Source organism: Tinamus guttatus, unplaced genomic scaffold, assembly GCF_059628265.1.
Source record: "Tinamus guttatus ecotype Peru unplaced genomic scaffold, ASM5962826v1 Tinamus_guttatus_pri_ptg000678l, whole genome shotgun sequence".
Lineage (NCBI taxonomy): Eukaryota > Metazoa > Chordata > Aves > Tinamiformes > Tinamidae > Tinamus > Tinamus guttatus.
In genome coordinates, this window is record NW_028289212.1 from 294,003 (window position 1) to 435,913 (window position 141,911).

At 50.1% G+C, this 141,911-nt stretch overlaps 3 protein-coding genes across 6 annotated transcripts; 1 reads left to right on the top strand and 2 right to left on the bottom strand.

Annotated features, from left to right (window-relative positions):
* The first annotated feature begins 25,113 nt into the window (after window positions 1-25,113).
* On the top strand, window positions 25,114-42,813 carry CTPS1 (CTP synthase 1). Its single transcript, XM_010224793.2, has 18 exons — window positions 25,114-25,296; window positions 25,924-26,094; window positions 26,898-26,998; window positions 28,203-28,319; window positions 29,677-29,760; window positions 30,046-30,126; window positions 31,925-32,076; window positions 33,331-33,463; window positions 34,760-34,848; window positions 35,556-35,650; window positions 36,547-36,609; window positions 37,227-37,270; window positions 38,131-38,227; window positions 38,497-38,552; window positions 38,641-38,737; window positions 39,091-39,235; window positions 41,261-41,351; window positions 42,432-42,813. Exons 1-17 carry the CDS (start codon window positions 25,131-25,133, stop codon window positions 41,343-41,345), a joined length of 1,776 nt encoding a protein of 591 aa, XP_010223095.1. The 5' UTR covers window positions 25,114-25,130; the 3' UTR covers window positions 41,346-41,351; window positions 42,432-42,813.
* Window positions 42,814-45,003: 2,190 nt separating this feature from the next.
* On the bottom strand, window positions 45,004-47,825 carry LOC104577356 (schlafen-like protein 1). The gene is made up of 3 exons (XM_088536598.1): window positions 47,373-47,825; window positions 46,276-46,764; window positions 45,004-45,135 (listed from the first exon to the last, which is right to left on the bottom strand). The coding sequence occupies exons 1-3, from the start codon at window positions 47,823-47,825 to the stop codon at window positions 45,004-45,006; spliced, it is 1,074 nt and encodes a 357-aa protein (XP_088392724.1).
* A 2,820-nt stretch (window positions 47,826-50,645) lies between these two features.
* Window positions 50,646-118,198, bottom strand: SCMH1 (Scm polycomb group protein homolog 1). Of its 4 annotated transcripts, XM_088536603.1 has the most exons (15): window positions 118,164-118,198; window positions 100,210-100,295; window positions 96,960-97,028; window positions 91,375-91,445; window positions 90,412-90,646; window positions 87,107-87,195; window positions 85,917-86,160; window positions 68,145-68,377; window positions 67,457-67,583; window positions 66,230-66,430; window positions 65,365-65,550; window positions 59,878-60,009; window positions 53,974-54,177; window positions 52,626-52,768; window positions 50,646-50,799 (listed from the first exon to the last, which is right to left on the bottom strand). In XM_088536603.1, the coding sequence occupies exons 2-15, from the start codon at window positions 100,232-100,234 to the stop codon at window positions 50,674-50,676; spliced, it is 2,085 nt and encodes a 694-aa protein (XP_088392729.1). In that variant the 5' UTR covers window positions 100,235-100,295; window positions 118,164-118,198; the 3' UTR covers window positions 50,646-50,673. The 4 variants fall into 4 exon arrangements, with proteins under 4 accessions (XP_088392729.1, XP_088392730.1, XP_088392731.1 ...); XM_088536604.1 differs by lacking the exon at window positions 59,878-60,009; XM_088536605.1 differs by lacking the exons at window positions 53,974-54,177; window positions 59,878-60,009.
* Window positions 118,199-141,911: the final 23,713 nt, after the last annotated feature.

The following is a 141,911-nucleotide window of genomic DNA, read 5'->3' on the forward strand; positions in this document are numbered from 1 at the left end:
ATGACTAAAGATGGTCAACTGGTGAAGATTAATGGTGAAAAATCACATTATTTGCACTTGGCACATCAGTGCCCCAGATACAGCTTAAGTACATGTAGCCCTAGGACCAGTTGAGCCATGATAATGTGGTGACCCCACATCAGCTCTCCCTGCAGGGCTCTGCAGACCCACGGCGTTGAAGACACTCACACACACCTGGAAATGTGCGTGGCACAGGAAGGGCAGGAGCCCAAGCAAGCCTAAATATCAGTGCTGTCTCAACAAGGTGCCCCACGTGCCCCATTTCCTCTGCCCCACAAGATACTTTGACAACATCTCTCCCCGCTCCCCTCACCCCGCGCAGAGGAGCACGTTCCTGCAGATTGCTTTGTAGTAATTAGCACATCGGCGGGGCTGGGAGCGCAGAGCAGGGAAGTGGAACAGGAGGAGAAGCTAACGAGGTCAGAAGACAGCATGTGGCATCCCCGCAAGGAGAAGGAAGAGGATTCAAAACCTGCTGCAATCAAAGAATCACCTGCCTGGAATGAATCCCTGGGGCCAGGAGAGCAAAAGGAGAGGGAGAAGATTTCCTACGATAACATACGGCTGCGAGTCTTTCTCTCCCATTTGTTTCAGAGACTAATTAGGTCAATGTTGCCCTTGTAGATTCAGCCTGGAAACCCGAGGCCTCCTGTGCTCCAGTTCGTGGCATCTCGGCAGATGCAGGAAGGAGCGGGTAGGAAGCTGCTGCCTTGCAGCTCTGCAAAGGGTGCTCAGCGCTTTCTGTCCCTTGGTGTTCGTTTCATTTAAGTGACTTTTCGTGCCCCAAGATCAATGACAGAGGCATGTCACCACCTCCTCAGCCAGGTCTGCTTTCATTGGCAAATTAACCAGGAAACAAAATAGATGTGACTCAAAAAAAAAAAAAAAAGGCAACTATTTACAACTCACTGAAATAAAACTGCACATAGCGGACTGTTTTTCCCACACTCGGTGTCCCTGGTGTCCATCTAGTTTGCAAGGCTGTTTTAAGCCTTCATTCATCTTTGAATCTCTCCGTGTTTCTTTCTGTTCCCAGTTATGTGGCCTTAGGGATTATCTCTGGAAATCTGAGGTTTTGGGGCATTTTTCACCTTCGTGTTTGCTCACAGCTAAGAAATGATGAGCTCAGTGCTGGCCACTCTAAAGGAAAAATAGAGTATAACATTGTCAGAGAATGCAGCAAAAACAGGACAGAACAGAATGTGGCAGAAGGAAAGAGAGAGCAAAAACATCCATCGTCTCTTCATGTAGCATCTAGTGTCTACTAATAAAATAACAAAATTCCAGAAACTTAAAGAAAGAAAATTCAGGGCTGATTCAGAATAATCCTGTTGTCTTCAGTGCACAATCAGCCCAGGCAACTCCTCACCTCAATGTCTTCCAGGAGTCCTTCTCAAAGAAAAAGACATAATCATGTTGTAACTTAGCCTGATGGCTCATAGTTTTATTAGACAGTATACTAAAAACCTAACCTCTAAATCCCCAGGTACCAAAGTTTGAGGCAGCTTGCAGAGGGAATGAGAGAGGAAATTATTTCTCATAGGGATTATTACACTGCTGCCCCTATAAAATCCTGTCCTGGTTCCTCTGGCTCACTCAGGATAGCTCAGAATGGAGAAGGAGAGTCCACCAGCCACTGAATACAGCTGCAATCCTGGTGTTTTCTGTGTCCATCATAGGTTCATTATTTAAAATCTAGGAGGCTTTACACGTAGAAAGCCATGCTCCTCTGGGCAAGTATAGCACAACCTGGGAAAAAGGAACTGAGTCAGACACCACCCAGATAAATAGCCCTGGGGATTGAAGTCGGGTTGTCTGGCTCTTCTCTCTGTCTCTTTCTATCACACACATGTACGCAGGCACATCCTCTCTTCCCATTTCAGCAGGACCTGGTAAGTGGGTCACCTTGTGACACCAGAAAGCTCCTCCGGTGTCGCAGCTATTCCTGTAGCAATGTATCAGCTGCTCTGGCATCTCCAATGCTTTGTCTGGGTTGTGCAGCCGTTATCTCTTTCTTTATCGGGTCAGGCTCCACAACATCTATTCTGGGGGCTAATGGAGTTGATTCCTGCAAAAGGCTTGCTTCTTTATCGGGCTTGCCAAGTGCCATCAGAGTGCCTCCATGTAAATGACATCCTGGGAAGCTGGCAGTGTCCCTGTGGCTTTTCCACACCAGAGAGGCTTGCTTTGGGAATCAGAAGATGGCTTTCCTCCTAGACAGCTTGGTTTTGTTGGATATTGTTGGCAAGAAACACAGTGCAGGTGCTGCCAAAGCTCATCGGAGCCAAGGCAAGAGCAGCAGGCCCTCTGATCCCTTCGCAGCTGAACCAGCTCAGACCACGTGCAGTTTGACCACTCTTTGGGTAGGAGTGTGTCTGGATGTCTCTGTCATCCTTGAAGTGATGGCAGGTGGCACCACGAGGCAATTCCTTCTCTGCTGTCCTTCTCCTCCAGGCTGATGTCAGGCCGGTCTGCAGCATCCTGGCCATCTTCCTGCCACGCTGCACGCATCCCCCAGGGTTGGCAGCAAAGAAATCTTACTTCTTCCACTAAAAGGGAGAGATAAGAGAGGGAAGGCTGCGTTTACCCTGCTCCAGAGAGCCCCTTCTCCACCGGCCTCTTCTTTTTTAACGATGAGAACAGAGTGCCCAGCAGCCTGGGCAACACTGAGCTTTGCTGCTCTGCCTTGGAGGACCAGGTCTGGTTCCCTCGCGGTCAGAGCAGGATCTCCAGGGAGAGGGTGAGATCCTGGGGACTTGCACTCTTTCTCTGGCTACTTTATGAGCCCAGGCAGCCTCACAAATCTCTATCCCAGCACTACCCACCAGGACACCCTGCAGGGAGCTCCCACTTCTCCTCTGGCCTCTCTGCCACAGAAAATCCTGTCCCACCCCAAAGCCCTCTTGCCTGCTCTCTGCTCTGCCCTGGCAATGAGCAAGAGGAGGGAGAGGAAGTAGAGACAGGTCAACAGTTGGAGCTGGGCTCTGGAGATCCAAGGCTGCAGAGAGAGCCAGGGCTGCAGCTGACTCTTATCAAAGAACTAAAAATCACCACAGCTCACTGAGCATCTTTGTTTTGATCAGATTTGTCTGATGGAAAAACGTCTGCAAAACTTGAAGAAAAAAAAAAGTCACTGCTTTTGGCAGCCAGATTATTAAAAATAAACCATCATCTGAAATATAGATGCTGCTACTGTAGTTTCTTGATCTGCAGTGTAAAAATTGTTGTTGTTGTTGTTTGTATGTTTGAGATTTTGATATGCTTGAGTCTCCTTGGAAAACTTCATGCCAGTGGCATGGAGAAAACAGATTGTAATTATGTTGTTACACACAGCCTTGATGTGGATAGTTTTGGCTCAGACCTTCCCTGCTTGGTCTGTGAACACTTCTCCCCAGGAGGCCGATAGGAAGAGCTTTGAAACGCAGCCGTGCGCCTGCCTGCACGCAGAGCAGCTGCTGGGTGCACTGGCAAAGCAAAGCGAGCGTGCTAGTGGAGACAGAGCTCCTGATTCTGCTAATTAGCAAGTGTGAATAACGGTTTAAAACTTTGATTTTATAAAAGTCTCACTAATGCAATACTGGAATGGAGAACACAAACTTTGTAGGCATCTCACCTTTCTAGATCCTTTGGGAAATGATTTTACATACTCGGGGCTCCAAGCTGTCTTCTGTGTTGCTTGTCATGTGTTGATTAACAGGACAGGAGAATAGCAAGATGAGTCAGTAGGGTCACCCTGTCTCACCAATTATCAGGCTTTCTGCGTAACTCAATGGATTTCTGCCAGTTTAACCTCCGTATTTAACTACACCTTTGCCGAGGGCATGGATGGAAGTGCTGCCTCAAGAACTGCAGGCGTCACCTCCTCCAGCTTCCAGCCAGGTGGTCGCGTCTCCCCTCTGCTGCTGGTATTTCACACCTCCGTGTCACCGAGCTGCAGTAGTGGGATTTGCAGGTTGGTTCATATCTGCAAGAAAACAGATGCACATGGCTGGGGAAAATCCAGACCAGTTGGCGTAATAAAGTTATCACATAGTCATCTCCCTAGAACGCGGCGAGGTGTGACAACCCGGAGGGAAGAGGAGGCTCTTCCCAGAGCTCCCTGGCGTGTCCAGGCTCACGCGTCAGCTCCCCACCCTCTGATGAGCACCCTCTCATCTGTGCTAGGACCAAGGCCAAGCCCTGGGCTCCCAGGCATTACCTCTCCATTTCACAACTCCCCAAATGCCTCCAGGCGCAGACGCAGGACTGCAGTACAGTTATTGCAAATCTTGCCCATTCACCCATGCTGCTTTTCTTCTGGGGATGGTTTTTTTAGCCTGTCCCTAACAACTGACCCAGAAGGATCCTGGCACTGTTTATGCTACCACCGATTAGCAAAAAGCCGTGTGACCCACTGGGAAAATCTAAGTCCTTGTCTAGCTGCTGACCCATGTAAATATTAAGAATTACTCCTTTAGACAGAGTGATACAGGTCTTAGGTCGGAGGATTAAGCCACAGGGAGTGAGGGCTGCTTTACCTCTCAGTGAGGGCATCTACACAGCAGTTTTAGTGACTTCAGCAGGCACTAAATTCCCCACTCTGGTTAGCTCAGCTTTCCTGGCTTTCAGGAGAAAAGTCCAAAGCATCCGTTTGATTTACACCACTCGTGGGCATCGGATAGCAGCAAAAGTGGCAAGGGAAACAAAAAGGAATCACAAAAGCATCAGAGAAACCAAATGGAAAGAAATGTGAGGTTCTCTCTGTGCCAAACTTAGGACACTATCTCTTCCAATGAAAACCATCTCTGAAATGACCAGAAACAACAGGGAAAGGAAGTGTGTCCCACCTCCAGAACTTCTCCAGTCTCAGCTATGGTCACTGGAAAAGGAGTCAGAGCAGGGCAGTCACTGGGGGCAGGAAGAGAGAGTAAAAGAGCAGCGGAGCATTACGGGTAGATATGATGAACCTGGCGTGACAGTTCTGCTTCCCTGGCACAGGCAAGGAAGGCCACAGGCACCAAGGCTGCTCTGGGTTTCTGCTCAGGACCTTTGAATAGCTAGTTTTACCAAGCCGCACCTCTGACTGTACCTACCATCCTTTGTATGCTTGGAAACAGTCATTCTAGCAACTTTGCTAGAATACTTGTGGTTGTCCAAGTGCCTAGGCAAATACCAAATCAGCACATGCAGACTGACATCTCCCTCAAATGCAGTGTTGCTTCAGGGACAAAACATTAACCAATCTCTGCTTTTCTCATTTCTGCACAAGTTCTTCCACTTAAAAGGCACAGGTGAAAGGCGAGAATCTCTCTGTTGTTAGCAATAGCATGAGTGAGGCGCAGGGAGGGCCAGGGTGCCCTGGCCTTCACGGTACAGACCGCGAGGAGAGGGCACAGCTTGCGGAGCACAGGGCCCTGTGTCTGGACCGAAGGCAGTGGTCCCCATTTCCCAGGGACAGCGGAGTCCCCTGCCCAGGAGAGGAACTGGGCTGGTTTATATTCATCACTGTGTCTCATCTGATATGTGTAATATCCATCTCTTTCTGTGCAGGCTGGTGCCCAGTCTGATTTCACATGGAATCAAGTCTGCCTCCCCTTGTTACTTCATCATCTGGGCTATGGCAAATGATGAGGATCATCTCTATGTGACAGCATTTCTCCACGCTTCTTTGCTCCCCAGCTTGATCCTGCAGACAACAGCAAAGGAGCTGATCCAGTTAAGGGCTGGGGTTACCTAAGGTAGGAGAAAAGGATACAAAACACCGAGGATTTCAGCTGAAGCTAATATTTTCTGAAGAAGTCTCTCCCTCACTTCCCTACAATTGCCTCTGGACTTGCAGAACCAGTTGCTGTGACACAGTTGCTCATGGCACAGTTCATCAACTGAAGAGGAGAATGGATTTGCTGGTGACATCAGAACTAGATAGCGGCCCTGGAATAGAAGTTTCCTTGGAATCTACGAGCTCCTTACAAAGAGAAGTCTCATTTCCTGGGCCATCATGTCACCCTGTGGACTAGTAGCAGAGTTAGCTACTGCCTTGCAGTAGGCAAGGGGTCCTGGGTCCTGCCCCTGGTGATTTGGCCACACAAACATTGTGCTGCCATGGGTTTCTCATCCTCTTACCTGAACCTCCAGTTCATAAACATATACAGAGAGTAACAGAAAATCCTTTCTTCTGTTCTGCTTCCATCTGTGAGCAGCCAACCCACAGCAACTGTCTCCTACATAGTTGAAACTTATCCTTTACCTGCTCCATTGGGCAAATGTCATCCCCGCTATCTTACACTGGCTCAGTCATGACTTCGGAGCAGACCTGTTCAGGGAGATAATTTCCTGGCTTTTGTTGATTGGTGTCACTCATAAATTTAAACATGAGTTAAAAGCTGTCAGCTGTTTTGCTTAATAATTACATGCACATGAGATTTGTCTCAGTTCAAGATAAACTATCAATTTCTTTGAGGAAAAGTTGCTTGGAAAAACTGTGACTTGTAGAAATTAATTTTGCAACACTCCGAGCTCTAGCTGCTCGGAGACCTGCTTTATGCCTTCGGATTGCATCCCTTTGTTATTCACCTGAGCACTCCGTGGTTAATTGCAGAGCTCACACTTTTCCTTGGCTAGCCACCTTCCTGCTGCTTCATGATTCATTACTTGTAAATGAGTCCCCCTGGTTGCACTAGCAAAGCCTATTCCCAGCTACACAAAAATCTTCTGGTCTGTCCTTTGCCTCAGCTGCTTTTGCTATTAATGCATGTGCCTGCAAGCAGGAAAACTGCAGTGGAGCTACAGGTAGGAGTTGCAATTTGAGGACTTGTTTCATCTTGATGGAAAACGTGTGTTTGTTTTTTTTTTTTTTTTTTTCTGTGAGATCCACAAATTTCTCTTGTCTCTGGGAGTGTAAAGTTAGTTCCCTGCTGTGCAATAGCTGCAGGACAGTAGTCCCCCCCCAAAAAACCCTCAGCTCTAGGCATAGGGCTAGAGAGAGACCTATGGATCATGCAGCGGCACTTCCTGCAATCTCTACAGCACTCCTCTCATGTCCAGTGCGGGTCCTGGGCCACAGCGATTCCCTGTGAGCCAAGATACCACCAGTGCTCAGGGACAGCCGGGTTACCTCTGTGGGAACAGTCATTTAAGATGGCTATTCAGCATCACCTCTGAGCTGGAACAACAATTTGTGAACCTCTGAGACTGGCAGAGAATAACTATTCCAAACTGGGAAATGGATTTTGTTGTTGTTGTTGTTTAGAATGCAAACCTTAGATTTCAAAGCGCTTCTGCTGGAACAGATGAAGCACCTGCTCCAGGACAGTGTGTCTGGAAAGCCGTCCCCAGCCAGGGCAGTGCAGGCTGCAACGGGGCAGGGCAGCAAGAAGTGCTTTTCCCTGACCAGCCAACACATCCTCATATAAGAGAAAAATGAGTCTCACCAGGATCTGTGTGACTCTCATATGGTGAAAGCACTAGCACAGTCCTGTACTCCTGGGAACTCCTGTGGCTCCAGGCAAGTTCCAGGCTGTCACTGCTCCTGGTCCTTAGGATTCACCCCCAGGACTTGGTGCCCTTGCCTGGCAGCCCCTTCCAATGCTGCTATGCCAAGGCCAGCATGCAGGATGGACCTCCTCAAACTATGGCAGTGGCTGATGTCCTGCACCAACATAAGGGACGTAACTGCCAAGTCCCAGGAGAGCATCCATCACGCCAGGAGGTCAACCACATGTCTTGTGTGTGACATCCTGGTGGGTATATCCTTGGATATGACTGTAGAGGACAGAGCCTCTCAGCAGGGCCCACAGTCCCCTCTAAGAAGTCCTGGAAGGAAAAGCAGGAGGAATGTGTTTCCACTACACACTATCACAAGGCAGTATCACAAGTGAAGATTAAGGGCCAGTCAATAGTTTGCAAACCAACTCGGCAGTCATTTGGGAAAAGGTCCCCATCTTGAGGGAGAATTTTGGAACACCATGGCCAGAGAGAGGATTCTGCAGGAATGGACCATTCGTACCATCACTTCTCTGGGATCTGACAGTCGGTGTCAGCCCTCTATGCTCACAGCCATGGCCCCTTCCTGCAAGGACCTGGACACGCTGGCTCACCCTCCGGAGCAGATCCCAGGCAGCAGGCTGGCATAGCAGAAGTCTCCATCTCTGGAACACCATCCACCCCTTTGTAGTTGGATAATGATGATGATTTCATTTTTGTTTCACTTTCTTCCTTGTCACCAACATTTCTTTTGTCCCGTTCTCCCTTTACAAATGTTAATTTCCTTCTTTGTCTCAACTGTAGCTGTTTCAGTGCATTGTCTTCTGCCAACTGAAATGAAATCCTCCTTGATAGGCAGATCTTAGAAAATTAACATCAAGCAGCAATTTGGAACAAACACAGCTGAAGCAGCTGCTCTACTGAAGGAAAAGAGAGGCAAGAACAACAGGACTGCCAGTTTGTAAAGCACCTCTGACCCAGAAGAGCTTTGCAAACTTGGGACCACATTCTGCCTCTATTCATCAGTGGTGTTACTTCTTTATTTGAAGACAGGAGAAATACCTAGGGACAGAGAGCTAGGCTGGGTTTCGCACTCCTGTTGGATTTGCATCAGCTGGAGCATTCATTTCCAAACGTGAGGGATGAGGAAGCAAGCAGGAACCAAGGGCTAATCATACTCAGCCAATCTCTCTGACTTTCACAACAAAATAGTTGGCTTTGTGGGCAAGGAGAGTGACGGATACGCTGTATTTGACTTCAGCAAGCGTTTTGCCACCGTGCTCTAAAGCAGGCTCACCTGGAAGCGGAGTTAGTACGGGTTAGGCAAAGCGACTCTCAGGTGGCTGGAAACTGCCCAGACCACCAGACTTAATGGTGGAGAGCGCTGGACTGATATCCAGCTGATGGGCAGTGACACATGAGAGTCCCTGGAGTGACACTGGGCTTGTATTCAACATCAGAACGATGACACAGATCACACCCTCAGCAAATGCACAGGGAGCACAAAATTAGGGGGCCTGGCTGATGTGCTGAATGACAGAACATCAGTCCATGGGGACCTCAGAAACTACAGCATGGGGCCAGCAGAAACCTCATGATCTCCCTAAAGAGAAGGGCCAAGGCCTGGCCGTGGGACAGGACAACCCCATGCATCAGGCCAGGCTGGGCTGTCTGGCTGAGCAGCAGCCTCACTGGGAGAGATGCGGGCACTGCAGTGGGCACAAGGTTCAATATGAACTGGTATGAATGTGCTCCTACCAAGGATAAGGGAACTACTGTGCAACCCTGCGGACACTGCAACCAACAGATCAAGGGGAAACCTAGCACCTTTACTGTGCCTGGTGAGGCCATACCCGACTACTGCCTCTAGTACTGCACTCACGGGTCAAGATGGATGTGGGGAAACTGGAAAGGGGTCGGTGAAGGGCTACCAAAATAGTCAAGGGCCTGAGGCAGATGATAAGAAGAAGAGGCTAAGGTAGCCTCTGGCTACCTAGAAGAGGCTAAGGTAGCCTGGAACAGCAGAATGGGCAGCCTGGAATAGCTTGAAGGGGAGTTACAACATGACAGAAACATTGCCAGATGAGATATTAAGTAACAACAGTCACAAAGTGATCCTTGGGAGATTTTGGTCGGACGTCAGAGCAAAAAGTATCTCCTGAAGGGCAGTGCAGCCTTGGAACAGTACAACAGAAAGGCAGGGGTCTCAAAGAGGAGAGGGGCTGGTCTGTTCAGGGCTCCCCAGATAGAAAACAATCCAGACCTTTATTCACTTTTGTTGTCCTTTTCTGCACCTTTTCTAGTCCTATTTTGTTGTTGTTGTTGTTGTTGTCTCACCACTTGTGAGTATAGCCAGGCACCCCAGCACCTGTTTATGTTTCACAATGGGAAAAGATTGCCAGGGAAGGCCGGGGACTCCCGAGGAGAGGGCTGCCCTGAGGAGGGAGGACGCAGGGACGCGCATGCACGGGGTGGGCAGCGGCAAGGGGAGCGCTGGGGACTGCTGCAGACCCGGAGGGAACCAGGGCAGCCAGCACTGTGAAGAAAGAGCTAGTGCCTGCAGGGTCCCCTGTCACTTCCAGCTCCACGACTTCAGGCCAACAGCTCATTTTCTACCACAACTGCTCAAATAGGGCAAGATGGTACCTCCTGTCCCATGCAGCTCCTGAAGACATCCCTGCCCTGCAGGATTTGAATGTAGGAAGGACTTTATGGCTCAATACACAGGTTCTTTTGATATTCAAGTCTCCAATCTTGAACCAAGAATCAAGAAACCAGAACCAAGTCTTGATTCTGGTTTCAAACCTTTTCATTGCTACATACATATGTAGCTAGTTAGACGTGCTTTTTCTGTTCTAGATAATTGTGAGGCTTTGTTTTATGCTTTACTTTTCATAAAGTCTTGTACTTTCCTCCGGCAGCCAGAAATAGCTTTTCATTCATATCATTGGGGAAAGCCAAAAGTCTGCACATCAGAGTAACACTCCCACATGGCAAAGCTGGAAAATAGAGAGGATAAATCCTTGGAAGCCTTGACTGCCAAGGCAAAAGGACCCAGCTGCTCTTGGGTAGGGCCTGTGCTGCGAGTGTTGGGGGTGAGCTGCAGAAGGCAGAGAGCTGGAGCAGAGATGAGCAGCGATGCTTCTGTGCTTTCACAGGAACAAAATGCACATACAATACGGTAATAAATACATGGATGTTGGTCGGAGGTGAAGCTGCAAAAGGAAATTTAGAGTGAGTTTTAATCTGAAATGTCTAAAAGTCTTCTCCCACTAAGACTATCTCTTGTAGATGGATCTTTCTGCCGATCTCTGATCTCAGGTGACATTCACTGAGAATAACTTTCCTCATATGTGGTTGCTTTCTGGACAATCTTTATTGGATTCCTTGGCGATTTTCATTCAGATTCACTGTCCTTCGCTCAAGGCTCCATCTCTCATTTCTGTAGTCTTGATCTTTTTTTTCAAATGACCTGTGCAGTCCCCCGTCACACTGGAGATCCCTTACCCACCTCTTGAGTGATCCACTCCAGTGTGCCACTGGTCTACTGCCACCAAGAAGAGAAACATCCCATCCAGCAACTTACATTTCAGGAAGGAAGAACCATTATTCACTACTCTTTATATTTAGATCAATTAGCAAACTGGCAAACATACCTGATAAAATAGGATGACTGAGATATACGAGTGCAGCTCTATCCTGACACACAGTATCAGTTGATATGTGTCATGATGATGTGTCTCAGATGTCTGTTCTCATGCTTATCTTCAGGAAGTTATTCCTGCTGACATAATGACTCAGCTGATGCTGATGGGCTCAGCAGCAGGCACATATTTCACTGGTGCATGGTTTTGCCAGCCAACAGTTATAGAAAAACAGGACGCCCTGCCAGTGTTGATAGAAGTAAAATAGCACAACAGCTCAAAATCAGAACAGAGAGGAACTCCTTCGCACTGTGACTAGGACAGAAAATGCAGATTTGCTCTGGTCAAGGACTCAGAAATAACTGGGGAAGAGCTGGGCTGAGAGTCTTCAGAAGGACACTGCTGGCTGACCATCCAACACAAACCAGAAGTATTTCTGCTGTGGCTTACCAAGATCATTCTCTTGTCAACTACAGACTGGCACACTGCTCCTTGAACACCCCCTTTCCATTTTTGAGGTTGCCTTTGTGCTTATGATCCTCACATGCCTCAAGCAGAGCCCTCCTCCTGGACCCCAGCACTGCACAGAACATGAGCCAGCACATCACTCCCTCACCTTCAGGGACAGCTGTGTATGCTGTGCTGCCAAAGCCACCTAGACCAGATCTCACTGCCTGTGATCCACGCAGACCAGGAAAACATGCTCCTTGTTCAGGGACTCTTCACTGAGCATTATCTCCCTTCCTAGAACAACCTTTGGAAAGGCAAAAGTAGAATAAAAACATTGCAATACCAAGAGGCATGTGGGACCATTGGTGTGATCCTGTGCTCCAGGAAAGCCTTTGCCTTTGCCAAGGCAAAATCTATCATCCCCAATGACTTTTGATCCTCTAATAAATATCTACAGCTTTTGTCAGAGGGACAGAGGTCTCAAAGATCCTAGCTTTACACAAAAGCAAAAATCAAAAGCTGGCTAGATTGCAGACATCCCACCCATGGAAGACTTTCCATTCTGTTTGGCAATAGTCAGCAGAGCAGCATCACACATGCCTTGGCCACTCAGTTATCATGTGTGTAGCTCTGGGGCATCCACTGCTCAGGTCCTCTGAGCTCCTCAAACACTGAATTATAGTAGCTGAAGAATGGTGACAGCACACTGAGAGGTCATAAGGACCCTAGAAGTGACATGGGACTACAGTGACGCAAGGTACAGGGCAAGGACCTGAGGCAGCTGTGGTTGAGAACCCAGAGGGATAGGGGTGCCATGGCACAGTCTGGGGTTGTGGGAAGGACCCTGCGACGTGCAGTGCCAGCACCATGTGGTCATGGAGAAAACGGGGTGCTACTTCAAAAGACACAGTCAGGCCCTCAACACAGGAACCTGGAAGAAACAGGATTTCCAGTTCCGATCATCCTGGCACAACCTGACTTGTCTTGAGGCAGACAAATCAGTTCTGCTGTTTAAGCTGTTTAAGCTACATCAATACTTACACAAACACGTTGCTCAGGGACTGTGCAGGCACGAAACGGTGAAGACGCAGCTGCAGCTTTGAATCTTAGAAACTTGGCTCTTAACACAGTTTGGTTAGTAGACATCAAGGCCAAAACTTGAGCTGAGACTAGAAGCAGAGCCCATAACTGAGGCTTTCATTTATCGCTTTCACGGGGACAAAATATTTTCACATCATTCAAATTCAGGCAGCTGGGAATGGTGTGTGAACCCAGGGCAGTAACATCTTGCTGGTAGGCTGACACAACCGTAAGCATGAAAAGTCTGCTAGCAACTTTAATAATGTAAAATCTATAAGGACATGAATATGCTTTACTAACACTAATAAAACACCCACAGCTCGTAGCAATCTTCATCTTAAAGAAGCAAGTTACCATGGCAAGTTACCATACCAGAGACCTAATGAGTTTCAAGTGGCTTTTCCTTGTTGGAGTACATTATTTCTAATTTAGGGGTGATGGAAGAGAAGGGGAAAAAAAAGATTTAAAAAATACTTAAACAAAATTCCGCATCTGATTATAAAAGTCAATGAAAAAGAAAGAAGTATAGACCTATTTCTGCCTCCTTGTCCCACGATTATCCCATTACTTTATTCTGATCCACACCAGTTTGAATAAGACCAGAATAAGCCCCTTAGGTTTTAAGATAATCCCTTCAAGCTTTTGGCTATACATGTTATTGCTCAGGAGTCCAAATTTAATCAAAGTGCAGTTATTACCTTGCAGCTGCATTACATATTACAGTTACAATTCGCACAAATGTGCTGAGTGAAGTTTGAAATCTCTCTGGGTATTGTATCATTTTGAGAACAAAAGCTAAACATCTTCCTGGGACGCTAAGACAAAGGCCAGAAGAATCAGATCTAATAAAAAGCACAATAAGCTGCAGCTGCAGAACTAGTACATGAAGCGGGGAAAAAAAAAGACTTTTCAGCAGTTCTGCTTCCTAAGTGAACTTTCTCCCTGAGCTGCAGGCAACACAACACAGTTAAGCCATTAGGCAAGCACTGAGATAGTAAAAAGGTCTCTGCAAAATCTGCAAAAAGGACTGATCTCTGAGGTTTCCTGCACCTACTACCACAGGGATTGCAGTGCATGTTGATGGTATTCCGTTGTTTACAGGACTGAGTCCAATTACACAGGAAAGCTCTGGCTCTGGGAAGCCGGCTGATTATGTTGTGGCAACCTGCAGAATGCTTCAATTAATTCCTCAATTAAATCCTCAATTAACTTATCAGATGTAGGACACACTGAGCTGGACAGGGCGGTTGATGCCTCAGCAGATTCCTTTGCCGTGCTGGAAGGAATGTGGAAATCATTCGGGATTAAAATTCCTCTGGTCCATCCAGATTGCCTCTCTGCAGACACAGCAGGACGGCAGCCTGGGGTGGTGGCGGGGACAAAACCCGGGCCTCTGACCTGCCACCCGGGCACATCTCCTTCTCCCTCCTGCACTCTTAAGACCATGCTCAGGCTCATGCTAGAGAGATCAAGAGAGGGAACAGCAAATAAAAAAGGCAACTGCTTCCCCCTGGGGTGAGCAGTGCTGAGTTTGCCCAGCCGGTACCAGGGCCACCTGGCTGGGCCATTTGCAGAAACCACTTGCTGTTGCATTTCTCCTAAAACAAGGTCTATGAACGGTGCTCATTTAAATCGAAACAACCCAGGTGTGCCTGCACAGAGCACTGCTCTGTTCCTGACCCAGTTTCTTCTACTCTTCCTGACTGAAACAAATAAATCTTGTTACCCCTACACCCTCAGGCTGTATATCACAGCTTATATAGCTCACAGCTGTTCTCACAGTATCCATGCTGAGGTGTGGGTAGCTCAGCATGCAGGTGTTGTCTGTCTTTTCACACCTTCACTCCCTTTGAGACCTTTATTCTTTCACATCTTTCATAATTTGGGTCTCCTCTCAGTAAGGATTCGAGTTTATAACCTGCTCACACATCCCAGCCTGTCTTATCTGCAGGCATGGAGTGGGCTTTGCAGCAACGCTCAGCCAAAGGAGCTGGAAGCATTAGCTCGACTGCAGCTCAGCAGGAAAGCGCACCAAAATCCTTTCCCTGCACTTGAGGGTTTCTTCTATAATGACTCACTTTGTGCTGGGAAATCATATAAATTTAGGTAGAAATTAGTAGCGCAAGTGTGTGAACATTCCTCCATTGACAGTTAAGAAAAACAGTATAAAAATTAGGTGTGAAGTGGCCTCTAAATGAAAATGCCACTTATAGCTACATCAGCCTAGTCGAAAGAGTGCAAATGGTTTTGTTTCAAGAATGCAAATGGTTTTATTTCAGGAGTTTTGATTGAATTAAATAGAAGTTCAAATTATCCAGCAGTTCAATTAGTCGAAAGTCACTGTATTTCTCACACATTTCATAAAGATGAATAATCCAATCAGGTAAGATTTTAAAGAGTACTTAACGCAGGAATCTGCTACATTTAAGCGTGTATGGACTATGGATTTGTCCTTTTCCATGCAGTCCACTTTTAGGCATTGCATGCCGTTTATGTGATTCATTAATTATCCACCAACAAAGGTAGCACATATGCATCCAGAAAGGAATTGACATCTCCCATTGCTTTGCCTCTTCCAAATTAGAAGCTGAAGGGCAAGGAGAGAGGAAGGGGCCACCTGCAGAGTTAGATCCTAAATGTAGGGTCCACTCTTGGCAAAAAATCAATATAGGACAGTGAGAAACACTTCAGACTCAGGGGTCTCCTAAACGAATCTGGACTGAGGAGCTGCTTCCACCCTTCCCAGGGAATACAGCGGTGTCACGTTGACGGGTCATGGAGCTCTTCATGGGGGCTTCTGCTCAGTTTTAACACTCATTTCAGTATCTCTGCTATCCACAGAGCCAAAGGCTTTGTAGGTCTCAGGATTTTGATAAAGGAGGATGTCAGATCCCAGATACCCCAACGGAACAACCATTGCAGCTCTGCTGATAGCTAGAGTCAGTACCAGTATCTCCATTCCTATTACCAGCAGGGAGCCAGAGACGCCGGCTGCTAGAGGCAAAGCCCAAGACTTTTGTTGGGTTTCTCTAACTTAGCCACTGAGCACACAGATCCCACTGGGTAGCCCATGGATGGGCCCATGGAGCTGCCATCTCTTAGACCCACAGCTGAGGTGGGTCTCAGCTGCTTCGTTCAGCTGCTTCTATAGGTTTTCCTTCCTCCTCTCTCATGCTCTGCTCGTGGGTCTCCCCTCACTCGGACTCTTCTGTTTCCCCCTGCACTTTGTCAGTGGAGCTTCTTCTGCACGTGCAGATCCGTGCTCAGCTGTCCTCCAGCCAAGGTCAGGTCTCCATGGCTCGTGCACTTTGCTGTGTTGGTATCATCCTCTCCTCTGCTGACCATCACATATGCTCTGCTCCTAAAATGGAAGAATGCTTTTTTTTTTTTTTTTTAAGGCAAAAGAACCTGAGGGAACGTGACACTTAGGTGACACAGTTTGTATCATCTCTTCTCCACAACAGACAGTCATCTGGTCTTTGTTACTTATGTGGTGGAATGAAACCTGGAGATCTAATTGAACTCCTTAATTCTGCCAGAAATCTTATATGACCTTCACCAAAATGCTTAGTGTCTATGTTCCTGGGTCACCATGTTTAAACGGGCAAGACTACAAAGTTGTGGGAGAACCCAATATCCTAAAAGAGCTCCAAAACGATTCTTTGTTTCATGTGATCAGTGAGCTGTTGGGACATTTACACAGCCATATGGAGAGAAACAAGTTCTTAAATAAAATTACAGTGTTTGGCACTTCCACTACAGAGTCCTGAATGAGGGGCAAGTGTAAGTTCACGTTCCCAAACTTGCTTAAAATGAAACTTGACCTGATGGTGCTTACCTGAGATACACGAGTCTTACCTGGTTATGGACTGTTCCCACTTAACAGCAGTGATGACCTTTGATGGAAGAGCCACCTCCTCACCAGACAACACAGAGCAGGAGGACAGGGCTCAGCCTCTGGCCGTGACTTTGCTACACACCAGGTATGCTGCACATGAGCACACACATGGACAAGCACACTTCCTGCAAACATATCCCTGAAAATGTCTCATGGATCAAGACCTAGACATGACGGTAGTGATGGAGCTGCTGGAGGGACAATGTGCCTGGGCTATATTTCAACCCAAGGGAAAACATTAGAGAACTACACTCATTCTTTTCTTTGACTTTTTATTTACAGTATGAACTGTTGGGAAAGAGGTGACCTCTTGATGCATGTCTGCACGGTCCTTCAAACCTTCACTCGGGCCTTGGCACACTTGACTAGTACAAAGAGTGGACATTAAAATAATTCTCAGGCACACTCTGTTTAGGAATTGTACATTGCAAATATTGAGAGCCAATCGTGCTTTGCCTCATGGTACCTTGCTGCTCTGCTGACTGTTCAGTGTTCCTGCCCTGCTGGGGAGAGGTCATATTTCAGCTTTTCCAAATCTGACTCTGTGCCAAATAGTGGCATTGTCACATGCAGCACCAAGCCCCTCTATTCCAAGTGCCAGGATCCTGCTGTCTCCATGTAGATGGTGCCACCACAGCAAGCTCTGCCCCTTCATTGAGCACGCACTCAGATGAGCTTTCCTTGTTTTACCATGACAGTAAGAGCCCGTGTTTGCTTGTGGAACCTGCTGTCACCCCTTGGTATCCCCAGGGGAAGTGTGCTCTGCAGACCTCCCTACGGATCTCCTACCTACCCCTTGCACCTCTCCGTACCTTGCTTCAGAACTGCTCACTGCCACGACGTCTCAGCGGCACCTCGGTGACGTAATGTTGTGACAGCTGAACGCCAGGAATGAAAAAAGGAAAGGGACCAGTTAGTCTCCTTGGTCAGAGAAAACAGAGTGCCCGATAACAGAGAATATTTAAATTAGCATAAAAACACAAAACTGAAGGACACACACCTGGAGTTGACATCATCCTGAGAGACATCAGAGAAATCCCTGAGATGGACAAGTAGACACCATTAAAGAGGCAGATTTAGATGACTGAGAATAGGACAGGTTGGACACATCAGAGGCCAGGTGATTCCAGGTAAAATCCATTTTACCTCTATATTGCCTGGGCGGGGGAAGTCCGTTGTCCCTATGCTGTTACTTGAACTACCCACTATAAAGGCCTTTTACCAGTTTTTGTGGTCACTGCTAGAGGAAACTTAACTAGAGCTAGAGCACTAGCAAACGTGTCCCAGCACTGTTAGGAAATCTAAATTGCACGGTTCACATAAGAGCACCAGCCAGCTCTCCCGGGAGCAGGTGCTATTAAAGTTTGCTCAGCCATTCTGGCAGCGAAGAGGCTCTTGATAATCTTGCCTTTTGTCCTTGTACACCTCCATAACAGACTTTCTGGCAGCTGGCCATGCTTCTCCAGAGCACATGAGCTGGAAACACCAAATGCTGGAGGAGCTGAACACTAACACATGCACTTGGTCTTCTGATGTTCAGAGAATCAGAGAATCCCAGAACGGTTGAGGTTGGCAGGGATCTCTAGAGATCATCCAATCCAGGCCCCTGCTCCAGCAGAGACACCCAGTCAGGGGCACAGGGTGGCATCCAGGTGGATTTGAAGATCTCCAGAGAAGGAGCCTCCACAGCCTCTCTGGGCAGCCTGTGCCAGGGCTCTGGCACCCTCACAGGAAAGAAGTTCTTCCTCACATGGAGATGGAACCGTCTGGGTTTCAGTTTGTTACCCATTGCCCCTTGTCCTGGCACTGGCCACTACTGAGAAGAGCCTGGCCCCATCTTCTTTACATTCACCCCTCAGGTACTTGAACATATTGATCAAATCTCCTCTCAGTCTTCTCTTCTCCAGACTAACCAGGTCCAGCTCACTTAGTCTTTCCTCACACAATGGCTGCTCCAGGCCCTTCATCATCTTCGTGGCCCTGCGCTGGCCCCTCTCTAGCAACTCCAGGTCCCTCCTGTCCTGGGGAGCCCAGAGCTGCCCCCAGTGCTCCAGGTGCCTCCCCAGAGCTGAGCAGAGGGGCAGGATCCCCTCCCTGGCCCCACTGCCAACGCTCCTCCTGCTGCAGCCAGGAGCCCATGGGCCTTCTTGGTCACGAGGGCACATTGCTGCCTCATGGGAAACTTGGTGTCAACCAGGACTCCCAAATCCCTTTCCAGCAGGTCAATCCCTAGTCTGTGCTGGTGCCTGGGGTTATTCCTCCCCAGGTGCAGGACCCGGCACTGGTCCTTGTTGAACCTCAGGAGGTTCCTCTCTGTCCAACTCTCCATCCTGTCTAGGTCTCTCTGAATGGCAGTGCATGTTCTGCCTGGTTTCTCTCTTTGGATCACGTGTGCCCTGTGAATCACTCACTGCACCCCTCAGAGAAGAAAACTTCATGTTTTAAAAAGAAAATATCACATCATGGGTCTGCAGTGCAAACTCTCTGTGGGCAAAATCTGCATGAGCTGTGCTGCAAACAGGTGAACCTGCAAACTGCATCCTCACCAGGTTGTCCAAGAAGTGACCAGCAACTCAAGCATGCAGCAGCCATCACCCCTTGAAGATCTCCTGGCTTTGGCAGATCTCGGTTTGCTTCATGCAAGAGAAATGCAAAGCTAAGTGTAACTATTAACTACAGAATTACTTTAAATGAAGGGAGCTGAAGCCCCACCTCTTTGTGTGTCACTGTAGGGAGGACACAGGCACACAAGGAGTCAGAGACCACGTTACCAGCAGATTCAGTAATGAAAACACACAGCCTTTTAATACTCTTTCTGTCACATCTCTCAAAATGCTGTCCGTTAAAGCTCAAGGCCTTTGGCCCTACACTACACAGGGGAAACTGAGGCACAGAATACAACTTGAGTTCCCCAGCAGTTTATTATCAGGGTGAGGATGGAGAGCTGGCTTCAGTCCAAGGGCAGCACAGGCTCCGTCATGTAGAGTCAAGGGCTTTACTCTTCAGCAGAATGTCACTTTTTTTTTTTTTCCTTCCCTTCTCTGGCAATGTGCTGCCCCTTCCTCAGCTACCCCTGGATAAGTGGGCTGCATGTCCTCCATTGTGTCACAATCTTCCTCTAACCAAAACACTTCCTTCCTGACCTAATGGGTTCACTCCTTGGAATAGTCCTTGGATGGTCCAGCAAAAGGAGAGAAATTCCTCTTCTTTATGGAGAGAAAGCAGCAGGTTGGAAGGAGCCTGCAGGTGAAGAGACCCCACCTGAAAGATTCAAGACCTACCAGGAGGGATCACAGTTCCTCAATTCCAGCAGGACAGAGGAAAACTGCAGCTAGCCTGAGTCTGCACAGCTTCAAACTCCACCACGGCCTGCGAACCGCAGGACACGCGTGGTGCTGCCCAGCTTGGTCCTGCCAGCAGCTCTGAGGCCTGCACGGGTGGCACCGCTGTGCGGCCGTGTCTCTTCATTGCTTCAGAAACTGCTCTTCTGCTGTTCAATTCCACCATCTAGTGGACGTTACCAGAGAAGACCCAGCCTAGCCGCACACAGCAGGACCAGAGTTGCTGTAAGACTGATGATAAAACCCTGCATCATCCCCAGGCTGCTCCTCCTCTTTGCTTTTCCACGTCCTTCTAAGACCTGCCCAAACCCCTTTGTTACAGCAAGGAATGGATGTGTTCACTTAGCTTCCCAGTGCACCTCTGAGCAAGTTCAGAGCAAAGTGCATGTACCTCCACCCCAGAAAAGGAGTTACGCACTTCGTACAAAACCTGTGTTAATCCTGCACGGGGATATCTAACCAAGTGGTAGAGAAGGCCCAAGGGGAATGTCCTGCTATGCAAAAGTAGCAAGGGATCCCGAGGGGCCCAAATGATAGCTTTGTAAAGGATGTTTTTCCCAAACAAACTTTGAAATCTGCTTGCTGCTTCCCAATAATTCCTCATCACAGCTGCTAAGTTTATGTCAATGAACATCAGGTGAAAACCAGTGGTGAGCACACGGTGGAAACCAAACATAGAAGAGTTTCTCCAGTGTGTTCCAAGGCCTGGCTGACCACTGTGATGGCTTTGATCCACATGTTGATGTGAATCTACCAGAAGAAACTAAAAACATTGGTATTTTCAGAGCCTTCTTTACAGAAGAAAACGTAGGGTGTATGCCCCTGTCAGGACAAGAAAGATGTCACTGCCACCACTGATGAAGCCTTCTGGCTGATATTTGATAGACCCACAGAGGGGCTATTCCATCACCATTGCAGCAGTTGCACAGTAACGGTGGAAGGTGCCTCTGGAGAGGAATGCCCGCTCTTAGGTCTTGATTTTTAGCTGCTTGCAACATTTGGCATTAAAGAAAACAATCCAGGATGGTTTCAGCAGGCCCTCAAAGGCAGTGCTGTCCAGGGCTCTTAAGCAGAACGTGAGATCCTCCACGTAACCAACAGACCCTGTCAGCCGGAAGGTACCAGCCTTGCTCCGGGTGAAAGGCAATATTCGGATACGTGCTTCCTGTAATGTTGTAGGTTGCTTCTTGTGGTTTGCCCTCTATAGTAGCGTTAGCGCCAAATATGCCACCTGGGTTCGTGTGACTTGCTGCCTTCTGCAGGTGCTGCTTTGGCGCATCTTGCACAGCACAAAGGAGCACAGAGAGGGTGAGGCGGGTGCATCTTCCGTACGCGCGTTACCGCTGCGTAAATCTTCATTCTGATGAATAGCTGGATGCTGCCAAAGCCTTCCCACCTGGAAGAGTTCATCAGTCACAAGAGGCATTGTAAACATTTTGCAGTTTTCTGTGAAGTTTCCCAACTGCATGGCACCATCAGTCAAAAATAAGACTTGGAGGATTTGGCTCACCCCAGATATTATCTCAGTCTTTTAGAGAACATCAAGAATGGCTCTGGGCTCAGAGTGAGCAGGTGGCAAGACACTACGGTGACAGCCGCCTGCTTTTGTTTAGGTGGGAAAAGCAGGGACCCAGAGGAGCAAAGGGAAAGGGAGGGCAGGACGGGGACGGGACAGGTTGTTCCGTTGCACCCGCCCATTGCTACCGTTAGGTAGCATCATCCACATCATTGCCATCTGGGCACGTGGAGGGCACTCAGGCCACATTCAAAACAGTGTGAGCTCAAACACGCCCAGTGTGACGCACCTAAGACGAGTCGTAAGGGTGAGCCCCAGGCGTGTGCGCTGCTACGTCAACACCAAGAACAGGCGAGTCAAAACGTTTCCTCTGAAGTGCTGGGCTGGCAGTGACCCCCAGGCTGCGAGATCTTCTAGACAGCCTCAGGCAAGCGCCCAGGTATCGCGTCACTGCTGACTGCCACAGAAACGACAGCACAGGGCCACCGGCAGCAGTCACTTGCACCGGCTGAAGCAAAGAATCACTAGCCTGAACGAGAATCTGATCGCCAAAACCTGGCCGTGGCAGGTCACATCTTCATCTTCATGGCATGGCCATGCTAAGAGCAGGCTGCTGTTGGCAGGAACAAAACCTGTTAAGTCGGGTGGATCTATTAGATTACACCTATTACATGTGTACAAACAGTACATATTTACAACCTATATTTTAGGCCAGGGGTCAGGCATCCTAAAGGTAAAACCATGAAGTGATAATCCGACCACTGTCTCCCTCATCCCACCCCAAACTCCATATAACTTTGCCCAATCTGAGATATCTATGATTATCTATGATATCTATGAGATATCTGTGAGATATCTATGGCCCTGAGGGATGGACTCCTGTTGCTAGGACTAGACACCCGCACTCACACGACGCACGACCCCGAACGCCCAGGGTCTGCCTGCAGCCGCAGAGCAGCTGCCACGCGCAGGGAACGCGCGTCCTGCTCCAGCAATGGGACACGCTGGCTGGCCTGGACCCAGCCCCAGGACAACCCAACCACTGAACCCGTACCAGGACACCCAACGCACACGCAGTGCGCGCAGATGAGCCCGCACAGGCATCTTTAACTGCATTTCTGCACTTCTGTCCCTTCAGCAGAACCACGACTACCCTCTTCTTTAAAAAAAAAAGAAAAAAAAAAAAGACCTTGGAAGCAAATGTTCTTCTCACTTATGAGCTACCTCTGTAATGGAAGAAGATGGGAGTGCTTCATGGAGAGACAAAATAGCACCACCTGCCAATTCCGGCTTTCTCAGAGGTCCTGTCAGGAGGACCAAGCCCCGTGCACTACGTCGTGCCCCATCACTGCACACCGGCATCCAGGGAAACCTCCTGCTCCTGGGGAAGGCAGCGGGTTAGGTGCCTTCCCTGGCATGCCCGAGTAACAGCAAGGCTCCCGCTGAGTTTTCTAGAAGAGCATTTACACGGGACTCTGTGTTGGCTCTCAGGATCTTCATCGAAAGGGCAGCAACCTGCAGCACCAGCTCTTCCACGTGGCAGCGTGGACACGGGACCCCAATAGAAGCAACGAGGACTCCAGTACTAGGAGCCGCCCGGCTTCCCTTGGCTGCTCCCTTCTTTTCTACCATTTGTACTTGGTGCTACCTGGCACAATTCTGAGGGGAGAGCGTACAATTGGGGCATGTTACCTAAACTGGTAGCAAGGCGATTCAACATTGACCCACTGCCATCATCATCTTTCATGAGCACACTATGCACCAAAATGTCAAGAAGGTCTCCACAAAAGCCTCTATTTGGGTAAGGGAACAGCATTTTTAGCTTTACATCATCAAAATACATCTTTTGTGCAATCAGACAGCTCCTCTCACGGAAGAGACAAGGTTTTAATAGTATAGGAGTAATACATTTAATGTAGATTAACGAGCATGAACTATGACGGAAAAGAGAAAAAAAAAACACAGGAAATGAAAATAAATCGTGAGAATAAAGCTGATGCTGCACAGTGCTGTATTACATGAGCACACCAAGAGGAAAAGCCACATTCAACTGCAGCGACCTAACAGCAATAAAGATGCACAACAGTGGAAAAGCAGGAGAAAATGAAACGTGATCCAGTGATTTAAAATTGTATTTCCACGTCAGCAACTGCATTTGCCACAGACAAGCCTGATGCTCAAAGAATGTAGAGAATAATTCATTTATTAATCCATAACTAAACATCTGTCGAGAAAAATTAGCATAGTTTAAAACCAGGTAACCCCATGCAAGCAGGGGGAAAAGGCACATGGAGCACCCGGATGAGTATCCGGCAGCAGCAAGGGCCGCTCTGAGCTACGGGCAGGAGAAACGTCCCGGTTTGAGCCTCGCACCTCAGCCGGGCACCGGCCCAAACCCAACCGGTGACCGAGGGAAAACCATCGTGTGCCCCAACGGGGCCAGGATCCCTCTCTGCTTTTCCTTGCAAATGTTCTTCTGACAGGAATCAGCTGCCTGGATCCCTCTGGCCAGTAAGAAGGGAGAAAAAAAAAAAGTAGAAGGAAAAAGGCAAGTAAAGGTCTCTTTGTCCAGTATTTGGAGCCTCGTGAGCGCCTTTCAGCTCTGTCTCCAGCAAACACAGAGCAGTTGTTGCATCCAGTGTCAAGGGAGACAGATTCCTCCCTCTCAAAAGCACCAAATCTCACTCGTTTCTCCACTTTCTTCTCACATCAGCCCCAACGGTCACTTCAAGCTCCAAGCGAAACACCGGGCAGGCGAAAAAAAAGAAAAAAAAAAAAAAAAAACGCAGCTACCCCACAATATCCCAGAGCCCCGGCGGGACATCAGGGGCAGCCGGTTCCTCCCCGCTAGGGCTGCCCGAGCGAGGCACCTCGCGGCAAGGCAGCAGCAAGAGACTTCGCGGCGGCGCCTCACGAGCAGCGGCGGCGCCGTCAGAGGCGCGGGGGCGGCGGGGCGGCCCCGCGGCGCGCGGCGCAGTGCGCACGCGCGGCCCGCGCTCGGCGCCTGCGCTCCGCGGCGCGCCGGCCCCATGCGCAGCCCCGCCGAGCCGGCTCGCCGCTGCCCTCCGCGCGCGCGCGCACGGCCGCCCCGCCGCGCCCCGCCGCGCGCCCCCGGCCACGCAGCCCCGCGCGCGGCGCGCACAGGTGAGCGCGGGGGAGCGCGGGAGCGCGCACGGGCGGGATGGGGGGAGCGCGGAGGGCGCGCGCGGACGGGACCATGTGGGCGGACGCGGGGGAGGGGGGCGGCGGGCGGCACCACGCGGGCCCCCGCGAGGCGGGGAGGGCGCCGGTAGCGACAGTGACAGCTCGGCGGGGGGCGGGGCCGTGGGAAGCGGGGGAAGAGAGGGAAGGAGCTCCCGGGAAAGGCGGGAATGGCGGTTGGGGAGAGGCAGCCCCCCGAAAGGCGGGAATGGCGGTTTGGGGGGTGGGGGAAGCGGCCCCTCTGTGAGGCGGGAATGGCGGGGAGTGGGACGGGAGCTGCCCCCGTGACAGGCGGGAATGGTGGTTGGGGGGGGAAATGGCCCCTCTGTGAGACGGGAGTGGCGGCGGAGAGGGGTCTGCACCGGGGGTGGCGGCTGGGGGCAGTCGCCCCTCGCTGCGGGAGCCCAGGGGGTCCCTCGCTGCCGGGCAGGAAGGGCCGGGGGCTCCCCGGCGGATCCAGCCGCGGTGCTGGACCAGGCTGAGCCGTGAACGTGTGGCGGCCGCAGGCAGCCAGGCAGATGAAGTACATCCTGGTGACGGGCGGCGTGATCTCGGGCATCGGCAAGGGCATCATTGCCAGCAGCATCGGCACCATCCTCAAGTCATGCGGGCTGCACGTCACCTCCATCAAGATCGACCCCTACATCAACATCGATGCCGGCACCTTCTCTCCCTACGAGCACGGTGAGTGGGGGCAGCAGGGCCAGGACGGGGTCCTGAGCTGCTCTCCAGGCTCTTCCCGTCGGACTGTGCCTGCCTGGCAAGGATCAAGCTCCTTTTCATGGCAGAAGTGTTGGTGCCTGGTCCTGAGGACGTGACCGTACGGCTAAGCCGAGCTGTCACCATGACGGGGATGATCCCAGGAGCCAGAGAGCGGAGATGTGCTCTCAGGGACCTTGAGCATCGTCTTAAATCATTGCAATCTGTGAGACTGCTGCCTGTGTCCAGGGGTTTAGCTCTCAATATATCGCTCCTTTTCTTTAGGCAACGCTTTTAGCAGCCACTCCTACACTTGCCGCAGCAATAAAGCAGCTCTTTCATTACACATAATTCTTCCAGCTCTTGCCCAATGTGCTGGTCTCCTTGATCATAGAATCATAGAACCCTTAATGTTGGAAGGGACCTCTAGGGATCATCCAGTCCAACCCTTGCTCCAGCAGGGACACCCAGAGCAGGGACACAGGGTGGGTTTGAAGATCTCCAGAGCAGGAGCCTCCACAGCCTCTCTGCGCAGCCTGTGCCAGGGCTCTGGCACTCTCACAGGAAAGAAGTTTTTCTTGATGTGTGTTTGCCTTTTTCTGTGTGCTGCAGGGGAGGTGTTCGTGCTAGATGATGGAGGGGAAGTGGACCTGGACCTTGGCAACTATGAGCGCTTTCTTGATATCCGACTCACCAAAGACAACAACCTGACTACTGGGAAAATTTATCAGTATGTCATTAACAAGGAGAGGAAGGGAGACTATCTTGGCAAAACTGTCCAAGGTGATGTGAAGCTTCATTTCCGATGCTCAGAAATACATTACATATTTTTATCTCACTTGGGTGCTTTCGTATTTCATCTTAACTTCAGGTATTTTGTCTGATTACACTGTGCTTATGGAGGTGGTTGTTATTCTTTAAAAGAGGAAGAGGGAGGCACACCAGGGCGGTGATAGTGGTGTGTGCCCTAATGAATCAAGTTACCTGTAAGACCCTTGAAACCTGCCAGTGCTTAGTGGCACACTGTGTATCTTGACCTGTGTGCTGCTCTTGGATCCAGTTTTCCAATCCAGCAAATAATAAATGTGAACAGACTTCTCATTAATACACCTATGGATGATTTGCTAGCTGGTTAAGGTGGTTATTGCTTTTTATAACTCGTTTAGAGAATGTTGTCATTTCATTAGAAAACGTAAAGGATCCTTGAGGATTAGGTCACTCTCTTCCATTTTTAAACATTCTCTTTGGTTACTTTGGATAAAGATTTTTATAGACAGTTTTAAAATAGAATAATTCTCTCTGCTTAGTGCATGGAACTGCTTGTACTGGAATCTTCCAGCTTAAAGGAAACATTGCTCACATGTGTTTAAATGGAAGTAGGATTACATTTCCTGCCAAGGCCCATCTCTTGTAAATCATAGCCAAGAATAACCACTTTAAAAATGCATTCTTCTTTAAAGGCCAAATCTGTACTGAAGTGATTTGGGAAGTACTGCTTGTTATTTTCAGGCATTTGCTTTATAATTTAAAGAGAGAAAGGTGCATAGGTTGTGGCTTTAAAACCTTTGCTGTTGGTTCTTTTCCAGTTGTTCCCCACATCACAGATGCTATACAAGAATGGGTGATGAGGCAGGCACGAATTCCTGTGGATGAAGATGGCATTGAACCCCAAGTGTGCGTAATTGAGGTCTGTAGCCCTTAAACATATAATTTTGCTTCTGCATGAAGTAAACTGAAATGTCAGCAGGTTGCTTAATAAAAAGTATTTTTCAGTGATGTTCGGTTTTGCATGTTGTTGAGCTAGTTAGAAATCCCCCTTGCTAAGCTGGCATATTTGCTGTAGTGATATAAATGCTTTGTAAATGAAACCACAGAGGGAAAGACTGGGGTATTGGATATTTGTGTTTTTCAAGTTCTTTATTTTCTGAGTAATGTGTAATCAGTATAATCTGAGTTAAGCCTGGAGAATGCCTTTCTTTTTCTCTGGCTTTATACATTTAAGTCTGAGTTAATCATCCTCTGCCCTCTTCTTTCTTGGTGAAAAGCAGTGGGTCAGGTAAATCAGCATTTTTTCCTCCCTCCTTGGCAGTAAAGAGAGCCTTGGAGTGACTAGCTCAGACAGGGACTTCTGAAAACGACCACACAGGTTAGAGGTGACAAATCCTGTTCTCTTCCCTGTGCTCTGAACGGGTTGTCCTGCTGCCAGAGGAAATCCAGGAGGGCTCAGGCTCGGAGCTGGTGCCTCTGCCTGGGTAACGTGGCAGAGAGGGCGGCTGTCAGAGCGCTCGTGTCACCGTGACATGGGACTCCCTCCATTCCTGTTCCGGGATTTGTAACTCTGCATCCTGAACTACTTTTTAAAACATACATGAGCTTGACACTGCTCCAGTGAATGTCTGCGTCTCTGTTCCTGCCTGTGTCCAAAATACAAGCAAAGGTTTTCTAGTTACTTAAACCAGCAGAAACTCTGGCTCTCAGTGCCACCTAATGTTCATAAAGGATAATTTGGGGGATTTGAAATAGTGGTTCACAAGCATTTCAGTACCTAGGTCTTTGAAAAGAGAAGAGAGGCAAAGTAAGTAGCTGTTTCTATCTATCCCTGGAGAAATGCTGCCTGTTTGAGAAGCTATTTTTCTCATGGCCTTTTGGTTTGAGAAAAGTCATAAAGATAAAACAGTAGTTGGGGTAGATTGGACACTGTGGAAATTCTGCCTACAACTGGCAAATCGTGATGCGTCTCATACCGGCACTGTTGCTCCTATAAGGAAACAGGGGCATGTGCTGGAGATGTGTTTTAGGATCCTTTTATGTTTTTTGCATGTCTTAGCTACCAGTTTAATATAGGAAGTTTTGGTATTAAGTTTAACTTTAAATTTCTTTGCTTTTTTTAGCTTGGTGGAACAGTAGGTGATATTGAGAGCATGCCTTTCATTGAAGCCTTCCGCCAGTTTCAGTTCAAAGCCAAAAGAGAGAATTTTTGTAATATTCATGTCAGTCTAGTTCCCCAGGTGAGGACCTAAAATGTTTTCATATCAGAAACACTATCTCTAAAGACACAGTTGTATTTGTATTTCTGTATGTAGAAACTTCTGTAAGAAATAGAGATAAAGAATTCTAGAATATATATATATATATAATATGTATAAAATAGTTACATTTCCAAAAAAAGGTTTGCAAGAAGTAAACAGAAACTTTCAAAGCGTATTGCTGTAAGACTGTTGGGAGTACAGCAAATTCAGTTTTGCATCTTTAACTGTAGTTTATATAATTTTCTCTTGGCTTTTGGAGTTAAATTTGCTTTCTAGTGATGAAACTTTTCCCTTCATTTGTATAGAATTGCACTCCAGAAAGCTAAATGTAAAATTCAGTAATAATAGCCAGATTTTACAGACATTTGTACTTGCTAATAGATCACGTTCCAAGCTCTTCGTGGAGATCTTTACTACCTCTGTTAGAGTCTGTTCTTTCTTCAAGATTTACGTTGTCTGTAATTGATGAAATAATTTGGATTAGTTTTGTAATTTCAAAACAGAATGCGGTTATCTAACATTTTTTTATATACAGTATTTTTCTTCTTGTTTTGATCTTCAACAGCAGTTTCATAAACTCTCAAATCTGACCAGTATGTAAGCCATAGCAGTTGTCCTTGGTTCGTAAATTTAACTAACAATCAGTATTGTGAAGCTGTGATGTGATAGCAGTCAAATTAAATAGACATCAAAAACAATTATATAATAGCCTTATGTGCCAGTTATTTGGGATGAGCTCTGATCAATACAAGAAACACATGAAAGTGTTTTATGCTATGTAGCTATGTCATATAACCTCATTTGGTTGTGGAATTCTCTATTAACTGCCCTATTATTTTGAAGATAATTTCCCTTGCCCCCCAAACCTCCCCCCTAAAAATCTCCTGCTCCTGCTGACAGTAATTTCTTCCCTGGTTATGTTAGTAGTACTAGAGAGCATGAGTAGACACAGCAACTCAATGGAGCTACTAATGAATCTTTTTGCTCTTCCTTCTCATTCTCTCCAGGTCATATGATTTAGGAAGAGAAAATTAGCAGTTTTAAACATTAGGTATTTGTAGGGAGCAGTGGGTAGAAACCTTAGGATATCTGATCTCTTCTACCTTGAGTATAATATGCTTGTGTTTACTGTGCAGACTTGAAGCGCTGGTTTCTGCTTGTTGCTTTCAGTCCTTGAGATTAAAGTGATTTATGCAGGGGTATTCAAAGCTCATGTGAAATATCTTAGAGAGTGAGTCAAAGCTTTATATGATGAATAGGGTAGAGAGCAACCTGGTAAATCTTTGCTACATGTCATCAGAAATTAGTATTAAAAATTATTTTTTTTTCTGACCAGCCCAGCTCTACAGGAGAGCAGAAGACTAAACCCACCCAGAACAGTGTTCGTGAACTCAGGGGTCTTGGTCTCTCACCAGATTTGGTAAGATTTACTACCTGCTTTTGAATTTGAAAATACAGAGCTGGCATGTTGCAACAACCTTCTAGTCTGAACAGTGCTGTGCTTGAGGGTTCTTTCATTTTGGTAATAAACAAATAAGTAAACAAATAATACACAAAAATAAACAAATAAAATTAACCAGCCGTCATCATCCCCCTCCCCAGTCATGGAGATTTTGAATAAAGGCAGCTTGTTTTAGAGGTTTGTTATATGAATGTCTAAATACTTCTGTTTCACTTCTTAGCCTTGATGTTGCTGTTCTCTTAGATTGTTTGCAGGTGCTCCACTCCTTTGGATACCTCAGTAAAAGAAAAGATTTCCATGTTCTGTCATGTTGAACCAGAACAGGTAACGATTGCTGTCTACCCTGTACCTCCTTACAATAAACATTCTAGCTGTTTGTCAAATGCTTGAGAGTGGAGCTTTATCTGAAGTGTAATGTTGTTGCATTCTAACTCTGCCTTTTGGTAACTGCATAATTCATTTGCCTGTTTGTCTTACTGCATTCCTTAAATCCGTAAACGATAAAGAAAGACTCCTTTTACGCCAGCGTGCAGATTCCCTGAATAGGTAGACATGCTCTAGGAGGCTTAGAGCAATTTATGGAAACCGAGGTGTTTTCTCAGTAGTTGATTTAGACTTTGTTTACCTTTCCAAATACCTTCCGTGAACAAAGAAGAATGAGATTTTTTCAGTATTTAGAGTCCAAAGAGTATTTGCTCAGAATTGGATTAGAAGGATGTGTGAATGTATTTTGTACATGGCTTCTCTCACAATATTATTCTTCTGCCCAAGATTGTCCAAGAAGAAATTGCACAGGAAAGTTTAAATGCTGTTTGAGAGGAGTCTTATTTCCCTTGAATGTTATGTAAAATTCCATGTTAGTGTTTTATACAAAAAGTAACCTGTGTAGTATAAACCAAGGGAGGCCGTTGAAATCAAGCTATAGCTTGTAAGATTATGTCTTTCTGTGAAATATGAAATATCACTTCACAATTGTATGATCTAGTTAGTCATTTTTATTAATTTCCTATAAAGTAAGTTCAAATTTAGCCTCATAGTTTCATGTTTTACACTCAGAATTAGTTAGCTATTATATTGATATGCCATCAGCCCAATATCCACCTATACTACCTTCTGCTGACCAGCAGTTGTAAGTATATTGGCTCTAGTCAGTCACTTTCCAGGAATTTAGTACAATTTTACATAGTTATTTCTCTAATTGTGGTTCTGTTTGAATTAAGAATTAAATGCCATTGATTACAATGTAGGAAAATTGCATTTTGGGTGTTTTAGCAGTGGAGTGTTGAACTCTGCTTTCATTTGAGTTAGGAGAAGTGATGATTTAAAAGTAGTTGTGCCAGGATGTTTCTGATCCTTCAAGTACGGTTGAGTTCTTGATGAACACGTGGCAGTTGTCCAGCCATATTTCCTTTTCTGCTGAAGTCTATCTCAGAGAACTAGAGCTGCTGATGTAAATATTCTGCATTCGCCTAAAAATGACTTAGGTTTCAACATATAATTTTGGTCTAAGTTTGATAAATGACAAGCTGGGAAAGTAATTGCTGAGTTAAGGTCATGCATTTCACCAGGCTGTAATCACACTGAGAGCCCAGGCCAAGATGGAGCAAAATTGGTGGCTAAATGACCCTGTTTATACTGGAGGTGTCATTCCAAAAGTATGAAGGCCTTTGTTCCCCAAAACTGATGATTTTTCTTCAGGCAGAGGGACAAAGAGCTGGAGTGACTAGACTTATTGCCAGTTTAATTGTGATTGCCATTAGAATTACAAGAAAAACACATCATGAGAGAAGTTTCTGTGTTTGCTCAACTTGGCTCCGCGCTTGCACAGTAGCTGATTTTTATTGCTGTATCAGCCTGTCACAGCCCTTCCCAAGGCTCCAGTGAGCAGTCCTGTCCTCTGGGAAATCAAAGAGCTTGGGAAGAAGTAATGGGAGACCTTTTCAAGTATACGGAAACTAGTGATAAGCTATTCACACAATGAAACAGATGTTATTTCGTAGAGGAAGCGTGGAAAGTGGTCATATGGTTGTCCTCCAGAGATGAAAGGTCTCTGAATATCTGTCTAAAAATAACTTTATAGGCACTTAGATCTGTTTTAACAACGTTCATATTTTTCAAACAGGTCATCTGTGTTCATGATGTCTCTTCTATATACCGGGTTCCTCTGTTGTTAGAGGAGCAGGGAGTTGTTGATTACTTCAGACACAGGCTCTACCTTCCCATTGAGAGGCAGCCCAGGAGGATGCTCATGAAGTGGAAGGAAATGGCTGACAGGTGAGCTCAACATTTGGGTTAAAACTGCAGATTAGTTTCTCTAATTGATTATTGAGAGTCTAAGTCATTGATTATTGGGAGATCAATGTTGGCATCATGTTCTTCCAGTACTCTTAAACCTCTCCCTCCCGCATTTTTTTTAATTAATTTGCTTCCTGGATGGTTCACTTTTGGGAAAAAACAGTTATCACCATAAAAATCCAATCCTATTAGATGTTTTGTTGTGTTCCTTGTTATTTATTGGTCATGTACTGTCTGTGTCAGTACGAGTTTGAAATAACCTGAGGGTAGATAGCCCTGTCCCCTCTTTTTATGTGGAAAGGCCTGTGTTACAATGACTTGTTGAAGTCCATTTTTAGCCCTACCTACGTGTCGTTAAGAGTGTCGATAAAAATATGCTTTTTGAGTATGTTTTCAGGCATGCTGAGCAACTGTTTTGTAATTGTTCTGTCTGAGACTCTTAGGATACAGTGCTCTCTTCTTTTGGGGAAAAGACTGCTTGTTTCTGGAGAAATAGTGAGTTGAGTCTTTTTAATCAATATCCCTGCCCTGTTGGAAGCCTTAAATATTTTCTTTCTTATAAGAAATCCGTTCTCTAGACCAAGGTGCTACCCTTTTATTTATATGCAGTAGTGACAACACAGGCCACAACTGTAGAAAATCTCGTAAATGCCCTCAGTAAATGGCTTCTTTGTACAGACCCAGCAACTCTGAAACAAACAGCTCTAAACAAGAATGCTGCACAAATCCTCTACTGCCAGTGCTGAGGATCCACATGTGCAGGGAGTGCAGCTGCAGGCATCCTGAAGAGCTTTCTGTATTTCTAGCTGCTGAAGGGAACTCAGTCAGCAGTGCGGGAAGAGGCTGTTCCATATAAACATGTGCAGAGTTGTGCTTTGATCCTCTCTCTCAATAGCTTACTGCTGACTTTGAATCTAATACAACTTATTGAAAAGACTTTCTGGATCTATTCAAAATTGTTTTTCAGTGTATTGTAAGAGAGAAGATAAATGTAACTTTCTGCAACTTCTTTTTTCTTTATCTTTGATTTTTATTTCTTCCATGCCTGTTCATGTGTTTTAAGTCATAATTGTTATAATAAGTCAGCTCTTCCAAAGTGTTTGTGCCTGTAGCTGGACAGGCTTTCAAGAGGCCAGATGCTTATGCTGCTTGAAAATCTGAATAGATTTTAAGCCATCTCTTACCAGCATTTCCTGTTAATGATGAAACAACCCAAGTTTTGTTGTTGTTTAGGTATGACCGTCTCCTTGAAACATGTTCCATTGCACTTGTTGGCAAATACACCAAGTTTTCAGATTCCTACGCCTCTGTCATTAAAGCCTTAGAACATTCTGCACTGGCTATCAACCACAAACTTGATATCAAGGTATGTATGTATTTTTGTATGTATACACATATATGTTTTTCTTTTCCTCCTACAGTGCTGTCCATAGTGCCATCCACCTTAAACAGGCTGATCACATATCCATAGGCAGTAAGACAAAGTTGATTCAGCCACTGAACTTTAAAATTGCCCTTGGTTTACGGTATGAAAACATCTTTTGTCAGGCAAAAGCACACCAGCTTTCACCTGGTAAGGTATACAGGGTGTCTGTAGAGCTGCTCAGAGCTCTTCAGTGCTCGGAGCTGCATGTTGCACTGTGATACAGCAGTGGATATATTAGAAGAGGACACTGATGCTTTAATTTGTGTTAGTTGCTGGAAGCGATCCTTTTCAAGGGTCGTTGCTGTTAATTCTGTGGTACTGTCAGATTTTATGATGCTTCTACCTCATGCTTGATTAAGGTCTTAATGTTGGCTGGCAGCACAGATGCTTTTAAGGGTCTTGATCACGGCTAGATGTTCTGAAGAGATGAAATACATATCTGTTGTCTGAAACTTTACTTTCATGTAAGTGCACTTTTACAAATGCCAAGTAAATTTGTGATGCCAGTGAATCATGGAAACAGGTGTTTGATTTATAACAGCAGTGCTTTAAGTCTAAGCTACCTTTTGAACCTGCCCTATTTTTTTCTTCTTTCTCTTTTGTTGATTTTATTAGACTTGGGTCAAAAGTATGTGGATGTTTCTATGGATAGTTCCTGACAAAACTGTATGTATCTGGTTTAGAAGGGGAATAGATTCTTCATGTCCTGTGTATGAAGATTTTATGTCAGGTTAAAAACTGTTTAGCAAGATTACAAGTCTAAAAAAAAAAGAGAAAAACAGTTGTTTAAAAGGTTTGCAGATGGGCGAAACATCCAGAAGTCCAAAGATACTGGAGAACTTAAAAATCTGCAGTTTTCTTTATGTGTAACATTGATCATAGCATTCTTTAATTGAAACACACTATGCTTCACAATGTCCTATTTGCTCTTCAGTCCCTCTTGAAGATTCGTCAATGTATATTTGATGAGATTGGGTTTCTGTTATTTCTACTTGTGTGATTATTTCTGTCTGCACTGCTGTATGTTCCTGTCATGTTCATTGTGCCCCATGATGGCTTTGTGCTTAATGAAGCGGGGTCCTGAGGACTTCATGCATGATGTATAGGACACAGTCCAGAACTTTCCAGCAGGAATTATACCTTCATGTAGTAAGAATCATGCAGAAGTTAGTGTTTGCACACTTGTGGCCATGTCTCATCATCATTTATTGATTTTTTTTTTTTTTCCCTCCCCAGTATATTGATTCTGCTGACTTGGAGCCAGCTACTCTGCAGGAAGAACCTGTCCGCTACCATGAAGCGTGGCAGAAGCTGTGTGGTGCTGAGTAAGACTCTCATAATCTGGCCATTTCCTCCAACAATGTCTGATAAACTTACTACTCTTGACGGTTTTGGAATGATGAGATTTGCCAGACACTGTTTTATTAGGCACTGGGCCAACACGTTCTGTCGCTGCCCTAGAGAACTCATGCTAAATTTAGAAGAAGTTGTAAAATTTAGGAGGTATCAAATAAGTGAGGGAGGTTGTCAAAGGCAACAGCAGGGGAGCTGGTTATGAGTACGAGGAGACAGAAAGCTAGAGGAAATAAGGGAAAAGGCTAGGTCCTGGCAAATCCTGATAAAGCAAAAGGAGGAAAAGGAATCTCAGTGCAACATCAGGTTTTTAGAAAGTCTCACCAGTCTGGGTGAGTTTTCAAACAGCTATTTGGTGCAGAGGATGTGGGTCATGCAACACAAACCATTCGGTTACAGCCTGCTTTATTGGGAAAGTTAAATGTGTACTTGGAAAATGTTTCCTTGAAAAATCTGGGGGTTTTTGTTTGCGTGCTTTTTTTTTGTGGCAGCTTGCATGAGATCATATAGAAACTGTCCTGCAGATGGGTCTTGGCACTTAGGGCACTTTAAGACTTTCTTCAACAGTGAATCACCTAGGCCTGTAAATTCAAGGTTTTTTAGAGGGGATGTGATACAGGGTTGGAGGGTGAGATGCTGGTGGGCCCCATTTGAATGCACCCTTTTCCTCCTTCCACAGTGGAGTTCTGGTTCCTGGGGGATTTGGCGTTCGAGGAACTGAAGGCAAAATTCAAGCTATTTCCTGGGCACGAAAACAGAAAAAACCCTTTTTAGGTGAGAGAAATTTTTCATCCAATAAAAATCAGAGAATCAGAGAATGGTTGAGGTTGGAAGGGACCTCTAGGGATCATCCAGTCCAACTCCTGCTTCAGCAGGGACACCCAGAGCAGGGGCACAGGGTGGCATCCAGGCGGGTTTGGAAGATCTCAAGAGAGGGAGACTCCACGACCTCTGGGCAGCCTGTTTCAGGGCTCTGGCACCCTCACAGGAAGGAAATTCTTCCTCACAAGGAGATTAAACTTCCTGTGTTTCAACTCACACCCATTACCCCTTGTCCTGCCACTGGCCACCACAGAGAAGAGCCTGGCCCCATCCTCCCTACAATAACTCCTCAGGTGCTTGAACATGTTGATCAAATCTCCTCTCAGTCTTCTCTTCTCCAGACTAACCAGGCCCAGCTTGCTTAGGCTTTCCTCATACGATAGATGCTCCAGGCCCTTAATCATCTTTGTGGCTGGACCCTCTTTAGAAGTTCTTGTACTGGGGAGCCCAGAACTGCACACCATAGTCCAGGTGTGGCCTCACCAATTAAAAAAAAAATGGATTTTGAATAATAGTCTAACGGCAGCAAGAGCTCCACTGACTTTCATTAGGATCTGAGTTGTAGTGTTTTGAAGGTAATTGGCTGAAGAAAGCAATGTTCTATGCTCAGCTTAATTGGGTAACACAACCATCATCTTCAGTTACACACAGCAGAGGGGGGGTACAAGTGTGGCATGGAGGTGTAACTTGTCATAACCACCTGGCACAGAGTGAGCAAGGCCCAGTCAAAGCCATTGCCACACGTTTCCTCTGTGGCAGGACTGCTCTGGGAAGGTGTTTCTGCTTTGTAGTGCAGGCACTGTGGTCCTTGTCCTGACTCGATGCTTGTTCTGCCTTTCCTTCTGCAGGCGTTTGCTTGGGAATGCAGCTAGCAGTTGTGGAATTTGCACGCAGTGTTCTCGGTTGGCAAGGTAATTATGCAGAAACCTTTGTGGGTTTATGTAATTTCTTAATTGGTTGAAAATAAACTTTTTATTTTTGATGAGTAAGGAGATTTTCTTTTAACTGCTAAAATTCACATGTAAAATGCCCTGTGTGTGGTGGCATTATAGCTAGCAGGAGGGAAGATCAAAAAGCAGTTCAGCTGACCAGGCATTTGCACGTGCTCCAGAGAGCTCAGCTGCTTTCTGGGCTCTGCTGCCTGAATTAAGTTCCTGTTGTCAAAGCTCCGTTTACTGTCTTCTGTATTTAGTCCCTTGACCTAGTTCTGAGTCTCATTAGCAGTGAAGGCAAGGGGAAATATCTCAGAGCCCTTCTCTTCCCTTCTCCTTCCCTATTTTAGTACTGTAAGCTATTGTATGCTCACTCCTTCCCTCATCCTTGGTGAATCTTGCTGCTGTCACCAGCACTGATTTCCCTGATACTGGAAACTCTGGGCAGCCTCAGAAAGTCACCTCCAGCAGCTGGTGGAGAGTCCTACCCACTGCCAGGTGTGTGGGTAGGAGACACAGCAGTAGCTGGGAGCTGCCCCACACGCGTTGGACTGTGAGGGATTTTGCACTTCTAACCTATAAATATGACATTGCAGATGCTAACTCCACAGAATTTGACCCTAAAACTACACATCCAGTGGTGAGTATATGCCTCTCTGCTGGTTTAGCTTGGATTAGCATGTTTTGTGGGTTTTGAGTTTCTTTATCCCTTATTGATACAAAGAGAAAATGTCTTTGTTTAAATAACCCCAAGGCTGTTGCTGCGTCTTAAGATTTTTGTGCTTACATTAAGTAAACCACATTTTTTCTTTTTTTATGTACACTTTTTTCATAAAGCCAGAGGTTTTCTAAGAACTGAAAAATTCACAGAGTAAACAGGAAAGATTTGGTGATATCCAAATTTCACTGCCTAACAGTGTTTAATTATAAACTTAGAAATGAACATAGACACAAAATCTTTGAAAAATGTGTATGTGGCCAGATTTTTTACTTAAAATTCTCAGACTGCAGGCTGCATGTGCTGCAGCCAGGATCCTATCACACTGTCTGGTGTTAATTATAAATCAGAATGCTACTTCAAAGGGAAAAGGTTTCCAAAAAACATGCTTATGAGGTTATTTATCGTGTCTCTCATTTTGGTGCTTTGCTTCTTTGAAGCTGTTTCTTTTTTTTTTCTATATAACCTTTAATTTAATAAATAATACATTGTTAGTACAGCAGAACCTCTGTGTAGGCTTTGATTCAGACCATTTCTTATGCTAAAGCCTCCCAAATGCCTGCAAGCCTTCTGGATGTTCTGTTCATTAGCTTTTATTAGAATAAGCCTCAGCTGCTAATCTAGTCCTGTTGGTTTGCCTTGTCCAGACAGTGTTCTTGGGGTTGATTTGCTTGTTTTCTCTGTGGATTTTCACTTTTTTTTTTCCTGTTAATGTTTCAGAATCTGCCTGAGACTGTTATTGCTCTCTCCATTACACCTCCCTTTCTGACTGCTTTTCCCAGGTTATAGACATGCCAGAACATAATCCTGGGCAAATGGGTGGGACCATGAGGCTTGGCAAGAGAAGAACCCTCTTCCAAACCAAGAATTCGATCATGAGTATGGCATTTCTTACCTCTGTTGGAAGTGATTCCTGGGAATAAGGTGCCTGGATGGGGGGTATAGGGAAGTGCTACTTAGGGAATGAGCCAGTGTTGAGGCATCCTTGCGTGGAAGGTGGTGGTGGATTTGTTCTGGTAATGAGATGGAGATGGGTCGATCTGATCCCCCTGGAAATGGCAGATTCTGGACACTGGTCATGTTAACTTGGTAACACATGAACTGTGCTTGGTATTTGCTCTAAGACAGTAACTTTTCTTTTGCTGTAGGGAAGCTATATGGGGATCATGATTTCTTGGAAGAGAGGCATAGACACAGATTTGAGGTAAAAATGCTATTCTGGGTTTTGTGCTTTTCTTGTTGAATCCAAGCACACAAGAGATTGATGGGTTTTCCTGTTTCTGGTCTTCTAGGTCAATCCAGAATTGAAGAGCTGTTTTGAAGAGCAGGGCTTGAAATTTGTAGGCCAGGACGAGGAGGGAGAGCGAATGGAAGTGGTTGAGTTGGATGGTGAGTCCTTACACAGTTGGATTCTGAGGTATTTCCATTGGAGCAAGGACCAGTGCAGGTTCTTTTCCAGAACCATGGCATCCATAAAATGATATCGTGAATGAGACTAAAAAACATCCCATGGGCCTGTCCATTTAGCAACAAGAGACAGAATATGAAAGACAATTCCTGACTATCAGCAGGGTTGAAACTTGCTCAGCCCCTTTAACTGCAGAACGAAGTGGATATTCAGCTGCACTGAACGTGGCCTCCCAAACACCAGTTCCCTGTGGTTATCAGAAGGGTCTTGTGAGCAAGGCCAGGTTTACGGAGCGACGTGATGTGCAGTGTGTGTGTTCTGTGTTTCCCCTCAGAGCATCCCTTCTTCGTTGGCGTGCAGTATCACCCCGAGTTCCTTTCCAGACCCATCAAGCCATCTCCGCCGTACTTCGGCCTCCTCCTGGCGTCGGCGGGGAGGCTCACACATTATCTGCAGAAGGGCTGCAGGCTCTCGCCCAGGTAGGTTGAAATGAGGCTGTGACCATTCCCAGGGCAGTGCCTTCTCCTGCAATGCCAACGAGACCATCCTCCTGGCACAGAGCTGGGCGTGCTGCTGCACTCGTGAGCACCTCTTCCTCCACTCTTTCATTGAAACCTACTGTTTTGTGTTTTGATTTTAACTGTTTGCCATAGAGCTGCGCTGCACCACTATAGGCTTTGACTTCAGAGAGACCAAGTCTTTGCAGAATTCCCAGTGGGAATTGGGATTCCAATTCCTATTGGGAACTGCACTGTTTGCAGAAACTGCTGCCAGGCCTGCTTTTCTAGATGACTGGAGACCTCACAGTGTTTTCTCCATGTTCCTTGTTCAAGTCCTGGGCACAGATTGATCTTTCAGAAACTTGTTGCTTTAAAGGGTGTGCCCTGGTTCAAGTGAGATGCTGCATTTTGATGCTCTAGGGGTTGAGGGATATTTTAACTTCCTGCTTTTGCACATGGAGTCTGGAATAGCTTCTTGCAGCAGAGGAGTTTAATTTTCTCCCTGCTGTAGCATCCTAGGTTAGTATATCCTGCTGTGGGAGTCTTTGGCCATTGTGATAACAAAATATTTCATGTTTATCTTACAATCTAAAATATTCATGGCAGTTATAGGTCAGCCTGTGCTTGTAGTTATTCCTGTGCTGCTGTAACCCTCATTAGATGTTGGGGTAGGTCTCATTGTTGCACTCCCATAAGGTTTGCAGATGACACAAATGGGGGTAATGGTCAATGCACTTGGGGACAGAACCACCCTTCAAAGGGACCTAGACTGGAGAAATGGGCTGACAGGAGGAACTTCAGGAAACCCAACAAGGGACAGTGCAAAGTCCTGCACCTGGGTAGGAAGAGCCCCTTGCAGTCACACAGGCTGGGGTCTGTGCTACAGCTGGGGACCAGCCCTGCTGAAAAGGCCCGTGGAAGCTGTTCAGCAAGGTGAACATGAGCCAGCAATAGGCCCTGGCATCAAAGAAGGCCAGCAGCATCCTGGGCTGTATGGACAGGAACGCAGGAACACCACTGTTGTTGATAGGAAGTGATTTGGCATTTGATAGAATCCTGTGTCCATCTGAGGGCTCCTCAGTACCAGCAAGACATAAGAAACTTGAAGGGAGTCCAGGGAAGGCAAGCAGGAAAGTCCAGGGACTGGAGCACTTGCCCAGTGAGGGGAGGCTGCAGGAGCTGGGCCTGTTCAGCAGGAGGGTGGGGAGGGACCTCACAGCAGCCGGCTGGTCCCTACAGCAGGTGATGGAGAAGATGAGGACAGGCTCTTTGGAGATGTGCGTGGCAGGAGGATGAAACGTAAAGGTCGTGAATTGAAATACGAGAAGTTCTGACTGGATGCAAGGAAAATTTCACCATGAGGTCAGAGAAGCTTTGGAGCACATTGCTCAGAGCGTGGTGCAGTCTCTGGCCTTGGAGGGTTTTAAAACGTGACCGGATAAGCCCTGAGCAGCCAGGTCAGATCTCGTGGCTGAACCTGCTTTGTGGGTGTCGTGAAGTCCCCTCCAATCTGACTTATTCTCTGATCCGAAAAAAAAGTGTTTATTGGTTATCGGCGATTACTGGGAAGCTTCAGATGACAGAATGGCTTGTGGATGGTTAACCAGTCACCTATTATCCTATTTATTGAAATTCATTTGGATTAGCTTTTTTTTCATAAAGTACCTTTTACATATATATACATATAAAATTAAATTAAATACACAAACTTTAAAATTAACTGTAACTGAGCCCCATTTCCAAAGAGACAGCTATAAGAACTTTCTGATCCAAATTCTCTTACTAGTTATTTCCTCCAAAAATCCTTAAGGTGGTTACAGAGATTTTGTTCAAGAACTCATTCCACACTCCCTGATGTTTGCTGAAAACGTATGTTGACTTTCCTAAGAATTTCTCAAGTGCTTGGTAGCTCATTCAGAACCTCATGCCCTCTAATTCCTCATGCAAAGATAGGTCCGTAAAGCAGCTTATGCTCCATAAACCAACACCTTTCTGATTCTGCAGGGACACCTACAGCGATAGAAGTGGCAGCAGCTCACCTGACTCAGAGATAACAGAACTGAAGTTTCCATCAGTAAATCATGACTGAATCCTGGTAAGTTCTAATAACCTCCACCCATTCTTGTATAGAAAAACATCCTTGCCCAGTCTTTCCTCCTAACATTTGAATGTTTTAGATCAGTTAGTGGAAAGCTGGTGCTCACACATGCAGCCCAGCTGTGTCAAGGGCTGCACAATACCTCGTGTCTGTGTAACAGCCATGGGTGGGTATTTCCTTCACAAACTGATGCATAATAAAGCATAAAAATACAGGTGGGAGTTTGGGATTGACCTCAAATAACAAAACCAAGTACAAACACAGCACACACTGCTGAAACTGGAGGCAAGGCTGAGCAAGGGGTTATTGCACTTAGGAAGTTGAGTGTTTTGGGAGCAAACTCAGCTTTGGGCATACACAGCCCTGTCTGGAGGGGAGGTGCTCAGCCCCAGCATTCAAAATTAACTGCAATTTTCTTGCTGGTGATCTTGGAACAACCTCTCCCTTTGTGGAATAGATGTCCTTGTCCATAACATTTTTCACACTGCTCTGGCTGTGTGTTTTTGTGTAGGGTTTTCTGATGAGTTCAGCACCGTTTGTGCACATGCACGTCCTGAGAGAGCAGGATTTTACTGCTCAGTGCCAGTGGGTCAGCATGGCCAGCATGGCCTTCCTCTTTCCTTCCTTCAAGTGCCTGTTACATGAACTGCTGAGTGAAAGTGAGGGTTAGCCCAAAACTTCTGTCATGACCATCCCTGAAGACATTGGCCTAAAAATGGTAGAGTGGGCAACGGGTGCAAGTGTGAGCTCAACAAACTGTTAACTGCAGAAAAATCAAGATTTTCCTTTTGGCACAGCCAGATTCCTCAGAATCATCCAGGGCCATTCCTCAGAATTGCAGTGCTCACTTCCTAAATTTTACTCAAATGCTGACTTCTAAAGCTCTTAAAATGACCACAGCATTTCCTATAAGCTAAAAGATGTCTTTTATCGGGGAAAGAGGAGTCTTGTCATGTCCCAAACATCGTGTTCGTCTGGGATGATGTGTGTAGGGCTCAGAGACTTCAGTGTGCTGGGTGCTGCCTGTCTGTTCCTCTTGATCATTAATTCCTGCTCCTTTCCATTCTGTTTCTCCAGATGGATCCTCGCTGGAAAAGAAGAGCCTTCATTCGAGTTTCCAGGCATTCTTACAGCAATAGCTTGAACACTCTCAGCTTTGGGCTTTCTTAAGTTATGGTTTTATAATTTTGTTATGAAATCCTGTCCCTTTATTTCCTCAATTCTTCTGTCTCTTGTTTATTTCCTCTGGATTCTGGTTATTTCTGGCAGAGAGCTTATCAGAGCACGTGCATCTCTAGACTTTCATCACACCATCTCAGAGGAAAGAAAACAAGTTTGGGTATGAGATTTAATGTGTTGGGAAGAACCCAGTCGCACACTTCCTTCCTGATGCATAGTAATGCAAGCATAAGTTTATGTCTTGGGTACTCTGGCATCTGAGTTGCTTTCTCCAATTTCTCTCTGCTCCCTGGGCAGTTTTTATTACTGATTGAATTATTTGGATGATCCTGGATGCGGGGGCTGTCTTTGTTCAGCTCTTTGCACAGCTCTGCTGTGCTGCAGACATGGGCCTGGTAAGCTTTATGCAGTCTTTATTTGGGTAGGATGTCTTTTTTGTTGTTTTTATTTTTTTTTTCAGTGGTATTTAAGTGTTTGGCACTGGCAGTCTTGGTGCATTCATTGAACTTTTAACCAGGAGAACCTTGTTCCTGGGCCAGAAGAGTTAATCTTGAACCCGGGCAGCTGTGAGGTGTCACTCTGCAGGGATGCAATTAGCTTGGATCATGTGAGGGAAAAAAAAAATAAAGAAAAAAGCCAAACTGTCAGGAAAACCCCATCATTGCCTGGAAGGAGGCGTAACCTTAGCCCGTCCTACGCCAGTTCTGCTGGTGCTGCTGCTCAGGCTGGGAAATGTCAACTCCTTGCATCAAGGGGGAGGTACAGAAGAGAGCCAACTACTTTCCGATGCTGCCTTTAAACGCTCCCGTGTGTTTACCTTGGACCGAGCAGGTCGTGGTGCTTTTCGTTCAGTTTGAACTGGAGCCTTTGCCTTTTTTCACGCGGCGGAAGCCCGTGTGTTCCCGCGCTGCGAGTGCAGTGCACGAGTGCTGTTTGCTGATACGGGGGGAGCAATTTGCCTACAGTGTTACTGGTTTAGTGCGTAGGTGTGCGCTGTCCCGCGGCGCCCTGCTCGGCTCTGCAGGCCGGGCTGGAAGATGCACTCTTGTTCCTTTATTTTGTTCTTTTTCCTGCCTTTCGCTGCAGTGTAAGCAATGCAATTTTTGGTCTTTGGCATATTTAGAAGAAAGGAAGAAGTTTCTCTGCTGTCTGAAGCGTCGAGTGTTCAGAGCTCTTCAGTCCATTGAAGGCTGGGGAAAGCTGAACGTCTCCAGCCTGGCTGAGTGCTGACTTCACACTGCCTGGTGCCAAACTTCATTACGCACTGTCCTGCCTCCTCCCAGGTGGAATTTTTCACACTCCCTCTTGCTTCATTTCTTAATTATTTGATGTACATCAGGAAGCTGCTTTTAGCCAGGGAAGCTTGAAGCATTCTTCAGTTGTGCCAATTATAACAGTTCTGCAAAAATTATCGACCAAGTTGAGATGATCTCTGTAACGAAGGAAACACCGGCCATAAAATGGCTGGTTCTTCAGCAGTGTGAGACCGTTCGTGATCTGTAGCGCGTCTTTGTTTTCTTTTCAATGAAATGTCTTTATTTTGGCCAAAACTGTAACTGACTTCATCATGAAATGCTTATTTGTAATAAAAATAAATAACTAGCCAAGAGCTTGCCATATAGTTTCCATATTTCAGAGGGGAGGAAAAAAACTACAAGTGAACTAGTGTCACATCTTTAGTTAATCCAGTATTAACGAGAAGATGTTGATTATCTGGGTTTGCAGCACGTGTGTTCCTGCTGCCCTGCTGAAATTGCTGGGTTCAGCCAGTGTCAGCCCTGGGGAAACCTGCTGGTCAAGGACGTGCAAGAAGGGTCAGTGTCAGTGTCAGGAAGTCGCCTGTCTCCGTGTTTGTAGCCCCGGGGGGAAAACGGTGCTGGGCAGGAGCAGAAAGCTCTGCCGGGGGCGGGGTGGGGGGGGAGGGTGGTGAGGAGGGTCGGAGGGACCCTGGGGCCGTGGGTCTGGCCTGCACCAGGGCAGCCCTCGGTACCGGTACCGGGTTGCTGCCCGGTCCGTGGAGCTGGCCAGAGCCCGCAGCTCGCCGGGGAGGGAGGCGGGTGCAGGGGAAATAAAGCAACCTGTTTGTGAGCAGTCCTGCCACGAGCTGCCCTGGACCCTCTGCGGGGACTTCCTGCACAGCCCAGGGGTGTCCCTGTTCTCTGCCGCTTGGGGAGCTGCTTCCCTGGTGTCCGGCCTCGGGCAGCTCCCCGCGGAGCAGCGCGGTCTGCGGAGGGTCTGCAGGGCAGCGTCGCTGCTGCCCTCGCGTCTGAGCTCCCCGGCAGGAGCAGCCGGAGCTCTCGGAGGAATAACCAGCCCCTGGTGCCCGGAGCTGCGCGGGGCTCCGGCTGCCTGTGAGTGAGGCCCGAGTGCCCCTGCCCTTGCCAACCGCCGCCCGTCCTGGCTCCAGGGTGCACAGGGAAGCGCTTTCCTCCTTACACTCCTCATCTTGCTTCTCCATCCCCAGCCCTGCTCACGCAATGGTGCAGACTTTGGACCTGGGCCGCGAGCTCTGCAGCTGCCTGAGTTGTTGCAGAAGATCTTCCTTCTCCTTCAGCAGCACCTCTATCTTCTCCTCCAGCTTCTTCAATTCTCCCGACCATTTCTGTGGACACAGAGCAGCCTCGTAATGGTCTTTGAAGGAGCATCTTGGCACAGACCTTCCTCCCCTGAGCTGGACGTTGTATCGTGGAGAGCCTCAGCCAGGCTCCTGCCTCCCTCCCTCTGTGGGGCCCAGCCTGAGTGGCCGGGGCTGGGCCGGAATTGGGGCAGAAAAGGGAAAAAGAGACGAGTGCCCTGAGCTGTCCTGGGAGAGGAGAGCTGGCTCTGCTGGCTGTGCTGGATGCCCCAGCTCCCCGCCAGGACACGCACCCCGCGGGCCAGCGGCTGGGACAGAGCTACCAGCCCACTTGTCCCTTCCTGAGGGGGCCCCCGGCTGTCTCTTCTGCTCCGGGGATGGCCCAGGACTGGCCAGGTCCAGGTGCTGGTGCCCCTTGGCCTGTTTCACCACTGCAGCCCTGTCACTGCAGCTTCTCCTGGCGACCTCAGACAGACTCCCCGAAATCCCTTCCCTGGGCTGAACCCGTGGGACGGGCAGGACGCCGCTCTGAGCCGCTTTCCCAGCCAGGTCGATGCAGCTGCCCAGGGCGCAGCTGCTCTTTGACGCTCTCATCTGGTTCCCCACCAAACACCGGGTCCCAGCGCAGGACCTTCAACCCCAGCACAGCCCTTGCTGCATGAGCAGGGCCACGAGGGTTCACAGTAGCTCCGGGTGCAGCAGTAATGGCTATTTAGAGGTGACGACTGAAGGATTCAGTTATATTTACAGATAAAATGAGCCTCCGTTTGGCTTGGAGCTTTCACTGAGGCCCCCGTCCCAGCACGCAGCAGCGGGACTGTTCCCAGAGCAGGAACCTGGTGCGTGTCCTGGGCTGATCCATCTATCGGCCCCCTCAGTGAGACCTGCTGGGGTCCCCAGGGCTGCAAGGAGCAGGTTGGGGAGGGCCTGCCTGTCACAGCTAATACCAGCCCCCTCCGAGCCCCGCTGCACCCCTGTCCTTTGGGGCAGAGAGCGAGGGGACCATGGGCCCCGACCAAGGCACAACAGTGCAGGGAACGACCCGCTCCAGCACCTTCCAGCTGGAACAGGGGCTGGATGCGGCCCCCAGCCCAGGCCCTGCCCGGGGGACTCACCTCCATCCTGCCCTCCCCAAGGCTACGGCAGCGGCGGCGCCGGGGCCGTTACCTGCCGGCACCACTCCTGGATGGCGCTGCCGGAGAGCGGCCCCTGGATGCTGCCGTCGCGGCGCAGATAGACCTCACCCTGGTCGGTCTCGTAGAGCAGCAGCTCGGCCTGCGCCCGCGGCGCCCGCACGCTCAGCCGGATCACCTTGAGACACGTGCCGGGGTCGCCCGCTTTCACCACGGGGATGAAGGTCAGGCTGTAGGTGTCGGGGAACACCTGGGGCTTGAAGCCCTTGAGGATGGAGTCCACGAGCAGGCGGATGCGGTCCTCCTCGCGGTGCCCGCAGCGGACGCCGTGCACGAAGCCCGTGTCCTCCACGCCCACGAAGAGGCTGCCGCCCTCGCTGTTGAGGAAGGCGCACACGTACTTGCGGACGTGGTGCTTGAGGGTGCCCAGCAGGTACTCCCCGCTGCCCCGCTTGAACTCCACGTTCCTGGTCTCGCTGCCCATGAAGGCCCCGTAGAAGAGGCGCTCCTGGCCCACGATCTCCTGCTGCACTATGGCGCTGTCAGAGCGCGTCCCTCGCTGGAACGGGCTGGGCCGGGCCGCCGGGCAGCCCCGGAGCTTGGGCACTGCCTGGGCGGCCTCGAGGCCGCGTGTCCGGCCCTTGCCGGGCGTGCGCGATCCCGGGCCCCGGGGCTCCGGGGGGCCGCTCACCGTCACCTCCCAGTCACTCTGTGCGGATTCAGGAAACGGGACCGGGGCTGCGGAGCCATCCTGGGCGCCAGGACAACAGCCCCGGCTCCCGAACCCAACTGGGGACACGCGCGGAGGTGGGAGCCAAACCCCGGGGAACCCCCTGTGCGTTGTGGCCACCGAGCGCCTCGATAGCGCCGGGGAGCGGGTCTGAGGGCTCCTCCCTGGGGAGGCTGCGGGGACCAGGCCCCGAGGCGGTGGCCTCAGGAGGCTGCCGGGGGGAGGCTCCTGCGCGATGCAACCCCTTGCACCGGTGCACGAAGCTCCCCAGGGCCGGGGGATGACCTTGGCCTCCCGGGGGCGGCAGGGCCGAGCTGGGCTCGGGCAGGAAGAGCCCTTGTCCCACCAGGCCGCGAGGCGCCCGCGACACCCCCGGCTGCGCGTCCCCCAGCGGCACCCACCTCCCGGTCCTCCTGGCAGCGCCGTGCCCTCTGCCCGCCCTCCGCCACCAGCAGCGTCTTCCCCTTGACCACCAGCTCCCGGACCAGGCTCCGCTCCATGTCGGCAGCCAGCAGGAGCTGCTGGGCCACGTGCTGGAGGCTCATGGCGCCGCCCAGCTGCACGAGCGCGTAGGCCTGCCGGGGCCGCTTCACCACCTCGATGTGGTGCCGTGGCAGGGCCAGGCCGGCCGTGCCCAGGATGTCCTTGAGCATGCAGCACAGCACCTCGGGCGAGTAGCGCGGGTTCAGGTTGCCCAGGTAGAGCGTGTGGGGCTGCGTGGGCTCCTCGGCGGCCTGCCCGTCCGTGGGCCCCTCGGCGGGGGCCGGGGCTCCCGCGCCGTCCTCGTGCGCGCTGCCACCGCCGGCCGCCTCACAGGGGCTCCCGTCCACGCCGCGCGGGGCGCACGCGCTCATGGCCGCCCCATCCGCAGGTACCAGCCCCGGGGCCGCGTGTGGAGATGGGGACAGCGGCACTGGGTCTCGGCGGTGGCGCCGCTCGTGCCCAGCGGGGACCCTGCGTCCCGGAGGGCTCCTGGCTGCAACATGGGAGCCCGTCAGAGGGGCGGCCCAGGCTGGTGGCCCCATGGCTGGTCCTGCCTCGCTGCCCTGCTCCTCATGGCTCCCGTGGGACATCTCTCAGCAGCCACAGGAGCCCTGCACTGGCCCTCGCCCCGCACCACGGCCTCCGTGTGGAGCCCCCTGTGCTCCCTGGTGCCTGTCACGGTGTGCCCGGCCTGGGGACAGCCAGCTGCCCCGGCAGGAGCGCCAGGAAGGGCCAAGCTGACCGCCCACGTCCCCCAAGCCCTCCGTGCGCTTTGTCCCCCCCTCAGTGCAGGACCCGGGTGTCCCGCAGCCCTGAGCAGCAGCTCTGGGGCCCCCAGCCCATGACGAGCCGGAGCGGCCACGGCCGCTCCGCCGGGAGCCCCATGGGAGCCTGGATCCCCCAGGCGCTTCCCTGCCCACCCCACAGAACCCTGCGGAGGGCTGGGGCCAAGGACACGGCCCGGGGCGCTGCACCCCAGCCTGGCACTAGTGGCCCTGCCAGCAGGCAGCACTTGTCACCTTGGCCCCAGCCCTGCTGCAGCGCAGGGGAGGCTGCAGGATGCAGCGCAGGGCAGGGGGCACCACGCCGAGGGGCTCCCCAGGGCCCTGGCCAAGGCCGGGCTGTGGCCGGGTCCCCCCTGTGCGTCGCCCATCTCCATCAGCTGCACCGAGAGCTCCGGGGGGCCGGGGCTGCAGCGAGCAGGAGCCCGGCTGGACTGGGGGGATCAGGCCGTGACAGGGGCCGTTTGGCGGCCCCTTCAGAACCAACCCCCGTCCAGACCGTGGCCCCCGTTTACCGCAGGGGCCGGCAGCTCCCACCAGGCGCGTGGTCCTCCGGGAGATGCTGGGATGCGGCCCTCGGAAGGGGGCCGCACTGTGAAGTCACCATCACCAGACCGATTCCACGTGCCCGGCCGGGAATGGATCCCAGCCAGCGGGGTCCGGGCGTCCCGGGGGCAGAACCTCCTCCAGGCCCTGCGGCTGCTCCGGCCGAGCGGAGCCGTGCGGCACACGGGCAGCGGCGCGCGCGTAGGCAGCCTTTTATTTATAAACAAATCAACAGAAAATAAGTGCAGAGGAAAGCGCTGGCTGAGCCCGCACGGGGCCCCAGCGGCGGGTGGGCAGGAGGGCTCCGCGGGGCGCCCGCCGCGCTCGCTGCTGCGGCCGAGGCTCCGCTGTACAAGAAGCCTTTTATTACTTTGGGTTTTGTGTTTTTTTTTTTCAATTTTCCCCTTAGGGGCAAACCTGACCCGGTGCAAGAGCCTGGCGGGCCCGTGCACCACCGGAGTCCTCTCTGCTGCCGCCGGGGGCCCTCTGGGCGCCTCGGGAAGAGGCTGCAAGATCACAGAACCGCAGAACGGCCGAGGAGGGAAGGGACCCCTAGAGATCATCTAGTCCAACCCCTGCTCCAGCAGGGACAATGTTCCTCCAAGATGTTTCTCTGTACCTAGAAGCGGGTGAGCCCGAGGCAGGAGACAGAAGTGCTTGCAAAGGAGACCTCGTGTTGCAGCCCTCTGGCCACTGCGGGAAGGAGACGGGTTGTGGCTGCACGGGGACAACGCGGCGCTCCAGGCCCTGCCATGGGCACGGGCCAAGGGCAGCGCCTTCCTGGTGCGTCCCAGGCCGTGGCACGAGATGCTCCAGGGGCTCGTGCGGCCCTTGTCTCCACAGGGAGGCTGCGGAGCGGGAGAGCCAGTCTGTTGCCATCAGAGTCTCTGGACAGAGTCGGAGCGATCCGGGGTAGCGAGCTCCAGGCTGCTGCAGGCCAGATTACCCCAAGGGCTGAGGGGCAGATCCTGCCCCAGCAGCTGCAGGGACGTGTTTGGGGCAGCAGATTGCTGCTCAAGTGCCATCGAAAATAATTACATTGGAGTGCTTGAAACACCGTGGGATCCGGGAAGGGGGCACTGCACACCCGGCCGGCTCCTCCGACCCCCAGGCCCAACACCCTCTTGCACGTGCTGACCTGGGACGGTCTGAATCGCCGGGGCACTGCGGGGCCCACTGCAAAGACACATCTTCACATTGCTGGCCAGAAACCTCCGACGGTCGTGAGCTCAACAACAGGTACCAGAAAAAAAAAAAAAAAAAAAGGAATGGAACCCTGCAGCATCCAGTCCCTTCCGCACGGCTTGCTCGGTGCTGGCCCAGGGCACCGCCTCAGCCGCCCCCGGCAGCAACAAGCGCGAAGGCTCCGTCCGTGGCTGGCGCCGCTGGAGGGGACGGCGGGAGCCCCAGGGTGGCTCCCTGGTGGTGGTAGTGCCCATGGGGCGGCTCTGCGCCGGCTGCGGGGCTCCAGGAGCAGGGGGGGACCCTGGTGCCGCTGCCCTGGCCCGGCCGTGCGGGTCCCAGCGCCCCGGGAGCGCCAGCACGGAGCGAGGGGGGCACCCGGCGCAGCCGCCCGGTCCCGCGGGGCTCTGCCGAGGCTGCCACGCGGAGCGGCTCCTCCGGCCCAAGGGCCCACAGGGAGGCACTGGCTGGGGACAAGGGCCAGTCTCTGCTCCCAACCGGCCGCACGCGACCGGAGCGCGGTGCGGAGCCGCGGGGCTGCCGTTCTCCTCCCAGGCGGCGCGGGGCCGGGCTGCCGCGGGGAGGCGCGAGGGCGGCCGCGTGGCGCCTGCAGCGGCGCGGGCTGCTCCGGACGGGCCCGTCCGTCGGCGTATGCACATGTCCGTCCTGCCGGCGAGCGCGGGCAGCGCCCGGCCTGCCCAGCGCCCGCTCAGAACTTGCCCTGCTTCAGCTTGTCGATGTGGTAGGTGAGCTTCAGGGCCGGCCCCAGCTTCAGCCCCATGTACTTCATCATCATGTCGCTGCGCAGCAGGAGCAGGGCCTTCCCGTCAATCTCCTGCAAGGAGCAGAAACAACCCTGGCGTGAGCCCAGCCCCGCTCTGCAGAGCCTGGGGCCAGGGCACGTGCTGAAATCCTGCTCTTGGGCGACGGAGGTGCTCCCAACCCCGTGCTATGTCAAGCTGGGGGATCAGCAAATCCTGAGCGGGAACAGGAAGCAAGGAAAAGCAAGGGATTGCGGGGGGAGCCGCTCCAGAGCAGAGGAGGCTCCTGGGGGCCCATGAACAGAGCAAACTGCTCCAGCTCCCACCGCTCCAGCCGGGAACCCGGCCGGCCTCACACACTCAGCCCCTCGGGAGGCAACGGCAGGACACAGGAGCAGCCTCTCCTCGAGGCCACTGTCGCCACAGGGAGCTTTCTGGAAGAAGATACTCAGACCCTCAACCCAGTCCCACTGTGAAACCTGCAGCACTTTGCACACCGGAGAACAGGGAAAATAACCATGCCGAAAATCAAGGTCATAGATGGAGGCAAACGACAAAACCTCCTCACCCAAAGAGGAGGCCACTGTGCATAAAGCGAATTTCTGGAGCTCCTAAAAGTCCCTACAGCTGGCAGAGGAAGAGGGAAACGGAGCATCTCCACAGGGATGACTCCAAGTCTCTGATGCTTTACAGCTGAGAGGAGCCTGCCCCTCATTGAGGATCAGGAAAGGAGGGATATGAGGCCTGAAATGACTGCAGAGCAGCTTTGTACTCGGCATCTGCTCAGAGGTGGTTTTCAGACCTCACATCCCTTGCAGCATTCCTTCCCCGTGTCTCATTCTGCTTGTCCACGGTTTTGGAGTGAACGAGTTGCTGATAGCCCAGTTTCCACAAAGAAAGTAAGCACTGACTCACAAAGGAAAATAAGAACCTCCCCATCCTCTTCCTAAACAGAAAAACCACCCTATGGCAATGCCCAATTACGTCTCAAACTTAGTAAGATCTCCAATACTATCCGGTAGCAAGTTTGTTGTTTTTCCCTTAAAATAAAAGGTAAGTTTTTCTCCGAATTGCCATCGCAGGGGACTTTAATCTCTCAGCAGAGGGCTGAGCACTCTCTTGCATAATTAAACAGAGTATTTTTCAATTACTGGTGGTTCTAAAATGGAAACTAATTTTAAAAAAGAGGCCGCGTTGCCTCCCCCTTCTCCCGCCCCAGGGAGGTGCCGCAGAGCAGCTCAGCCCGAGAGCTGACGGGCCAGGCTGAGACTGTGCTCAGCCACCGGCTGCAGCTCCCAGGCACACCAAGCATTTTCTTGCAAGCTTTTTTCCTTTACTTCACAAGTGCTACCTGGTATAACATGGGCTGAATCCAAAGGCAGCGGAAAAGCAAGCTGCCTGGCAGGACCTGGGATGCAGAGCTGCCAGGATGTTTCTAACTTTAACTGTACAAATTCTGTGTTGTGTCTGCAGATGTTTACACTTAAGGGCATGTACACAGACCACAACATTAGAGAACCTCCTTTTATAGGAAATGGTGGAATAGCAACTTGATGAATTCCACCTGGGACACATGTGTTCTCGCTACAGGGTGAATTTTAAGATTCCAGGGTGAATCCTTTTTTTTGTTTTTGGTGCTAAGGATACCACATTTAAAACCAGCTAAGGGCTGAACTCTTTATATGCACAGAGGCATCCCAAGGTTTAAGTGGGCTACCATGTCCTCACTTCTGTGAAGAGGAATCCTAAGCCTGAACATGTTGCCAGCAGGATTTATGAGGAAGTCTTTCACAAGACAAAACAGGCTGGAGCAGGGTGCTGCTGTTCTTCAGACTTTCCTAGATTTTCCTCGTGTGATGGTCTGCCCTGCGTGCACCTACACAAACACATCCCCACTCACATGTTTTCGGAAGAGGTCGGCGTGGGGCCCCAGCTGCGGGTCGGCCTCGCGTATGAACTGCATCACCTCCTCCACCGTCCAGGACGAGGGGTCTCGGCTGCTCAGCCGTGACGCGTCTCGGGATCCCCCGTATCTGTCTGAACCTGCAGGGTGCAATCGCGAGACAGCAGCAGTTACTTGGAGCCTGACTGCTGCATCATTCCACCAGTTATTCCCATTTAATCTACTAATCAGTCTCCTTTCCTGAGGCGGTGGACGAGACCATGCGAGGGCACAACGCAGCCACGTCCAGGCGTATCCTGCTGCACCTCAGCGTTATCGTGTCTCTTCAGGCCTTATTTTCAGAGCAGCCTTCTACAGCCAGCTCCTTCATTTCCTCTACAATGTGTATTTCCCTCATCCTCTTTCAGGCCAGGTTTGCCCCACCGTTCTGACTCTCCTGACCATCTGCTGACGTTTCCCACTTGTACAGAAAGCAATCCTCTGTTCCCACGTGTTTCCCCAAATACCATCTCTCCCCTTCCTTCCCATCACTTTCCCACTCTGCACATTGTCTTTAGCAACTTTAACACGGCGAAGTCATTTGATATTTTCAGAGGCTGCATTTTCTCTTGGACTGAGCCTACATGCAAAACCCCATCTCTTCAAGCACTCCAGGAGCTGATGAAAGTCCCTTTCTCAGATTGCTGGGGTCAGCACAGCCTGTTGCTTTAGTTCTTCTGTGCACTTTACTTGTACACACAGACATTGTGGGGAGGCAGAAAAACCAAGGCATTAGTGACCTGGTTTTGCAAGAGGCCTTTCCTCACTGATGCCACATACATAAAATGGTACCGGTGCTCTGCAAACACTTGTATCTGACGAGTGCTGCAGTGCTGCCATGAGCTCTCCTGCTCCTCTTCCTCCACACACGCCTGCCTGTGAGGATCATCCACACATCCACACGCGCTCCTGGACGCCCAGCCCTGCTCCCACCATCATCAGGCAGTTCTCAGCTCCCTGGCCGCTCCCAATCCGTCCTCCCTGATCCAGACACCAATAGACAGCGGATAGACCCCTGACCACACTTGCAAGCTCAGCTCTTACCTACTTGCTCCTATCTACTGACCTCTAGGTCCCCATCTAGTCACTAAAGCAAATAGCTGGCCCTGCAAGCACCGTCTAGCTGTACTTCCACCCGCCCGTCTGCCACGTCTCTAGAGCTACTGTTAAACCTAACAGACTACCTGGTTAACAGTGTAGAGGCCAGTCTCTGGTACTTGCTGAAGTTAGAAAGATGTAACTGGAGCTAGAAAAGCCCTTCATTGCCAAATTTACAACCGGAGGGCTGGCTTCTTAACTCTCTTACCCCCGGAGCTAAGCCTGCGCAAGGCGGAGGTAGTGCCCTGAGTGAGGCTAGAGGGTTGGTGCAGGTGCCTGTATCCCTGCAGGCGGTAGTCTCGGGAGCTCCTGCCGTGGCTTGATGAATTGACAGAGTTCAAGGCAGAGTCCATGGGGTCCAGGCGAGGCTCCAGCGCGCCCGGGAGGCCGTCTCCCAGGACAAAGGTTTCACCTGGAACGGCACCAAGCTGCAGTTAGCACGTGGCTGCCCATGGGGGGACCCAAGAACGCGGGGCAGAGCTGCAGCGGGGCCACAGCGGGCGCCTCACGCGCGTGGGCAGCGATGGCTACAGGGGTCAAACTGGACTCGTGGTCTCTGCCCATCAAGCTGCTGAGCCTGGTGTTTCCCTGGCCACTTACAGTCCCACCAGTTAGCAGTGATGTCTGATACCCAGATTTGAGCAACAGCTGCTCTGTTAATGCTGGCACCGTCTGCTTGCGCTCCCTGGCATGTCCTCTTAGTGATTTCACAGGACCTTCCCTCCATAGCAGACAGGCCAGAGGCAGGCAAGGGGGAGTGTTGTCTGTTCTCAGTAAAGACAACATTGCTTGACACCAACAGAACTCAGGAGCTCTCATGTGGGCAGGGAGGTTCCCAAAGATCCCATCAAGCCCCATACATTTATGTGCTCACTACAGACATTAGTGTGCAAGGAAACGGCCCAGGCAGTTGAGACTGTGTTGGGTTTCCAGCAAACACCCCAAGCCTCAGGCTGGATATGAACACTCGGTCACACTGAGCTCCAGAGCCTCCCCCACAGCCACCGCTCACACACGGCCGGTCCCGCAGCCCCAGCAGCAGGTCCTGTCTTTCGCATGCTGATCCCTTCTTGCTGGGCTCTCAACCACCTACAAAACTGGTGACCACCACCCTCTGCATGAGGGGATGTCCTCCTTTGGACACGACCCACGCAGGGGTAAGGAGAGCCGAGTCCTCAGCCTGGACAAGCCCGCTGCTCCTGCTGCAAGAGGACGGGGCCGCTGCGGCGCCCACGGGGACAGGGCAGAGGCTCTGCCCACGCCGGGCTCCCCCCGCGAGGCTGCCCTCCTCTTCCAGACATACAACTAATTTGCATCGACTAATTGTTAATGATAACGTTGTGATGGACAGACTGAGGAAACTATCCTGGATGTATTCAAATGCAGAGAGCAACAGCATTGAAAACAGAGGATGAAAATGCTGAAAACAATGTGTTTCCAGCGAAAATAGCCCAAGAGGGGCGTAACTTCTGCAGTATATTACCTTGGATGCAGGCAAGCTGCATCTTCCTTACCTGGAGCACAGCAGCATCAATTTAGCAAGAAAATTTGGGAAAAACTCAGCAGCTTTCAGGCCTCATGCTGCAATGCCAACTCGGTGCCCTCACCACCTTCCATTCTCAGCACAAGAAGATGGCCAAACCCCCACAGCTCAGCTGGACTGCCCTGGCCCAGGCTCAGATAGCACTTCCTTGCCTGAATCCAGACTAACCCACGGAATGGATGTGGCACTGGAAACTTCCATGTAGGAAGCACATACATATGGGAAGGTTTTTGTTAAAACATGAATTATTTCCCATTAAACTGCAGCTTTCTGGAACACCCAGGCAAAGGGGTGATGTCACGTGGCTTTCCCAGGTCACAGCCCGGCGCACTGATCTGGACACACTTATAAAAAGACAAGGAAACTACGGCTGGCGCAGCAGGGACACGGGTATGGAAACAGGCCTACCCAAAGGATTTAAGCAGCCTCTGTGAGGTAAAACTGTGTCAATTCACCAAGAAGATCCCCCAGATTTGCCAGGTCAGGTGAACATGAATGCCCAACTGATAACGAATACACACCAACGCTTCCTAAGGGGCTGCACGTCAGCAAAAGGGCCCACAGGGGCCTCACGGAGCTGCAGTGACGCGACGCTGGATGCAGGATTCTTGGGAAGGAAGGTCAGGAAGGCACGGAGGGAGAGCTGCCCTCTGTGTGAGAAAGCAGCCAGAGCCCAGAGCTCTGCCTGGGGACACATCAGGGCCCTGCTGAGAGCTTGGGGGCCAGGATGAGCTGGGGGAGCCCCATGGCTGGCACTGCGGGGGTCTGCTGTAGATCTTTTGACCAGGAGCAAGATGGAGATGTCGTCACCTTCAAACAGCAGGAAAAAGTTCTGTGTTTGCAGGTTCTGGTACTTGGGAGGGGCTGCAAGCATACTGATATCTGCTAGAAGGACAACACGGCAGGGCACAAACAACCCAGGATGTTTCTGGAGTGCCCTGGTGACAATTTCCTGATATGGGTGATTGAGGAGCTAGAGAGAAGAGGCGCTTGGACCTTAAACTTACAAACAAGGAAGAACTGGTGACACATGTGAAGGTCAGGGCAACCTTAGCTGCAGCATCCATGAGATTGCGGAATTCAGGATCCTGAGAGGATGGAGCAGGGCTAAAAGCAAGACCACAACCCTGAGCTTCAAGGGAACAAACCCTGACCTGTTCAGGGACCAGCCTGGAAGAATCCCATGGACTATGGCTCTGCAGGGCTGGTTGATACTCAAAAATCACCTTCCGAAGCTCAAGAATGCTCCATCCCAGCAAGGTAGAAATCAAGCAAAGGTGACAGGAGGTTCACATGGATGAATATGGAGCTCCTGACTAACCTTGACATAAAAAGGAAGTGTCCAAGAAGGGAGAGCAGGGAGAAGTGACCCACAAGAAATACAGATACATACTCTGAGCATTCACGAGTAGCTAAAGCCCACCTAGAACTGAAATTGGTAAGGGACTCGAGTGCAGCTTTACTGCTAAAACACAGAGTCCAGCCACAAGTACCTTTGCACAACTGCTAAACACCCCATTTCCACAAAAGCAGGTCTCTGCTGTGCTGGAATGGCAGCGCTGGAGCAAAAAGCTACAAAGGTGACAGCAGCTCTAAGAGGACAAAACATTCGAGAAGAGAAATCCCCTCCTCATCTTTCTGACTTCTTGCCAAGGACACCTACTGCTCCTCACAGCCCCAACTACTCTGTGAATTTCTGAGCTGACCTAGTGCAGACTGCAGCTGGGGAGGCTGGAGACCTCAGGGAAAGCAATGCTTAGGTTCATGCCAGTACAACAGTATGGACCCAGAAATCACCCTCAGGACACATTTAGCTCATTTGACACATTGCCATCTTTCTGATTTGAATGCACTATGACACATTCTCTAAAATCCTGACTGTGTTCTTACATGTTCCTATAACTGTCCCTCCAAAGCACTGCGTGAGGCCGTGCACCTAGGAACCACTGCTCTCCTCTTTGCTTAAGAGGCAGATGAAATCTGAGTGTTCACCCTCGGGTTACCTGTCTCTGGGCAGCTCTGCAGTATTACAGCAGAGCTGGACCCTGCAAGAGACTCTAGGATACTCTCAAAAATACAAACACACAAAGAACTACTTGATTCAATGGCCTTGACAGAGAAGAGATAAAAGAACAGGGCAGGAGGAGAACGATGCCTAGGTCTGTGAACCCCCCGTGTCGAGAGACACCGACACACACCGTGGGCTTGCAGGGCTTTATTCACTCCTCATCCTCAGCCCCCGAGGAGGAAGGACGTGGTTCAATCTCAGGCACGTTTTCCTACACAGACCGTTGGTTTTAAATACAGTAGCACTGCAGGAAACATGCCAAGACTAGTGGTGAAGAGGCAAAGGAGAGATAATTAAGCCAAGTTTAATTAAATGAATAGTTCTGCAGACTCAAGAGTGCAGTTTTATGGCTCTAACATGGAGTTTGGCCACAAGCATAAGCCCGAGCTGCACAACTACTAACACCCACTGTTTCCAACACATTATCAGCTGTGAAAAGCAGGTCCCCACTGTGCTGGAAGTGCAGCTTTTTAGCAAAATGCTACACAGGCAACTAGCTGTAAAAGCACAAACAAAACAAGAAGTGAAAACCTCTCCTCATCTTTCTGACTGCTTGCCCAGGGCACCTATGACTACTCACTGCCTTCCTCTTGATACACAGGAAACTGCTCAGGTGCTGTACCCTGTCACACCTCCAAAGCCAGTAAATGCTCTAGTTACCTCCATGAGAAGTTGTACCTCCTTGCTCAAGAAATATTGCATATCTAAGTATTTCAGGCTCATATGCTTAAATTACATCCACTCAAATACAAATGTTTCTGCCTGTACTTAAATTTCATGGTTAAAGAAGAACTGGCTTTTAGCTGATGGCTTGTGGGATAAAAATTAGAAGCTCTTTGAAGCTCTTTGAAACTGCTCCTTATTTCTCCCCTCCTGCCAGCTCCAAGAACAAACCAAGACCAAGGTGCTGTAGAAGTGCAGAATGCAACAGGACCATCATCCTCACATGAAGGCTCCCCTCCTGCACACTTGTCTCTGCTTCCATGGAAGAAGCTGAAGTAATCTGGGCATCCAGATGGCATGGAGCGTTCAAAGGGCAAAGGATGAGTGAGCAGACCTTAAATCTGACCAAGAATCAATCTCACAGGCAAGCTAACAAGGATTCACACTCAGAATTACCAATTTTAGGAGCTTTTCTCTCTTCACTGACAATATGAGGTCAGCGTACCCCCCAGGTAACCCACGCACCTTAATCCTTAGATCACACAAGCAAACTTCAAGAACAGGCAAAATACTGCGCATCTACGTGCTCACGCAGCGGGAGCAGACACGTCTCCCTGGTTTACCCAAGAACAGATCTGTTAGAGAAGGATGTCAGAACGGAAGCGCAGCTAGAGGTTAGAAATGGAGTGGGCATTAGGGAACAACACTTGACTTGTCAGCACACTGGAACTGGTGGGACAGTTTGTCGGTTGTGTGGCAAATTCCCAACTTTCATCAGTTTATATTCTAAGCCAAACAACTCCGTCCATCTCAGGGTGTCCGGACAACAGGAAAACAAAATGACATCTCAGCACAGAGAAGCTGTCTAATCTCAAATCTGGGATCAATAAACCAAGTCCAACAAACTCGGTAAGAAACAGGAGAAAGGGGATCTAGGAAGACACTAACAGACCACAAAGCCACTGAGCACCCATCAATCAATCAGCAACCTTTTTAAGCAATGAATCGAGACTAACAGCTTGGCAGTTTTCACAGCGCATGCAAGGGATTTTAGTAAGGCTGAAACTCCAGTCCTATGTTACAGAGGGTTTAAAACAAAAGTGAAGGTGGAAGAGCATTGAAGGCTCCTCCTCAGGCTCAAAAAGTCCTTTAATTACTTGGACTCCATGGAAATCTCCCACTTGCTCATATACATATGTGCATGTGAAACGTATGGACCACATCCCGAAGGACATTTCTGCAATCAGTGACTGCAGAAATGACTGCACGCTGCCCTAGCGTCACCTGCCTGGCCCTGCTGAAGGCTGCAGTGCTCTGGCAGCCAAGATGCGCTTGGCTTTGGCTACTGAAGTCTACCAACAAAATGCTGAGCTATTCAGCAACGACTTCAAGGAGCAAGACGGGGTCCTGGGGAAGGGCAGCAGGTTCCCTGCAGATCAGCATCTGCAGAACACGCTGCAGCAAAAGAGCACAGGAAAATTCAGGGGGAGACTGTTGAAGCAACCGGATACTTTTATGACCATTAATACCATCTAGATCAATGGGAATTAAACCAGAGATTTATGTACTATGTTTCATGGTATTAGATGATCCTTATTGGCATTAGAAGGAATTCTCCCTGCGTTCCATGTGTCCTACACAACTGTTTGGTGTACCTGCCTTGGTGTATAATATTTCCTCCAATTCCTCCCGAAACATCAAGCACTGACCCACGCCAGCGACGAGGAAACGCAGCCTTCCTAACCCCAGGGCTCGTCTCGGCACGGCGAACCTAGTTCTGCTCCATCCACCACACGGCACTGCAAACAGGCGGCTCTGGGAAGAGATGCTGTGCTCACCTTCCAAAGGGTGACGGTCATTCTTTGGTAACTTGGGGGACAGAGGAGCACTGTATGGAGGGGACTCTTGGGAATAGCGCTTTGTACCCCGGCCTGGTCCCTGCAGAGAGCCGTCTAAGGAACTGCTTCTGTCTAGGAAGAGAGAACAAGCCCTATTTAGGAGTGGAGACTTGCTGGGAAATTCAGTCCTGCCAGGGTCATTTCAGACTCGCAGCCACCCCCGCCTCTTAACAACCTGTTATAACTACAGCCCAACTACATCTGTCAGGGCTTAATATTTTGTATTTTGCTTTGCAGTTTTTATTAGATATAAAAGAGCGCAATAAGCCTAACAGCGAACCGTAGCCACTGTTTGCCTCACTTCACCCCAAGCACCTCACCTGATTAACTTAATCCCATGTCTCCTAATTCTACTCTAGGCTCATCCCACACAATTCCTGCTTCTCCCCACTCTATTCCCCTTTCAAATACTCACAATCTTTAGTCATTTTGAAAATACCCTATGACACACACAGTGCTTGGTTAAACTGTACTTGAACTTTTCACCTTCCCCTAAACGGGTCCCTCAAGCTTCCCAGCCATCACCGCTCTTTTCCAAACGCTTCCCAAGGACGAGGTTCTCCGTACTGCACAACAGCCGCGGCCGGTATTCCAGCCCTGCACACATCAGGCTGAGCTGTGACATGTGTCCTCATGGATGGACAGACACCGAACACAAAGTATCAGGGGATGGATGAACACAGAGCATGGAAGTGCTAACACAGAGGGGACAGAAGCCAGCAAAGCCATACACCATGTCCTATCCGCACGCAGGATACGGCATGGTCAACGGGAAGCAATGAAGAGGTTTCCATCAGCAACCAGTGTCTCCTGAGCCCTGCAGCCCAACCCAGAGAGAAGGGAAACGCTCACAGACACCAGCAGCCTGGCAGCAGCTGGCGCAGGGCAGGAACGGGCACGGGAGGCCCCACAGAAACACGGGAAGGGAAACCACGGCCGGGCACCCGAGGAGACGCGTTACGTTGAACGGAGAAACAAAGCGGGAAGCGGCTGGGAAGCAGCACGCAGCCACAGCTGTGCAAAGAAAAATGGAGAGGCGGAAAGCGGGGTCCATACTGATCACAGCTGATTTTGGAAAGGAAAGGACAGCTGCTCTTAGCCGGGACTTGTCTACAGGCCCCGTGACTCCATACAGGTAAGAAAAGAAATCACAGTAATATCATCAGAATGGTAAATATCGTCCTCAGAACAACTCACTGAAGAGATGTTTATTGCCCAGATAGAGATCAGAAGCAAATGCTGTTGGAAATGTCCCTGAGTATCTCTGCATGTAAAAGAGAATGAATTCCTTCACCAAATAGTCAACCAAATGTGATGGTTTTTAAAGGTTCTTTATGGTTTTGTTCTGGGTTGTTTTTCTAAATGATTTGCTTCAGTAATGCAAACAGAAGGTCAGGCTGTAGAAAATAATTCAGGGAATTGTAAGTTAAGTCATAGCCAATTAATGAAAGATTAAACCAAAAGTGGGTTTGTAATGAAGGGTTTTGATTTTAAAGGCCTCATTTTAAGAAAGAAAGGAAATGGATGAGTAGCCAGAGCTGAACTCAGGATGTAGAATGTCAAAAAAAGATAGTGTCCTCAGTTTAAAAGATACCATAAAATTCATGAACTTGTATCCCCATGAGGGGAGACTCGGGAGGAAAGGACCCCACATCCAATCGCATAAATACTCACTTCAAGAAGAATATGAAGAATAAGTGGAAATGCAAAGTATTACAGAGCAAGGAGACACATTTCTGAGCAAAAACAGTGACTTCTACACAGAACTTTTAACAGTCTGACATTTGAGTGCAAAGGAAGACAGCACTATGTCCTCAGCTACGGAAGTAACAAGTGAATGAGAGAAGGTGCAGAGGATACAGTGCAGCAAGGTGAAAGAATCAACAATAATAGTAAAAGAATAAAAAAACGCTTGTTTTGACATCCCGTCCATATCCAGGCAAATCCCTCCCTTTGCTTTGCTTTCAGTTGCAGTGATGCTGAACACAGGAACAAGGCCCAAAGGATAATGGGAACAGAGGAAAAGGAACAAAAACAGACACCTTTGAATAAGAACTAAAAATCAAAAAATTGAACGTATTCACACCTGGGTATTCATACCTAAGGGTAGAGAAGGGAAAAGGCACACATTTAGGCCACACAAAATTAAATTCTAAAAAATCTAAGGGAAACACTACTCAATATGGTTGGAAACACAGTGCCTTTAAAAAGGCATGGAAAAAAAGTGTGATCTAGGCAACTAACCGTCCAAGTCTGACCTCAGCAGTAAGGCTTAGAAGAGATTATGAATGAAAGGACAAATAAAATATAGCAGTTAAGAGCACATGGCTTATACTGCGGTATGTGTTCAAAGGTGACTAATCCAGTAACTTCCTTATCAAGGAAAAATAACTGAATTACCAGACAAAGGAAGTGTGGTGATCTCATTCACCTGGAATTCAGCAAGGCATTTGATAAGGAAAACCACCAGCTGAGAAAGAGAGCACGAGGATTAGCAGAACTGTTATGTGAACAGACATCTGGCTGGAGAGGAGAGGCAATCGACAGAGCCCTGTGGAGGAATCTGAGGCTGGAGACCGATCGGCAACACATTTTCCTAAGGATCATTACGGGGCCCAACATCATTAAATACTTTTGTAATGACTTGGGCATCAGTTTTAGAGATTCACTGGTGAAATCTGTGGATGCCTTCCGAAGTTTGGCTAGATACTGTAGAATTTGATAAACAGGGAAAGAGCATAAAAAATGGAGTACCAAAAAGGTGAAATCAGTTGTGCAAAATGCAGATTTGCACTTGAAATCAGTAATAGCACAGTCCTGTGAGCTGGGCCCCTGCAGCTGGAAATGACAGATGAGAGGAAAAGTTACACTGCCAAGACAGGATGATCATCAGCTGCTGCTATGATAGAGCTGTAAAAAAGCAGCAGAGGAGCAAAAAACCCCAAAACTCAACCGCTTCCACACAGAACTTGGACTTTATTAAAGTAATATTGTATGCTGTGGTGCCTGTAACTCAGTTACTCAGAAGTTCTTTACATTCCTATGTTCTCAGATGGCTCCAGATTGGACCTACCCTTTCAAAACATTTCGTAGCCCAGCTCCTTTCCTATTCACAGCAACCACCTCTCATTTTCTTGCAAATCTGCTCTTTCCTGATGCAGAATTTGGTTTATATTCCCTTATTTGCATGAGCATGCTTTATCAAGATGGAATATCAGGATGCAGGCCTATGGCAACACTACCTGGGATAAGAGCTGCTGCAGACCTACCTTGTCCTCTCCCAAACACACCCATGCCTTCTCCACTGCAGCTACAGTGATGCTTCTGTAATAGTTAAGGGAGCTCATTCTGGGAACTGAGACCCATTTCTAATCAATAAATGACTACTTTCTGGAAGAATCAACCATATTAAAGCACAAGAGCACCTGTGCCCTGCAGGAGACAAAGCAGGAAACATGGTGTTGAAGGTGAACCCGTTCTGACTGGGTTTGATTTAAGATGAGGTAAAATTGCAGTCTCATTCTTCCATGACTAGCTCTAATCCCTTAAATTTACCGGTACTGTTTCTTTGCCCTCATCAGATGTGATGAGGATGCACTGCAATGTGCAGATAACAATATTTATCCTCAGGTGCTTGAGAAAGATATTAGAATGACTGAAACCTCTGTAATGTCTGAGGCATCACTGTGAGCTACAGGACTAGGTGTTACCACGTCTCTGGACTGTGTTAATCTGTGTTTAACTCCTGCAAACACTCATACAGGGAATTCAGACTGTGGCATCATGTCTTCTTTGCCCTGTGAAGGTCTCCCTGTAACTCAGCCTTGGTCTTTCTGGTCCTCCAAGCTGCCATGGAGCCAGCCCTTGGCGTGGGCAGGAGAAGCATCCCAGGGTGGTTGGTGACCCTGCGTGTGCGCTACAGACCCCTCTCCATCCAACGCTGCTGCCATGCCCAAACCTCAGCTCCTCGTCTGCACATTCCAGTTCTGCTCCTTCTCACTATAACGCTCACGTTCTAGCTGGGGATTACCTAGAGGTGATCTCTAACCTCAGCATTTCCTAGCCGTGCCGCTCTGGTGCTTGTCACAGCACCCCAGCTGCCTCCTCAGCCCCTCTCCTCAGCCCAAAGCAGGGCTCTGCCCCAGGCTGCTTCCTGCAGGGCTCTGCTTTGGCCCAGCGTGCAGGCAGGGGTCAGCAGAGGAGGCCCCAGCCCATCAGATCCACATGCTCTCCACACCACTGCTAAACCCTTCCTCTGAACACGGATGCTTCCAACTCCATCCTGGCCCTGACATGCTGTTGGCATCAACATCTCTCCTGATGGTTCCTGAGAAGCATGGGGATGAACGGGGGGGAAAAGGAGAGTAGAGAAGCTGAGTAGCAGAGCACAGCAAGATGCCACTGAGGCAAAGCAGCGTTAGACTGTTGCCCCAAGCCTCACACTTAGCAACTTTTCCTTAAATGGTTCTTTCTAAGGGTTTATTCTTTCACACTAGAAATTCTTGCTTTGCAGGTCAGAGCCTGAGGATTAACTCTGGAAAGACCTCAAACAGCACAACAGAGCTATTTGCTGACTCTACGGGCATAGAGGCAGTGGAAGTAGTAAGGCAGGACAGAAAGTCAACTACGTAAAGAGGGTGCAGCTATTTGTCCCCTCCATGACTGGAATTCCAGGAACAATATCCACACAGCCGGCTCCAGGTAGGCAGGTACTGCCCCAAGGCTTGCTGCCAATAGCTGCTTCTGAGGAGAAACCATTTGCTTTCTTGGTTTCCAGTGCCTTTGGTTACTGGGGATTTTTCACCCTGATGAAGTGTTTGCACCCGTGGCATGAGCTATCTTGCCGGGGGCGTGTTGCCTCCACACCGAGGAGCACCAGCCATGCCAAGAAAAACAAAGCACCTCTGCCTCAGATACCTGCAGCTTCCAGCCCTAACGGGGCTGAGCTCCCTGGCTTTCATCGAGCGCTCCGTGTGCTGCCTGCTGGCACCGCGCTCACAGCCATGATGGAAATCGCTCTGCTAGGAGTTAATTAAAGTTCTAATTACCTGCTGCAAGCTGCTCTGCTTCTTATGCAGAGATTTCCACCTGAATTCCTGCCTGGATGAAGTCACTCTAATCAGATTACAGGAGGGAGGAAGGACTGGGGGACACGGAGAGAAGGAAAGACAGTGAGACAGCACGGATGAGCGGAAACCTAGAGGCACAGACGGAAATCAGACTGACAGGCAAAAAAATACAGCAACTTGAATTCTGAGCACAAAGGTCCCTGCGGGCACGTGCATGACGTGAGGTGTTGTGCAATGAACTCTGCGGAGAGGGCTCTAAAAAAGCACACTCCTGTGCCCTGACATACAGGATAAAATCTGGGTTAAGACACGGGAACGTCTGTGGTCCCTACAAGGCCACCCCCGCCCCAGCTCCTACCTGGTAGATACCTGTCGTGGTCGTACTCGTGTGAGCGCTGCATGTGGCTGTTCTGAGTGAAAGGCTGGTTCCCAAAGAGGTTGTCACTGCGAAGATTGTGGCAGAGCTTCTCCAGGAAGCGGAGGACGTAGGTGATACTGTTTACTGCTGGCAGGTTCAGAGTGTGCTGTTCCCGATCAAACACAGCTGGAGACAGAAACAAACAGAGCCCGACACGTAAACCCCCAGCAAAGGCAGGAGACTACGCCCAGGGCTGCACCGCCAGCTCCTGTATCTCAGCATCGCTGCTCTAGAGCAGAGCCAACAAAAGGCGCTGCCTTCCCCGGGCGCGCGCGGGCGGCTCGGCCCCGCACGGCCCGAGCCCGGCCTGCTGCCCGCGCTGCGCCGGGGCTGCCGCGAGGCCGCGCTACAGGTCCGGCGAGGCGCTCCAGGAGCGGCCTGCGCTGCCAACATCTGGGTAAACACGGGCTTGAAAGTCCAATTAAAACTCAAGGAAAGGGGAGGAGAAGCTTCAGGGCAGTTCTTTCCGTTAGAAGGTCTGAAAATCCCACCCTTTCCGGTTCCTCCTGGGGCTTCAGGTGATCCTGGGGGGATGGCAGAGGAAGGAAGATGCCCCCCGGGCTGGATAAGGGCTGCGTGTTGCCTTCTCCGGCAGCTGTGCCTGGAGGCCGCGCTGCTGGCAGCGCTTTGAGTCACCCGCTGGCTGCCGCGTCACTGACACAAACGCTTGGCAGGAGAGCGAAGACACAAGTCTCCTGTCTGCCCGTGGCCCATGACTACATGAAGCCTGAGCAGACACAGCTTGCAATGAGAAATGTCTTGCTGTGACACCTCTGGAGGCCAAGCACTGCAGGCCAGTTCTCACCTGAGATGACCTCTCCCCCGTGGCCTTGTTTTAGGAAGGAAAAGACGGTTTTCTGATGGTAAGCACAATCAATGCAGGCCTGCACTGCCTGCTGCAGGACAACAGAAGCCCGAGCTGGTCCGAAATGGTCAGGCAGCTGCTGAACTTTCTTCTTGTCTAGATGGGGCCCAGTGCTGCCGTTCTTGTTCAAGTAAATGCAAACTGCCAAGATGAGAGATACGTTTGCCATTAACCCACTCAAGAAAGCAAGAAACGGATGCCTACAAGCCAACATGGGGGATGCCCAGGTCTTAAGATTGTCAGAGCAATCACACAGGGCATTCACCAGCGCCCGTCTGCAGCCCCACAGCAGAGCCCCTTTTAGAAGGGGGTATCTCCCCAAACTGCCCGGCTCACCCTCACCTCCACGCTGCTACTGATTTTCTTGCTCTTTTCCCAGTGCTCCAGCTCCCAAAGGCAGGTTGCCAGCCAGGAGGCACAACTGAGACGTTCAAAGGTGCTCAGGGAGCCCCTACTTTCCACTGATTCCCCTAGTTTGGGGGAACTGGGTTCTTTAGGTTCCTTTGAAAACTGGCCAATTATGTTTAGGGCAAACAGAGAGCTTGGTCCACACTGCTTGGCAGAACATATAAAATGCATGTTCACATTAGACTTTCCTTCCCAGGCTCATTTTCAGCTATATCTCAAGCTGTAGCAGAGGCTGTACTCTGCACTGGCTGCTCCTACATCTTTCCTCTTCCCTCTTGCCCAGTTATTCTGGTTGCCTTCATATCCTGACTAAAGTTGAGCAGACCATTTGCCATTCGGGAGTTATTCTGAATCCTGCTGTAGCATCAGCAACTGTTTCTGGAAGGATCTGAGATCTCTGATCTCACGGGAGAGGTGCTGCACACAGCACCGCCTCTAGACATGATAGGTCACAAGAACTCCCCTTCCAGAGCTTTCGAGTCACTAACGTGTGGGTGATAACTCGGAAAAGGGCTTTCTGTGCTGACCAAATGAATCTGCTGCCTTCCTATGACTCGATATTGCTGATCAGAAAAAGAGATAAGAGAAAAGGAGATGTTTGTCTCTTCCTCTAGCCACACTCCGGATTAAGGCACACTCTTGCTTCTGGAGTGGTTCTGCTTGCTGGTTTATGAAGAAAAGGGAGTGTATTGATGTGTCACTCTCAGTGACGTAGCTTCTAACTATCATCTTTTCCAGAACGTGATTCAAGACCCTTACCTGTGGGAGCCTGCATGGCAGAGCTGGGGATTGTAGCAGCGTCTTGGGGCACAGTGCTTGTGTCTGGTTCTGGGGTACTGGTTGTTGGAGATGTGGGTGCTGGATTCAGCAATGTCCTAGGTTTCCTCTGCAGAAAAAGATGAGGAAATTTCTCCTTTTAGCCCTGTTCTCTTTTACCACCCACGACCACTACACTCTCTTTCTCTGCATCCAACAAACAAAGCGCTGTGGAACATGACACATTTCTCATGGTGATGACGGGGCGTCTTGGGAACCTACACGGTCAGTATGTGTGTATTTTATAAACCAGGATCCTGAAAAAATAGCACAGCTGAGACCTGCACCTCTGCTCGACTTAGCTTAGGTACATACGATGGACACAGAAGGTTATGCCACTGTTTGGCCATCCTGTCATGACCACAGCATCTGCCATGCTGCTCCACAGCTAATGCAGCTCCAAAGACAAGCTTGTTGATGGAAATGATGTTTTAGACACAGACTTTCTCTAAGGCTCTGAGGCTGGAGTCTAAGGGATATTCCCAGCCCCATATACCCCTTAGGGCTTCCAGCTGCTGCAGTCAGATAGCCAAAGGCTGAGACAAACGTGCACAAACACACGCATGCACCATCCCATGGCAGAATTTGCAGCACTTGCTTTTCACCCGCCTGTATCAGCATCAGCTTTTACCTTACTGCCAGGCTTTGGGCCTCTCTTTCTGGGGAATTTCAAAGGCTCCACTGACTTGGAGGGCGTAGGCATGGGGTGGTGGATTAGTGCTTTGGTCGTTCGACCACGCTTCTTCCCTGTTTTGCGACGCCTTTGCCCTTGTTGATGCCCCAAAACAGTCTTTGTGCTACTGTGCATGCTAGGTTTCTCCGAGTTTACTTCGGAGGCAGGTAAAGGGCTCTTTGGAATCACAACTGAAATAAAAAGAGAAAAAGCAAATATAATTAAATCAGCCGAGAATCAAAACAAGAGCAGCCTCCATCTTTAAACAGTGTAATGGAAAACCCTGCAGTATTCACAGCCCTCTGAATACACAGGCTGTTGCTCTCCACGCCAGAATAAAAAACTGATTCCTGGTTGAGCACTTGAACCATAGGATACTGCGCCTGAGCCTGGATGGACTGAGCTCCAGCAGGATCTCACTTCCAGCCACATCCTCTTCCTGAAAATAACTGGCACCCACATCTGGTACTTATGCGAGTGGCGACCTGCCGGAGATCATGTAAATCACACAGAAAGTATTCCTAGGAGGAGGATCAGTCAAGACCTGCCTGGCAGTCACAGAGCCGTGGTGCGCTGCAGATCCCCTCTGAAGGCAGAAGCCAAACCTGCTTTGTCCCTAAATCACAGCAAACTGCAACGGGGGACACGGGCTGCGTCCCCGTGTCGGCTCCGGCCACTGCTGTGGTGCGGGGCAGCACCCGCTGCCCTGCTCCTCCCAGGTGCTGCCAGAGGGAGGTGACACCATCTGCCAGCAGCTGGGACCTGCTCCCTGCTTCTTGTCTCCTCAAGCCTTCCACGGCAAACACAGCCCTCTGGAGTATTTACTCCAAATCCCGCTAAATTTGGCTATTTGCCTTTTCCCAGGTTCTGCCTCAGGCTGGAGAGGAGCTGGGCCCGCTCACCAGGTCAATGTTATTTAAAGTGTTGTTAAAATAAAAAAGCAAAGCAAACCAAAGGCAAAATCAAAACCAGAATCTCCTAGACTCTGAAAAACGCACAGTGACCTTTAGGGTGTCGTTTACCACGTCTTGAGATCTCAGTGTGTACCTGAAAATGGGCTTCGGAATTAGAAAAAAAGATGAAGCACACTATAGGTAAGTTTGTTATACTACAGTTAATAGTTATCGTTTGTTACACTACAGTTAAGTTTGAAGTGAAGCATACTATAGTTAAGAAGAAAATATTGGCAAAAGAAACAGAACAAATGAAAGAATGAAACCAGGAGAGGATGCCACTGATGGTGGCAGAACTGTGGGTAAATGCGCAATGTTTTTGGGTTTTTCTAGAGAGAACATCATGAGCAGTCACTCGGGGCAAGGACTCATTCCCTTGGCACAGACGAGGCGCTCCCTGCCCGTCGCTCGAAGCAGCCAGCCCAGCTGAGCCCCAGGCTGCAGAGGCCTGGAGAGGATCAGCGGGCTGTGAGGAGAGAGCCCACACATGGGGCAGCTCGCTGACCGGCACCGTTAACTCCCTCACTGCTGATCAAAGCACAGACTAGCTAAACGGCACGGCTACTACGTGGAAATCGCTTTAAATGTGAATTTAATCAGCAGCATCTTAACCTGGCCTTACAGGAACAAGGCACTGGGGAGGGTGGGACCCCACGTTGTTCTGATGTGACCCTGCTTCGTTCACCGGCCTCGACTCTGGCGTCTCCCTCCCCTGGCACTGGACAGGAACCTGCCCCTCAGGTCCGAGGGAGCAAACAGCCCAGATCTCAACATTGCACTGCAGGACCAAAGCCCTCAAAACTACGGAGCCGGGGGCAGCTGCACTGCTGGAGGGATGTCCAGGGAGGCCCATGAGGGCCAAGGCCCAGCCAAGGCCTCCAGGCAGGGGCAGGTCTGGGACACGCAGGGCAGGGGCCACAGCAGGAAAGCTCCCGGCTCCAGCCCTCCCTCTGCCCAAACGCATTTTCAGCTGTTCTTAGCAGGTCTCGTGTGCGCTTCAGCTCACTGCTGTGGGACGGTGACAGCTGCTGTCACAGCCCTGTCCCCGGCGAGCGCCCGGGTACCCCGTGACGCGCACAGACACCGTCGCGCACAACGTTCCGGCTGTCTCGCGGGCGGTTGTACCCGCTCGGCACTCGCCTTGCCGCGAGGTGCACGACACCCGCACGGGGCACCCTGCACCACTCGCTGGGCTGTTATATCGGCAAGGCCAAACCCACGCACCCGGAACGCTGAATTTTCTGGGTTTTGCAGCTAGGGCCCTGTAAGGGTGCAAGAGGTAACTATGTGCTCATTCACCAGTGTTACCCAACTTGTAAAATAAAGTCTTTTCATGCCAGAGAATGGCTATGGAAGTAGAGTCATAAGGTTTTGTTAGTATATGTTTGGGTCTGTATTATTAGAACATTAGCTTTGCCTGAAAAATAAAAAAAAGAAAACAAGGCACCAACGTGATTTGAGTTTAGTGCTTCTTACAAGTGAATATTTCCCTGGACATGGTGTCACCTGCTACAGGGGACAATGGAACACCAGATCTGTGACACAGAGCTGTGCTGGAGAGAGGAATAACGGCGAGGGGACGGTCACCGCTGGCTGAACCACCCTGCCCTGCAACCGTTCCTTGTGCACGGGTGATCTCAGCAGGGAAATATGTGCAAGAGAGGATTTGCCCAAATCCCAGGAGCTGCCAGAACAAGGACATGCACAAGGAGAGGAGTCAGCACTTCAAAGAAACTGCTAGACATCAAAGGGCGGTGTAAAACGAAGCTGGTGGCACCGCATCTGCAGCTCTGCCCGAGAGTCTAAAGCAAGGGGCAGCACAAGGGGGTTTCTCCAGCTCTGAAGGGAAATGGAGGAGTCTGGAGACAAGCCGGGAAGCACCCAGAAAATGTGAGTGTTACTGGCCAAAACTAAAGGAAGGGCCAAGCTGGGATCAGCGGGCAGCGGTGCCGGGCGCCCCTTGGCTGCCAGTCTTGGGGAAGCCGCTCCAGGCACCCGCGATGTCGGGGTGAACTCAACATTTTCAAGCCTTCCCTCCTTTTTGTAATAAGAATTATTTCTTCATTAGCAAAAATAAATGCTAGAAAAATCTATTTCCCATTTCAACAGTAAAGATACTGGGGGTAAAGTTGCCAAGAGCAAGAAATCGCCGCTTTACTTGTAGCAAAACGAAAGCAAGTACCATGTTCAAGACGACAACGCACGGAGAAAACTCACTTCATGCAGGAATTTCAGAGCAGTTTCCCCTGGAATTCCCTGGGCCTGTTTGGAGATGGTTGCACAAAGCAGCCAGGCTCTACTGTCAAACCCTACCCAAAGCCCCTAGGAAGGGACAGGCTGTTTGAGCACTGGAAGCAGGGCATGATTTGCTGCATATTGGCACAGATGGCTGTTTTGTACCCAACGGTGTTGCTGAATATAGTACTTAAGAGCATTGCTGAATATACCCCAATACTGTCTCTTGGACTGCCTCAGAGGGGCTTACATAACGCACACCCTCAATCTGGTGACCTGCAGTGATTTAATGAACTCCCGCGACCTGGCAGAACTCAGAGCCTCGTCTGCCCTTCTGTTCTGTTGGACTGGAATGGGAAGACACGAGGCTGTGCTAACGCGTTGCTCTCGTTGCTACCAGCTGCCCTAAGCTGCCTGCAATCCATCTCACAAGGAGGAGATGTCAGCCACTTCCAAACGGAGAGGATCTGCCCTGTAACTGCAGGCACACAAAAACCACAGTTATGTGGGGATGGAAGGATGGAAAAGCACAACGGGATGCTTCGCTAAAGAATCCCCAAGTTCTCTTTGGATACCTGTTAATTTCCTTCAAGGAGTCTGTGCCTGATGTTATAGGGATCACCCCACCTGGTCAAGAGGCACCTAACCACTCAGAGCTTCCATGTCCCGGGGCTTTTCCAGGTGTTTACAGAGCCTGTTTTCCTGAGCTACCGCAACACGGAGCAGCTGCCAGGGCGCATCCCCTTCCCTCCCTACAGGGCACCACAAAGAGGAGCCCAGTTTTGGGCCACCTCACTTCCAAACACAGCGGATTGCTGTCCCTGGGAAAAGCCCTGCCCCAGGCTCTCACTCTCTGAGTAACTTCACACAGTTCCAAATCCGCCCTTGCTCAAGGAGGTGACTTGAGCTACAATGACCTCCCGAGGTCCCTTTCAACCTAACTTATTCTCAGAGTCAATGATCTGAACCTATAGTTAATTATTTCAGCTCAATAATGAAACAGGAGATGAATCAAGCAAGTTTTCTGCTGGTTTGGCTTCCTTAGCTCTCTTGCTTCGGATGCAAAAGATCCGGGTCAGGACATGGGAATGGGTGAGGATCACCAGGCACAGCATGGAAGAGCAGGACTGTCCTCCTTCACTCGCTGGGAATCGATCAGAATAGCTACAGTGACAGACACCACCCCAGACAGGCAGGACAAAACCGGGTGAATTTACAGCCAGAAAAGACGGACGTCACCGACTGGTTTACGAACCTCTGAAGGATTAGTGAAAAAAAACATGAGCCAACACATGCAGAGTAATGCAGAGCAGTATAATTTAAGATCGGGAAAGATTTCTACATTTCTTTCAGATATACCTGCTATTTAATCGTTTGCATTCATGAAGGGCTGCCGCACCACAAAAGGGGACATCTCCGTTTTAAGGGCTAAGCACTAAGTATCCGATGCAGCCACAGCTCTCACCCCTCTCCCTCTGTGCCGGAGGGGAGCAGCAGTGCCCGCTGCAGCGTCCCCAAACACACACGAGGGTTTCTAGGAGCCTGGAAGCTCCACTCGCCTCTGCTCTAACACAACGGCGAGGAACTGGCTGCAGCCAACCCGGCCAGTAGCTCTTTGGGCTCCAGTTGTCCCTCCTGGTGCCAGCACTGCCTGGTCCGCAACGTGACCCGGGAGAGATGGGCTAGAAAGGCACGTTCATTTCAGATAAGTAAATTTGCCAGAGAACAGAAAATTCAGCTCAGAACTGGCTGAATCCTTGGCCTGGAGCTGTAGGTCTCACCGGGACCTCCTGAACACTGGAAGGGCACAAGGAATCAGTGCTCGGGCTGAGAAAGATGTGAAAGCTTCAAAGCTTTGAGAGTTTTCACAAAGCAACGGAGAGCGCTACGGTCACGCACAAGCACAGAGAGCTGAACACGGGGCCTGGGCGGACTCGAGGAGAGAGACCCTCAGCAAGTGCTGGGCTCTAAGCAGACTGAGCAGCAAAACACCGGGCAAAGCGCCAGAGCGTGGGGAGGAGAAACAGGTTCTCTGCAAGGAACACTCCAAATTCTGCAATCTGTAAGTAGATTCAATAATCCCTGATGTTCTGTTGGGATTCCTACTCTCCAGCCTAAAACTCCTGTGCAAGCAAAGACTGAAAGATCAGAAGATCTGTCTAAAACACCAGGGCAAGAGGACCCAAGGCCTGAATGAGGATTCATCATGTTCTAGGTTTCCCATCGTGAGCAGGTCCCTTAACTCCCAGAGGCACGTTCTGTTTATTAAACCTGGTCTGGTTTCAACCACGGAAACTTGCCATTGCCTTTCCTGGAAGGCACGAGCGGCTTCGTTGCTTGTTGCCCCCTCGGATCTCATCAGTCTGTGATGTGCAGAGTTGCACTCCCAAAGCCACAAAACCAGGGCCCCTAAAGCTGCGTCGGCCCCGCACGCCAGCTACGGCCCTGAGCATCATGGCTGCATTTTGACATCCATTTCTGGGCAAACCAGCATAGATATATATAACTCATTAAGTAAACAGCTACTGAGAACTAGAACAAGGCCTTATGTGTTTGTTCAACCAGGGACAGGCCATGAATATTCCTCAAGATAGTGTCCCATTTCTTAAAGGTTTCCAATACTGCAAGGTTTGCTAGAATAGCTGGGTTCTTATTTTAATTCTTTGCATGTTTCCGAGCTCCGTGCATGGCAGATGCCACTGTCCAACACTCCAGTGCAAGCCGTGGCTTTTTTATGGTTGTTTTATTTACAAAAATGAAACAGCTAAAAAGAAAAGCTTCTACAGCCACAGTCATGCCAGCAACTGGTATTTGCTTTTCATACAAGCCTTGCACCTGCAGCTCTCAAGGCAGCACTCCTGCGTGCCCCAAACCGCATGGGTATTCACAGTGGGCACTTTGGGAAGCCTGTTCAGCCGGGGATGCGCAACACCCGCCCCGGCATTCCGCACACCCTGAACACATCCCGGGAAGGTGCCGGGCCACGTGTTGAGCCCCGGGGTTTAGTGACTTGCCTGGAGGGCTGGAGCAGTAAGAGCAGCCCGTGGCCACGTCTCGCTCTGTGAGCACTGGACACGCTGCGATACAGGGACGGCGGGAGCAGCGCCGGGGCTCCCTGCCCGAGCTGGCCGTGCTGCACTGGGTGACCTCGAGAGGTCCCTTCCAATCTCAACCTCGTTCTGTGAATACCTGGCAATGGCTGGGGGAGTTAAACACCAGGAAAAGACTCTGGAACTGCAGGGTCTGCTTAAAGAGGAGCTGGAATCAAATTCCCAGACCTCATAACCCAAAGAGGCCACTGTATCACCACCCCTGCCCTCCTACCTACCGCGTTTACCCACTCGATACGAAACCAAGCAGCTCATTTCACTGAAGCACAGCAGGTCCCTCATTAAAACACCTTCCAGCCACGCCACCAAGAGAACGGGACCCACGGGGGAAGTCAGCAGGGCCCCTCTGTGGGAAATCCAGCCAAAAGGGTCCACAGGCAGGGGACAAAGCGGGCTCAGCACACGGCTCTTTCCAAAAAGCTCTGAACTTCCTCAGCAAAGGCTTCTTAATAAACTAAACAGCCATGGGATAGGAGGGAAGGTTTCTGCAAGGATTAATGACTGGTTAGGAGAGGTAAGGGGAAATGGTCTAATGTTGCAAAGAAGAGAGGTCACATCACGGGGATCTGCCCTGGGACGTGCACTGCTCAACACGCTCACAAAGAGGCCAGTGATGGGGGGAAGTTTCTGAGTGATGAAAGTCTTCATCAGGGGAAGGCAGGACCACGAGAAACGGTGCAGAACTCCAGAGAGCACCTACGACACTGACAGGGCAATGAAGTGATAGAGGAACATGCACTGCTCATGGGAAATAAATGAAAATGCTGGCAATAAACACAAAGCCCTGAGTATGGAGGAAACCACTGCTAACTTCAGATATAAAAGGATGGGCTTTGAGCTGACTCTGACCAAGGTAAGAGATTCAGCTTTGGAAAATCAGAGATGAGAAGGTTGGATGTCATAGTAGAAACCCAGTGACTATAAGTCCTTATTGCACTGGTTAAAACACACAAACAAACACACACAGCCAGCCCCAGACTTGCAAATGATCCCCGGATTCTCGTTTCCACAAAGTTGCAGTTTATCCAGTGACCTCAACCAAGGCTAAGTTACACCTTAGCCCTGCTAAATCCTGAGCGGTCTGGCCTGTGCCAAAGGAGCTACCCCACGTCCACCCCTCACTGATGCTGCTAGAAACCCTCCGATCCAACTTTTAAGAGTCCCTTCACACCCCTCTCACTCTTTTACTTTGCATAAATGTAAAACATCTTTTAATGGCTTTAACCAATTTCCAGCATTAGCTCAGGCACAACGGGATTCGCAGTCCCCTCAATGCACAATCCACTGCCTTTACGGCAATGCAACGGTGCAATTCCAATTATTACTTCTTCTAGTCTGCAGAGCAATGAAGGGTGACATAGACCTTACATCGACACATTCCAGTGGGCTCTGGGTACAGTAAAATTCCCTTCTGAAGTGTCTCTGGTAACAGAACCCCCAGGAATACCTGGGGTCAGCACAGCCCCATTCTGCTGATGCCAGAACGAAGACAAGCGACTGGCTCCTGCGCAGAGACAGACAGTGACAGACTGCGAAGAACGAGCACGTCCAACCCACATCCTCAGCAGAAGTAACTGTCAGCTCAATGCTGAGCACACACATTTACTCACGTCTCAAAAAAAACCACGTCTTAATCTCTCTCCAGGACAGGGAAGAGATTAACTGCTTTATATCCACTGGTAGCATTATAAAATAAGCGTGTAAACTGAGCCGTACATCTTTTTGAAATGAAAATACTGCAAACATTAGCATTTGGATAAGGGAAAGTGGCACCACGACTGTAACTGCTTAATCAGGGAGCTTCTCCCCACAGGGCAGCTCAGAGCCCCCAGCTCCGGCACCGTTTGCTGTGGGTCGTCTCACGCTGCAGCTCGGCCCCTTCTTGTCCCTGCCAGCCTGTGTCACCACGCACAGAGGGCGAAGCAAAGGGACAAACAGGGTGTTGGGAATGGACTGGATTCATGGACTTATAATGTAAAGAAAAATGGCAGTTCTGGACAGTGGGGCTAAATTTGCTTCTGGATCAAGGGATCTTAGCCTGCAAATTTGGACTGCATGGGAAGGCCTTGCTGGAATTATACCCACAATGGGAGAGCCTGGTCATTTATTCTGTATATAGTATCCTCACCTCCCTCTGAGCCATGGTCATATGTGCATGACACTGTCCTGAAACCTTTGCAGCCCGTTCTCTATAAACCTGGCAGCGTGGCATTGCACTCCCGGGGCTGCTGTTTTTAACTCTTCTTTCTTCAGTGCCCAGATGACTGAAGTTGGGGTTCAGTTCTGCAAGGGCAGTTTGATGCACAGCTCAAAGCCCATCAGCTACCAGCTCCTCTCAGCCAGGCGGGAACACAGCTCCTGATCCAGCCGCTGCTGCAGGGACCCTCCTGCAGCACACAGCTTCAATGCCAGGGACAAGGAAGCGCCTACGATGGCCCTCGGCACACTCTGCACGAGCAGCTTCCCTCCAGGGTCCACCCCAAAGCCCCTAGGTCACGTAAAACTGGCTCCATTGCAGCCTGGACTCTTGCTTGTTATCCTATCTTAATCGACTGGGAAGCAAAACTATGGAATAAAATCAGAGAGAGTGAACTACAGGTAAGGTCGGGCACAAAGGAGCCACTTCTATTTTAAGAAAGGGCTCAGCAGAGCTGGAGCTCAGGCGTTGCCTGAAGGAATGCACCAGTGCGTGGTGGAAGGCACATGAGAGCCAGGAGGGCGTTCCAGGAGTGGCGAGGCCAGTATTTATGAACCAAAGCAGAGCAAAAGCAAGTCAAAATCTACGAATTTTAGCATTCAAGGTGGATTTGATTGCGGCACGTGCTCCTGCGGGGGCAGTTCGGGCAGGCTGAGGTCTCTCCTGCGTTTACAGTGCCCGTGGGCAGGCTGTGCACAGCCCAGCAGCAAAGCTCAGCTGTGAACCCCCAGCTGCTCGCGGACGGTACGAGAGCAGAGCGGGACCTCCCGCCGTCACAGAGCCACAACCCAAATAAGCTCATTTCCCTAAAGGAAAACAGCTGTACCTCCTTCACAGTGCCATGGCCTGAGGACAGAGCTATCACACAGATGGGGTAAGAGCCAAGCTTGTGCTAACCTGAGCTGTGGCAGCACAAGGTTCACCAGCTCCTTCCTCCTCAGCCTTGCAGCCTGCAGAGAGCGGGGAGCACCCTGCTGCCAACCCCCACGCAGCTCCAGGACACCCTCACGTTAACGTGTGTGACACGACAAGCCACCGCTCACAACCCACTCACTGGTCACGTCTTCCAGCCCTCTTCTCATTCTCTATCTGAGGCAACTGGTTTCCAAACCCCTGTGTTGAGAATCAAAATGTTTCTACACCCTTGCAGTATTCAGCACTGTTCTGAGGGTTTCTGCCTGCTCTGATAATCTCCAAAGCTCCTTTTTTAGCTTTGGCTTCCTGGTTAAATATTAGCAGAACACCTTGAACACATCAGTGCACAAAGAACAAGACTGGTGGGTGGGTGCGGTTTATTCCAGCTTTTGTTCTTTTCTATTTAAAGCTGTTCAAAAGTTATAAAAATACCGAAGATCAAAAGCGGAACTGTGAAGCCCTGAAAAAGGTTCTATGTTTAGAGCAAGTTCCTAGATCCAAAGAAACCCACCTGCCCTAGCAGCATCTCTCCCTGTTGGCCAAGGCCAAGGTCAGAACTGAGCTCAACAGCTTTTCTCTTCCCTCTCCAAACAGAGAGGAAAAATAAATAAGAAGGTAGCCAGGAAGTCATTAGAAGATGAGGTAAAGACCCTGATCCCAGTGTCATGTAAAAATCAGTTCAGGGCACACACATTTGGCTCAGGGCCATCTCCTCCACCTGTGCACAGGCTGCTTAGCTCAGTAACTGTCCCACTAACCGCAGAGGAACTTTTGGGAAAAGGGCCTGGTCACCAGTCTGGCTCCTCCTCCACTTGTCCCCACGTGAAGTAGCACCCCTATGAGTGACCCTGCTGTGGTCACTGATGAGCTGGTCACTGATGAGCCTGCTGGGGAAAGGCAGACGCTAGACTGGGAGCCCTAACTCCCTGCTGTGGGATTCTGCTAACTCGACTTACCATTCACTCAATGTTTAAACACTTGGCTGATTTCCTCCTGAGATTTGAGCATCTTCCTTCTCCCACTTAAATGATGGTCACTGAGCACAAGCAGACAACAATTCTGCATCACATCCCATCAGCACGGGCAGGGCTCAGGCGTTAAACATCACGTACCAAGAACCAACGCACAGAGACAGAGCCAAGCACGGAGCAAGCAGGCAGCTGGGGAGCTCAACAGCAGCAGAAACCAAGCACAGAGAAGTGTTCTTACTAGCCAAAGTCTCTGCAGTAATACAATCACAACCCTCATTTTATTCACTCAAGTGAATAAAACTCAATTCAAGTGAAGGGTAGAAACTTTCCAGCAGTGATGCTCATCCAGCAACGTCCTCCGATGATTCAGCAACGCTCTGAGATTTTCAGAGGTTGTCTTGGGCAGGAAGCAGAATGGAGAAGGGAAAGAAACATCCTGAATAAAATCCAGATTCTCTGGGTTACGAAAAAGTCTAGAATAAAATGCCTGAGGGAAATTCAAGGTGGGAGGCTGACTATGACACTGGTATTAAGGACAGCAGGAGTATGGAAATAGATGCAACCTTAAGCTATGCAGAACTGGAGCCCTCCCCTGTGCGTTTCCCAAGTCAGTTCCTCTCTTTCCAGAGGCTCTTTCTGGTCCCCAAGACACCACACAAGTACAACAGGCCTCTGACAAGTCATGTGTGTTGTGAGTCTCACGCACTGTAAGCACCGGAACAGAGATGAAGGGGAGCAGCTGTGTCCAGACTCCACAGGCACCCAGATCTCCAAAATCAGGGCACTATTCCAGGACACACAACAAAGAAAACCCATCGTTTTCTTATGTAGTCTTCATTTTGTGCCTCTACTATGGGTTCAGAAACAACCTGCATTGACGCCTTGACACTTGTGGCCTTACACACTTGTGGTCTTCAGAGTAATCCCTTCTCCTTGGTCTCTCACCAGTTTAACTGCTTTGCTTCGCTCCTGCCAGCCCCAGCGACCCCCTGATGAACACCTTATCCTGGAGAAGATACTTAAAACTAAGAGTTTATAATGATCTCACTCCATTAACTTTAAAGAGCAGAGGAGGGAGTGATTCTAAATATCATGACCCTGTGCTCCAAATGGCTTAAGAGCTTGTTTGGAAGTTCCTGGTAGTAACCTCAAAGGCAGTGATTCCCATGTGTGATAGCTGCGGGCACAGCAGATCCATGGAGAAAACAGATAATGAAGAAATTTTCTCTGCAACTTCCCGGCTTCTCCTGCTGTTGATCTGTAAGCTCCAGCTACGGATGGTCCACGCAGCACCCAACCATCCCAATACAAAGGGACATCACCCCACTGCGTCACTCTTCTCAAAGCTTCCCAAATGGGTCTCCGTGTCCACCAGCTTTCTGCAAGAGCTCTGAATCACAATTCGTTTTTAACTGCAGAGTCCTAAAGAGACAACAGTGAATAGTTTCCTATGTCCTCCGTGAGCACTGAAGCACTGGAGCTCACCTGAATGTTACCCTGCCAGCTCCTTCTCAGGAGGCACCTCCACCCACCTACGTGCTCCAACCTCGGAGGAGCAAGAGAAACCAAGTAATGTTAAGAAAAAAGAAAAGTCATAAAATACCTCCGCACCTGAGAGGAAAATCTAGCATCTCATCATCATCTTCATATGAAGACGCCAAGCAGTTAACAAATAGATGACATGGTCTCAACAGTGGCAAGAGACGGAGGTGAAGAACTTCACAAACTTTCTGCTCAGGGCCAGTATTTTCTGGCTTTCTGCTGCCTCCTGGAGCCACCCTGGAGCCCGGTGCAACCCCCCGAACTGCAGCTCCCTGGACGCAGCGCTGCCCCCAGCCCCAGCGTTGGCGCTTCCGCCGCCGCCTCACGGCCCGTGCCAAAGCGCCGGGTCCTCCGTTACCTGCGCTCCGGAACAGCCCAACAAGGGTGAGGAATCCGCCTCTAAAACACGGCCAAGAAACTCCAGGGGATCGTGGCACGATGGATGCCATCCATAGATACCCCACGTGTAAAAAATGGAGCTTCCAAATTGCAGATTTTGACGGAAATACTTGTGACTGGGCAAGCTGCTGCAGTCTGTGGGTGTCAGCAATTCCTTGTCTGTAAAGGGAGATGCATTTCCCTGCCCTACAGCAGGAAAGCAGTGAGTGGGGATGAGCAGATGTAAGCTATGCTATTACGGGGGAGCAGATGAGCGTGTTTGTGTGTGGAGGTGAAAAGTTCTAACCCAGGTATGGAGCAAACCCACTGCGATGGATTTGTTAGGACCTGGAAATTGAGCTGTTTTTCAAGATGCAAGGAAAGACCATGCATTCCTGCCACAGCATCTTCCAAATAGCAACACTGTTTGGAATAATGAACAGAGCCCCCAGTGCTCAGTTAAAAAAACAGGGTTTCTAAACTTCTCACATTGAACAAAGTCAGACACAGTTCAAGTTCCTGATACCGTAGCATTAAACTCACAGAACCACATAATGTCTTTGAAATTTCAGCCTCTAATAGAAACAGTTTTGCCTGTTTTGTGCAAATTCAATCTTGCAGAACACTTCTCCCACAAGCAACAGTTTTGCAAAGAAAGTCCTTTATTTTTTTCAGGTTCTTCTAGCCAGCCTACATCCCTTTACCTTGTCATCCCCGTGGTGCACAAGGGCTAAAGACTCCTAACCGCAGGTCACCTTCCACTGCCAGACACTGCACTTGATGTCCACCTCTCCAGGACTGGCCACCACCTCCCTGAGGGGAAGCGCTGAGGGCCACCAGACACCTTGCAGAGGAACCCAACGTGTCCCTTAATTTGGTTTCTTTCTCCCAGGAGTTTCACAGCTCTACATGCCACCTTCTGCTTCAGAAAGGAAAACAACTTCTTATGGATCCTCTTCCAATGTGCACTTCATGGGCTACAAAGGACTGAACATTCCTCCAACCTAGGAAATTTCAATTTTCCCATGGAAAAAAGAAGCAGATGCATCTCTTGTCTGCAAGACCATGTCTAGCTCATCGGGGATTTCCCTTACCCTCCCTTCCCTGCTGAGGGTAGGTGCCTCCGGAAACTACAATGATTAACTACTCTCTTATCTCTTTCTTTCTTCTCGGTGATTTTGATCAGAGTCTCACATTTCCCTCTTCAATCTGTTTTGCCCTGAACCTTAATAGTTGTACTGCAGTGTGTCTCCTACTCACTTTCTCCCCAGATGTGATTTAAAGTAACTAAGTGATAATCCTCATCTTTAGGTCCATTGGAATGGTATTCTGGCAGCACTGAATTTCTCTGCTGCTCATAATGGAAAAGGCTTTCCAAAACAGCTTTCCAAATCTCTGTTCTGCTTATTCAATGAGCTCAAAACAGTCTTGTTACTTTTTCTATTTAAGAGCAATGGAAGTTTAAGTTACTCATGAATTCCCCAAGGCGTAGGAAATCTATAAAAAGTAAGAAGCACAGAAAACAAAAGTATTAGGTGACCTATGTACTTCACTCATTCAATCTCTACCTTTGCCCCAATTTATATTTCTAACCAATGGACTCGTACAACGAGCACATGGACACATCTGAACTGGAGCACATCTGAACTTTGATGCTCACAGCTTGAGAAACACAGGATTTTCTCCTTGATAGCTACTAAAATATCTGCTGAGTCACATACTGACTCAACTGTATGACTCAAACGGAAGAGCCCCTGGGCCTGGCAGAGGGGAAAAATTCCATCCCTACCCAATGGATCTTCGGCATTTTCTACTGATAAAATTGGGGATTGACCATAATCTGTACACAGTGCATCCCGGCCACACTTTAGAGTGCTGTAATATCTAAAGACAACAGGAAAGGTCATTTGCTTCTGTTTTGTCCTAACTCTGAGGCTCTGACTATGCCATGCAACAGGAAAGTCTAAAAGCCCTCCTGGAAAGTTTGGTTTAGGTTCCCCATGCAACCTTAATTCATCTATTTTATGTATATGCATCTATTTTATATATATGCATCTATTTTATGTATATGTAGGCTTTCTATGACTGCTTGATTCAGCCAGAAGTGTAAACAGCTCTTCCAAGAGCACTCAAAAAGAGGTAATTTCTAAGTCTAAGGTGAACCTGCAAGTCACTAGTGCCTCCTAGGCAATGTAACTTCAGAAACTATCACTAACAGCCTGCTCTCAGAGTAGAGGTCAAAACCACGATCCAACACAGGATGAATCCTGTTCACTTCCACCTTACATCCCTCAGTGCCCAGGGTTTTTTAAGAGCACTGGGGCAAGAGGTATGAAAATTCATGTAAGATGCTGGACACTATGTGGGGTGAGAGACTGCTTGTTAAGAGACAAAACGAGGAGAGGTCCATTGCTGATCGGGCTGGGAAGCAGTAGGAAGCTTGATGAACATCCACAGAGGAGTTCTCCACTTGGGAATGTCACAGCGGCCTGGCTTTTCCAGCTGCTGCTGGGATGGCATGCAGAAGCCGAGGAAGGTACTAGAGAGGGTTTGCCTCATTCCAGCTGGTGCCGTAATCCCAGAAGAGCCTACCCCAACCTGCCCACCCAGAGGCCTGGAACAGAGAGGCTTGAGATCACTCCTGACATCCTCCCCTGCTCACTCTCGCATGGAAAGCCTCCCAAAGCGACGCTTCCCTTGCAGCAGGTGTTAGTCGAAATCCTCCCTGGCTCCATACACCAAGGCAGGGCCTTGAGGCCCCGGGGCGCCATCGCACAGCCCCTCATGGCGCCCGCTCCAAGCTGTGGCGGCGCCCGAGCTGCCCCCGTGCTGGTCGCCCTCCCCTCGCTCCCCTCACGCACAGGCGCCCTCGGAGCGCCCGGGCAGGGCTGCCCAAGGCCTCGTCCAGGCTTCAGCTGAGCAAACAGCGCCGAGGGGGAGGCAGGGATGCGCCGAGGAGAAGCCCTGCTCTCCTCCACCTCTGCTGGCGGCAGCCACAGGGGACAGATCAGAGTTGAATTAAATCACCAGTATTAAACAAACAGGCCTGGCCTCTTTGAAGTTCTGCTTCCCCTCAGCGTGAGCTTCCCTGGGAGGCCTCTCTTGGTGAGGCCATCGCTTTCAGAGAGTTAACTCTTCAGGGGACCTTCCGGCTCTCCCGAGTGCTGCATCTCACCCTCTTTGGACTTTGTGGCCTACCAGGGTGACATTAGCTCGGTGTCTGCTGCAGTTAGTGCTGACAGCTCTGCACAGCAATTTCCCCTCTTTGGGAAGGGAATCTCCCAGACCTCACTGTTGTCCTTCAGGCACTGCACTGAAGGAAGCTTAACTGAAAAAGTTCCTGGAATTACAGGAAACAGGGATCCCTTTCTGGCAATGCCTCCTGCAGCCCCCCCAGAAGCCTCACTCACTGGAGGAGTAAAGGAACAAGGCAGGAATTGAACTGCAGAAGGAGAAAATTCTCAGCACTGCCTTCTCTTGGCTTAATGCCACAAAGTGGAGATTGGAAAGTCTGGGGCAGGACGGGGAGGGAGTGAAGGAAAAGTCTTTCCTTGCAGAGGAAAGTGAAATACCAAAAGACAACTCGGATCCTGACTCTGTGGCATTTCTGAATGGTGTAATCTCTTCAAAACCCTGCTCCAGCCCCAGATGCTGAAAAATACTTCAAAGAGAGTAGAAAGGCCCCTGCAAGCAAAAGCTGCCTGCGGGTGGGAGTGGGGAGATGCCATTTTAGAAGCTCCTATTTTTTTATGCATGTAGGAATTGCACATTGGCTAATGCAAGAGGGAAACTGTCACTATTACCTGTCAATGAGGGTGAGCAAGTGCTTCCCAAGAAGAGACCAAGTTATCAGTGTTGTCCCCACAAACGGGCATTATTTCTAGAGTCTCAGCCTGCTTATTGCTTTGGTGCAGAGAGAGAGGCCTGAAGGGAGCGCAGAGCTGCACGCACAAGACAGATACGCTGCAGAACGGCGGCGGATCTCCATTTCTGCTGCAAATGTGACTTCTACATCGCACTTGAAATCTTGCATCCCCAAAACTCCCTGAATTTGCTTGCAAAAAAACGCTCCTCCCAACACAAAAATATTGTAGTAATTTCAGGCACTTCTCAGGTATTGCACAAAGAAGCTGGGCAACAAACTCTGATTCTGGAGTCGCTGCTGGAGAGCTCAAACACCGGCTGTGAGGATTATACAGCAGCTCCATGGAGCCTACAGGGTGGCAGCAGGCAAGAAGCAAACAAACAGCAGGAAGTGTGGGAGAGGCCGGGAAGATCAAGGCTGAATGCAGAAATCCAAGGTAAACACTGAGAGTGCCTTTCGATTCCCAATCCTAGCACAAATCATCTCAACCCAAGGAGAGCGCACAGCTTGGCTTGCACACAGACCATACAAGACTTGCTCGGGCCATCCACCCTGACACGAGCTCTGCAACACTGAGAGCAGAGCTGGCTCACACCAAAGGACAGCAGGAAAGCACTACCTATCATCAGCTGACCCTAGGTTTCCAAGGGGAACAGTCCGAACTGAGAATCCTTCACGTCAGGTGGACAGGTTGCTCTCTTGCTTCTAGTTCCATTTACAAGTGTTCGCTGGACTTGCCAGCCATCGCATTCATGCCAGAAGGCAGTGGAGGGGGACAATGACAGCTCCTTAAACACAACTGCAATCACAGCAAGCAACAGACATCTGAAATTCTCAGCAGTCAATGATCAGACACTCGAGCATGGACAGTCATTTCTCAGAAAGTTTCCCAATACCATCCCTAACCATGAAGTCATTACTGCACCAAAGAGGTAGATATTATCTGCTTCAGACCTAATTTTCCCAAGTTTCCAGCAGAGATTATAGTGTAAAGCAGAGCAAGGGAACTGTCAGAAGTACAAACAGCTGCATTCTCGCTATTCTAGAGCTGGCCTCACCCCCATCATTCTCACTCACCACAAGAAACAGAGATACTTTAAAGATAGATACTGTAAAGATAGACAGTTCTAATTATACCCTTATTATACCCCCAAATAGCCGAGTCCAACTGGGTAGAACTTCTCTTGTGTGTGCTGGAGACATAGAAAAGACTCTGAGAAAACTCCTAAATGGGAAGAGAGCTCAGCAATGTTACCCACTATTATCATTCCTCCAGAAAAGAAGCCATCACTCCGTCAGAACAGCTGTGACCTAATGCTTTTGCTTCTATGTTCTTGTTTCACTGCTAATAGATATGATGATCTGTACCTTCTTGCAAGGTTTTGAGGAAGTTTGCAACAGAGAAACACGGATGGGGAAGGGAGTACTCTACTGCACACCATGTAGCAGTACCAAAGCAAGAAAGAGCACCCAAATGTGCTTCCTTCCAGTCTCCGCCTGCACTGTTGTCCTTTGATAGTTTGAGAGAAGAAAGAAGAGAGTTAAGCAACAATGTGGACCTTACCTTTTGTTCCAGGGGGCTGCAGATTATCTCCCGTCAGCGAGCACCAGCCTACGGGAAAGATGTCCCGGGAATCATATCGGCACCAGTAATCGAAGGCACCTCTCCAGCCATCAAATGTTATGAGGACCTCAGAACCTCTCACCTCCCCAATGGTGGCCGGGCAGATGAAGTGAGGGTTCTTCCTGTCCACTGCCTCCAGCTTCATACCTGTCTTGAAGAAGTTTTGGGATGGAGATGGTGGTTCCTACAAGGAGATGTTGAAAAGATGCTCAAAGAGAATATGCCAGTGCTTCCTCAGACCAGCCTGCCCCTTCCATCAGCAAACTCACTTCCACGAGCGGGTGAAGGGAGCTACTGGTCTACTTTGGACTCTCAGTTTAGAAGTGCACAACCAGCTACGCAACCATCTGCCTTTGTAAGTCAAGAGACAGCAAAATCCACTACTGGCTGCTCTGGGATCCCCAGGCTGACGGATCAAATCCAGACAGTGATGAATCACCATCGCCATCCTGTGACAACTCTGTCATGCAACACAAAGCGAAGCTCCAAATAGTCCTTCGGAGAAACGCTCACCTCATGTTTCCTGACAGGGCAAGAAAAATTGAGATGTGACAATCCTTCTCCATCACCTTCCCCCACCTTCAGCTTTGCTAGACATGTGAGAAATTCACCAGCCAGCCTCACCTCGAGCTTGCTCTTCCTCAACTTTTAGATGCAGATATAGTGAGGCCACCTCGAGCATTCTGTACCACAGCATATGACTCTAGACCGGCCTCTGTCTCTGTTTTCTTATTCCCTAGTGAACTCAAACTAAGAAGTGACACTTGCAGGGCTATCTTATAAGCAGCAGAAGGTGCTTGCACTCCTTGCAATCCTGCTACAATAAAATATTTCAGAGCTCTGCTCCTGATTTTGAGCAGCACTTACAGCCTATGGGAAAAACAAGCGGAATTTCTCAAGCCCAAACTTTGGAGTCCTTTCTTCGTACACCACAATCTGCATCCTGGCACACAACACAGCTGCAAGAGACCCAGCTCTGTCCTAGAAAAGCAGCACTGGGGCAAAGCTGGGCAATACCTCTCTCTTCTCAGGGATCAGCAGTTTCCATAAGAGAAACGAGGTGTGATTTTGCTGATCTGCAATAACAGGGACATGCCACACGGATGTCTTCACAAACAGGAGCAACATACCTTGTGAAATATCCGGATAGGAGCCATCTCTGCTCCATTCAAAGTCTTCAGAAGAAACATGGGCCAAGAGGAGGCATTCAGCCGAAAGCCTGTAAAAAAGGACGAAAAATTGGAGACTTTAGGGCTGTGGGGATCACTGGATCAGGCAGCAGTTGTGATGTGGACTCTGCAGCCTCCCCCTTTGCAGTGGGCATGCACCGCTCCACAACCCTGAACAGTCAGGTTTGACTTCTTCCTCATCCTCTGAACACAAAATATGATGTTGCTGAAAAGAAACATCTGGAAATGGACGTGTGATACCAATTTTCCCTTAACAAAAACCTTTACGCTGACCATGCAGGCAGAATGCTTTACATAAAACTAATACTGGCAACTTCAGTGACACTACTATGGAAGGGTCTTATATCAGCCAGGGCACATGCAGACTATGAAATTTCTTCCCCACTGGGGAACCTCAGCTTCTGGGTGGCCTCCTCCATCTTTCAGGAATCAGCAGTAGGCAGCTAACCTGAAGAAACAGAGAGAAGCTGGGAAGCAGATCTAATCATCACGGGAAACGAGGGCAGGTTTTATCTGGACACCTTCTGAGGGGAAGCACAGGAAGGGATTTATGGGATGGAAAGTGCTCTGAGTCTATGGCACTGAGTAGGGTGACACAACAGATCTGTGTCCACCGCTTAGCCCTGCTCCTTCCACACTCCTTATGGATCCGGGGCTGTTCTCCAGAAAGGCTCGTGTCACAACCCAGCTGGTACTGCTTGAAAGAGCACCACAAGAAAAAGGAGAAAAAAAAAAAAAAGTAAGATCAAAGAGAAAGCAGAAAAAGACAACAAGAAATGATGAAAACCGCAACACAGAACATGGCACAGAGCATCCCACTGAAGTGAGATCACAAGGAGACACCCAATCGTACAGAAAATGCAGATCTGAACAGCACGACCACAAGCGGATCCAGAGAGCACAAACATCATCTTTGCTCAGAGGGCAGCTTCCTCTATAGAAGGTGGTTTAAAATAGGCCATTCTGTTGCTCAGCTGAACCGGGCTCTGCTCTTTGTCTCTCCCTGCAGTCCTGGGGAGTTAACCCTGGGATTGGACCTCCACAGAGAGCATCCCGTGGAACTGCAGTGGTGATCAGCACTGGAAGGCAGGTGACACAGTCACCCTCATCAGAGATGGCCACTGAGACTTCTTCACAAAGTACTAGCCCACTCTTCTGGCACCGCTGCAGGAGAGTTTTGATCTGGAACTCAATTACTTTTATTGCCATCTGCTGGCACCGCTCGGAAAAGGCACGGGAGGAACCTCCCTGTCAGACTGAGAAGGGCAACCCCTGCTCCTGGGTAGGCTGCACAGGAGAGGGCAGGCACCCTCGGAGCAGAGTTCCAAAGAAACATCAGGAAAGGGGCAGCATTCACCTCTAATATTAATTAGCTGCAGCAGGGTCTGTTTATAGCAAATACGAAGGGGAAGGGTATAATCATATTTGCACACACGTTGCTTTGTGAGGCACGATGGGCCACAGCACGCTCTTGCTGATTTGTTTCTTCCTTCTTCAGAAAGGCCAGCCCCAGAGGCCCCACTGCAGTTTAGCCTACAGTTCCACAAAGGTCACACATGGTTTTCCAGAAGAAACTGTAAATAAAAGTATTTCTAATGCAAGATTGCTTCCATTGCTATAGATCAGATACTACTAATATCTAATTCAGAGAGTGATTTATGAGGGCACTGTGAAAATAATGGGTGCTGGAATGCAAACTAAAATTAATCTGACTGTTGAGTCGGGAAAGAATCAGCAAATGGGCCCATCTTTTGGTTAGTGTCAAGGAAAGATGTGTGTTTATCTGGAGATAAGGCTGGAAGGCACGTTGGGCTACCCAGGTTGTTTATAAAGCTGTAGCCGAGTAAAGTTAAACAAACAAACAGATGAAATGCCACAAGTGTCCCTTTTTTCAAGACAGAGCTTAAATCACTGGGAGCTTTTACAGCCATGAGTTTCCCCATTAAATGGTCTCAAACTAACCTTCTATTGCCCCAGAGACACTTGGAGGCAATAGAGGAGGGCAAGAATGAAAATGTAAGTGCTCACAGTACCAGAATTAGCAGAGATCCAGCCGGTGCCTCGGCCCTACCTGCTCTCTGGGGTTATCCTCTAGGCCAAGATTGAGGAAACCTCCACGCGGGTGTCCGTGCTGTGCCCCACATGCAGGGGCTGCGCGGGGCAGGGCTGGCGGGTGGCACCAGCTGGTGCTGCTCAAAGGCAACTCCTTTGGGAATGACCCAATTGCACACGAGAGCAAAGACACAGGCAGAGGTCTGTGGTGAGGCCACCGCCACGGCTACAGGCCCTACTGCCTCTGTGGCAGCGTGTCTCATCCCAGAAAAACGACTTGGATTTGCTGTGCTCATACACGGGCAGTCACCCAGGATCACCCGCACACGGGACGAGGCTGAGAGAGCTGGAGCCTGCAGAAGAGAAGCCTGAGCAGGGACCTTATCAACGTGTACAAATACCTGAAGGGAGGATGCAGAGGGGACAGGGCCAGACTCTTCACAGTGAAAGGATGAGACATAGTAGGCGCAAATGGAAACCCAGGAAAGTCTGTCTGTACGTATGGAAAACTTTGTGTACTGAGAGGAACAAAGCACTGGCACGGGCTGCCCAGAGAGGCTGGGGAGTTTCCAAGGATGGAGACATTCAGAAAGGGAAAGGTCTGGACAGGGACCTGGGCAAAGAGCTTGAGGTGACCCTTCCTGAAACGAGGGATCGCACTGGATGATCCTCAGGGGTCCCTTCCAACCTCGACCACTCCAGTTCTGTGAAAAAGCCCTCATAGTCGCTGCATTCAGTGTTACTGCCCAAACCCATCGGTCAGCAGGTCTTCAGGTTATCCCTCCTTTGCTTCTTTGGACTCTAGGAAACTGGGTGGCTCTGGGATTTTTTTTCCATATGAACGGCTGGAAAATGGCTTTGAAGTACATAGGGAGAATTTCAGAAGGCACAAGAGCATTGTCAGCATATGTTAAGCTTGTGCTCGAGTTGCAGAGATTGCAAGCAAGTAATCTGAGTGTAAAGAGCTTTCATCTCCATTCCAACACATCCCCCCATGCCACGATGTGAAACTGAAACACGGTCCCAGCATGGAGCACATGTGAGCAGCAGCCCAAGCTGGAAGGGCTGCTCCACCTCACAGCAGCAGGCAGGGGCAGCCCATGTTCCTGTCCCAAGCACAGGAATACGGAGCGGCCTCCGCTCTCCCCGCGGATGACACCGGTGCTCGGCCCCACGGAAGGGCTCCGGCTCACCCAGCGGAGGCTGCAGCATCCCCCCGTTCTTCTCACAGTTCCCTATGGGCTGGATCTCGGCAGAGTCCACCAGGCGCCAGAAGTCGTTCTTGTTGTCGCTGCCATCGAGGCGCAGGCGGAGGCGAGCGCCCGTCAGACCCACCACGGTGGCGATGCACGTGGACGTGGTGTTCCTGGGGTCCTGCGCTTCCAGTTTCATGCTGATCTTGAATTCATTGGCAGGTGGAGTGTACGACTGCAAAGAGCACAACAGGGACATGGTAAGAGCCAGGGTTTCTAATGCAGGCAGAGAGCTTAAGCCCTGAGTGCACCCAGACTGGCAGCACCCTCCAAGCACAGCTCGTAGGCACCATACAGCAGAAATAAAGCTCATAGTAAAGCTCAGGGGCAGATCTGCCACTCACAGCACTCATGAGGCACAGCATCCCCTGCAAAATTAACCCTGTCTTTTTCTCTTGGGCCCCTTTTCAGGAGAAGCTTCTAGCCCGCATGAAGCCCCAAGCAGATACCACACACTGCGCTGCTGCCCTCCATGCCCACATGGTCCTGGATCCCCTTGGACCCACTAACCACACAGTCAAACCAGTGCCCAAGAGGTCACTGTTCCACTCGCAAAGATCTAATGAGTTCTGTAGAAACCCTCCATTTTTGGACAGGATCCACTAGAACTTGTATCACAGCCTAGTCAGAACTCCAAGAATCTGTGTTTAGCAGAGAATAAAAAGTGTTTGGACATTCCCATCCACATACCTCAGAGTTAATCTTCTGTGCTGCTCTGTATCATCTGCAGCATCTAACATACTTGTTTAATCTTGGCTCTAACACATTTGGATTTTCTCTTAAGTCTCTAATATTCTTAAGCAATTTCTTGCCAAAAAGGAGGCCTATGCTAAGGCACAGAACTGTTTAGGTCCCAAGCAGATCATTCTCCATGGCCTTTCTTGTTTCCATTCACCCTTTTACCTGCTTGAAGCAATGCGCAGGAGCTGGGATGGCACATGTCTCCTTCAGGTATTTATCCCAGGTGAAGTGACCTGAGAAGAGATTAAAAAACAAAGGGATTCATACAGGAACTTAGGAGCAAAAAGCTCAGAAGAGGGACAGCAGGACGGCGAGCAGCACTCGGCTTCTCGAGAGGAGGTGCTCCCAGGGCACGTGTTTTCATCACGATCCTCTCATGTTTGTGACTACTGAAGATTTACACCGGGCACCAGCAAGGACTGTGAACAACCTGTGAGCAAAGTGCCCCTTGAACCACACTGGAAACACGTGCCCTGCGCTGCAGACGCTGAGGGGCACGAGCTGAACGAGCCCAAAGCAGCCCCAAACTTCCCCGCTGCTGACCCTGGGGTCCACCCCATCCGCCGCGCACCCTGCGGACAGCGGATGCGGGCAGCGATTGCCAGCCTCGGGCAGCTCGTTATGGGGCAGCTCAGTAATTAATTTCCTAAAGAGGACACAAGGTCCAGGGTTCAGGCAGGACGGAGGGCAGGGAACCTCCAGGCAGCAATTTACTGCCCAGAGCAGGTCGTATTCACCAGGGAAGCTCCTCCGCTTGAGCAGCCTTCGGGAAGGGCAGTTTATCACCGCCTGCTCCGCTCTTTCATGTATATCCAGGCACAGCAAAAGCACAAGCCCATCAAGGGGAACCTGTTATTAAATGAGGAATTAAAAGCTCCCATGATCCAAGCAAATCATGACTTTTGCCATTTAGACTGAGCAGCTGGGAAGGGATCTTTCCAGCATGACATTAGCTTGAATTCATGTGAACAGCTCCCACGGGACCATTGCTTTCAAGTCATTTCAAGAGCATTGGAGGCAGCACAATTAAATAGTCAGTTACTGCTTCCCTTTTTCATGTCAAGCTTTTAATCAGTTTATTTTCAAAACAAAAGCTATGTTAGAGCCATTTTAGCCGCTGCAGTGCCCACCACACCTCTGAAAACTCAGACATTAAGATCAACACACATTATTTTTGTTCTGTCTCATATCAGCCCTTAAGGGCTTGATAATCTACGAGCTCCATATAAATAACAAACACAGCTTTCCTGCCACCTCCCATGCAGATCACCAGCACTCCTTAAATACAGCGGAAAAGAACAGAAAAAATAAACGAGTTTCGCTGCCATACTGCCCTGATATATTTCTGTTTACAGATGCTGACAGCGCTCTCCTTTCTTCAGAGTGCACGTTTCCATCAGCTGCTGCCTATTTTCTTTTCGGCCTGCAGTCTTAAACTGGGGTGAATGAAGAAATTAAGTTTTTCACTGCAACCATTTTCTTACCAGAAAAAAAACCCACCCATAATCTTTTGGGCTCATCAAATACACAAGTTTACACTCACATGTATCAATGAAACTCTTTGTACCAATATTATTTTTATGAAGAGTCTGCAACACACACAACTGAAGTACGACCCAGATTGAACACAGGAGTTTATACAAACCTTGCACTCTTGGCATGAAAATACCTGGATACATCCCGCCCGTTAGCTTTGATTCCAGTTCATCCAAGCTTCTGTTCCTTGCCCTTATCCCAGACTGGACTCCCTGTCAGGAGCTGTGTGGCCCCGGGGCTCAGAGGATGCTCCTGGTGCCAATACCCAGGGCAAGCAGCGCAGGCCTCAACAAGCTTCTCGGAAAGGATCAGCTGCTTTTGACAATTTTGTTTTTAAAAAATTCCCCCTCCCTTCAGCTGGTTTCAATCCCACAATATTAAGGCTCGTGATGGTTTTAATCGCTCCCCTTGTCACTTCCTGAGCTAACCGAGGCCGTTCTGCTCCTGCAGAGCAGCTCACATTGTAGCAGGGATCAACGCTATAAAACTCCAGTGGGAGCAGTAAACTTCTGAGACAGCTGCGTGCCTCTAAAAATAGCGTCTGGACACGGAACCTATTTGAAATTAATTCTAAAGCCTGTTGGGATCCAACCGTCGTATGAAGAAGACACAACACTAAGACTGCTGCTACTTATGACTCACATTTACTCACATTTTGCAAAGAAAAGCAGGAGCAGCGGAAGGACTTTTCTAAATTCTACCAAAACCAGAAACAATAGAGCAGAGTGTTAAGTCCTCCTTCTCCGCTGGGCATTGGTAATTCCTTTACATAAATATGGAATGACAAACATTGTAAGACTGTGTTTCTTCTTCAGAATTTCTCACAAAATAGGACAGAAAATGCATGCCGAACTGGGAAACTCTCCCCTTAGCCTTAACATAAGAGGGAGCCTGGTACAGCATGTAGGGAATGGTGTTAAATAAAAATAGTAATAATATCCAGCTCATAATACAATGTTTTTTAGCCAGGAATTTCAAGCTGGTCTCAAACATAATGAAATATGATCAACTTCAACCTAAAAGAGACAAAACTACGGCACAGAAAGAAGAAAATGGTATAACACAAAACTTGGGCTTTTTATAACAAAGGGAAAGCAGCCAACAAAACAGCAGAAGAAAAAGCAGCAGATACTTAAGACTGTGTTAACCAGGGAGCAAGGGACAAGCCCAGAGCCCTGCACCTGAGAAACAGCATCTAAAAGAAGGCCAACAGCTCCGGGGTGGCTTCCTTAACCACAGGTCCTCAGCACTGTCCAAGTCCTGCTTGCTGCATTGATCCAAACTCAATTCCCAACATACCTGTTTCAAGGCTGAACGCACCAGATGTGCTATCGAATAAGAGGCTGGGACACTGAGTGCCGAAGCTGCTGCCTTCCTGCTGATGAGGCGATGAAGCCAAAGGGAAACACTGGGAATATCTTGTTTGGCTTTCTCGTTAGTAAAAACAATCTTGTATTTTATATCCTCTCAATATCCTTATTCACATTAATGCATTGCAGGTCTTGCTGCGGTGAGACAGGATGTGTTTTGTCTTTGCGATGCTTGTGTTGCGTTTGGCCCAGGTACGGCCACTGGAAGATGTTTTCTGAGTGTCTATCAAAAAAGGCCAGGGCTTTGTGAAAAGCTCACACTCCAGCTAGTGCTAAAACGTACTTTTTACTGATGATGGAGCAGGAAGGCCAAGGGCAGAACGGCCTTTGGAGAGCAAAATCTTCTCTCTGAAAAGCCAAGGGGAATGCTTGGCCTGCAGCAGTCGTTGGCTTCCAGCAAAATACACAAAATGCCCTGTCAATCCAGAATTCACCTTCTATTTTCCCTGGTGACTGACTTTTCTTTTGCGCCTCCAGCTCCTCTTGCAGATTACACCACGCTCTCCCAAAACCAGAATGATCATTCGTTTGCTGGACCTTGTTCCTCAGTTCCACGTACACCAGCTCTTCTCTACCGTTAGAAGCGAGAGCAGACACGTAACGCGAAACACCACGTTGCTGTAACCACCGCCGGGATCCAAGCAAAGGCAAGGACTGCACAGCCACAGGATTCCCCATAAAGCAGCTGCTAAAATGCCTAATAGAGGTGGCTGTTGTCACTTTTGCTTGTCTGGAAGTGCCTTACTGTGTGCTTAATCCAACTGAAGTTACCACTTGCAGACAGAGTGTCAGAATTGGGCTCTCATCTCCCACCTTCAAAAATATTTACTACAGATAAAACACCCCACATAACCCAAGCAACCCGGGAGTTGTGAACAACGCAACTCTGCACCCCCGTGTTGTATTCTCACAATGTTGCATTTACTGTTTGTCTTCTGCCCAGAATTTAAATGAAGGTGGAGTTTCTGTCTTTAACTGAAGCCTGGTTTGGCTTCCATTAGCATTTCAACCCCCAAGGGGTCATCAATCCAATTGAAATGATACATGTGCTTTTCAGGTCACATCTGTGAAGGAGAACGTGCCCTGCCCAGATCAAGGCATCCCATTAAAGTCTGCATCCCATATGTGTGTCTGCTAACTGCTGTCACGGCAGCACATGAAAGCAGCACGGTGTGATCACACGCGGGACGAAGGAGCCCTCATCATCACGGAGCAGCCCCGGCGGCGCCGCACGCCCTCCTTGGCCCGCGCCGCTCCTGCAGGTCCCACTTGCTCCTGGTCTCGGGGCACTTTGCTAACCTGTCGGTCCAGCTGCACCTTCTCCATCGATAACAGCTAGGACTGATAACCCACTGCTTACTCCACTGTCTTGCTCAGAAAAAATAGGAGAACGTGTGAACCAAAACCGAGAGATTTCAGATACCAACACGCTGCCTGCTTTGCTTCCGTTCAAAGGTGTCCCAATGCAATTTTAACTTGGAGGAAAATAAAATCCCATCACGGTGTACTAGGGAGTGCCATTTGGCAGCAAGCTGCAGCAGGGGCCTGCTCGCTGCTTCGTGTCCTGGCTGTATGGGCTGTGCCGTGATGCTCAGGGCTCCTCGCAGTGGGGACAGCCCCATGGTCACGCCAGGCACTCGCTGAGCGTGGGACACATCCAGCAGCACGTCTGCAGCACCCCCTCCTAGGCCCGAGACTGCTGCACAGGAGCATCTTCAACGACAAGAATGAAGTGTGGCTCCATATGGATGTCACCGAGGGCTCCGTTTCAAGTCGACCTTGTCACCAAACGAGAGATGGAACAGCAGGCAGCAAAGAGGAACCTGCAGCGGAGCCCCCGGGCGCTGCAGATGGACTGACACAGGGCACGAACCGGGCCGGGGCCCTGCAGCAGCCCTGAGAGCTCAGTGCGCCGGGCCAGGGACGCAGGGCTTCCTCCCCCTGCAGAAGGTGCTTCCAAACTGTGACCTGCGGGATCTCAGCACAAAGGCAGATGAGGGCTGATAAGCACAGAAAAGACTGCTGAAGACTGATGGTGGCCACAGTGCCACACATGTGAGAACAGCAGTCCTGAACCCCACCTCAGGGCCCAGGATAACTGAGCCCCAGGCACAACAGCCACTGAGCTCTCACGAGGGCTCAAGCAGACTCGAGTGCCTTTCATGAAGCCAAATACATGTTTCCCATTAGAACTGATTTATCTCCGGCAGTGCTTCAGTTTCTTGTGCTTCTGCAATGTGGGAAATCTGGACACCAACTTTGAAATCTATGTTTGCAAACAAAATATGGTCTAAATTATACAAGCCTTATGTAAACTCCATGCAGTTGGAAGTTGCTTGCATATCCCCCACGAGAGATAGCAGGAACTGTCAGTTCTGTAAATTTAATCTGCAGACGCCCTGCACAGGACCAAAACGTGCCCCGTTACTCAACTGCATGAGCCCTGATCTCCAAAGGGAGAGGAGAGATCAGCGCTTGTGCTGCTGCCTCCATCACTTGCCCTTGGCTCTGGAAGGCCCAACCAGCTGGGCTGACTCCCAGGAGGCTCCTGGCTGCTGGGATAGGAGCCAAATTCCTGCTGCAGGGGAAGAGGGAATGTGCAGTATTCAGTGGGCTGAAACCATTGCACCACATCCACCTAGGGCTGCGTTAACCACTTCTCTGAATGTGCAAGAATAGTTCGTGTAGGAGTTAGGAAGTCCATTCCTTCTAGGACATGTAAAAATATTGGCAGAATCAACCATGTGGCACTCAAGATCGGACAATAAGAAACAGATACACTCTCTCTTGCTTAAATGAAAAATGAGTTAGCTCACTGGAAAGGGGAAACATGCTTCTTACCTTGGTACTGGGAGGGAGATTCTGATGGGCGGCTGTGCTTGTGCTTTTTACCATCCTTCCAGTCTATGGCTAAGGCAAGAAAGAAACACCGAGTCAGCACAAGAAGCCACACGACGCTCTCCTCGACATTAACCGGTCATGGACAAGAGAAATGACCTCCCTGTCACAGCCCCAGGTGACCTGGGGACCTACAGCCAATTCTGCACTGCTCTGGGCCTCAAGTCTGTTCCCCAAAGGCTGATAGTGCAAGAAACAGGAGCTCCCATCCCCACCTCTCCAGCCTTCAGCCAACTGGAAGTCTAACATAGTGCACCATAATGCAGCGTGCATTAGTCAGCTGGAACTGCCTTCCCTCAGCAAACTGCTCATCCAAGGGGCTATTCCATGCACCGAGAGCTGACTAATGCACACCCAGCAATACCTTTTAGCTACCACAGTCTGGGCTCATTTATTTTATGCAGCATTTTTAAGGCTATTATAAAAAGCAATTCTGTAATGCTTTGTGAAACCTACCTGGCTGCTATGAAAAGCAGTTCCTTGCAAAAGGAACAAAAATGAAAAGAAAAAAAGAAGAAAAAATGTAAGAAAAGTTTTAAGTTCTCTTGACAAGTGCCTGTAAAAAGGCAGGTTGTTAGCTGCTACTAAGTGGCCTGGAGGATAATCTTGAGCTGTTTAAAGTGGCTTCTGAACCATTATTGTTGCAATCTTCTCTTCCTGACACCTCTTCTCCAACACAATGGACAAGAGGACTGCATGTATGTTTTATCTCTTAAATGTAGAGGGACATACAGAGTGCAGCCATCATTAGAAGCAGACCAGCTAAAAAGCCTCCTTGGAGAGAAAAAGAAGAATAATGAAAAAGCTGGAAGGAAACCCTTACTCTAACTGCTTTCCGATGAAGGATGTTACTCTGCCATCTCCTTCAGAAAACAAGAATAAAGGATATGAAGTATCAAAGCCAGAAACAAAAAGGACTCCTAGGGTGCTTAATGCTCTTCTTGGTGCTGCTCTATCAAGCAGTGTTTGTGCACTCAAATGGACATTTACTTTAGGGAACCCAGCACCCTATTCTGTAGCTGCAGTTACATTTTATTGTTCATCTCACAGATGTCAAAGCCCTCATTACACAGGCTGCAAAACGCAGCGAGGGGGGAGATGCCAAGGCAGCACGAGAATTCCTGGAGGCAAATTACATCCGCCAAGAACAAAAGCAAAAGTCAAATGCATTATTAAAGAAAAAGCAAAAAGACAGAAGATGACAGAATGCAGCAGGTAAGTAGGCCAGGAAGGGACGTGCGCGGGACGGCGGCGCTGGGCGCCGCGGCCGCCGGCTCCGAGGCTGCGCCGCTCTGCAGCCAACCGGCCTCTTTCATCAGCAACCCCCAGGCCGCCTCGCAGCTCTCCCCAGGCCCCGTTTTCCTTCATTTATCTTCACTTCATTAAAGGACAGGCCGCACTGGAGAGGGGGTAATGTAAAATGAAGCACTGGCAAAGCAAGGGGGACATTTAAAAATACTAATAATGAAGGAAGGGGAGAGAGAGAGAAATGGAGCACAGAAATCTCCTGAAATCAACCCTGCGCGCACGCAGCAGATGTGAACAAAGAGCTGCAGAGGATGCTCCAGCCTCAGCTCTTCTCCCTTCCCCCTTCCTCTGAAGCCAGCGGGATGAGATCACGCCAGTCAAATGCACATGTACGGAACATCGCTAAAGGAAATCAATATATTTTTAGTTAGTTCGTTAGTTTTAAGGGCAAAAGGTCCAAGCAGCTCTGCTGCACCCAGCCTGTTTGAGGCTAACGCTCGTGGCCGGGCAGGCGGGACACGGCCCCGCGCGTGCGGCTGCTGCGAGGCCTCAGCACTGCTGAGGGGCCGCTGGGCTCCTGCCGGGAGAGCCGGGGGCCTGTGGAACCTCGGGAGAACTGGGTGTCCATGGAACCCTAGGAGAACTGGGGGCCTGTAGAACCTCGGGAGAACTGGGTGTCCACGGAACCCTGGGAGAACTGGGTGTCCACGGAACCCTGGGAGAGCCGGGGGCCTGTGGAACCTTGGGAGAACTGGGTGTCCACGGAACCCCGGGAGAGCTGGGGGTCTGTGGAACCTCGGGAGAACTGGGTGTCCACGGAACCCCGGGAGAGCTGGGGGCCCGTGGAACCTCGGGAGAACTGGGTGTCCATGGAACCCTAGGAGAACTGGGGGCCTGTAGAACCTCGGGAGAACTGGGTGTCCACGGAACCCTGGGAGAACTGGGTGTCCACGGAACCCCGGGAGAGCTGGGGGCCTGTGGAACCTCGGGAGAACTGGGTGTCCATGGAATCCCAGGAGAGCTGGGGGCCTGTGGAACCTCGGGAGAACTGGGTGTCCATGGAACCCCGGGAGAGCTGGGGGCCTGTGGAACCTCGGGAGAGCTGGGTGTCCATGGAACCCCGGGAGAGCTGGGGGCCTGTGGAACCTCGGGAGAACTGGGTGTCCACGGAACCCCGGGAGAGCCGGGGGCCTGTGGAACCTCGGGAGAGCTGGGTGTCCATGGAACCTCGGGAGAGCTGGGGGCCTGTGGAACCTCGGGAGAACTGGGTGTCCACGGAACCCCGGGAGAGCCGGGGGCCTGTGGAACCTCGGGAGAACTGGGTGTCCATGGAACCCTAGGAGAACTGGGGGCCTGTAGAACCTCGGGAGAACTGGGTGTCCACGGAACCCCGGGAGAGCTGGGGGCCTGGGGAACCTCGGGAGAACTGGGTGTCCATGGAACCCCGGGAGAGCTGGGGGCCTGCAGAACCTCGGGAGGGCTGGGTGTCCACAGAACCCTGGGAGAGGCGGGTGCCTGTGGAACCTCGGGAGAACTGGGTGTCCACGGAATCCCAGGAGAGCTGGGGGCCTGTGGAACCTCGGAAGAACTGGGTGTCCATGGAATCCCGGGAGAGCCGGGGGCCTGTGGAACCTCGGGAGAACTGGGTGTCCGCGGAATCCCGGGACAGGTGGGTGCCTGCAGTCTGCCTCGTCCGCGCGGGGCGGGCGGCCCTGCGCTCCTCGCCTCATCGGGGAGGCCTGTGCCCACGCGGCGGCCGCACGCTGAGCACTGGCAGATGGCGCGGGCGGCCACCCGGCCCCGCGGAGCTGCTCCCCTCTCGGCTGCTCCGAGAAGGAACGGCTCCCTCCCGCGGGCTCCCTTTCGCACCAGGACGTGCCCAGGATGCCTCCCGCGTCTCCGTCCTCCCCTTCTCGGCCTGCTAACTCCCCCGGCCGCTGCTCACCTTTCTGAGGGCCGGGCTTCCGCATTATATCACCCGCCGCCGTCCTGATCCCGGAACCGGCTTGACTTGCAGAGAACGGGAGGTGTCTGGGACAAAAGAAACAAACATGAGAGAAGCCCCCCCGCTTCCCAAGCCTGCCAGGAGATGCAACCTTAACTAATTACACAGCGGGGAGAAAAACACACGCGCTGCCAGTGCAGGGTGAACTGGAAACCTCCCGTTAGAGGCAGGCAGTTCATTTCAAATCCCTGGAAACCAGGTGTCTTTCTCCAATGTGTGGACAACTTAAAATTTATGGCAGCGGGAGCTGCATAAATAAGTGCGGAGCATATGCCAGCCTGTGTGCTAACGGCAGCGCGGGCTCCGCGCGCGGTGCGGAACGCGATGCCGTTCCTGCTCGCTAACAAAGAGAGGCATGGCTGAAATTTCTGCAAGGAAACACGTGGAAATGTAACATTAACTCCGGCAAAGCGGCACTGCGGTCCCCCCACATCAGCCCGGCACTTGCAATTCCAGTGAGTCGCAGCAGTTCTGGGTAATAAGGATGAGAAATTGGACGAGGAGCCAGGAAATACTTTTGCTATTACCACCGCACCGAGCGTCCAAGCTGCGTTACATTTTCTGCTGGTTGGATAAAAACTGGCTAGGCCATCCCCGCCGCCCAAAAAAAGAAGGATTTGCATTCTTGTTCTAGGCATTCTTGTTTATAGAAAATCAAACCTCTCGGGAGATGAGACTCGAGACCCGTATGCCAGGGACTGCTGCCCCTCTGGAAGCAGCCTCGCGTGCAGCGGGCGATCCGCCGAACGTTGCCAAACCCCGACAGAAAATATCTGAACGAACGGCTAAGTCACAAACAAGCCCTTAGGAAAGCGAGTTAAAGCATGTTTTGACACCACGCTAGCTAATGAAAGATGAATTGTGTCAATACAACCCCATTTTGTTCGCAGTGGGGCAGTCGGGCTGGAATACGGCGGCGAAAGGAAGCCGGAGCAGAATAGGGTGCAGAATTTTTGCTTAGAGGGATATTTACAGATCCAACTTGGCTGGACATTTGGATTTTGAAAAACAGCCTTTCTTCCAAAGCTAAGAAAAATGAAGAACTTAATCTGGAAAAATGTGAAAACATCAAGCTTTTCTATGCAGTGCTTTTGAATGTTAAGCAATCTCTGAAATAAGACTAAAGAAAGAAAGAAAAAGTTGTTTTTTTTAATCGAAACAGAGCGGTACAAAGTAGTCTCTATTGCCTCTCAAAAATAGCGTGTGTTTGGCTGCGCATGCCTACGAAAAGGGTAAAGTTTCTTTTCCTTTTAATAACTTCAAGCAATCTACATGTGAAAGCTTATTTACTACTTCTAATGCTTCTTTTCATAGTTTTCTTCAGTCATTTTTATTAAAAACTAACAGGCGTCCAGCCATAACTCCAGGTGAGAGGTGTTACATAAAGGCACCAGACGGGTGTTCACAGTCTCTGGCTCTGATCTCAGCTGTCTGCTTGGCTCCATGCGCACAAAGTGCCTGGACACGAGCTCTGCTGGAGCTCCTAAGCGACTGCTAATCACCAATGTCACTCGTAATCACCAATGTCACTGCTAATCACCAATGTCACTCGTCTGCCTGCGATTGGCGACCGCTCGGATGGGTTTTGAAAAGCCACTTCAGTCCAGGGGCTTCGGAACCATGTGTGGGAAGCACATGCAGCTCTGTAGAAATCTGGGGAGGAAAAGTTCATGAATGTGAAGTTGTTGAGACACTGCGCTTGGAGAGAAGCTCATGAATGTGAAGTTGTTGAGACACCACACTTGGAATACCACACTTTAGCAGCAAGAGCAGAATGCTCAACCCTCGGTCCTTGCCCACACAGCAAGTAGAATAAGAAGTACATGAAGACCAGCACATGAAGACCCACAGCCTATACTGCAGGTACTCGCTCATGGAAGAGAATAAGACAGTGAAAATATTTTCTCAGAGAGGCTCTTCCCCAAATGAGAAGGCTTGGATGGACCTCAGGAGGGCTGCCCGCTCTGCTGGAAGCTCTGTGGGAATGAGCAGCTCACTCTAGAATCCGCTTCTAAAAAATACCGGAATGGATCTGCAGCAGGCTGCTCCCACCTCACCCACGGCTCTGCACCACCAAACTGTCCCACCGCACGAGCCAGCAACACCGCTTCAGCCTGAAAGAACAGCACAGCCCTCACACTGCCCCAGACGCTTGAAAACAAACCAAATGTGCAAAATAATCATCATGTTTTAGCGCCTCATGACACCAAGAGCCGGGACCAAGAGCTACAGCAGGCGCCGTCCGCTCCCGGCCGGCATCTCCAGGTGCTCCGGACAGGCCCCGCTCGCTCTTATTTAGCCACGAGGACAGAGCCGCAGCGCTGGCAACACCGCAAAAATAACCCAGTGTCTCGTCCCCTCTCTCCTTCTTCCTCCTCCCAAAAAGACAACAAAACCAACACACAAAAAGGCTGAGCCTTGTCCATAGCTGCCTGTAGAAGCTGTTCCCCCTCCACCCTGGGGAATGCTCCAAGCACGGGCAGCTACAGCCCTCAGCAGCGTGACCTAACTTCAAAGTTATCCCTGCTCCGAGTGGCGGCTGTTGGTCCACGCGACCTCCAGAAGCTCCTTCCCACACAAACTACTCTTTGATTTTATTTCACTCATAACTACTCAGAAGGGAAGTGCAATCACCCTATAGGCTTTAACAAACTTGAAACACCCTAGGGAAGATGGAGAACTTCAGTCTGGACAGAAGAAAGTAGATGGCAAGGAGGCAAGCGAACAGGCAAGGCAGGATAGGAAATTACACCGTCCAGATGTATTTGCTCTAGTACACTGTTCAGGCATCGAACACCAAGAAAACCTGAGAAGAAGAAATAGCAGGAGGTACAGTTTGGTATGTAAGGGGGAAAAACTACTCACACAGATAAGAATTTGCTTATATACATTAGACACAATATGTCCCAAGATGAACTTGCTGGCTGGGCCAATTACATATTTAGGAGACAATTTTGCATCAAATAAAGCAGGGAGAATCACAGGGCTGAGGCCAGCGAGCTCTGCAGTTCTCTCTCTGCAGAACCTGCCGCCTGTTTGGAAGTGGGTGCCAGCATTTAAGCTCCTGTTTCTCTTTTCTATAGATCTATTTCTCATGCTTATGGCTACCAGTTTATTCCTGAAATTAGGGAGCACAGAAATGGCCTCCTGGGGAGTTGGTTTCCTGAATTTACAGCACAAAAGGAGGAGATCAAGGTGCACATTCATTTCAATGGGATGTCGGTGTCGAACCTAAAAGGGCCAATGGACTTGCTGCCTCTTTTTATGAGAGTAAGGTTGGAGCTGTGGGAAAGACACCAACTTCCACTCACCCAGATATCAAAAGTACCAAGGGCTCCACTGAACTGTCACAAGTTCTAATTCCTCATATCTGTAAGGCAGAAAAGTACAAATACTGCAGCACACCAAAACCTAAAACATAAGAGGCAAAATGAACAAGTTTGCATTTAATTGCAGAAAGGCTAGGTTACCAGCTGCATTATTCATGTTCATATTTAATTCATTTAAAACATCCCAATTTAAATTTAAAGACAGCTGCAACAAACATCCCCACTTGCCACAGCAAAGCGGCACCGAACTTGACACAGTTGAGGTTCAGCTTGCGATGCGAACGGGGCCGTGGCTGTTCAGCACTTTTGATGAAGATCACATCAAGCCAGCTGGGTCTAAACTAGTTCAGCTTTTGTAAGATGAAACTGTCACACAAAGACGGATTTAAAAAGACCAGACTCACGAGTATGAAAAGGAGAAAGACCACAGGAGAGGCGTGTAAAATAACGAGCGGCGTGCAAGGAGATGGGGACTCCACATTACCCTTTCCAAAGTGCAGGAGAGCAAATCTGTCATACTTTATATATGCATATATGAGACTGAAGGAAATTCTATTTATTCAAAACTAACAAACACGCATGATAATGTCTTCATGGAGAACATGATCAAGACAAGTAAATCAGTAATGCTAAAAAAGGATGAACACTCTCCAATGCAAAACTGCACTTACAAGTACATCAAACGAAGCACGAACCTCCCAGGCCACCAGTGCTGTCACTGCAGGCAAAGGGCTGGCTCCAAGGGCAGGGGAACAGCTAGATCTTGCCCACGTTACATTAGCTGCTGCATTTTGGCAAAGAAAACCAGCACTCACCTTCCCGCCAGGCTGCGGGCACCTGCCCTGTGCCAGGGGTCGGACACCAGATTAAGAGGCAATTCGGACAGTTCCTGGGTGATCTTCACAATCCAAATGCCATCTAAGCTGTGATTTCTCACTCTTAATCCTCTCTATGCCAGACAAAGCCTTGTCATGAAACAAGGGAAATCCATTAAAAAAAAAAAAAAAAAAAAAAAAAAGTAAATCAATAGCTGGAAGAATGCCTGGATTTAATGCAGCACCCCAAAGAGAGAGAGACCACCGGGCAGAAAAATGAAGATTTACTGATTGGGTCTATTTTGCTTTTTCTTGTTCTACCTTTGTCAGTTTTGCAGAAAGATGTTTAAAATCAGGCAGCACACGGGAAGCCGGAGCTGGAGGAACATCTTAGGGGGTCCCCTTCGGCCTCTCATTCTCCCAGGCAATTCACAGTGTAACCACCACCAAACTGCACCTTCATGTACTGCAGTTCTCACCGCGCAGTGGGCCCAAGAGCTCATCCTCAGCAGCCCTGCACGGGGAACGGTTCCATTCCCTGCGCCAGACCAGGGAGCTGCCGCTCCGCAAGGTCCTCCCAGGAATTCTGCCAGCTCGGCTGTCACGTCAGCGTGACAAAAAATGAAGAAAACGTGGCTGGAAGGCACTGCCACAGCCCCTCAGACCTCATGAGATGCATGTAATCTCTTTATCTACCAAGCCACTGCTTTTTCAGGGCGCATAATTATGAAAAGAGTCAGCGCTGAGATCCTGCAGGTCTCCTCTCTACCCGTCTTTATTCTGCTAAACGCACCGCACACACAGGAAATATTTCCTGGGGTTGTTTGGACTTCCTATTGTATGAGGAAGATTATGGTGAACCTTGGGATGGAGGCCAAGCTCGTTCTCAGAGCCACCACTGGACTGAATGAGTAGCTGAAGTTTTACTGACAGCCAGGCGAGCTGCAGGCCCCAGGACAAAGCGGCTGCCAGCAGGCAAGGCGCTGTCAGGAAGAGGAGGCAGAAAACTACCAACAGAGAAGCTCAAAAATGGTTTCATGGCCTTGGATACATATCCCACTGATTAAGATCATGAAAAAAAGGAAAAGAAGAGCCTGAGTGTTGCCACAGGACTGTGAGAAATGACGCTTCAGAGAAATCCCATGGGACAGCAACAAGAGCATCCTGGTGGCTTTTTACAACACAGAATGCCTGCAGCCAGGGAGTTATCCCCCCCCCCCCCCCCCCCACAAAAACACAGGATCTCCAGTACTCTGCTCAAAGCTGCTGGTGAAAGTCCCTTCCATATAACTTCTGCTTCAAATGAGTTTTTCCTTCACGGGTATCATCAAACACCACACACATTTCCAATCATAAAGAGCTATCGTTTACAAATCCCCTCAAGAAATGCTCCTATCTGGTGGCTTCTCACTCCAGCTGCTGTCTTAGGTATTTCTGGACATGGTTTCAGCACAGATTCCAGCTGCAGAGTGTTGTGGAGGAAAGGGAAGTTGCAAAGAAGGGTCTAGTTACCTCTAAACCAGGTCAGAACACCGAGAGGAGACACCGGATGAGGTGATGTCCACCACTACATCTGCCTGCTCCTTTCCCACCTTTCTTGCCACGTTTACTTTCAGCAGTGGGGCAAAATAGGTACCTCGAGCCCACTTGTGAAATTAGAGGACACGTGTTCCAGAGCACATTTTCTCTTTGGATTTTCCCACTGGACTTAGTTCCTCAGATTCTTTAGTGACCTGCAGAAACCAAAAGCCTTGATGATCCAAGAGGATGTTCTTCTACCTCTAAGTGTGCCCTGCTTCCCCAGCCGACTGACTCTTCTCCTTTGGTTAGGAGCCCAAAGACAGGACAGAGCTTCCAGCATCCTCAATACCAACATCTGCAGGGCCAGCTACAACCAACAAGCAGTGACAAAATGAACCGACAGACCGAGCCGGTGCTGCACCGGGAATGAAGAGCTACAGATTTAAGAGGCGAGTCAGAATTTATTTTCTTCCCTCTCTTTGCTGTTGTCCCCCTGCACAAGACTGGAGGTTGGTTTCTTGGTGTTAGTGCAAAGCAGCTCTGAACGAAGTCAGATGAAGCTACAGCAGCTGGGGAAGTATCTCTCATGCCGACCTGTCATTAGGGCTTAAAGATGCTCGTTTTCATCCTAGGAGATTTTTCAATGAAATGCTGTAACAATGAATTTATTTCCATTTGGACTAGTGAACCAAAATCCCTAATGGCTGCAAGCCATTGCTTCTCTTTGTACCAGAAATATTTTGTGTTCTTTCCAACATTGCTTTCTCTGGAACTAATTTTATCTATCATGTAAAAAGTGGACTGATAAACTCCAGGCTTCATGGCTGGCTCTTCAGAAACATTCTTGTGAAAGATCTTAAGGGGCGTCTAAGATCTGACCATGAACACTGCATTTCCCTAAACCCTGGGCCAAATCTCAGCGGAGACCATACTGTAAGGGAGGAAAGGAAAAAGCATGTGAAGAACTTGGATAGATCATGTCTCTAATGAAAACATCACCTCTGTGACTCCCTTTGAACACCTTCAGGTCGGAGGGGAGAGGAGATGGATCAATCTGCTGGAAGATGACAGCTGCAGCATCAGGCACGTGGCTCAGCCGAAGGACACGGCGCCGCCTGGCACGACTGCTGGGGAAAGGAAGGAAAACCCCTGGGATTCCAGGAACACTTCGCTTCTCTCTCACAAAAGCCTCAGCATGGGCCTCAGCTCCAAATGAAACGTCACTGTGAACAAACCTTGCTCTCCTTGAAGATTCAGGGGATTCCAATAGAAAAAAAAAAAATATATATATATACACACGTGTTCAGCATGCTCCAGGAACAGGACCCTCTGGCTGAGAGAAATGGAGACAGAGAACAGCTTAAAAAAAGGAAAGGAAAAAAGAAATAAAGCAAGCCCAGGTAGATATCCTGCGTTTGAGGCAGTTGCTGATGAGCTGGTTGTTAAAATTTGCCCGCTCCATTTCTATCCTTTCTATTTCAGTGGAAAATGGAGCTCTGGCTCTTCAGATCCTCTTAGAAAGAGCAAGTTTGACCACTGTAAGAAACATACACATTGAATCAATGAAAAAAAAAGAAAAAAAAAAAAAAAAGGAACTCCTTTGTTTTCTGACTGGTTTTGCTTTGTAAAAACCATGCAAAATCTACGGCCCACCAAGCAGGCCAGAGGGAAACGGGGAATTATGAACTGTTCTTCCCGGGGGCAGAAGTGCCCAAGGTTTGGAGGAAGACCTGGGCTGCCTCCAAATGCCAGGGAGTGGGAACATCCCACCGCGAAGCCTGTCTGACACTGCGCAGACTTACACTAACCACAGAAAACAAATTCCCCTGTCATTACACTCAGGGTTAACAAGATTCATTATGTTTCTGAATTATTCCAGGCAGATTCCCTTGCTGTCGGTCCAGCTGCTGGGGCCTTCTCCTTCTCCCGGGGTGAAGAGGCTCCTGCGCCGCACGCAGATGCCCCTCGAGCCTGCGGGTCACCCCAGGTCTGCACAAGCAGCGGGTCCCTGTTCTGCTCACCTGGGTCCCAAGTAAAGCTCAGGGAGCTCCGGCAGTCCAGATGACTGCAAGAGGTGGGTGTATTTCGGGGGGGCGAGACAGTCAATTAGCAAAAGTGAAAAGATAAACATGTTGCTGAAATAGATGAGTATCTCCGTGGCATTCCCCAAAGGCAGCCTCTTACATGCAGGAAACGGAGCAAGTGCCGCACGAGAAGAACCTGCCAAAGCAAGGGACTGAATCCCTACGATCCCGGCTGATGTTCCTGCCCCTGAACCGCCTGTGTTATCACTATGTGCTGTCAGGACAACCTTTCTCTCTCCACGACATGACTGGGAACGAAACATCCCTCCTAGAGTAAACTGTGACTCCTCTCCTGATGGTAGTTGCTGTATATACGTGGCACCAGAAAGGTGCCCCACAGTGCGAACTCCTCACAGGTCCCTGTTCACCACCTGGGATTCTCCAAATAGAGAGAGAAAAAACCCACAGAATTAACCTTACACTCACCCTCAGCTGGGCTCTACTAATTAACTAATTAACAAAGGTAACTAGGTACTAATTAACAAAATGAAAGTATTTCCGGGGAAGTAATATATATCCTATCCCTAGCAAGAAGAAATGAGATAATTCAGAAAGAAATGCCTGAAGTCCTGCTGTGTCTCTACTGAGAATGTCACAACAGACAGGGCAAAGGCTCGCCAAACCCAGTGCCAAAATTCGAGGCAGATTCTGCATTAATTACTGCTAAGTTTTATAAAGTTTTAGCATAACATCCTCAGGAGATAGCAAGCAGGAAAGAGCAGTTTGAAGGTGGAAAATAAAATGGGAGAGGTAATTAGGAGACCCAACAGAAACATAAATGAGCAAAAACTTGGAGGAAGAGGGGCAGGAGATGATTGAAGCCGTTACATGCCCATGCACCTCCCAAGTCTCCCCGTGCAGAGGAGGAGGAGGGAGCCCCCGAGGACAGACCCACAGGACAAGTGTTTCCACCAAACCTGCAGGAAGGGAACTGGGAGCTGAGGGCGACACGGGCCTGAAGAAAACACAGGGGGCAAAAGGACCCCCGTCTGCTATGAGAGAGATCCTAGAGAAGTGGAGGAAGATGGTCATTATATATATCTAGAACAGCATTTCCTGCCTTGTCGTCAGTTCTGTAAGTGATTTTAATGGTTAAATTGAATGTTGTAACATTCCTTGGGAAAATAAGCAAGATGAAAACTTTTATCCTTAAGCCCCAGTTGGTATCAAAGCAGCCTCTCCAAGTACATTTTACTTAACTTGCATGACAGGCTCCATTCCTATGACAAAATCTCAATATTTCTCTCATCCAGCACCCAGAAACAAAGCTCTCTAGGGTCAAGAAATGATCTTTATACCCTGCTGCAGCGGCAGGCTGGGATCCAGCACTGATACAGTCGCGTCCTCAGAATTCAATTCAGTCCCCAGCTGGTAAGCAGCATTAAGGGAATGAAACGGACAGTGACTCCAAAGTCACAGCTCACTTAAGGGTGACAAAAAGCTGTCACTGCCTCCACATCCATACGAGCAGATCCAATAAATACCATTAGCTCTGTCCTCCTGAATCGGACAGAAGTTCTTCAGAAGAGACAAAGCAAAGCGACCCCTTCACTACACAAGTCCTCACAGAGCAAAAAGCCCAAGGTCTCCCCGGCCAGGCAGCAGCCTGAGATTCAGAGTTAAGTTTCTTCTAACAACTCCAGCAGTAGCTTCCTCCTGCTTAAATGAGGGATATTAGTGAAAAAGCTCCAGCTGATTTGCCGTGCCTGCAAGGGAAGAGTGAAGAGTGGGTGTATACATACATATACATATTTTATATATATATATAAACTGGAATAGTGGCTGGATAACGCAGAGAGCCCAACCCTGAGAACCAGGGTGCCTCCCGGGACGATTTGTGCCATCGTCCCCCCTGCCCACACGAGGGCAGCGGCCTCCACGTCCCCGGGCCTTGCGGCCAAGCCGGGGCCTCCCGGGAGCAGAGGAGCTCGGAGCGGCTCCGGGAAGCCGGAGCGGCCGGGCGCCGGCAGCCGGCGAGCGGCCCGGCTCTGTATTCCCACTGCTGCCGAGCTGTATTAATGCATCGATTCCTTCACGAAAAGCAAGGAAATTGCAGCAGGGCAACACGTCTAGAGAGCCCAGAAGAGCCAGCGCACCGCGGATGTGTATTAATTACTGCTTGCTATATTTATCCGGCGTGTAGCTTTGGTCTCATCTGCAGCTTCAGGAGCGGGAGTCCCAGGAGTCGAAACTGCAAATCTGCTGCAAGAGGTGAAATTTCCTCTCCGAGCTGCAAAGTCGGGATATAAAGAAATTCTCCCAAGTGCCCATCAAAACTTCCGTACGTTTTAATAAGAGAAGAAGCAGCGATCTAGCAGGAACGTGATCTCAGGAGGATTGCTACCTGAGAGAGGGAAAAACACTGCAAGGAAATCTGAACAGTGTTTTGGTTATGTAAAGAAAAAGTGGTTTGGCTGTTTTACATTCACGAAAGGTCAAAAATTTAGAAACCATGGAAAAAACGAAAAAAAAAAAGGAAAAATGGGACTGTCAACTGTCACTGTGGAATCTCTTATTTTGGCAAGAACGTGTAGGTACCGCAGACGCCAGCTGAAAAGAAAATGCAACCACAAGCCACTGAAAGCCCATCCTGCAGCTGGAGAGCCCTCCAGCCGAGCAGCCAACGAGAAATCCAGCATTCCGGAGCAGAGCTGCTGGGCATTAAACTACCTGCTGGACATTCTGCACTGCTCATAGAGTTGGCAAATAGCACGGGAATTTGCAGATTTCCCGGCTGGCATCAGTGTGAAGCCTCGTAACAAAACAGGCCCTTTGGTGGGTGGGTAGCACTGAGTCTAGTTGCCCCATCCGCACACAGATATTGTCTCAGCAACGTAGAGAGGAGAGCAAAGCTCAGAGTGAGGGAAAACGAGTGCAGATAACGAAGGTGTCCCCGAGCCTTCCTGTAACCCTGCACAACAGTGGGGCTGCCCAGAATTAGAGGGCAGAGAGCAGATGATGCCAGGGCGGAGTTGATCCCTTTGGCACTGTCAATGCGCAGCAGGGTCCAGACCCTCTCGCCACGCTGGGGATGAAGGTGGCACCTGCTGCCTTCGTTCTGGTGCTGCAGAACCGAACTCGCTGGCAGGGACACGTGAGAAACCAGAGGAACCAGCCAGCTGCCAGTTTCACACCCCTTAGAGCAGCACCCACGTGCACACATGTGCAATTAAAGCAGAGACCGGTGGGTCACAGTTACCCGCTGTGCTATGTAAACCATGCCCAAAGTCACCTACCAAAGGCATTTTGCTGCAAAAGCATTTTTGTGAGGTGCCCAAGTGCAGTGACAGAAATACAGAGTCCGGCATCAAGTGCTCTGAACCTGGGGAATCCCACAAACCTCAGTCATGTGCAGTGCAGGACACGGGAACCACGGGCGACACAATTACTGAAGTGGGAAAAAACCACTAAGGCAGGAATAACAGCAGAGATTATTCCTTTCTGGGGAAATGCAGAGCTAAGACATGCACAAACACAAGGGCTTTCCTCATCAGACCCTACAATATCCAACCACAGGCAGCACCCAGGGCCACAGAGGGACAACACGAACACGGTCTAGGAACACATTCTAGGGATACGTTCCTCCAGGAATTCTCCTGGAGCAGAAGAGAATTGGAGTTTTAGTACATAAAACCACAGTGGCTACATGTAATGCACTATATTCCCAAGAGCTGGCCAGGCACGAGGGCAGGAGCATCACGGAGGAGAGTCATGCACGCTGGTCTCCAACATCTCCTTTCAAAGAGTAGCAACCTTCAGTTCAAAAATGTAATCCAGGAAAATGTGAGCCCCAGGGATAGCAATTAGCGGATCCTAAGGCATGCAAAACACAGAATGGAAGCAGCGTAACCACACTAAGAAATCTTCATGCCCTACCAAGAGCTTCAGCATCTTCACTGCTTTACACAGGGACACGTTCCCATCAATACCAAGCGGCCTGGATTTCACTTCCTCTCGGTAGGAATCACAGATAAATGTCAATTTGAGATCATTCGCTTCAAAACATTATCAATGACAGCAACGGAAGAAATGTTATGGTAATGCTTTAAAGATACTACAAGCAGACTTCTTATCATAGGAAAAGATAGGAAATTAGGTGCAAATCATGAAGCCCCACAGCAAATGCCTATCTTAAAACATTCAACTACAGCCAAAGGAGACAAAAACCCCTCCTTGTGCCAGAGCAACGCGCTGCTCTTCCCTGCTCAGCAATACTTTTAACAGCATCTCGATACCGTGCTCTGAAGCAATGTAACTTTTAATGGCTTCTCCTGGTTTTTATGAGACGCAGTACAAACAAGAACCTTCCTAAGATGTTGGAGGCCCGCATTTTAGCATGAATATAATGGGAAATGAGCAAACCGGGGATGGACAGTCTTGGTACCGCACATTTCACCTCGAGCACCGCGTTTGCGCCGGCGTCACTGCGGACGAAGGGCTGCAGCCCTGGCCCAAACAGCACAGCCAGCAGCCACGGCGGTGGCTTCCCCAGTCACACGTGTCACTAACCGAACGGCAGCGCCCAGGAGCCAGCAGGAGCTCTCCAACATCACAGCAAAGCGCCAAGGTCAAACCCTGCAAAACAGCCGCTTTTCCATATTTATGGGTATTTTCTCCTCTTCGGTACCTCGGCAAAGAGAAGATTGACTGTCAAAATGACGGGGTTAAAATACAGCAATACCAGCCAGACATTAAGCAAAGCTGCTTAATCATATGAATAGTCTAGCACTGGAATATGCTGCTGAGGAAAGCATGAATCACCATCATTGAAAATCTTTAAGAACGGCTTAGGCAAACCTCTATCAAGAAACATTAGGTGCAGCTAATCCTTCAAGGTCACTTCTAGAAATAGGGAAATAACCAAGACTTTCTTCCTAGGCATGTGAATTTGATCACACAAGGGCTGCTGCTTTTGGTGACTGAAACATCTTTTTTAAATTCGCCAGAGCAAGACAAAAATAAATAAATAAATAAAAAATACTTGGCTTATAATGAGCAGCAGCCCCCGGGCAGCAGAACATTCACTCTGCTTATTTTTAGCAAACGGAATTGGTTTAACTTCCTCATTTTCCCACATCAGACTTCATCATCTTTGCTGCCTGTTCGCTCTGCCTTGACTTAAATAACACTCCCAGTGTGTAAAGAGGACATTTCTCATGCCTCACTTAAGTGACTTTGGCAAGAAAGGTCACGTTGCACCGGAAAAAGGGACACGGAGTTGAGGGACCACGGAGCAGCGCGAGGGAAGAGCCCAGCACACACCAGGAGAGGCTGTTTTCCTGACTAATCCGAAGAGGCCGCTCAGGGCATCAGTTTGAGGCAGGTTCTCTGAACGCACAGCACAAAACACAGCTCTGGCAACACAGGAACCAAAACAGCTCCCTCAACGTCTGGTGGATTGAGGCCTGGCTGGATGGCAGAGCCCAGAGCGGGGTGACAAAGGGGCCCAGTCTAGTTGGAGGCCTGTGGCCAGTGGTGTCCCCAGGAGGCAGTTCTGGGCCCAGGGCTGTTCAACTTGCTCGTCAATGACTTGGATGAGGGCACAGAGGGCACCCTCAGCAAGTTTGCAGATGACACCAACCTGGGAGGAGTCGCAGACGCTCCCGAGGGCTGCGCTGCCATTCAGAGGGACCTGGACAGGATGGAGAGTGGGGCAGAGAGGAACCCCCTGAGGTTCAACAAGGACAAGTGCTGAGTCCTGCACCTGGGGAGGAATAACCCCAGGCACCAGCACAGACTAGGGGCTGACCTGCTGGAAAGCAGCTCCGCGGAGAGGGATCTGGGAGTCCTGATTGACACCAAGTTCCCCATGAGGCAGCAGGGTGCCCTCATGGCCAAGAAGGCCAATGGGCTCCTGGCTGCAGCAGGAGGAGCGTTGGCAGCAGGGCCAGGAGGGGATCCTGCCCCTCTGCTCAGCTCTGGGGAGGCACCTGGAGCATTGGGGGCAGCTCTGGGCTCCCCAGGACAGGAGGGACATGGAGCTGCTAGAGAGGGTCCAGGACAGAGCCCCGAAGATAATGAAGGGACTGGAGCATCGTGTGAGGAAAGACTAAGTGAGCTGGACCTGGTTAGTCTGGAGAAGAGAAGATTGAGAGGGATCTGACCAACATGTTCAAGTACCTGAGGGGTGAATGTAGGGAGGATGGGGCCAGGCTCTTCTCAGTAGTGGCCAGGGACAGGACAAGGGGTCATGGGTACCAGCTGAAATCCAGGCAGTTCCATCTCCATGTGAGGAAGAACTTCTTTCCTGTGAGGGTGCCAGAGCCCTGGCACAGGCTGCCCAGAGAGGCTGTGCAGGCTGCTTCTGTGGAGATCTTCAAACCTGCCTGGATGCCGCCCTGTGCCCCTGCTCTGGGTGTCCCTGCTGGAGCAGGGGTTGGACTAGGTCATCTCTAGAGGTCCCTTCCAACCTCAACCGTCCTGGGATTCTGTGACATTGCAGCAGGGAACCCAGCTCTGATTCGAGCACAACGCTGAGCACCAACAAAGGAGGAGGCAAACTGCCTTTTAATTCAATCAATTCTGATCTCAGGAAGACCAGTGCTGGTTCGTTCATCTGTAGCATTGCAAGTGTGCGGTGTTTCAAGACAACACTCTTGTCCACCTTGCCTCCTGAGAGGTGGCTATCCAAATGTTATCCAAATGAACCAGGACGTTCACCTTCTCCTTCAGCCACAGTCCAACATCTTCAGCTCCTGATGGGGATGAATCTGCACAAAACTGCTCGCCTATGAGCTCAGAGAGCTGAGGCACTGCCTCCAATTCCCTTTAAAATCCCTTTTCCGGGGGGAGAATTATTTGGTAGGTGCCTGGACAAACCCTGAAGCCATCAGTACCATCTATGACAGGGCTTAAACCCACCTGTGGTTGGCTGCCAGAAACCATCAAAGAAGAGGCAAGTATTATTCTGTATTCCATAAAAAGTACAACTCAGACTGCACTGTCCTGGCATTAAAGTACTGAGCACCGGGTGGTCGACAGCAATGGCTGGACTGCCCGTCACCTCCGTGGCAGCTCATGATCGAAGCTCCTCCAAAAGTTTACTCCTGGGGAGCACTGCTGTCTATGCAGACATTCAAGAAGGGCATGGTTTCAAAACCACGAGGCAATGCGCTAGTGCTGGTGCTCAGAAACCCTCACCAGAGGCTTATTTGACACGACCAGCCCAGCCTTTGGACACACTGGGTATTTTTTAAGCTTGGTAAGGGAGAAATTGAGAGAATTTAAGCTTGCTAAGACATACATGGACAAGTCAACGACTCAAAGCCTGCTAGTCTCATCCCAAACTGAATTTTACTTGCAGCCAAAGAAGAAATAAAGATAGGGAGCTAGGTGCAAACATTAATGCTTTCAGAGAGTCAAACAGGCCACACTTTAACCTAGAGCAGCACCGGAGCCCACAGCACTAGCACACTGCTGCAGAGTCAGCACGTAAGAACATCAAGCCAAGTCTGCTGCCACAAGCACACAGTTCAACAGATAAATATTCAAAAGCCAGATCTGCATTATTTTCTTACATAACTGTACTCAGACATACCTAAAATGGAGCCATTTCAGCCTGCTGCTTATTGCTGCTCCAAGAGGCTCAACTAGCACCGTCCTACCTTAGCAGCCTTGGCCCAGCACAACTCCAGTACCTTAGGACACGTGTGGGCCAACAGCGGGAAGCCCACGGGAGGGCAGAGAGAACAATCTGTGGTCCAGAAAACAAGGCGGGAGAGCACAGAAACAGAGCGTGTTCAGGTCAGGAAAGACAAATAAGCTAATTCTTCAAATATGTAAAACACAGCCGCAGAGATGCAAGGAATACAGTGCCCTCCATGCTCCTGAAAGAGCAGAGAAGAAGAAAGCGGCTTAAACTGTGAAACAGAGGAAGATTTTCATGGTGTTTGAGCTAAATCTAACAGCAAGGATACTCAGGAATTAGTTACTGCCTAAACTCGGAGTTAGGAGCTACGCTCTGTACAAAACTGCCATGAGCAAGAGCCTTAACAGAACAAACATTAGGCAGGGATGGTTTAGATATGCACCTGATCTTACCCAGCAAAGGAAACAGACCTCTTGAGGTCCTTTCCAGACACATTTTGCCTGAGGCTATGAAACAAAGTTTCCCAGATTCCTTTAAATTACACTTAAGGCAAGGACAAAGCTCACCTAACACTCACATTTTATACCCTAACAGCATCTTTCGCTTAAAGACAACAGATGAGGAATACAAAATTCACCAAGTTTCCAGGCAAGTAACTGGAAAGTAAACATTGGTAGAATTTTATAGACAGGAAAAAGTGGAGGATCTGAAGTGATTAGAAAACTCCCAGTCTTGCTCCAAATTCTAGATTCATTTTGTTTGGAATAATCACCTGATTTATTTAAGACCAAATACTTAACTAAAAAGTTAATTATCAAGATGTAGATTTACAACTCCCTACGCTGTAAATGCCGAGTCAGGAGCAGCTATGGCCAAGCTCTCCCCCTCAAAGTGTGTTTTAAGCTTTGCTAAATAGAAGTTCTTATACAGCACAGGAATATGTGTATTTGAATTACCTATTGTAACCGCCACCTCCGTGTGTTTTCACACCGTCTGCTTGGCAGATTCTGAATTACCCCCTTAAGGCTGCAGCCCCCATCGCTTGTACTGAGCTTCAGCAGCAACTTTTACTCCCTGCATACAACCAAGCCACATAACGGCCTTGGTGACAGCCCCGAAGTGTCAGAGGAGTACAAAATTATAATCTTATATTGCAGATATTTCCAGGAAGCTTCTCAGCATATCCCATCCTGGCCAGCAAAAGGAGGAGAATAAGTTTCAGGAGCAAAGAGGAAGCTACGGGCAGGGAGGAGAGGTAGCTGTTCCCCCGCGCGCGGCCGCCGTTTAACCAGCACCGTGCAGTTATCGCGGCAACCGAATCGATACGGGGAAATATTTTCCTCCCCGTGGCTTCCCACTGGCTGCTGAAGAGGAGCTACCACATGGCTGCTCCCAGCCACTCAGGAACGCGGCGCTTCCTATCAACAACAACATAAACAGAACCGACGCCAGAAATCAAAGCAGGCGACCACCGAGCTCGGTCTTTACGTCCTTATTTCACCCACAAAAACCATCGGTCTGGGTGTTCAGCGCTGCTGAACCCAAACGCCAGAGGGATGCAGTTTTTTTGGCACGTCCACAACTTAGGCCACGTCTTGAGATTTCCCATCCCTGCTTTTGATCATCGGGACTCCAAAGCGCTGTCACGACTACACAGGGCACGACTACATCTGCTTCCAAGGGCAGATTAAACCCGGGCAAGCGCTGCAGGCACGGGTCTGACACCGCTTTTATTTTTAAACCTCTCACTCTTCCTAAGCAGCCCCAACGTGGTTCCCCTCGAGTGCCTGACGCTGCGCGGCCCTGAGGGGAAACCCGACGTTTCCTGCCAGCCCTGCGGGACGGCAAGGACGGGATGTCCCTGCCGGCAGCAGGATGGCCCTGCCCGCAGTGCTGCCTCGGGGCCGCGGCACAAGCGATGCCCGTCCGGCTCCGAGCTCTACCCTCGCCCGCCCTCCCAACACGCTGCAGCCTCGGCACTTCGTCCCACACGGCTCACACAGGGATGAGAGGACCAGAGTGTCGGGAATTACGCGGGCCGGCAGCACTAGCACCGGCCCTGGCACCGCTCGGCGCCCGCTCTCCTTCCACACGAGATGCCCATGGGGAAATCACCCACGGCGGGGGCAGAGCCGCTGCCCTTGGCGGCGGCAGGAACTTGGAGGCCTCCGCAAACCGCAGCTGCCCCGCGGCGCCTCCCGGCCCGGCCGCGCTCCAGAGCCGGGGGACAAACCCCCTTCCCCAAAACTTCCCCCCGGGCCAGCCCCGCGCAGGCCGGCGGCGGCCAAGGAGGCTCCGCCGCGGCCGGCCGGGCTCCAACAGGTGCCGGCGCCCGGGGCGGCTGTGGCGGCCGCCGCCTCCCGGGGCCGCCCCGGGGCTGCAGGCGGCGGCGGGGCCTGGCGCGGGCGCGGCCGCGCTCAGAGACGGCTCCGCGCCGAGCCGGGCCGGACCGGACCGGACCGGGCCGCGCAGGCCGCGCGCGGGGCCGCCCGCTCCGCCCCGTTCCGCCCCGCTCCGCGCGCGGCGCCGCGAGGCCGCGGGCCCCGCCGCCCCTCACCTGCGCGGCCGCCCAGCGCTGCTCAGGCCCGCGCCGCCGCCGCCGCCATGTTCGCGATGCGCAGTGAGGGCGGAGGGGCCGCCGCGCCGCCCAGCCCGGCCCGGCGCCGCCCCCCGCCGGGGCCGCCCCCGACACCCGCGCGGCCCCGGGCGCCGCCTCGGCGCTGCCTGCGCTAGGGCAAAACCCCCTCCAACAGCCGCCGGGCACGGGCCTGCCCGCCGCACCCGGGGGCTCGCGGGGTCCCCTGGCCCTCGTCCCAGCTGGCGGTGTCCTCGCTAGCGCTCCGGCTGCTGTCAGACACTTGAAGTGTCTCCCCGGCTTGAAACGGCCCACGGTCAGCGTGGCCGTGGGGAGCAGCTCTCCCCACACCGCCACCCGCCGCCCTGTCCCCAGCTCCGGGTGTCACTGTCCCCCTCCCAGGATCTAGGCTCTCGCGGTGCTCATGGAGGTCAAGGTCCGGTTTGCGGGTGCCACAGCCCGGCTGCTCCCTCCAGGTGTTCTGGCAGCTGGATTTGCCGTGCTGAAGGTGTTGCTTCCTTTGCAAGACGCTGCCAGTGAAGAAGAAAGACGTGCAGCTAAAATAGCAATTAGGTCATGCTGCAGCTGAATGCGGAGCGCACGATTGTGTCCTCTGCCTGCTGGCTTTCCAGGGAAAAAAATGTACTGGTTTCTGAAGATCCAGTCTCGTCTGCATGGCCACTCGTGTGAACGGTCAGTGGATCTACAGGACTGCACTGGGTAACTGACTTCTCACGAGAGAGGTGTTTCACCCGGACAGTGGCGACATGGCTTTGCGGTGACGCTCGTGGACATACCTGACGGGCGTTCTCTGTGAGAAGGCACTTGAGAACTCCCCAAAGCACACGCTGACATGACTAACGTCTTCGCCTTTCCGCGAAACCCAGGGGTCAACATGGAAATGCAGAGCAGAGGGCACGATAGCAATGTTGGCCAAAGCTCGAGCCGCAGCAAGGTGCTCTGCAGCCCACTGCGCTGCGGTCACCTTGGCTGTAGGGTGCTGGTGTTCGTGGGGATCTGCTCCAGCTGCCGGCACGTTTTCACTAAAGGGATTCACCTCCCCTGTACTCCGTGCTTATGAGGCCGCACCTCAGATACCGTGTTCAGTTTTGGGCCCCTCACCACAAGGAAGACATGGAGGTGCTGGAGCGTGTCCAAAGGAGGGCAGCGAGGCTGGGGAAGGGCTGGAGAACAGACACCATGAGCAGTGGCTGAGGGAGCCAGGGTTGTTCAGTCTGGAGAGGAGGAGGCTCCAGGGAGACCTTATCGCTCTCTACGACTACCTGAAAGGAGGTGGGGAAGGTCTCTTCTCCAAAATAACTAGCGATAGGACAAGAGGAAATGGCCTCAAGTTGCGCCAGGGGAGGTTCAGGTTAGACATTAGGAAGAATTTCTACATGAAAAGATTAGTGAAGCATTGGAACAGGCTGCCCAGGGAAGTGGTGGAGTCACCGTCACTGGCAGTGTTCAAGAAACACAGAGATGCGGCCCTTAGGGACACAGTTTAGCAGGATGATGTCAAAGGGTCTGTGGTTGGACTTGGTGATCTTGAAGGTCTTTTCCAACCATAATGATTCTGTGATTCTATGACTCGGAGCTTCTCTCAGCCAGGGCACGTAACCTGCACCCTCCTTGGGTTCCACCTCAGCAAGCTGTCCCTGACCCATGGGTGGCACCAAGGGGTCTCCTGACCGCAGGTTTCTCATGCACTGTGAAGGTAAAGCCCTGATTCTGGCTGGCCTGTAGGTAATGTATGGGCATAGCAAGTAGTCCACCACCCACTGACAAGACAATAAGATTATTAGACATGCAGTTGTGCATGCAGGTTGAATTTATGAGGTTTGAGGAGAAAACTTGTCAAGGAGAAATTGTTCCAGAAGGTTTTGTTTTGTTTTGTTTTGTTTTGTTTTACTGAGTTGGATTAACTACTGCTGAAGACAAGAACTGGTCTGGAAACCCTGTTGTTCCTCAAATATTCCCATTGAAGGAATGGGCACTTGGAAATGATGGTGAGTGTGTTTGTTTTAATCAATTATAATGATGTAAAATAGACATATGTTCATGTCTGTGTCAGGGTTTCTCGGAGCTACCTATCCACGTGGTGTCTGATATCTATATTAGTGTTCCTCATGGGTTTCATCAGCCCTGGTATTTCCTCATTTCCACAATAATCAGGATTTCATGAATGGAACAAACGCACACTAGTTCAGAGTTGCAAGATGGGGAGAGGAGGGAAATTTCCCATCGACCTCAACTTGCAGTTCGAGGCAGTGGAGTTCTGAAGGGTTTACACATGTCATCCATATGAGCGCCGCAGGAAGTCAGTTTGATTAATACTGCAATAGAGATGGGCCACAGAGATGGTTCAGCATTTATTATGAAGTGTTGCCAAAAACCTTGAGCACATTAGCAGTCTGGTTTGGGTCAGCATTTAGAGAGTACCAGCAAAGGAGACGACTGAAAGTTAATAACACGAAAGAGCAGTACCAATATCCTGACCTGGGCGGTGCTGGACATCCTGCTGGCAGGACCTGCAGGAGGGAGGACGGGGGTCAGTGTAATGCAGCGTGGCTGGGAGGAAATCCCTGCTCTCTTCAGTAGGGGCTGAATTTCCTAGGCTGGGTCCCACTATTTGTGATATTCCTGTTATATAACCAATTTTGCCTTCTGCACAAAACTGATCCCCAGCCTGGCGAGATAATGTGCTAGGAGACAAGCCTGATGTCTCATGGTCCATGATCTTCTGGTTCTGATTGTGATGTTTAATAAAAAATGAGTATTAGGGCACTTATCCCCACAGTTGGGATGGATACAGAGAAGAGTGATCTAAAGGAGCTTGTATACAGAATAATCCTAGCTCTCTCCTCAATTCGGTGCTTGACCTGTCATTTTCCTTGGGGAAGATGCCTCAAAAGGGCAGGAGGAAAGGTTACTTGTAGAGTTTAAAGCCCGAAAGGACACCCGATCACCTGGAAGGACCTCCTGTACATTACTTTTCCAAAGAGGCTCCTATTGAGACCACTCATTGGCTTTAACTGGGATATGTCTTCTCCAAAGGGTCCAGTTTTGCTTTGAAGGCTTCACAAGGTGCAGAATCATTTTAATGGTTACAAATGTGCCCTTTTGGTAGCGTGAAATTCTCTGTATTCACCTGCCAGACATTTCCAGCAGCCCGCTGTTTCTCTGCTTGCTTTCAGGGTGTTTAAATAAGAAATAGCCTTTTCTGCAACAGAAGGCCGTACCCTGCAAACCGGTCTCTGTTCAATCTCCTTGTTAGACAGGAGGGACTGCAGCAGATTTTCTCACTGTGAAGCATTTCTCTTGTCCCATTCCCTTCAAAAACACAGATACCAAATCAATACTAGACATACAATCCTCAGCAAGGGCTCCATATTTCAAAAGCCAGGTAGATGCCTCCACCAGAACTTTCAGGACTTGTGTGTTTGGGTTATCCAGGCCTAGTTACTAAAAGTTTGTCTTCAGTATATTTATTCCGACTTCTCAGCTAATAGCAGGTTTGTGGATACCTCATCACTCTTACATATTGCAGGAAAAATGATCCAGGTTCCTTGCAAAAAAACAGACCTTAGAAAGTTATTGAATGCCTCTGATTTGTTATCACCATTAATAAATTTTCTCTATCTACAAATAGACTCATATGACTTTGAATCTCCCTCATTCTTAGCTCATTTTAAACATTTCTTACTAATGTTTCAAGCATTACACAACTGCTGCCAGCCACGAATATTTTCCTTGGTAGCTTGTTTCTTCATTTCTTTGTACCCTTTGCAAACTGCTGTATGTCTTAATCCAAGACAACCCCTTAGCCTCCCATTGGGATTCAAAACTCAGGAGCTGCCTTTGATGCACTGATTGGAAAAGAAGGAATAAAAAAGAAGAAAAAAGGATCTTCCCCAGGATATAACAAGCTACCATGTATCAGTCATTATTTTGGCAACTGCCGCTCGCACGCTTTGATGCCAGGAACGCAGGGTGAGTCAATCACTTAGCGTGCGAGGAAAGGGGCAGGGGGGAAACTCCCGAGCACAGAGTGGATGTGAAAACGTGCGGGCAGCTGCCACAAAATGAGCTGCGCACGGCCACTCGCTGCTCAGTGGCCTGTGTCCACACTCTGGCTCTTGCCAAGACACTAACGGGATCCTCCTGACGCTCCCAGACACGTGCGAACAGGAGAGGGAAAAGAAATCCCGTCTGCAGGTTCGGTCCTCCGAAGCCTGGCACGCATGAGCAACCTGAAACAGATCAGAGCTGGCAGAAAAATTCCTTCACTTTTCACTTGCACGAAAAATAAAAATCAAGATTTTTTTATTTTTAGGGATCCTTGTTCTTTTTCCTCATCAAACATGAAAAAAAACCCATAATTATTTAATTTAGCGGGGAAAGGCCGGCCTCAGTTTTCAACCTGCTATTGAAATTTCTCCCTTCTTTCTGTCATTTTTCCCCGGCAAAAAGATTTTCCTGCAAAAGATTTTCTTTTTCAGAATCATGATAAATTAAAAGAACAAGAAAACTGCTCAGATTATTGATTGTTTGATTCATTTTATTTAAATCACCCTTACATTTGTGGAACATTGCAGATTCAGGGTCAGTTGGAGCTCATTTAAGTCTGATCCATAAAATGATATTGTTGCTATTTCTTTCTAGTTGTTTCCTCTTAGTACAACTCAGCAAATATCTATCATTTGACAATAATTAATTTACGGATGCTTTTCCTCCTGTTTTCTCTCCACGCTTCCAGAGGCAGTTGTGGGGAATAATTCTGTGCTTTCTGCTCTAACTGCGTTATCTGCTCACATGCAGGATCAAGGGAAGCTCTCAGTGTCTTTAACTCCCAGCTGAATTAATGAGGGTCATTTGAGTTGATTAAATAACAGTCCCTTCCTGCTCTGAGTGAAATAGTTTGTCATTCTTATCGGTGTGTTTCTATCCTCTTTAGAATAGAAAAGTTTATTAATTATGTTGCATTAATTTAAAGAAGACATAAACAACAAAGCGGAAAGCAGAGTCCCCAGTGACCATAGGCTGTATCTGCCTTTCTGGAAGTCTTTTCTTTGCAAATCTGCTGTGAGTTCATCTAAGTGTTGCTCCAGCTGTTGTCCTTGGAAAATGTGTCACTTTGAGCCAAGCAGGGTTCAAGTGCAGTTTCTGATAACATTGAATGTTTTCAAATTGACACTCTGGAGAGCTTAAAACGAGGGCTCGCAGGGGAATTAACTAGTAAGCTGTCTGAGTCATGAATGGTGAGATTTAGCAAGTCTTGAAAACTTGGAGAATCTCAAGGGGCTGGAGGATTACAAAGCCCTTGTGCTGGTTTTGAAAAGGAGACCACGAACCCAGATCAAATGATGGGAAGGATAATTTGTGTTTCTCCGGCCGAGAGTTGCCTAAACAATGTAATTAAAGGCTTTTGGCATGGAAAGTAGGTCTCGCCAGGCAAACACACTGCGTTCGCTGCGAGGGGCTCGCGCTGGTTGAGGCATCCACCGTGGTACGTGTGGCTCGGGGCAGGCACCCTGAAATGTGCATGGTGAGGGGACAGCCCCACCAGAGGAATCAGTAAATGCCACATAATTGAGGGCCGGGGGACCTGGCCTCCTGGCGTTTCCCGGCTCATCTCCCTGCTCCCATGGGGTTTGGGCTGGGTCGGAACATGGAGCCTGTGCTTGGTCAGGCCTCTTGCGGCCTGCCAGGGTGTCCCTTTCTCAACACTCCTACGAGAGGAGACGTCCAGGGCAGGATGCTCCAAAGCTCTCCAGACTGCCTTGAGCCCTGGTGCTCCTCCTCCTCCTCCTCACCGCACTGTGTTCAGCAGCCCAGTGCTGCCATCGTGTCCAGTGTCCCTGGAGAAGGACTTGGCAGAACCTGAGGGCCGGCTGCCACAGGGAACATCTAACGATGAGGGTGATGGCACAAAACACAGTGTGATGGTGTAGATGCAACCTCAGTGCACTTTTTTTTTTTTTCCAGAGCACCAGGCTTGCTGCCGTGTGCCATCTTCATCAAAATGCTCACTCCGTGGGGGGTCGATAGGCCACAGTGGGTATCTCTAGCTGCCTGGCAGAGATACTGTTCCCAGTAAGACTAGCAACTAGACTGGATTAGAAATGCAGGGCAAGAGAATTATTTCATTAAGGTCTAGGCGACAATCAAAATCTGAGGTAACATTTGCAAACGACACAAGGACTGACCATGACAGGTCACTGCTGCAAAATGACCAGGATCATTAGTTTGAATAGCCACAGACCAGCTGGCTGTGTTTTAAGACCGTCATCTATAGGACTGTAACTGAGAGCCGGAAAAACAAGTTCTCCAAGATGAGAGATTCTGTCTCACAAAGCATCCTTCAGAAAGGCTTGAGAGTCATTCTGTCTATTCATGTGATGTTGGATGCATAAAAGAGGAATAGCGAGAAGTCAGGAATGACCTAGATCCTTCACACAACATCGGAGGAGCTATTAAGGAATACTGCCGCAGCTCTGCTGTCAGCCTCTGATGAAGAATGTGGGAGCACAAAAGAAGGTTAGAAAAAAAGGCTACAAAAGAGTTCTATGGACTAGAAAATATCCTTATGACTTGAGGTCAAGATGCTCTTCATGCTCAGCACAGAAGGCTGAAAGATCTTCACCGTGATGTTCACCTCTGGTGGAGAAGCAGCTTCTGGGAGTAGAGATCTGCTTTGCTAGCGGCGGTGCGACGAAATGCAGGGGCTGGATGTGGAAACCGGGGTGACGCAGGGCTGGGAGGACTCCCCGTGTCTGCAGGTGGCAGGTTTGTCCTTATCATGACAGAGGGGAAACTGGATATCTGCCTAAAGGCCATGCTTTGAATCACTTTTTTTTAAGGACATTTTGTCGCATGTCCCATGTTTGCCTGTTCCTTGGCTGACCCTGGCAGAACAGGGGTGTTTACTTGGACCTCAGTTCTACCCTGCACTAAAACACTGATTATATTTAAATATCTCACTCTGAGCTTCTGTTTTTATCTGAAAAAAAGAACTGTCATGCATTGTTGGGTTTTTTCGTTCTCTAAGTTATGGCAGGCCAGTCACACCTGCAGAGAGAGTGTGGTGGACCTTGCCCTGAGCTCTGACCGAGAGCCTCTGCTGTCCCGTGTGATTTCTTTTAGTCAAATATGAGCTCAGACAGCGATTTTCTTACCTGAAACCAGAGGGGTTTCTGTCTGACCTTGAGCATTGGGTTCACCATGTTCATCTGGGACATTATCTCAGTGGATCCCACATAATCCCTTGGCCTTGCTGGCATTTCCCTTTCTCCTGGCAGCCGGGCTTTATAGGTTTGAAGTACTTCCCTCACTACAGTCTCGGAGGTCTGTAGAGAGTATTCAAACGAGAATAAGACTTATGATACTCTCAAAATGTACTAAGTGGTCCCTGATGGTTATTCGGGGCCTTATTTTTTTGTAAAACTGATTTCTGTAACCACTCTGTGAGGAGAAGTAGCTGCTCCATGTGTCCATGTCTTCTCCCCAAATCGAATAAAATGATTTGCAGTTTGTATGTGAAGAACCTTTCCCAGGCCGATAGGCCTCAGCCTCCTTCCGCTCTCCTCACCTCACGCTGTGGTCCAGGACACGAACTGTGTCCTGGACAGCTCTCTGACCTGTCTGACAGGGATTTATGGACTAAAAGACTTCTCCTGCAGCTCCTTGGTCCTTGCTGAAGACAGACCCAACCTTCCCCACCACTTGTGGGCTGCTGGTTTTGCTCCCTGCATCTTTTTTCTTGCCAAGCAGGTATTTTGCTGCACGTCTTCTCCAGCCAGCTTCAGGGCCAATTTTCTCCTTGTGAATCTGTTAAGTCCTGTAATTAGTGACCTCGGGAAGCCTGGGGTGTCAGAGCTGGGAAAAGTCCTTGGAGAATGCGGAGTACTGATCATTACTGTTGGAGGACTTTTCACCTACCCCATTGTAAGCCAGAGTGGAAATAAAAGCCCAAAGTTATTAATGGTGAGATATCATCCAGGAATCCTTCCAAACTCACCAACGTGCTGTTTGGATGATGCTTTACAGTGGTTCTGACTCAGTAACAATGTGTTTTAGCCGACGTTAAATGCGACGGGACATCTCCGTAAACGAGAGCCATGACAGCAAGCGGGAGCCCACCAAGCTGTTGGGCTGCACTGAGAATTGACAAACGGTTCTAGGCCAAATTCACATTTGTTTTTCTTTCCTCATCGCCATTTGCAGTGTTTTCTGCATGCGGGTGCTCTGCACAGAGTCGGTCGGAAAAATCATTTCCGTGCTTAATTTGTGCGAGTTGTGTTGGATCTGATTATTGACGGGTGGTTGGACCCAGTGGGGACACAGCTTTTCCCCAGGGGTGCAGGGAATTCCTGGAGCCGGGCTCTTAACTGCATTTTCCAGGGCATCACTTCATTTTTCTATAAATAATCTACTTGCTTATTTATTAGATGTATATATTTATTGGAAAATAGAGCTTAGGTTAAAGAGAGCAGGTCTCACTGCCTGTGTGCCTGCGGGCAAAATGTTTACAGGAATATTTCAGGGTGTGAACAGAATGCATGTTGAAATTTGGCCATTTAATATGGAAATGTAGCTGTCTTGATTTTTTTATTATTTTTTTTTCCCTAGCTAAAGTCTTAGCTCTCTTCTGCCTGTTGCTTTCCCCCTGGGTGAGTACGGGCAGGGGATTTGCAGGTCGCACTCCTCATTTCCCAGGGCTCGTGCAGGACTCACCTTTCCATGAAGTGCAGGTTCCTGAAGCGGGCGCAGCAGGCTGGCCTTCACGTGGATGTTTATTTCAGGGATGCCTGAGCTGTGTGCGGGGGGAATTTCCCCGTTTCAGGAGCATCCCGGTCTGCCCCAGTGCTCTTGGTCATGGCTCAGAGCAGCCATCGCTCCTCTGGGCAAGCAGCAGAGCTCTGCACCAAACCCTCGTGTTTCCGTGAAAGCCAGGCTGGTTCAGCTGGAAAGAGGAACAAAGGTGAAAAATGGGCTTTTTTTTGCACTTTCCACTCAAACCAAGGGGCGAGGCGCTGCTCCCTGCGCGCGGACGGCAGGGGGCTGAATTGCATCGCGCTCTGCAGCGCGCGGCCTGCAGCGCCGCGCCGGGCTCCGCGTGCAGCGCGTGCAGGTCCCGTTGCTCTGCCCTGCGGAGCTGCAGGTCGCCCGCGGCTGCCGCGGAGCTGCCCCAGGGCCGGGTTTGCAGCCCGGGGGAGGCCCTGGCGCTGCGACTGCGCAGGGAGCTGCAGCAGGGTGGGCAGGAAGCGCGAGCAGCGCACGGGGCAGAACGCTGGAAGCGGGGTGGACATTTAGGAGCATGGGCAAAGGAGTATTTGGACAGAGACAGTTGGTTTTACACTGTGTGTTAGGAAGTGCTTGGCCATCAGCGTCCACTCACAATGCAGACAGAGTGTCTTGGTGCCGTGTTTATAACTGATCTATAACTGCAGTAAGGATTGAAAACATATATATGCATATACATATAGATATAAAAAAGCGCATGGAGCAGCAGATGCTGACAACGTGTGTCGCTGTCGTGCCCGCGTGCTCTACCTGCTCTCCACTGATGGTGATTCTCCATTGAGGAGCTGCGGTCTGCGTCACCCACACAATGTGACTGTGTTTGGAAGCACTTCCAGAGAGTGTGAGGAAAGTGCATGGGCAGTGTTGCAGCCTGGCAGCTGTGCAGGAGCCACGTGGATTTTGCACATTTGCACAGTGCCGCTTGGGACGGACAGCTGTCCCTTCAGACTCGTGTCATTCCTCCCGCTGGCGGAGGGAGGTCGGATCTGCGGAGCAGAGCGGCAGTTGCAAAGCCATGCCAGCCGCAACGGAAAGCGGGGGATTCCTGCCACGTGCTGCGCAGAACGCGTTGCTCATACCGAGAGCACCACTTTGTGCAACTGCATGGCCAGTTTGCAAATGCAGCTAGCCGTGACTTCAGGGCAGGATGCACTCAGATGTGTAAGCACAACCTCAGAAGAGCCCAGCTGTTTTGGGGACATGCAGAGGAGATGTTCGCTGTGCAGAAGGAAACGCCGGGTTGAGCAAACGTTATCGAAGCTGCAAACTCTGGCTCTAACAGCCTGGAGCCCTTTGCGTCTCGGTCACGGCTCCGGTGCACAGGAGTGCGGGCCCTGTGGGGAGCCCAGCGAGGCAGAAGGTCGAGCAGGTCGTGGGGAAATGCCCGTTGTGCTCCCGTTGACATGTTCTGGGGGCTGCTGGAGCCAGGTGGTCACGGAGCAGGGCTGGGTGCTGGAGCTGCAGCTGCAGCGAGATCCCACCCCGTTGCCACCTGCATGACATGACAGCAGCGCCGTGGAGCCCCTTCCTGCGGACACATTCCCAGGGTGACACAGGGCATCCATTCAATCGCGGCCAGCTTGACTCACTAAATTTTCCCTCAGGTCATTTTCGGCAGTAAGTGCCTGAATACATCATAAGCGAGAGCTGCTGCCCAACCACTTCTCTGCCCTGATTTCCACCTGAGTGAGTCAACACTCAAGCACAGATCACAGCTCACCTTAGCATTCGGCATCCTTGACCTTCAGCCAAATTGCACTTATGGAAGATAATCAGGGAGCTGCCTCGATGGAGAGAAAATGAAAGTGTCAGTAGGGAGCGATTTCCCGGCTGGGAGCGGGACGCGATGCAAAGCTCTCCACAGAAGACCAGCAAACGACGTATCTCTGGCAGGATGCCATGTCGCCAACCAGCACAGATTATGGACGGGGTGTTGAAAATACAGGGGCAGTTTAAGCCAGGGCTGGGCTGCTCTTTAGCTCCGCTGGAGGAAGCTGCTCCGCGCGCTGCGCTGCTCTTTCGCTCTGCGGCGCGATGGCAGGTTGGGCAGCTGCCCTTGGGCTGCCGGAGGGAATCGCAGCCCGTCGCTGTGTGCAGGCAAAGACTGGCTGTCACAGTGCCGCAAACTGGAAAAGGCCTCTTAAATAGTTATTTATTTATTTACTTTTGCTTAAAAGCTGCCGAGACAGAAGTAGAATTCCCTCTGATACATCTGGGAAACTCCTTCCGTTGCGCAGTGCTGTATATCGTGGAAATGGACCTCAGGGTCATGGTGTCAACTTGGCTCTGCCTTTGGGAGAGATTTCAACCCTTAGAGTCAGCATAGGCGATTCTCAAAACAAAAAGCTTTCTCTGTTTCTTTATTTTTTTAATGCTAATTTCATACATTAGAAGTGATTTGACTTTTTCCTGCACTGTTGCTATCTGTTTCGCAGAGCTGAAGGAAGTGTCTGATAACACAGTCTTTCCTTGTCGCACTCCGTGCCGGAGTAAGTGTTGGTAATAACCTGGCTCAGCTTGGAGCCGTTGTGTTCATTAAGCGGCTGTTTTAATCCAGGTTCCTAAAACTGTCTGGGGATTCATAGAAGAGACCATAGGGGTGGAATCCAGAGAGCCAAGTCCATTTGGGAGGTAACAAGAGAAAGATGGTCCAGCAACAAAGTTATTGTGGGGCAGTGAGTTTCCATGTGGCCTGGTAGGGCCTGACTACGGGTTGCTCCAAAACATCATGTGGAGCCCTGGAAAGCTCTTTTCCATGGTAGTAAGCACCAAACCCATTTGAGTAAGAGTCCTTAGCTTTTTGTAGACCAAGAGCTGTAGGTTCCTTCCCTTGCATGGTCTTAGCGTGAGTCTTTGGCAAAATCTACAACTCTGCGTGCAGATCTGTTCTCATTGCTGAGCATTTCCTTCTCCTTGAGCTCCTCTTTGCCTCCACAGAGCCATATCCTGCCCTGTGAGCAGTTCTACAGCCCTGGTGAGGTGAGATTCACCTGGATGCCAGCGAGAGAAGCAGATCAGCTGGGCTGAGTCTTCTTGATTTGGTTCCTCTTCCTAAAAGGTGCCCTGCAGCAAGGGTTGCCTTCAATTTAATTGAGCACTTGACAGCTTCTGTGTGGAATAGGTTGGATCCGGTATGCAAGTGGGGCTGTTTGCAAATTATTTTCAGATAAGCCCCAGCTGCAGATAAGAATAAAAATACATTCCCAGATGAGGTTTTGTGAGAACATCTGTAAGCAGCAGTGCGGTTCAAATGAACATAAGTTTCAATAAAGCAATGGGTTAAATTCTTGATTACAGAATTGGACGTGGTTTGGGGAAACGTAAGAATCTCGCGTCAGGTTGGCTGTGAGCGACGTCCGCCCCGCTCGGGGACTGCGCTCCCAGGGCCGGGCCAACGTCGCAGCTGGCTACCGAGGAGCTGCCGTCTCCCGCCCCGTCCCGCGCGGCTCCTGCGCCTGCCGGAGCAGCACGGGGGATGCGCCTGGATGGGGAAGGCAGATTATCCTGCTTGGCACAGGCCCCGCGTTCAGAGCGTGCTGCTCTCGCTGGGTTTCTTCTGTCTGCACCCGCACGATCAGGGGTGTTGTGGGGTGTGGTGAGATACGGGCGAGCTGAGCAGTGAGAGGCTGTTTTGCTCCAGCTTCCTTCGGGAATGCAAACAGGCCCTTGGAGTCGAGCGAGCCCTGGCTCATCCTGGGCTGAAAGGTAATTTTGGAGCAAGCCCCCTGCAAAAAGCTGCTCGCTGCCCTGGGGTGAGCCAGCTTTACCTGGAAATCCTGCTGGCAGCCAGACCAAGTGACGAGTGAAGAAGCTGCTTCATTCTTGCAAACCAGAGGCCATGCGTGAATGCGGAGTTTGGCTGTAGATGCTTTCTCCGTGCTTCCTGAAGCTGGGAATGATGCAATGGGCAATTTTAACGTGTGCTGTTTTGCAGAGTGCCTCCAGCTGGGTCGGGTCCTGCTCACAGGATGCTCCGTGGCCTCCGGAGCTGGTGGGTGCCTAGTCCAGGTCAGCTCAGCATCCGCCGGGGCAGCTGCTGCACGAGAGCACGGATGGGGGGAGACAAGGATGACGGTGAGGGAAGCGGTCCCTAAAACTCTCTGTAGGCTCCGTCCTTTCTCCCTGCACTCATTACGAGGCTGGATGTGTCCCAAGCTCTGACAAACAGGAGCGTTCTGGTGCTGGCAAGTGTCAGCTCAGCAAAAACGGAGCAGAAAAGCAGAAAGGGAGCAGGAGGCACCTCCTTTGCCAGTGGGCCTTGGTTGTTTTCCTGAGATCAGCTTCCTTGTTGTCTTGTTTAATGACCTTACTACTTCTGTGAGCTTAAAATCTAAAGGTCACAGGCACAATTGAGTCACATCTTCTGATTCGATTTGCTCTCTAAGCTCCATAGTGCCTAAGCACGATGCATGGAGTGGCAAACAGATTTGCAAAGGAAGAGTCAATTTGCACCCCAAGACCAGTTTCAGGGAGAATTAAGTGTTCTACAGTGCATCTCAGGGGATGTCTGATGCTTTCCTCTGATTCTGTGCATAATTAGGGGATCTCTTTGCATTTACAGTTTTGCCTTTAGCTGCTCTGAGCTTATGGGAAAGATAGTGGAATATTTTCTGCCTTAGAGGGAACTGACTTCACTGGGAACAGAGGGACCTGGACCTTGCTAATTTGGCTCTCACAGAATATTAATTGAATTGCAGGTTTAAATAATATTAGAGTATTCTGGAAATCAGATAGAATAAGATTTCCTGGCATTGCACTGCAGATTTTTTGCTTTATTAACATTGTGTAATACCTGCTATTAGTTTTACTGGTCATTATGTCACCAGCCATTCCAAAAGCATGAGATCGGCAGGATATTGTATACAAAACCTCCAAGTCTATGGTGACCTACAGGAATAAAAAGAGCCTGGCCATTGCCAGGGCCTTGAGACCCTGCCTTGGCTTTCATATTATTAGGCAAAATGAGCCAAATGACCAGGAAGCAGAGAGTTCCCCTGCTTTGAAGGAAGGTAAAAATCCCACCAATGCTTAGCAGAATGGGTTGGAAAGGTTAGATCCCTTTCTGACCCAAGGCTTGGAGAAGACACTGTAGTAGTAGCCATGCAATTGCTGGATGTCAGAAAAGTGCCCCTTTCCGAGACATTTCCCTCCGCCCTAGGGACCAGCCCTTATTTTACAGGGGCAGAGCTGTCGCAAGGCCCCTCATGCCTGTCCCAGCTCCCGTCTGCTCCCTGCCTGTCCCCAGGACCCCCGTGGGGACCCGCAGCTCTGGCCAAGACCAAGCGGCTGCTCTGGGCATCTCCCGGCTCTGCCTGGAGCCGATTTGCTGCCGCGGAGCCCGCGGCGACGTCCCCGAGCGACGGGACGGCGCGCGGCATCGCGAGACCGGCGCGAGGAGGAGGCCGAGTGCGCGCAGAGACGCTGCGTCCGGAGGCACGGCGGGAATCAGGCACGGAATGAGATACCGGAGAGCGTCATAGCGCTGAGGAGGGAAGAACCGCGAGGCATTTTAGCAAGGGAGGAGCAAAAAGCCCATAATGAAATCCTTGATAAAGTGATTTACAGACGTGTAAGGTCATACCGGGATACTGATTTTATACAGGAAAAATACCTAAGAGGAATAGTTGGAATACAGCAATGCATGGGACAAATCCGATGGGATGTATGTGTCTAAGAGATGAAAGAAATGCTTGATACTCATTAGGAAGAGGTAGAAATACAGATACAAGATGAAAGCCTCACAGGTATCATGGTTTTCCATCTGCTTTCGTAGGTGGGAGACACACTAGTATTGCTGAGCAGCTTGGAGGAACAGCTGGTCAAAATTAGGTTTCCCTTAGAAAGGCACCTTTTGTTAAATAAAAAGAAGCCTCGAAATAAATTACTTTTTATATATTCATTTTGGCAATATTGGAACAGAAAACAGAACAGTTTGGGGTCTTGCTTTCTGTTCAGTTTACGGTGTTTCAGGGCAAAACGTAGAATAAGGAGAGAGAAGGCGATTTGAAAGCAAAAGGGACAACAAAGTCTGAAACATTCCAAATAGGAAAAGACTGTCTTTTGAAACCCGTGAAACTATTAATCTGAACATTGTTAGAAAAATGAATATATTTCCTCTTGGTTAAGACATTCTTCAAATTCTCTGGGCTTGACACTGTTTCTAGTCTCGCAGAAGGAAATACAGCCTGAAGTAGATAAAGTTAGAGCAGTGAAAGACAGGCTGTAAAATACTCAAAGGGAAGCAAGAGCGAACAGAGTACAGTAAAAAAAGAAGTGCTGTTTTTGGATATGTGTAAAGTCCCTTATGGTCAGCCATGACCTTTGCTTCGTTGGTGGTGTTTAGAAGATTCGAGCCAGCTCTCATTTTTACTCAGTTTACTCAGTTTTACAGTGTCACAGGCACATCCTGAAAGATTCACATCACCGTCCCGACCTGCACGATGGCTCTGTGTGGAGTTGGCTTCTGAGACACTGTGGCACTGTCTTCTGCAAGTAAAAACAAGGCAGGTCAGGAACTGGGAGGTGCAGAAAAGGAGAGGGTCCTGCAAGAGGCTTTAATTTGAGAACGGGCTCTTGTTAAACCCCTTCTCCCCAACCCTTAAGACTGTCAGTTTTAAAGGCTTTAAACCCATTCAGTGCTAGCAGGCATGAAGTGGCAGTTGCACCCAAGTGGTGCACTCTTGTTTTTGGATAGTCCCTTCTGTCTGTTGGCACCAGGGATCCTGACCTGCTTGAGTCCACTCAAGAAAACTAGAGAAACCATCTCGGGAGGAAAAGGAGATAACACAAACCCCATGAGTTTGTTCCTCTTGGTGGACCAGCTCTCCGTATACTGTCCCTAGACATGTCCAACAGTGGGACAAGCTGGGCCTGTGTGTGGACATCCAGAGTGCAGGAAAGGTGCCAGGGTGCTGTGGCCTCCCTTGTGAGACCGGACAGCTCTGCCCACGCTGCCACATCGAGGCACAGAAAGCTTGAGCTCTTCATAGGTAGTAGCAGCAAAAAGGTGATTCTACTGGAAAAGAGCAGAGAGGGCTTTGCTTCTTGGAGCTGGAACAAGGAGTTGAAGCATTGCTCAGATCAATGACATTTTTCAGCTTAGGCACAGAGAATGGCAGTTTCAGAGCTCTGTTTAAAGCAGCAAAAGTCTTGTGAGCATCACTGTCATCTCCACCTCTGGGGAAGAGGGTGCTGACACGCTGAACTGGGACTCACCCAGTCCAAAGTGCTAAAACATGGTTCAGCCCTGGCTCTGCAGGGCCATGGGTTTTAAAAATGAACCATCAGGGGATCCGTTTATTTCTTTGCTTTAAAGGTTTCATTGCCCAAGCTCCCACTTTGATGCAAAGCTGGTGACAGGACCCCTTCTCAGGGGGAGCAGGACAGCGATGTGCAGTGAGGGACCCATGCACTGCCTTTCTTCTTGCCTCTCCCTTTGCTTTCAGGGCCAACCACGTTGGTTAGGTAATGGAAAGACTCCCTAGCTCTGAATCATTGCTTGAGTGCGTTTTTGTGAGGCTCCAGCTCTCCGTTATTAATTAGACCCAGCCGTATCTGCAGTGAGCTCATGACAGTAGTGACATCAGCTGCAGATTCCTCAATCCCTCTGAAACCCTGAGCTGCTTTTGTACAGCGTGTGCCTCGGCAGAGCCCCGTGTTGTATAAACCGTGCTCTGTGTTTGATCAAAGCTCTCGTGTGCTCAGTGCAAGCTTCAGCGCTATCACTGCGTTTTGATGAGCTACACAGGCTCTTTCAGTTAAAGGGGATTCAGACTCACTGACGCTTACGGCACCGTTTCAGCAGACACTTTCTTCAAATCTTGAAAAAAAAAAAGAAAAGAAAAAGAAAACTGCTATTTCCTTGTGCTTTTGAAGGCTTTTCCAGTGTTTTTATGCACTTGTTCACTTTCCTTAACAACTCAGTTTTCTGTTAACTCATGGGTCTACTTCACTGTAGCCTCTTCAGCTCCTTGCTGCCAGCGCTCTCTTTCTCGACGTGCTGGATTGTGCAGTGATCACTGGGGCTGCGGTTACTGGGCTGCCAGCAAGCGGAGGGCTCTCCCCAGGCCTTGGCACCGTGATGCTCTGAGGCTGGACGGGAAGGATGCTGCCTTCAACAGAGCCCAAGATGCTGAGAACCCAGTTCCTGATCCAAAGAGCTCTCAGCTACCTCCCTTCTTTCTTCAAAAGACCATTGATTTCACCACTTGCCATGAGCAGTGGCACGGAAAAAGGTCAGAGTTGGCTGTAAGAGGTGGATTCAGCTAAGGCTGCTCGAGTGTGAATTAAAAACACACCAAGGGAACACAAAATAGAAAAAGGTTGGAAAACTTACTCTAAGATGAGATTGCAGATTCTCTTTAGGAGAACAAATCATTTACTTAAGCTTTTGGTGCTGGGCAATTTTTGCAGTGCCCAAGAGAGGGAAACTGAAGCAGCACAAGCATTTGGGTTGCTCCCTGCTACATCTACCATGAATCACATCTAGTGACCAGAACCTCCAGATCCACTTCAGGCTCTGCACAGTCCTGTCATTTTCTCCTCGATTTATGGATTTTATTGCAGAAGGACCTGTTGGGAACATCCCGACTGAACACTGGTGGTGCTCCTCTATTCAAACGCCAATTGCAAAGCCTGCCGTTGCTATTGTTTGACTTGAGAAAGGCTTAGAGTTGCTTATTCTAAATCTAGAATAAAACAATATATACATGGATGGTGTTGCTTTATGTATGATTGAATCATTTAGTATAATCCCCTGTGTGACATTTGGAGAAGGGGGCTGTTTCTTGGCTGTGTTCAAGCAGATGAGGCTGCTCCTGCTGATGGGGCAGAGCTCTCCCTACTGCAATACACTCTAGTGCATTACTCTCTAGCAAAAGATGGGAGCAGAAGCCTCCTTGGGGGAAAACCTATATGTATCTTAGAAAATATTAGCATTATATTTTATGGGGAGGCTGTTCCTCCTGGGTACTTCATAAGGGCTTTTCAGATTGCTGGGTGCATTAGCCTATTTTGGATCATGGTCTGAGAGAGCTTCTCTGCAACAACAGTCTGGAATAAATCCTGGCAAACTCTTTCAAGGAGGCTCTTGCTCGGAGTAAGAAGAGATGCGAGTGCTCCTGCCATCCGGCTGGGAATGAGAGCCTCCTCTCCATATGGCAGAGCCCTTGCAAGGTGAAATTTCTCCAAGTTACACACACTTGATCATGGCATAAATTATTAGCAACTGTTGTTGGAAAATGTGGTTCGTGAGAGAGGAGTGAACAGTCTTGCTTCTCCCCAGTACAGGCATTTTTACAGCCAGCTGAAACCACAAGAAACATGGGCATGAATTCAGGCTGTTGGAGGTAGAAAGAGACATAGTTTCCAAGAGCTGATAAAAAAATAGCCTGCATTGCCTGTTCTTTTGAAACCAAGCAAAGGCAGGAGTAGCTGCCATGCCAGCTTTGTCTTTCATTGCGCACCAGCCAGCGTAGCATCTTCTGTGACACTGTGGCCATCTCCGTCCTTCTCCTCCAACCCAGCTTCCCCTCCCAGTCGCGCTGCCTGGATGGGAGCAGCGTCTTGGGCAGAGGGGTCAGGGTAGGCAAAAGGCTGACAAGTCTGACAGATGCTGCAGGGGAATTGAGACCAGCAGGGCTTGACTCTTCCCCAGGACGTGGCCAGGACACGCATCTCCTGCTTCGTGCCCTGTGGGGCTCTGACTGCTCGTTAGATCGTGGTTTTGGGCTTGGCTGGAGATGCAGACAGTGCAGGGCAGCTGGGTCGTGTGCTAATGGAAAGGACTTGAGCCAGAAGTTGTCAACCCCGGTCCACAAGCATTGTCTGAAATCATTAACAGGTTTCTGCAAAAGGAGTGGAGCTGGACTTGGCTGGAGACTGGGTTAGGAAGGTAAATCCTAGCTCCAGGTGTGATCGGTCCGTCTCTGGCACGGCAGCACGTGCAGATTTCAGGTGTCAGTGAAAGCCTCGTGCTGTGGGGGGCTTTGCTAGGTCAGGGTGAGAGCAGCAGCGTGGCTGGGACATGCTGCGCTGGGCTCTAGCCTTATCTGTAAGGATTTACCCGGGGGTGATGTTGTACCACGCTGACCCTGAGCAATTCCACTCCCAGGGAGCTCACTCCAGCTTAACCGGTGCAGAAAGTCTGCGGGATCTGGACTATAGCTGTTACCATACTGGTGGTTTACTGCATGTTAGTTCAAGAAACGGCTGCAGCTAATGCCAGAGACCACTTACATCCATTTTTCAGATGTTTGTAATTGTCTGAAACACTCAGCTGAGATTCCCACATGCTGTTTGTGCCAGAAGATGAGCTGTTTTGGAAAAAATGAAGGAAAATTACCATGATACTTCTGAGTATATGAAGGAGGAGATATTATTTCCCCATTGTTTATAAACAAGTTCTTGTGATTTAAAAAAAATCAGCTCTACAACTGGAAGAACCTGCAGGGAGGTGCTGGAGTTTGGCAAAGCAGCAGCCTCTACCGTGATGCATCTCTGTGTGTTCGGGAGTTTTGTGTCCTGTGCTGATGGGCTGAGCACGTGCAGGGCCTGGATCTACCCAGTGACGCCGGCGCAGAGCCCTGATACTTCAGTTTACAGCTTGGATGGGGCTGGAAAAGGAAACTCATGGAAACTCATCTCGGGTGCCGAGGCCAGACTGGCAGCGTGGGCGACCATCGCGCAGGCTGGGCATGAGGAAGGTGCAGCCCTGGACTGAGTGTGGGAGAGCTGGACACCGGGGTGTTTTGGATCCAGGCCTCAGGAGGTGACGTGGCCAGGAGCCTACAAGATGCATTCACTGGAAAGCTGCAGGGCTGTAACCCAGTGAGTGCCTCTCTGGAGATGCAGCTCAAGGATAAAGTTGCAATTACAGCCCAGAGAACTTGGATTTGCTCATGGGGCTGCTAAGAAACAGAGGCAAAATTCAGCAAATCCTTTTCCTTCAGAGGAAATACTTGCCTTATCCTCTCCCCCTGTTCATTCTCCATATCTTGAAGAAAAAGAGGTTCCTCTCTGACCGATTTCCTGGAATATGAGAGTGGCTCAGGCAGTGTTTGGTGCTCACCAGCCCCTGCCAAGTTTGCTGACACTCCTGGCAGAGGCCCGTGGGATGCTCTGCCTGCCTCCCAGCGTCATCCCACGGGCACGGGGGAACCTGGGCTCCTTGGCTGCCCAGGGCCTGCCAGGCTGGCAGATGGGCACCCGTGGCTTCCAGGCTCACTGAGTCCTCAGCAGTTTGCCACATGGGTTGCTGCAGAGCAGGGGCTGCCAAGCCGCTCTGCGGCTCACCAGATGGACTACCAGGCTCTCAGGAATCGTCTGCTCCTCAGCTGCCTGTTTGGCAGGCACAGCCTCCCCGCGCTGGCCCGTTCCCTGGGGCGCCCCGGTCCAACTCTGCAGTAACCTGCAAGGATGCTCAGCAGCTGGGACCATGGGGCCTTCCAGGTCCCTGCCTGGTGAGCTGCCAGAGCAGTGAGACAAGTCCATCCTGGAAGGCCCGTAGCCCAAGTCCCTTCTCTGGCAGCTCAGCACCTTGGTGGGGCTGTTCGCCAGGCTCCTGGGCTCTTCCTCTGCTGCCTGTTTCACAGGCTGCTGCCAAGCCAGGGACACGGGTGTCCCAACTTGCCGGCACCCGTTTTCCCTGCCGGAGCCCTCCAGGCTGGGAGCCTGGAGACCCACAGTGATCTCACTGCGAGCGTCTGCAGAGGGTCTGGGCACTGCACCAATCTACTGACATGTTCTGGGGAGCTCTGCGTCTCCAGGCTCAGGGATGTTGGCTCCTGCGGAGCTCGTCCATCCGCATGGTGCCAGATGGGGAGTGGAATGCGGCCTCCGAGCTCTCCCTGGCTGCACGTCGAGAGAGCCCCTTTCTGCTCTGCCCTTCAGTCATCTGGGCTCTAACAACATGACCGTAACGCTCTCAGGTCTGTGGGGTGACTGTAACAGATTAATGGGTCTTTTTCACTCACCCCCAAATGCATAGGGGTCGAAAGACTGCTGGGCAATTACACCCAGAAGTATAAGTAAGCTATTGAAAAGTTCTGCTGGCAGAAACATCAGGATCTAATTTCAGTGTGTGAGTGAAAATATTATTCTCCAGTGTGAGGGGAGAAGTGATGAAAGGACAAGAGGCTTTTTAAGATGACTCAGGAACACCAAGTTACACTAGGACAAAAGTTGAGCAGCAATTTGCCCAGACCCAAGCTCCCTGCAAAAATGTTTCAAATGTGATTAAACCATAATTAGGAGGTTTTCTCTGGTCCAGGATGCAATTTCTGCCCCTGGGAGGCAGCAGAGGAGCTTGGCCACAGTTGCAGCAAGAGCTAGTTAATCTTGGGAAATTTGCAGGGGCTGGGGGATCCCACGGGTGGGAGAGACTGGGACTATGCACGCTTGCAGAGGGTCAGTATGGGGCAATGCATGACCAAATATGCTGTATGTCAGGAAAGAAGTCCATGCTTGGGCGCTGTGGTGTGGAGCAGAACAGGTAGGTTTCACCCTGCTACAGGTGTCCGGGAGAGGGAAGCAGAGAGGGAGGATCCGTGAGCGTGTCTGGCCTTTGGCACCGCTCCTGGTCAGCCTCGGAGCTTGGTCGCCCTCTGTTCAGCAGGGCCCCGCGGATGGGCACGACCTGGTGTACGACCTGCCCCGGCCGCAGCAGCAGGGACGGGGCAGCGCGTGGCTGGAGCGCGGGGAGGAGGCACCGCGCGGTGCCGGGCGGGCGCTCCCTGCTCGTCCTCCCCTCGGCCCGGGCTGCCGCGGGGGCCGCTCTCCCCCGGAGCAGCCCCTGTAGCTCCGGCAGCTCCGCCACACGAGCTGGGCCCCTTCCTAATCCTCTCAAGGGCTGCCGGCCCCTACAACAGCAGCTCTTCAAAGAGTGGTGCCCAGGAGAGCAGGGAAGATCACACGCGGCACAGGAAGAGACCGGGGGAGTGTGGAAGGACGTTTGTCTCCCTGAGCTAGGCTTTGGTTCCTCGCGAGCTGCCTGCCTTTCATGTGCTTTCAAAGGCAGCCCTGATGTCTGGAGAAGCAGCTCTTTCAAATTACAGAACTTCCCTGACTGCCTGCGTTGTGCTGAGAGCCATAATCCAAGCCAGAGAGCTGCAGGGAAAGGGATGCTCACATGGACATACGCACCGACCCGTCATGGCTAGACACATGTGCACTTCCATGCGCGTGGTGATACACACACGCAGATGTGGATCCTTGGAGCAGGGGGGTTGGACTAGAGGATCTGTGGAGGCCCCTTACAAGGTTTTTATCTTAATATCTTTGCAACAAATGCATGGGAAGACAGCAAAACTGACACCAAACCTAGACCACATCTACACCAACACGTGTTCCTACTATCCATGGAGCTGTCCTGGGAAGGATCCACAGTGCGGGTGTGCAGCTGCACATCCAGAGGTCCCACAGGGCTGTGAGGGTGCTGGGGTGGCTGCGCTGCACTCCCCTTGTCCCTGCCCAGCATGAGGAGCAGCAGCACCGAGCTCTCCCCAGCGCCTCGCAGGGTGGGCTGCTCAGTGTCACCGCTGCACAGAGCTTTGGGTAAGGGTTTGTTAAGGCCTGGCCTCTGTGGTGGGTCTGCAGTCCATGGTCAGATGGGGTTTCTGCACTTTGGGTGGAGAGGGTGCATCAGCTCAGCCCTGCTCCCAAGCCAGATGCTGCATGCCGGCCTGCCAGGACAGACCCCACTGCAGACACGGCGCTGTTAGTGTGGCCCCCAGGGATGCAGAAGATGTTTCTTCACATGCAGAGAAGCAAGGAAACGAGCCTTGCTTGTGGGCAAGCCTGGTTAGAGAGCTGCCAATCATCCCTCGAGTGAAAGGATGAGCAGAGGAGGTGAATGCACCAGGGATGCTCCGCGGCCCAGGGACATCTCCAAGACGTGACTGGCATCACCTCTAGCCAACCACTGGCTGCTCCCTGCCAGCGTCCCCGTGTCAGCAGTGAGGCCAGAGGGACCCTGGGGGATGTGCTGGGCACTGGGTGTTGTCCAAAGGGCTGTGTCCTGCTATACTGATGGGTTCTTTCTCAAGGTGTTGACCAGGGTGAGACATGGGGCTGCCACACTCTCCATACATCTCCAAACAGTGGAGAAGAGGGCAATGCTCAGAGACATTGCCAGGGCTTATCACTCCACAAGACTGGTCTCTGCATCCTATGGCTTGGGTTCATTCTTGGCCCATGGAGCAGTAGCTGAGGGCTGCCAGATCTGGTTGCAGGGTCACTTCAACAGGTTGTAGCTCACTGGAGGCAGCATGCATTAAGAGAGATGTGCAAGTGCAACCATGCAACTGCCTCCTCCGACTGGTATATCTTTGCAATAAGACATAATGGGCAAAGAATTTCTCCTTCTCCAGGCCCCAGCATCACTCCAGGGCACTCCTAGGAGTGTTTCCAAGTATCACAAGATCCAGCTGCTGGTAACAGCTCAGCACAATGGGACTTCTGGAGGGTTGGCCCAGGCTCCTGCTGATCCCCAAGAGCCCATGCACTCTGGGTGATGGAGAGGAGAGCGGAGCAGGCCCCTTGTGCAGGACTGAGGGAAGCTGCTGTGCGGGCTGGGGAGCCAGGGAGAGCTGTGAATGGGCACAGGGACTCTGCTGGCCTGCAGCTCCCTGCACTGGCCTAGCTTTGGGATTCCATGTGGGATATCCAGGGGGAGATCTGCAGCTTGTAGGTGATAAATCTTTCACTGGTGCCACTGCTTTGTCACTGGAAGGAAAGAACTTGAGTTTTGGTGTCCCCTGAGAGGCAAATCAAGCAGGAAAAGTTATGAGGAAGCAAAGGCCAACAAGGACTGGAGTGCCGCAGATGAGGACTTTTCCCCTCAAGCCTGAAGAGGACACTGCCTACACCTCCCTCTGCACAGAGCCAGGCCGGGAACTACCAATATCAGAATTTGTAATGGCTCAAAAC

Coding starts and splice junctions, on each gene's coding strand:
- CTPS1 (XM_010224793.2), top strand. CDS start 25,131: ATGAAGTACATCCTGGTGACGGGCGGCGTGATCTCGGGCATCGGCAAG. Junction 35,651..36,546: donor ACAGAAAAAACCCTTTTTAG/GTGAGAGAAATT, acceptor TTCCTTCTGCAG/GCGTTTGCTTGGGAATGCAG. Junction 38,553..38,640: donor GGCATAGACACAGATTTGAG/GTAAAAATGCTA, acceptor CTGGTCTTCTAG/GTCAATCCAGAATTGAAGAG.
- LOC104577356 (XM_088536598.1), bottom strand. CDS start 47,825: ATGAGCGCGTGCGCCCCGCGCGGCGTGGACGGGAGCCCCTGTGAGGCG. Junction 46,765..47,372: donor GCTGCCAGGAGGACCGGGAG/GTGGGTGCCGCT, acceptor ATAGTGCAGCAG/GAGATCGTGGGCCAGGAGCG. Junction 45,136..46,275: donor TCCAGGAGTGGTGCCGGCAG/GTAACGGCCCCG, acceptor CTGTGTCCACAG/AAATGGTCGGGAGAATTGAA.
- SCMH1 (XM_088536603.1), bottom strand. CDS start 100,234: ATGCGGAAGCCCGGCCCTCAGAAAG. Junction 67,584..68,144: donor GCCCAAAGCCTGGCAGTAAG/GTAAAAGCTGAT, acceptor CTTTTTCTGCAG/AGGAAACCTAGGACATTGCT. Junction 52,769..53,973: donor GCGCAGGCTTAGCTCCGGGG/GTAAGAGAGTTA, acceptor TGCACCCTGCAG/GTTCAGACAGATACGGGGGA.